The sequence below is a fragment of the Cydia pomonella genome, chromosome 21 (genome assembly GCF_033807575.1).
Source record: "Cydia pomonella isolate Wapato2018A chromosome 21, ilCydPomo1, whole genome shotgun sequence".
NCBI lineage: Eukaryota > Metazoa > Arthropoda > Insecta > Lepidoptera > Tortricidae > Cydia > Cydia pomonella.
In genome coordinates, this window is record NC_084723.1 from 12,427,486 (window position 1) to 12,549,381 (window position 121,896).

At 38.5% G+C, this 121,896-nt stretch overlaps 3 protein-coding genes across 7 annotated transcripts; 2 read left to right on the forward strand and 1 right to left on the reverse strand.

The window, feature by feature from the left end:
* Window positions 1-34,868: 34,868 nt before the first annotated feature.
* On the reverse strand, window positions 34,869-44,270 carry LOC133529774 (zinc finger protein on ecdysone puffs-like). Of its 2 annotated transcripts, none has more exons than XM_061867584.1 (10): window positions 44,175-44,270; window positions 43,408-43,717; window positions 43,047-43,210; window positions 41,861-42,089; window positions 41,409-41,537; window positions 39,706-39,844; window positions 38,522-38,631; window positions 37,275-37,423; window positions 35,912-36,080; window positions 34,869-35,559 (listed from the first exon to the last, which is right to left on the reverse strand). In XM_061867584.1, the coding sequence occupies exons 2-10, from the start codon at window positions 43,708-43,710 to the stop codon at window positions 35,395-35,397; spliced, it is 1,557 nt and encodes a 518-aa protein (XP_061723568.1). In that variant the 5' UTR covers window positions 43,711-43,717; window positions 44,175-44,270; the 3' UTR covers window positions 34,869-35,394. The 2 variants fall into 2 exon arrangements, with proteins under 2 accessions (XP_061723568.1, XP_061723567.1); XM_061867583.1 differs by having other exon boundaries at window positions 44,128-44,264.
* A 1,721-nt stretch (window positions 44,271-45,991) lies between these two features.
* Window positions 45,992-60,283, forward strand: LOC133529776 (nucleolar protein 56). Of its 2 annotated transcripts, XR_009801212.1 has the most exons (9): window positions 45,992-46,162; window positions 46,233-46,437; window positions 47,423-47,590; window positions 49,490-49,688; window positions 50,713-50,976; window positions 51,784-51,938; window positions 53,217-53,387; window positions 55,200-55,988; window positions 56,306-60,283. XR_009801212.1 is itself a non-coding variant. In XM_061867585.1 (8 exons), exons 1-8 carry the CDS (start codon window positions 46,160-46,162, stop codon window positions 55,409-55,411), a joined length of 1,377 nt encoding a protein of 458 aa, XP_061723569.1. In that variant the 5' UTR covers window positions 45,992-46,159; the 3' UTR covers window positions 55,412-60,283. The 2 variants fall into 2 exon arrangements, 1 of the variants encoding a protein (XP_061723569.1); XM_061867585.1 differs by having other exon boundaries at window positions 55,200-60,283.
* A 1,964-nt stretch (window positions 60,284-62,247) lies between these two features.
* Window positions 62,248-116,794, forward strand: LOC133529606 (facilitated trehalose transporter Tret1-like). 3 transcript variants are annotated; one of them, XM_061867355.1, is made up of 7 exons: window positions 62,248-62,366; window positions 97,655-97,762; window positions 102,483-102,722; window positions 106,087-106,284; window positions 111,692-111,887; window positions 112,749-112,875; window positions 113,712-116,794. In XM_061867355.1, exons 2-7 carry the CDS (start codon window positions 97,675-97,677, stop codon window positions 114,396-114,398), a joined length of 1,536 nt encoding a protein of 511 aa, XP_061723339.1. In that variant the 5' UTR covers window positions 62,248-62,366; window positions 97,655-97,674; the 3' UTR covers window positions 114,399-116,794. The 3 variants fall into 3 exon arrangements, with proteins under 3 accessions (XP_061723339.1, XP_061723337.1, XP_061723338.1); XM_061867353.1 differs by lacking the exon at window positions 62,248-62,366 and adding an exon at window positions 64,156-64,346; XM_061867354.1 differs by lacking the exon at window positions 62,248-62,366 and adding an exon at window positions 86,184-86,328.
* The last annotated feature ends 5,102 nt before the right edge of the window (window positions 116,795-121,896 follow it).

Here is a 121,896-nt window from a genome sequence, read left to right on the forward strand (position 1 = left end):
AAGTGTTTATGTGAGGGTATGTGTGTGTATGTGAGTATGTATGTATGAATATGTGCGTGTGAATAACTACGGAATGTGAGAGAAATCACAAGAGTTATTATTATTCTTTCTGTTATTGACTAACAAAATATGTGTCCCAGTTACAAGAAATAATAGGTATGTTTAAGCTAAGACTTCGCGCGACAGTACCCTATATTGTAACTTAGCTACACCTTTGAGATATTCTTCTAAAGAGCATGAATAAACTTTACACGCCGCCCGACTAGTCGAGATACTTGCTGATCTCAACTACAGATGTGACAGTTGCAGAAAGTTTCAAAGAAGTTGGAATATTTTACGGAAATTTCTGGAAAATATCATAGGAAATTAGGGAAACTGTCATATTGGAAACAGAAAATTACGATCCCCGTAAACAAAATATGAGAATTTTACGATTTTTTTTATGTGCAAATTTTTGCAACTTTCGGAACGAGCATATCAGTACTCACAACTATTTTAGGCTAAAACAAAGGTGAAATTAAATCAATAAAGAATTTGATTTTCCGTAATGTAATGTTGAAGACCCGTTTCTTAGATTTCGGGATTCCCACATAGTCATCATCCTGAGAATGACAGCGGACAAGCCTGATTGTCCGCTAATGCTACAGTGTGTGGAAGTACATTCCCCTATAGGCACCATATAGTGGTAACTTATAGTTTAAGTTTAGGTTATAGGTATCATTTTTAGGTTTAGTTACAAACCCTTCAAAAACTGTTATTCACTCACAAAATATGTGTCCCAGTTACAAAAAATAAATGATTTAATATTGTTAGTCCACACGTGCATAAAGAAAAAGTCTTCCAGGAAATCAATAAAAGTATTTTTGTGGTCACGACAAACATGAAAATAGAAAACATATAAGACCTTGCAAGTATTTTATAGAAGCCTTATTCAAAACTCACGAAAAGTAATTTAGCAATACAATCTCTACCGGTACGTCAAAAATACCAGCTGATCCACAGAAATATGTGTTTCTTACTCTGTACATTTAGTGTAAACACTTGTACATAAGAATATACAAAAATTTGTAAATGTTTTTTTTTTTACATACAACTGTCACGAACAGCATAACAATCAAATTATTCAATTCAACCTCTTTGTATTTGCTGGCTGGAAACGTTATAAAAATAGATTAACAATGACTAATGTCATAAGTCATAACATTACGCTATGAATTGTAATCAAGTCATGTGACTAGTCGGGTGACTAATATACGGATAATTAATCAAGGATATAGTACTCCGCATTAGTTAAAAGAAGCAGATCAGAGCCCCTAGTGTAAATTTATTCGATTTCTAAACGTGACGTACGCGTTTGCGTTAAGTCTCATTTAGTATGGGATTTAGACACAGCGCGCCAAGCGGAACATTTCGGAAACTCATAATCACATACAAAATGAGACAACGCAAACGCGTACATCACGTTACGCCATCGAATAAATATACACTAGCGGTACAGGAGACGTGGTTACTGTTCACGATTTAAAAATCACCTCTAGAATAAAATAAAAAGTATCAAGATTTTTGTAGCGCGCGACAGACGAGATATCTTAAAGGCGACTATACATAAATAAAGTTGAGTAAGAGAGAGACTGACTAATTACAACTTATACATTTAACGTTATACACCGACTTGTACTTGTGTTTATGAGGTTCCTTATACAAATATACACCCATCCTTATATGTATATGTTAACTTAAGTACCTTCACATTAATCCCCACTATTAATAATAGTATAAAACAGAGTCGCTTTCCGCTGTCTGTCTGTCCCTATGTATACTTAGATCTTTAAACTACGCAACGGATTTTGATACGTTTTTTTTTTATTGTTTCAAGAGGAAGGTTTATATGTTAATACATGCCCGTGCGAAGGGGGGGAGGGGTCGCTAGTTAATAATAAATCTGCAAAAGTAACTCTGTCTGTCTGTTACCTCATCACGCTTAAGAGGAAAGGAGATGGCCGTTTTCAATACAAACGTAGTCCCCATTTTCCTCTCTGAATATTGATATTATGGAAAATATTTACATAATTTGATGTATATTAAACATAGCTCAGCCCTACGTTTTTTTAGATATAGTAATTTAAGTAAGTAAGTAAAGTAAATATTCTTTATTGCACCAACAATTATACATTTTACATACATGTAAAACTACAAATGAATTTTAAAGGAAAATAGAACCAGGTAACAACAGGCGGTCTTATCGCTAAAAAGCGATCTCTTCCAGACAACCTTTAGGTAGCAGGAAATTTCGAACTCATACAAAAGTCAACAGGTAGTGCAAGGAGCTAAATATGGAGACTATTAAATACAAACACATACTACTTATATAAGTATTAAAACAATACCTAATATACTAATAAATATACAATATAATATAATATAATATAATACAATATATATATATATATATATATATATATATATTTATACTTACACATATACAATATATAAATGGCAACTTAAGGTAGAGATAGAAAGTATAGTTTCAGCTGATTTTTAGGGTTCCGTAGCCAAATGGCAAAAAACGGAACCCTTATAGATTCGTCATGTCCGTCTGTCTGTCCGATTCTGTCACAGCCACTTTTTTCCGAAACTATAAAAGCTATACTGTTCAAACTTGGTAAGTAGATGTATTCTATGAACCGCATTATGATGTTCACACAAAAATAGAAAAAAAACAATAAATTTTGGGGGTTCCCCATACTTAGAACTGAAACTCAAAAAATCTTTTTTCATCAAACTCATACGTGTGGGGTATCTATGGATAGGTCTTTAAAAATGATATTGAGGTTTCTAATATCATTTTTTTCTAAACTGAAAAGTTTGCGCGAGAGACACTTCCAAAGTGGTAAAAAGTGTGTCCCCCCCCCCGTAACTTCTAAAATAACAGAATGAAAAATCTAAAAAAAATATATGATATACATTGCCATGCAAACTTCCACCGAAAATTGGTTCGAACGAGATCTAGTAAGTAGTTTTTTTTTTAATACGTCATAAAAATTTAAAAAAAAATTTTTTTTCATCAAACCCATACGTGTGGGGTATCTATGGATAGGTCTTCAAAAATGATATTTAGGTTTCTAATATCATTTTTTTCTAAACTGAATAGTTTGCGCGAGAGACACTTCCAAAGTGAAAAAATGTGTGTCCCCCCCCCTGTAACTTCTAAAATAACAGAACGAAAAATCTAAAAAAAATATATGATATACATTGCCATGCAAACTTCCACCGAAAATTGGTTCGAACGAGATCTAGTAAGTAGTTTTTTTTTAATACGTCATAAAAATTAAAAAAAAAAAAATTTTTTCATCAAACCCATACGTGTGGGGTATCTATGGATAGGTCTTCAAAAATGATATTTAGGTTTCTAATATCATTTTTTTCTAAACTGAATAGTTTGCGCGAGAGACACTTCCAAAGTGAAAAAATGTGTGTCCCCCCCCCTGTAACTTCTAAAATAACAGAATGAAAAATCTAAAAAAAATATATGATATACATTACCATGCAATCTTCCACCGAAAATTGGTTTCAACGAGATCTAGTGAATAGTTTTTTTTTAATACGTCAATAAATTAAAAAAAATTTTTTTTCATCAAACCCATACGTGTGGGGTATCTATGGATAGGTCTTCAAAAATGATATTTAGGTTTCTAACATCATTTTTTTCTAAACTGAATAGTTTGCGCGAGAGACAGTCCCAAAGTGGTAAAATGTGTGTCCAAAGTGGTAAAATGTTGAACAAGATCTAGCAAGTAGATTTTTTTTTAATACGTCTTAAATGGTACGGAACCCTTCATGCGCGAGTCCGACTCGCACTTGGCCGCTTTTAATTGAAAATGGGGAGAGATATATTGATTATTGTAAAAATTAGGAGCGAAAAACAGATTTCATAGTTGTAATAATTTAAAATTCGAAAAACATACGTAGGAGTATAGCTGTGATATACAACAAATTGCGTCAAAATATTTTCAATAATATATTTTTTTATACCTACCACGACGGTGGCAAACAAGTATACGGCCCGCCTGATGGTAAGCAGTCACCGTAGCCTATGGACGCCTGCAACACCAGAGGCATTACATGCGCGTTGCCGACCCTTTAAAAACCTGTACACTCCTTTTTTGAAGAACCCCATACTGTAGCCCCTCGGGAAAATCTCGGCAGGAAGCTCATTCCACAGCCGAAGCGTTTGCGGGAGGAAATTCCTCTTAAACCGCTGAACCGACTGAGATATTTTGTATGAAGTGTGAGCTAGGCTCGGAATAGTTATTATCAAAATTTCACCCGACAACATGCATCCGATTATTCAACATAAGCTTGTATCTCTCTTTCTTCTTTTTTTCTGTTTTTTTTTTTCTTTTTGTAGCGGTAAGAGCGTGCGACTTGCAATGCGGAGGTCGGGGGTTCACCCCGGCTCGTACCAATGAGTTTTTCGGAACTTATGTACGAAATATCATTTGATATTTACCAGTCGCTTTTCGGTGAAGGAACACATCGCGAGGAAACCGGACTAATCCCAACAAGGCATAGTTTACCCTCTGGGTTGGAAGGTCAGATGGCAGCAGGGATCGGAACCGGTTTTTTGCAAAAACATCGAAATAACCAAATATTTCGGTTTATTTTATACTCTAAATGTAGGACTCAGTTGTGTTTTCAGATAACGACTTCGTATTATTAGATTGCCTAATTAGAAATGAAGTAATTAACAAAGAACGAAAAAATACCGTTTTCGTTCCCATACAAAAAATACCGGTTTCCGATCCCTGGATGGCAGTCGCTTTTATACACTTTTAACAATATTAATGAGCATAAAGAAGACCGAAGAGCTGGCGGCTTCCTCGCACAACGTATCAGTATTGCGATACAACGAGGAAATGCCGCCAGCATCCTTGGTACAATGCCTCAAGGGCCTATTTTAGATATAAGCTAGTTATAGTATTCATCTGTATATATCCATTATGTATATTGTTATTGTCAATAAATAGATTTATTTTCAAGGTCATGAGCATAAAACAATAGAATGAATTACGAGACAATCAAGATGGCGCTCGAACCGGAAGATACGAAAATAAATGTTAGACGGAAAAGTGACGTTTTGGGTTGAAGAAATGTCACTTTTGAACCAGAGATCAGATCAATATCTACACACTACTAGGTCTAAGATGGTCGGCTCTTTATCATTTGTCACTAAACCCGTCACGTTCTAACAAATATGTAAGCGCGAAAGTGAAGGGCATAGTGACAAGTGATAAAAATGGAACCATCATACCGCCGCAGCAGTGGCAGCATGGTTCCATTTTTATCGTTTGTCACTATGCCCTTCACTTTCGCACTTACATACTTGTTAGAACGTGACAGCCATGGTGACAAATGACAAAGAGCCGACTATCTTAGCCCTACAGATGTAACTTATATCCTGTTATTAAAATTAGAATACGCCTGGAGGCCTATAAAGAGAGAGCAACTGTACAATTTCAACATGATCTGGTGTTTTGTGAGTGGCCTTTCTTTATTTTATGGGAGTTTCAGAAAAATGGGTATCCAATCAGCATGAGTAATTGGGAAGAAAAATTGGGTACCCAATTATTATATTCTATTTTCTGAAAATTTCCTTTTTTAACTTTTTAAACTATTAACGACCTATTTTTCGTCAAGCATGAAACGAGAAGCTATTTCAATCCCTAAAAAAATAATCTCTCTATTAATTGAACATATCGTCTCCTTGTGACATTATGTTTCTGATGCCTATCCAAGAAAATGTATTTGTTAAATGCACAATACGAGCTTATTAAAGATACACCGTATAAAATGCACGCGTACTCTTTCGAATTTTCTTTTTAATATATTTTTAGGTATCATTACAGTTATCGAATTTTGACACAGTTAGAAAGTTGCGATCGGCTTCAATCGGTAGACTTCTTTTCAAATAAAAAAGAAAACTCGTTCTAAATTTGAAAAGGCGTCAATGCCGTGTGATTCCTGTGCTAACAGAGCGCAAGTGAGTCCAACGTTTGGCGATTTGATCAGATTTATTTTTCGACTGGACGCGCATTGGAATATTACAACTCGATCTCTGAGACTCTGATTGATTCTCATTATGACATATCTCTTGCACTTATAGTAATATAGTCTGGCAAACCCAACTTATCAGTCGGTAGGAACCAGGAAAATTATACACATTCCTTTCTTTTGGTTGCTAGTACTAGCGTAAGACAAAGACAGTATGATAATGTTTGAAATAAGACAGTACTGGGACAAACTATAAATACAAGTATGTGATCAAATTTAAAAATATATATCATATGAACCAATCACGCTGGATTAATTAGTAACTACCTACGATTTACCAAAAAATAGTCGTCCTTTAGGCCCCGTAGGTTCGTGTTCTTCTCTCACTCTCACGGATCGTAAGCGTGAGCGAGACGGATGTACGTGCTCGGGACCGCGGATCACGTTTGTGAATATATTTTTTTGATTAATTAATAGGGAAAATCCTCAAGATTGATAATTAAATGTTTAGCAACCGTATTGTAATCTAAAGAGCGCTACAACTTTTAAACAACTCCATTTTCTGAATCGACTGCACCTTAAACATTTAGATGAATTGCAGAGTTTAGCAACCTATTAAAAATCAAAGTTGGCAGCCATGTTGGTGGAAACGCCTACACAGGTTTCCAGGTTCACGTTTATGTAACTTTTTAATGCTAATTTAGCTAATCGTTCGACTTGCCTACTGTACGTTGTTTGACAAGCAATAGGAATATTAGCTAAGTTACAATCACGGGAAACGGAAAAAGGGCGGGAAATAATTAGCCGCGTCAGCCGCGGGCGAGGAGCTGCAAACTGCCCATAGACAAAATGGCGTAACTTTTTAAATAACCGCGGCGCTTAGGTTTGGCGCAGTAGAGCGACGTACGATTTAAATTTACAGTTTTTAACGTTGGTTTTCTACAATTTAAGTTTTGTAATGTTGGCCGCTACTGCAACCACTTTTTGAAATAGCAAGTCCTTTTTCAGTGGCTTTTTGTAAAAAAAATTGTCCCCGAATATTTATTTATTTATTTATAGGTAGTTTGGCAAGAGTCGCTTCTGAGTGGAGCATAGTCAGAGATAATCATACTGTCCTTTTCTTATGCTAGTATTATAACCCCGAAAGAAAAGGATAAGCATCGTTTTTTTTTTATTCCCCTGTTACTCACATAATTGGTTTCCAGATTGGTTTGGTTAGGAATTAGAAATAAGTTTAAGCGTGTGTAAAAGAGGTAAAACTAAATTATTCTTAATAAATATTTACGTCGTAAAATGTACTTCTGGACAACCTATCAACCTATACTGGTCAGTAGATATTCAAAATTGTTTTAAAATTTGACTTTCGTTTGTCCAATGTGATACCAGCCGTGTGAGACCCTATTTTGGCGCAATAAAATCTAAGTCAAAACTGATTTTCCGATACCTCCTGCCGCCATCTAGTTGGGGATAGATGGTTCTTTATTCCTAATAATTAATTTTGTTGATATTATCTACCTCTATTATAACTGACGAAGGCGAAGACCTTAGAGACTGCCATTTCTCTAATGTAATATTTTTCGTAGCACGTCAATATATCCCATCACTAAAAATCCCATTGAAAAAATCCCACGCACATATTATGTCCTATGACAAAAAAGACGGTCTTAAAAGTCACTTTGAAAATTCCAAAATATTCATTTTCGAATCTTCGTGTCAGCTGTTTCGAAGGTAATTGTCTTCTTTCAGGTAAACGTAACCTACGGACTTGGCACCCGGCAACTGGGAAAAAAACCCGTTCTAGTAATTCAGGAAAAATATATTAATTTTAATTAAACCACATCCATGTAAAACGATTACAGGAAAGCGACACTATTAACTCTATAACCATATACGTCGATATCAAACGTGCCACAAAATACCATATACGGCAAATAATATTATAAGCATGATGTAATTGGAAAAGTTTAGTATTATTTATTTTTAGATTTAGGTTTTAAGTTTTATAGTTTAATTATGTTTTATACGATTCCAATATATGATTATTATTATATACTCTTGATAAGCGTTCCACGTCATCATAATGAGTTTAAAGATATTATTTTTCGAAATAAAAGCATGTAAATAATCAAAATTTCTCGCCTAATTTGGGCTTCTAATGAACCAGGCTACATCACGTGCATCAGGCACGTGGACATATCAATTTTCATTATCGTATCACATTAAGGGGGTCAAAACGTTCATGTTCCATATGTTCCAAGGTGTTCCGGGGTTTGGAGACCCAAAGCCCGTAGCCAGGTGAACACTATACTACTACTCTCTAAATATATATATATATTATATAAGAGAGATAAACAGTGGTACACTGAATATCACGTACAGATCACAGTAGAGAATTCTGAGGTCCCAAAAGCCTGGAATACCCCGGAACGTATGGAACATGGCCCTATTTCACCAATTTATGGTGGTCCAAAGGTAAATTAATAATTTTTACACAAGCTGTTCATTGCCAAGTCAGATACGTAATTATTTTTACCAAAATCAATACTTTTATCTAAAGAAAAAAAGTCTTTGCAACAACAATATGGAACATTGTGTCGAACCCAGCTGGAACAGCAAGTGAGCTTGGGAGCAGACATCAGAATACTTACTCAAGTCACCTTCTGCTATTTCCCCGATGATTAGGATTAAGTAGTTATTAAATATTTCTGACTTGTCCATGTTGGATCATTGTCAACATACATTACTGGTCAGATTACGAGTTTACACTACACGTAAACTCTTTCATTAGGCAAGAATTAAAAATATATACCTACATCATCTTCCAAGTCTCAGCGAGTTCTGAATGATTGTATTTTTCGAATTTCACATTGTCTACAGAAGGTATAAGAAAACAAATGAACAGTAACTTTTACGACCCGCCTTTTACTGTAGAATACACGAACGGCACTCAAACACAAAAATAGTTCATTATTAGAGTCTAATTTCTCTTCCTCTTCAGTCCTCGACAGCAGACCCGTCTTCCTGCTGCGAAGACTGCTGTTCTTCGGGGCTACTAGCATAGCGAGCAAAGACTTCTCTGCATTTCTGTAGTTCAGCCTCGGCTCGCTGCACCAGCTCCTCAGATTTCGCCGCTATGACCGACAGCTCCTTCGACGCTTCCGTTTCCAATGTCGAACGATGCACAAATTCAAAACGAAACGTCGACCAGAGCGGAGGTCGACCAAAGCGCGAATGTATCAGTTAAGTTATAACTGGTAAATTTTTACATTCGTTTCCTCATTATCGAGATTATAACCAATTATAACATCGAAGTAAATAGGTAACGATGCTATCACTCGGGGTAAACCGCAAGCGATAAGGTCATCGACTTACAGGACTCAAACTCTTTATTGCATAATGTTATTTAAATATGTACGCAATAAGATTTATTTCTTGCGTGGATATTTGTGTCGTGGTATATTTTGGCGCGGACTCATATTTTAAATTAAAAATCGCACCTTTTTCTACTGACAAACTTGTTTGACCGACTATAATAAGTGTTCACTCCACACATTTATACAAACTAATTTATAATATAAGTTTGTTTAGATCTACACACTTAGATGGATCTTATTTATGATAAGATTCAAGGTTAATAACTCGGTATTGAGTTTAAAAAAGTTTAAAACTTATTAATCATATAGGTACATATTTTTTTTTTTTATGACCGGTTTGGCCTAGTGGGTAGTGACCCTGCCTACGAAGCTGATGGTTCCGGGTTCAAATCCTGGTAAGGGCATATATTCGTGTGATGAGCATGGATATTTGTTCAGTAGTCATGGGTGTTTTCTATATATTTAAGTATTTATTTATTATATATATCGTTGTCTAAGTACCCTCAACACACAAGCCTTATTGAGCTTACTGTGGGACTTGTCAATTTGTGTAATAATGTCCTATAATATTTATTTATTATTATTATTTATTTATTAATATCCTGTGGTGAGAAGAATACCACAGGCTATATTTGGCTAAACGACCTATTCGCATTAGATTAGAATCCATTGACATATATCTAAGGACGGGCCTTACGGGCACTAAGAATGGTGCTAGTTCAGTTAGTGTACTCACGAATTCAAGCCAATCGTGCAGTCTAACGCAACTAGTTGCGACCAATCGCGCGCGTGATACGAACTCATCAACTAATCGTGTTGTGGCGTCAGACTGCACGATTGGCTCGACTTTGTGTGCGTAACACCGCTGTCCTGGCCCCATTCTTATTGCCCGGAAGGCCCGTCCTTAGATATATGTCAATGTAATCGTATTGGGTGGTGTGGGTCTTTTCCTTTTACATTCCTGTGTTAAAAATAAAACAAATTTATATCAGATAAGGATTTTTTTTAAATAATATTTAAAATTGGATGCAAATATTCATTCTCATTTATCCCAGCTACGGCATTAGGTATCAAATTATAATTCTAGAAACAATAAGCTTCCTTGATGTTATTAAAAATATCGCATAGGATTCACGGTAAAAATATACCCAATAACGTCTCCAAGGAACCCTGCTAGATTACACAACAAAACCCCCAATTTCGCCATAACAAAATAACACAAACGTATCAACTGAGAAAATCGAAAAGAAAATCCCTAAAATCGCTCACGTATCAGCCTAATACCCCATTTACGTCGCCTCCCATCTGGCAACATCGAGCGTAAAAACCGAAAAGGGAACCTGTCACAAAATGGCGTTATTATCTGGGCTAATAAAAATTCAGCGCGCGAAAATCCCCACGCCCCCATTGGTCGGCCGCGGGTAGACGCCTCACACCCATTGGCTGGAGCGTGTTTATTCCATTTTCAAATTAACTTTCACTGTCGCGACGAGGTTGCCGCGGAATTTATTTCTGTCCTTTATTACGGCGGGAAAGTGTGGATTATTAAAAATTGAAATTGGAATGGAGGTTTTTTCATATTTGATTTCTGTGGTGTAGTATTTTGTTGTATTTCATTTGTGTATGTATAGTCAGCCAATCAATTTAGACTTTTGATTTAAATTGAAAGCTTACTCATACCGTTACATATTATATGTATAGTTTTCAATCATTTGTACAACTGTGCCTATAAAGTTCGTATAAATATCGTTTGTCACGTTTAAATAAAAAAGTAAATTAACTACTGACAGTTTTGTTCCTTAAGAGACTATACACTATGGGATTTTTATAAAATTAATACAAGTTTATACAATGGTATATATACGAGTATACAAGTGTTCCAAGACAAATAAGCAATAAAGTACCGACGTTGGTGTGTGTACATATAAAGACTATCTTAAACATACCGTCATACCACTCATTCTCTCATTCTTCATTATTTTGTACCTTCATATAAAAAATAAAATAGTAAAAGTACAGAATACTTGAGAGGAAAGTGGATGACCGCGAGCAACTTCTTCTCCATATAAACGTAATGCCCATTTTCCTCTCTGTTATAGTAACACAATATGATACATTTACAACGTTTTTTTTTACTGATTAAAGTTAAGAGGTTTGAAAAATTTATTTGGAAATATTTTTATACCCAGGAAAAATGTAGTCCCCACGTTTGTATGGACAAATTGGAGAAGCGATCATCCACTTGACTATCTATTATCTGTATTAAATTTAGGGTAACTTTTACATTTTACCTACGGCAAGCAAATAAATTAATAGTCATTAAGTATTCAATATTGTATTACATTCATTATTAACTTTAAAAAATCTAAAAGTGATAAATACTTCAATTATCTCAATTAAAAGGCGCAAAATACGCAATAGGTTTAACTCATTCAATGCTAATCACGGCACGTTGTCGTTTTGCCTCCACGAAGCATTTCCGCTACATAACGGGAAACCCGTGAGATCGGCTACGACGTAGCGTTACAACCGTAGCTCAGCGTTGAAGCGAATGTGTTAATTGTTCTCCAACATTTATGGCGCGTAGCTCGTAGCATCTCGTAGCATCTTGACTCCGCGACGTCTTTTCAACATGTCGACCCGATTCGAACTTTCAGATACGTCAAATATTAGGTCTAGATACGATATGAATCGGATATGTCAGTGTCAAAAGTAATGTTTCTTCAAACACAAACGTCTCTTTTGACACATATAAAAGGAAGGAAAGGAAATTATATTCAATCATTTTTTTTCGTACAAAACATAAAGATGAAAATTCTAAGGCCTATTTTACTTTCTCGTATAGCATCTCTCTCTACTACTAATAATAATAATAATTCAGCCTATATACGTCCCACTGCTGGGCACAGGCCTCCTCTCATGTGCAAGAGGGCTCGGGCTATAGTCCCCACGCTAGCCCAATGCGGATTGGGGACTTCACATACACCTTTGTTGAATTTCTTCGCAGATGAGTGCAGGTTTCCTCACGATGTTTTCCTTCACCGAAAAGCTAGTGGTAAATATCAAATGACATTTCGTACATAAGTTCCGAAAAACTCATTGGTACGAGCCAGGATTTGAACCCACGACCTCCACCACTACTACTCTAAAACTATTTCGCCTAAGCCGAGTTTCGTGAAAATAATCACAATCAATGTATCTAAGTATGTACTGACACCCAATCACGTGTTTGCGTTAAAGCCCTTAAGGTTGCCAGTTAGGGGGGTAATCGAGGTAATTCGGGATAAGATCGTAATTTACAGGGGTAATCGCGGACGGCGATTCACAAAAATGAGACGGTGTAGAGCCGGCTTTATGGCTTGTTTGGTTATTTAGTGAACGAGTTTAGAGATTGGGTGGGAGATGGTTAGGTGTAAGGGTTTGGGTTATACACATTTTATAGTATCCTTAACTCGTTTGTATCTTTCCTGCAGAGATCGCAAAGTAAAGATAATTTAAAGCTAATTCATGAACTGACCACTTACAGACCCGTGTTATTAACATTTGATGTTTTGTTCACGGAAGTGAACTTTTTCTGAAATGCATTTATGCGTTTGTAAAGAAACGTTTGAAATGGTAATATTTTCACCTGTATAAATACGTACGTTTAGTTTATTTTTAGGGTTCCGTATCCAAGGGTAAAACGGGACCCTATGACTAACACTCCGCTGTCCGTCCGTCCGTCTGTCCGTCTGTCACCAGGCTGTCTCATGAACCGTGATAGCTAGACAGTTAATTTTTCACAGATGATATATTTCTGTTGCCGCTATAACAACAAATACTAAAAAGTACGGAACCCTCGGTGGGTGAGTCCGACTCGCACTTGTCCGGTTTTTAATGAACAGAAAGATAAAGAACAGATACATTTTAGCTAAAATAGTTTTGAAAAGCATTAACAAGTTATTTCTTATTAAGAACATTAATTTAATGATAATTAATTGCATAAAAACATAGTATATGATTATGTGCAAGTCTTTTGTTATTTTATTATAAGAAAAGTAATTTTTGAATTACGCGTTCAATTTTATTGGATTATATCATAGCAATATTATTGTGTGTTTTTATTCCTGTTTTTAACCATTTTGAAGTTTCAATCCTCAATGAATATAATTATGTTTATCTATTCTGAAGCTTTAGTTATGAATATAAAATAAATTTAAATTTATAGAACAATATGAAGTACGTTCTAATTTACGACAAAAGAAACAAAACCACCCTTCCAAATTTGAAAAATTCCCACAAAACGTTACCTTTGACAGGCAAAAAACAAATAATTGATCAAAACGGGCTCAAGCACACTAGTGCGCTTGTTAAGTAGTTAAGTACTCGCGCGAGTACTCGAGTGGAGGGTCACTGGCACGTGTCGGCCATTACGGTGGCTAAACGAATATGCTGTGGAGCCTGATTTGTGTAGACTTAAGTATGTTTAGAGGGAGTTTATTATATGTTATATTTAAATTGTTAAAAAAGTAATGAAAGTGAAAATGTAATGGTTGTAATATGGTCCTTAATTTTATTTTATTTTTTTGTACTAGGGCTGAAATAGTTGTTTTCTGTTTAGTTACCAAAATACAATACTTTTTCGTAACTAAGAGGAATTCTTTTTAGGACACATGATAAAATTGGTGGGGAAAATATGAAACTCTTATCTATCAACCAATTTTTATCGGATTCTAACAAAAACAATCGACAAAAAAAAACAGTCCACGAACAAAGTAAATCTAAAATAAATGAACACAATAAATTTATTAGCATACAGACTACTTAATATCTTATCTTTAATATCCTTAACCCATTATACCCTACCACTTCCATTTTTAGGGTTCCATAGTCAACTAGGAACCCTTATAGTTTCGCCATGTCCGCCTGTCTGTCCGTCAAACTTTTGAACCATGGGTCCAAAAAAATCCTAAAATAAAAGTTAATAGATAGGTACTTTCAATGAAAACTATAGCGAATATGATCAGTCGAACCGTTTTATGGCTCCTCTACACGATGGCCCAGCGTAGGCCAGTCCAAGGGACGCCTTTATGCGTTAGAGGGTGCAAGTGATATTGCTATCTCATTCCACCGCATAACTGCGTCCCATAGACTGGCCTACGATGGGCCATCGTGTAGAGGAGCCCTTAGAGTTATTGCAAAAAGTTTTCTCTTCGTAGTATAAAGACGTACAAAAGCGCTGCGTAGGTACACCCTGTAATGTACATGATACTTACTAATAGTCCCCGTTTAGCTCTGACAGAATGGTAACTACGGAACCCTACACTGGCCGATTTTTCCTCTAGCAACACATTTATGAAATACAATAAGGTATCAATTCCCACAGCCTCTCATCTCCAAGGGCTATACATACTCGTACGAACCATGCACCCTCTCAATTAGGAGGCCCATTAATTTACCCATTACTGGGGTAACATGATTTGGACATTAAAAATATTCATTATGGCAACATATTGGCGGTGGAAGAGGTGAGGGTTGCCATGGGGAGAATTATCCTTTAATTGGTGATAAAAAGTCGGGATCAAGTGTCAAATTTAAATAAAATCTTGTTAGTGAAATCACGAATATATGTTTTAGCAACTTATATTCGAGATTTCGTTATTACATCGCGAATTTATAATATACCTCTTTACTTAAAATATAAATTGCTGATAATAACCTGAACCTGAGTATAGTTATTATGAACATTTGAACAGTTTGTTACGCTTTTAAGTTAATTCATTTTTGTATAAAATCTACTACGGAATGGAGTACCGATACAAACCTTACAGGTTTAACGATACTTAGTACATAAGCTTAGTTTTTTTTGTAATTACCTGTACCCCTAGTGTAAATAAATTCGATTTTGAAACGTGACGTACGCGTTTGCGTTTAGTCTCATTTTGTATTGGATTTAGAAAGAGCGCGTCAAGCGGGACGTTTTGGAAACTCAAAATCCTATACAAAATGAGACTTAACGCAAACGCGTTCGTCACGTTATGATGTCGATAAAATGTACACTAGGTGTACTGAACCTGAATATGATATGATTATTTTAATAAACTTAATAATTGATTATATCAAACAACTTTGGCAGTAGAAAAAGGCGCGAAATTCAAATTTTCTGTGGAATGGTTATCCTTTGTGCGTAAGAGTACTTTTTTTTAATTTGCCGCTTTTATCTACTGACAGAAATAGCTTGACAGACAGCAGAGGGGCTACCGCGAACCACGTTCGACGTGTTGCCTCTCTGTCGCACTCGTAAATTCGTACGTAAGTGTGACAGGGAGGCAACACGTCGAACGTGGTTCGCGGTAGCCCCTCAGATTACAATTTTTAATTACGTTTACCTCGGTATCGGGGCCGTAATGTGTTTTTATTTTAAGATATAAGTATTTATGGTAGTTTAAAGGTTAAACATAACGCAATTTCCAATAACGAATGTCGGACCCGTGGAAAAACAACAGCCGCTAGAGAGTGCTCTATGACTGAAACTTTCTTTTTGTGTTAACGCTAAATCATCAATTGAACAATAATTATTAATTGAGTGGATAAATAAATATAAAAAGGCAAATAGATATCATACACGAAAGAAGTCCACCGGTGGCCAAAGCGGGAATTGAACCTGCGTGTTCAACTTACGCGGCTAACGTAGCACGTTATAGCAGTGTGAATACTTAAAAAAAACAAATTAAAAGACATGTCATAAAATAATTTAATTTGTTCCCTAGTTTTAATAAAAAGGCACCTTTAAATTTTACTTCTATGTGTTCCAACATCGGATATCGGATCGGGCAAAGTGAAAATGCTCTAAGTTTCTTTTTTTTTTAATACTACGTCGTTGGCAAACAAGCATACGGCCCGCCTGATGGTACGCAGTCTCCGTAGCCTATGTACGCCTGCAACTCCAGAGGAGTTACATGCGCGTTGCCGACCCTAACCCCCTCCCACCCCTTGTTGAACTCTGGCAACCTTACTCACCGGCAGGAACACAACACTATGAGTAGGGTCTAGTGTTATTTGGCTGCTGTTTTCTGTAAGGTGGAGGTACTTCCCCAGTTGGGCTCTGCTCTAGATCTGGAATGACATCCGCTGTGCTGTGCCCTACCACACAAAGCGAGATGACATTCACAATGCCCATACCTCTCTTTTGGACGTAGTTTAAGGACGTACCCGGGTCCACAAGAACGTACCCTGGTCCAAGTATACAAACCTCAGTTGTCTGAGGCCCTAAATAGTATTCGTTTTTGCAGTAGGCTCTCTCATAATCCTCCCTGACTGGGTGTCTTTACATGTGCAGTCTAATTTTCTACTATCACACCTAATATAACACCAACATAACATGGATGTATTTATGTCCGAAATAAATGCTTTCATTCATTCATAATATTTAATGTACCTACATATAGAGTAACTTACATGCCAACATTCAGTTATTATGTGTAAAATATTACATCTCAATTGAATCTAAACATCTTTAAAAATGCGTACTACAATCAGTACTTAAAATCACAATCGTATCTCGAAAAGCATCGAAGAAAAAAACCTTCAATGACGAGAATTCGGCTAATTCGAAATATAAACATTCGGCAAACATGGTGTCGCATTACAATAATAATGGCACCGAAAGTGTTCCTGGCGACACCGATGGGCCGATAACGAGGACCATAGACAAGAGATTTAAAAGTAAAAGTGCGGTTAAGGCGAGCGGGTTTTAGATGTAGATGTTCCGTATATTTTTAAAATTACTTTATATATTTTGGCCCAGGACTGTCTCATTTCAAACGTAGAAAATCATACTGTCTTTATCTTACGCAAGTATTAGCACCCATAAGAAAGGGATGTGTTGTTTAATTTTTCTGGTTCTTACTGAATACGAGGACCATAGACAAGAGATTTAAAAGTAGACGTGTGATGAGGGCAGCTCGGTTATGGAGTGTGGTGTTCCGTGTACTTTTAAAATTAGTAATGTGTATTCCTTAATTACGCAGTGGCGTATGCCTTTTAGAGTATAGAGTAAAAATTATAGGTTAGTTTGTAGATTGCTTATTTTACTAGTCATTTTATACGCATTATGAATAATGCAATAAAATACTGTGAATTAGGATAGGAAACTCAGTATATTACTAAAAAACTGTAATAAACAAATTAAGTTGATCATAATACATTACAATAAAAAAATACCATTACATAAACCAATTTTTCTCATAGCTCGTATAAAGGAATACTTCTAGACTACCTAAAGTAGTGAGGCAGAAGGTAGAAGTCACTTACAAACATAAAAATAAAGTTATACCGTAAAAACATAGAGGTGATATATTATTGGCCGGGACCGTATAAATAAATTAGAATTGTGTTATATGTATTTCGTTGATAAAATATCTACTGAAAACGTTTGTATTTATAACTAACAAAGTGTAAACAATTGTTGGTGAACCAATAAAAAAAACTACTATATGGTGCATGGCACACTGCCTGCGATTCGCACGTCGCTCCGAAGTTTGAGCGAGACACGCTCGCACGTCGGAGCGACGTGGGAATTGGATGCAATGTGCCATGCGCCTATAACATTTTTTCATAAATAAATCACTATCACATTGAACATGAACAATAGGTATTAAGTAGCATTCCTACTTTAAACCACACGGAACCCTAAAAAAATCGATTTGCAGCACCGAAGTGATCCTATAAGTGCTCTGTGAAAAAGTTTCGTACGGAGCACTAATAAATATAAAGTTATCACTGGAACTCCGCATTCTACGCATGCGTTAGACCGTCACCAATGTTTTGAATATCTTCAACTTCAAACTCCACAATCAATTATCGACTTTATCCCATATGCTTAAAGCTGAAAACCAAATGACAACTTTTGGTCGTTATGACGTTTTAAAAGTAGGTTTTAGGTATTATGCCTTTGCGCAACATTCTGGGAATGATTTTGTCCTTAATCTCATGATCGGAGACATTGTGTGAGGATTACTATGCATCGATGATTTTGACGACATTTAAAGTAAACTTGTACAACTTTTGTACATAACACGCCGAGACGAGAATGTTACTTGAAATGTTTTTTTGTTAAATTGGATAAGCTCACCGAGGCGTGATAAGTACTGTGTTAGTTTTGTCGAGTTCTTGAAAGTTTGAGATCAATATGGTTTTAGTTTAGCTTCGTAAAGGCTACTCAAGTTACAAGTAAGAAGTTTAAAAACTCTAAAAAGTCTATGATTTCTTTTATCCGTTTATCCCATCTACACTAATGATTGTAATGACAGGTTATGAATTTGATTGTTATGGACATGATCTGTCAGCCAGGAACGTCACTTTTGACACTAACAAATTATATTTATAACAAATCCAGATCATATTCATAACCTGTTATTTCAATCAGAAATACGCCTCAACTGAACCTACGTACCATCGCCCACGATGTTAACTGTCCTTCAGAGGACCTTATTACAATAGGCATAAGGTCCACCGATGGACAGTTGTATTGCTGTATATACTGCGTAGGTCCTCTCGACAAATTAATTAAGCGTAACCTATACACTGAGCGGATGCTGTCAGAGGGTATTTATTAGGCCTTTGCTAAAGCTTCGCTCGCGCTTTCCGCTCGCTCGATCAATTGTTATCTTTTTTTTTACTAGCCTGTCACGATGTCCCACTGCTGGGCAAAGACCTTTCCCTTAGTCTTCCGCAGCCCCCGATTTAGTGCCTCTTCCGGCCAGTCGTTGAGAAAAATATCTAAGTCATCCCGCCATCTCAGCCTGTTTCTGCCGCGTCCGCGCCCTTCTTCTGGCGTTCACTTGGTAGCTACACTAGCCCACCTGTCTGGATGCATGCGGCAGACGTGACCGGCCCAGACCCATTTAAGCAATTGTTATGTATTATATTATAAATCTATCTTGGCCACTATAGGTACTTAACCCCTATATTAGAAGCCGTGAAGCCCAGTCGAACCCAAACATTAGCTGTTAATCTTTATCGCGTTAAACCAGTCGAGCGGACCAGCAGACAATGCCTTTTAAAACTTCTATACGTAGCTTTGAATTTCTCTAGAGAAGGAAAACACTAGCATTTTTATCTGGGGACACGGTAGTGCCCCCGCCAAGACGAGCAAAGCGAAACGCAAGGGCGCTACCTCTACCTTTTCTCGAAGCGCTTCGTCGTTTTTTTTTTTATTATTTGCAACAGACAGCGCGACGCAAAGGGTAATATTTTTTAAATCTATGTAAGTATGTATGTTCGTTCCATTATGGCACTCTAGAGACCAAACCCGTGGGCACATAGTTAGAAAGTATGTATAGTATTAATTGCATTGCGCTCTTTAAATACATAATACATACAAAGTATGTAAAAATTAAACATAGTAGTAGCAGGACTTTTGCACCCGCATCAGCTGCTGCACGGCGCCCCGACACACCCGGCTAGCTTAACTGCCTATTATATATTCGGATTGTTTTAGTTTCGGCTGGAATAGAAGCTTTTCTTTTTATTAGAAATAGAAAATAAATAGGATAATTCTCTATTTGGAAAAAATATGGTACAATAAGGTGGTATTCGAAAGATATTTGTGTGCAATTACATATTTTTCAGGTTAAGACATTATTCTAGCGCAAGAATTTATATTTGTACATACCATCATATGATTATTAAACCGATTAAAGGTGGATTAGGTTCAAGCTAAAATATAATTAAAATAAGTACATACCTGCGTGCCTAGCCAAGATGACAATTGTATATCGTCATACATTGACAGATGCAAAGAAAAGTCAAGTGATCATTTCGATAGATTATTTCACTTTCGTTTGGCGTATTCCTCCAACGATTGTCACTTGTCTAGGCCCCCTCAACATCTATCAAATCGAAATTTTCAAATGGATCGAGATGACAATTTGTATTTTTTTATTAAGACTCATAATAATAAATAAATAAAAGAGGCCTTTTATTTCTTCAAAACTAAGACTATACATTTTCACATAACTAAAATACTAAATCTAAATTATGATTAATACTTAACTTTTAAGACTCATAAATTGCCATGAAACTATTTGAACACGTGTCCATTCATCCGACTCTCATCCGTTTTTTTATCACACCGGTCAATCTTCAACTAAAATACTGCAAAAAAAACTATAAGATTACCCCAACAGTAGGATTACGGTCGGACAGCCGACACTTATGCAGCTTACAGCCATAATGGTTTTATAGTGCTTTTATAATGGCGGCCGGGTCTTTAACTTGCATTATAAAAGGTAAGTGTGTGTTTTGTGTGGCGCGGATTCAAGCACTATTCATCTGTGAATTGAGAAGCCGGTATTTTTGACGTGCACCGTACTAATAGAAATAACATGGAAACCATTCTTTTACAAGTACTTCAGTTTACTTATGAAATGCTTTTGATATTGTACTACGTCACAGAAAATAATAATAGTATTACAGCCCTATGATACTTTGCAACCGTCCTTAAAATAAGTGTTAGTGGCTACAGAGAAATATTAAATTAAGGATATATAAGATAAAAACTTTGATAAAGAACGTCATAAGAAACGGTGCCGCCTTCACTAACAACGAAAGAGGAATGTCAGCTCTTGGTAGCGGAGAGAAAAAGCTTTCCATAAGGTCCGAAGACTTATGGAAAGACCGACTATTATTATACCTATAAGACTGAAATTCCGACAAACTTAGCTTGCGAGCAAAGAACAGGGTATTTATTAAGGTTTGAACAAACCGGCGAAGGGCAGCGCAGATCACTGAGGAGGACCACCAGCGCAGCGCCGGCGGCCGGTGCACCAGGGAGCACTACGGCGCATGCCGGGGGATGCCACGGCATGCCGGCGCCTACCACCGCGATATCCTCTAACGTGCTCCTCGATGCAGATGCGAGATGGAGTAACAATGCTCCGAGGTCTGTCTCAGAGAATTCAAATTTATACCTAAATGTAATTGAAATAAGGGAAGAATATACATTGATCAATTTAAAGTAATCTGCGCTGCACTCCGCCGGCTTTCAGGCCTTGTAAGTCCGTCTAAAATAAATTAGCATCGATTTGAATAGAATAAAGTATGGAGCTGTCGTTATAAATGTCATATTAAGGTATCCGTGCCTCCCGCTTGAACCACCTATGAGATAACACCCTTGTACACCCTCATCGAGTGAATTTCTCAACTAGCAGCGCCATCTATCGCGCCACTCAAGTACCAATGTCGCCCGGTGGTCAGCGCTCGGCTGATTTATCCTCAGTACACTTTTGTAACTCAGCCGAGCAACACGTCTACAAAACAAGTTTGAAAAGATTGAGAAATTACAAATCATGAGATTATTTTCGAAACATCAAACTTCGCAACATTCCACTCGGTGCCCATGGCCCAGCGACCAATACAATTGCGACGCAAAGTTATTTTGGTCCGACGCTATTAAAAGAGCGTACTAAGGAAGTTAGGACAAATGACTGGACGCTCGGCGGTCGGTGATTTAACCTAGATAATTACTGGGGAGAAAATGCAAATAGTCGTAGACCAACTTTAAACATTATTGTATATATATATATATATATATATAGGTATATAATTATGTAAGTAGTATGTATATGTATTGTCTTACTGTTGTAGACTTACATTTGAAGGGTATTTTAGTTTTAATTTAGTTTGCTATTTAGTTTTTTTGCACCTCCTAATTAGTTAATTTAAGTTTCATTTCTCCACTACCTAAAGGTTGTCTAGAAGAGATCGCTCTGTGACGATAAGGCCGCCTGTTGTTTACCTCTATCTTCATGTATTATATACACATATAATACCATGTACATGTTTTGTGTTTCCATGTACATTTTTTCAGAAGTTGTGCGATAAAGAGGATTTGTATTGTATTGTATTGTTGGTGTTGTAATCAGTATGAATTTTTGTATACATTTTTCAAAGCCGCAGCCAAGTAGTCACTGTTAATTAGCCTCAAAGATAACCCCCAATACAAAACATTCAAAAGCATGCCACTTTTATAACCCCACTAATGAAATGCCACGGTAGTCACGTAAAAATCTCTACCTACTCGTAACACTACTCGTTCGGGCAAGTAATTGTTTCGTGTGTAGACCAATCAACGGGGTCGTACAAAATAATAATTTTCACCACACTAACTGGTAAAGGCCCTCTTGACTGTTCGGTCAAGAAGTGCGGGTCAACCGCATTCGAGGGAAGCCAGTGCTGTTAAACTGGTCTAACTTTACAGACATTCAGACGTACTCTCAGAGTAAACAACTGTGTTGAAGCGTTATACAATTGATGTCAGATTTGATGGACTGTTCAAAAACGAATAAGAAAGTTGTGTTTTATTTTATCCATATTTGGGGCAAAGTAATCAGATGCAAATTTTGAGTTATTTCCTTATGTTGGCTGGTAGAATTGACTTTTAAATGATGACTTTGAATGATACATTTTTTATTACTTTCATTCCGATTTAATTTGGTTTGATGTTTTTGGTATTTCATAGTATTTTCCTCGCGTTGGTGTGGTGAAAAATTATGTTTCACTCGGAGGCAGAATTTGTTTAACCCTCGTGCCTTGAAACCCTCGCAACGCCAAATTTCCACGACTCGAACCACTCGCTACGCTCGTGATTCAATTTTGGGATATTTCACTTGGCCAGGTATCAATATTGGCACAAGCGGTTAAACAACAACTTTGCACCCCGTGTAAAACAAATAACTATTTCCATTTTGAAAGAAGTGTATATTGTAGTGGTCGATTTGCTTATCGGTATCTAAATAAATAAGTACATATATTATATAATATAATAATTCAGCCTATTACGTCCCATTGCTGGGCACAAGCCTTGTATATAAATAAAACCATTTGCAATCATCTCCTCGCGTTGTCCCGGCATTTTTACCACGGCACATGCACGGCGCCTGGGGTCCGCTTGGCAACTAATCTTGAGAATTGGCGAAGGCGGTTTACAAAAACGACTTTCCAGAGGGTAACTAATAGGCCTTATTGGGATTAGTCCATGTTTTTCTTCACCGTCAAGCGACTAGTAAATATCAAATGATATCTCGTACATAAGTTCCGAAAAACTCATTGGTACGAGCCGGGGTTTGAACCCGCGACCTCCGGATTGCAAGTCGGACGCTCTTACCGCTAGGCCACCAGCGCTTCCTCTTGCCGCTAGCCGCTAGGCGACCAGCGCTTCCCCTTGCCGCTAGCCGCTAGGCGACCAGCGCTTCTTAAAAAAACCCATTTGCTAATCTCGAAAATATGAAGGGTACTTTTTTTAAATATCTAAGTTTCGCAAGGACGTAGGTATGAGTCGATAACATAACTAACGGCCCGATTCGAAGAATGAGATACGATAACGATAAGTTCTGGTTTAGATAAGTTCTCATTTAGATGTCGTTTGTATGTCGTATAATTGACAGAAGCAGCTCGATTCGGGCAACCAATGTCACTTTGACGTTAGAAATATCGTAGATAGATCTTATTGGGATCACAGCGGAATCGAAATAAACGTCAATTTTGACATGTCGTTTAGTTATCGATCTAGTGTCATAATCATTCTTCGAATCGGGCCGTGACTCAACAGTAGATCCCAATATTATCAGAATGATGTGGTTCTATTCTGAAGAAATCGATGTAACTATGTTTTCCTCTATAAACGGCGACTTTTATTGAAGTGGAACTGGAAGACCAAAAATGGCATACTGTTTTGTTAAATCAATTCTTATTTTTCAGCAACTACCTAATCCGCAAAATTTCCTGTGTTGCTCTACCTGCGTTCTTGTCCTCGGTGCATGGTGCTCAGAGCCTCATAGGGAAAATATTAGATTCTTCCGCGGGGAAATACGGCCAGCCTTCTAGGCACCTTGCCCATTGACGGCGATTTGGGCCAAATTTTTTATCTTTAGTTTAAGTTGTTCGTAAGTTTTACTACCTAATTATGTTTTTATAATAAATTTTAAAGTAGAATAAATCCAGAGGCCCTGAGTTTCAGTCCCACCTAAGGCAGTAATTTTCCACATTTAAAATTTTAAGCATAATAACATCGTTCGCAGACGTTTCTGGTTGTTAATAGTACATTACGATACAAGTGCGAAAAATAGGAAATTCGAAACGAGTGGCGATAAATTAAAACACGACCGAAGGGAGTGTTTTAAATCGACACGAGTTGCGAATTACCTATTCGCACATGTATCGTACAACGTTTTACAGTACATATGGCCCTTTAAATGTTCGACACAGTAACGTAATATGCTACTTCTCGCACTAGTGCTATAAAGTAGCCCCATATGTACTGTAAAAATTATTTAACTACTTATGTAACAATAACATATTTTCCGTCTACGATAAAATCTCTCTCCTTATATAAATACTCCCCATTTCTTAGGGTAAAAGTGGTAAAAAGCTTATATGGGTAATTATGATGAGCCCAAGGCGACGATACTAATTTGCGAGGGCAGTCCCGGCCCTAGGGAAGGAAGTGGAGTGCCGTTTGTTGGTGCCTTTGTTTGTTTCGGTTGGAAAAGTTTACTTTATTTAGACGGTAGAATTGTGAGCTCATAGTTTACTCGACAGGGGTTGCAGTAATGTGCGTTTTGTTGTACGTTTATATTAGTTAGTACTTACCTAAGTACCAAGTACAAAAAAACAAAAACCATTGACATTTTGATATATGTATTTAATTATTCATAAAATACTTATCATTTTGAAATACCTACTTATTAATGCTTAAGTACATGAATGATTTATTGTAAGGTTAGGTAATGCTAGGTAATAAAGGTAAGGTTAGGTAATAAAGGTAGTCAGATCTAGCTAGAACTTGCATAGTCTGTGCTATCAAAATCACTGCAGTGGGCTGGTCCGACTCTAGGTACCTGTAAAAGTTAAATTTTTTAAATAATTAATTGAATCAGGCATTACTTTGCGGAAATCCATGCTAATTAAAACAAGAAATATTACTTTGCTAATCCTTGAAACTGAATTCAGTTGTCGGGTGTCAGACCATCAACTTCTCCAGCATCTCCTGAGGATGCCTCGTAGAGAGGCGAAACACGTGTCGAGTTTTGTACTTTTGGTGGTGGGTATTTATTTGCGTATTGATTTTCACGGTGGGAGGGTGGGAACATTAATTGCATGTAAAAATACGCAAGTGTATAACGGGTTAGCACTGATTGACTAAGTAGCACGTTATTTTCTCGCGGATTAGTAAAGTAATATTACTTGTTTTAATTTAAAAAATTAATAGCATAAAAATGGCTGACGGAGTCGTGGATACACACAGCTCTATAAATAAGCAGTTAATATTTTTAATATTGTTAACCTATCGAAATAACAAAATAAGGTAGGTTGTTACTTACAGTATCGATCGTTCCACCCCTACACTTATTTTCCTCTTAAGTTCTCTTTAAAACACTTCTACACAGGCCCCTGTCAACAGAGATTGACAAGAGAGATTGGTCCCCACTAGTGGTTATATTCTTAGTACCCACACCCGTGGTCGAGAGGGACTTTGGGCTTTAGTGTTTGCCGCGCAGGCCATGCGGATTAAGCTCTGGACCGCGAAAATCGAAGTTCGTCAATTGCGGGTTTTTTCTCTGTTACTCGAAAATACTTTGCGGTAACTCTGATTGTCAAAAGTTGACGTTACAATTCAGTGACTTAATTCAGCGCCATGTGTTGTAGATGTCAAACTAAGGGGCACATTTTTTTCTTAGAATGTACCTCTCTTTTACAATCAATTCTCTTTGGTAATAGACATTTTATTTCACCGATTTCTAGAAGAAATTGGAGGTCCTTATTTCAACTGCGTTTTTTTATTGTTTATAGCTTTCTATTTTAAAATCTTATCGGTTTTATTTTATGATTTGAAGATTGGTCCACACATTGATCTCTCTCTTCTATTGTCGTTTGAATAAAAATAAAATTGTAAAATAATGTAACAAAAGTGTATCATAGTGCTATCTAGCGACGAGTAGCCAAAGTATTGACTACAACGCCATCTCGGTACACCCGATAGTAACAATTTAAACCCCTCAACTCTGTTGAAAAGCGCACTTTGCGAATCGTCGACGCAATAGGGAGCGTGCATGAACTGTAGGAGGCAGCCACAGGAGCCGATTTTTGGCGCGAAGCGTAAATTTGATGTTTATTGTTCCGATGTAGCCCACAAGATGGCAGAACCTACTATGCACAAGAAAACACGTGACGTGTAAATGTGCATGTTTATGGTTCCGATTCAGGCCACAAGATGGCAGACCCTCCAACGCGCACGGTCCCTATGAGACAATGAGATGAGAGCTAACGCTTTTAATTTCGCCGCTAGGGGCCGCTCGCGTCTTCCAAAATGTCAAATGCAAGTGATTTTGGGGGTTACAAGCTTTTTTATCGCGAATTTTCACTCCTTATTCATAATTATGGCAAATCTTTTTCTTTTTTTATTATTCATGGTAAACATTAGACATAGTTCAATAAATGTCACTGGTTTAAAAAAAGTGCCATATAAAATATATGCAAAATTAAACAGGTTTAAAAAACGGCAAATTTAAACGTTTAAATACTTTTGTGTAGGTATATTAGAACGTATTATTTTCTAATAAGCATAGCACGGGAATACATCGATATCTGCAATTTTCCAAATTATCCTGCTTTTGAAGTTACCCCAATCGTAGAGAAATAAGAATTACTTCTTATTTCTCTATGCCCCAATGCACCATAAGCGTGACATGGCATCAGGGGTTGGATACCGGCATTTCTTTCATAATCATTTAGTATCATCGGTTAATGAATTCGGATAATGGTAAACCGTGTCGTTTTTGGTTCTTTAATCATTATTAATAGATTGAAGCTAATAAACACCCATTTTAAAATAAAACAGAAAAATGTAAAGTATATAAAAAAGACATTTAATTCCAAATTTGTAAACACCAGTTACGACCCCTGCATTGCATATAATGAAAGGGTAAGTATAATAAAACAACTATTTAATTGACAAATTGTTATGTATTATATTATATTAAACAATGTCCACAATGAGATAAGTCCCCTTAACACTAAGCACTACAATAAGTACTAAATAAAAGCAATAAAAGCGAAAGAAATTTTATTTATCCATATCGTCAGTATTCAACCAAAACAACTATATGTATACAAATTCGATAGGTATAGTCGTGTCATCTGTACTCCGTAGTCTGTTCGGAAAGAGAAGAGTCGTGGAATGTATTGGGTCCCATACATTCCACGACTCTTTCCGCACAGACTATCTTTAGGTATTTAAATAAAAGTAAACAAGCAATTTGTACATTTCCGGGTAGTTATAACATTTATTGGTTAACCAACCAAACACAAAACCGCCTGCATCTGTCAATGAGCGACCTGACTTTAACCTACATTATTTGATCATGTAATGTTTTCATCTACCCTCAACTGGCTTAAGGAGCCATTTGAGGGTAGATTTTGTTTACTTTTATTTAAATACCTAGAGATACAGAGTTTAGTTATACTTATTATAAGTATAATATTGGCATTATTTTCTAATGACATCATTGCTCCCTTCAAAACGAGAAGCGATCGTTAGTTTAACATTTTCACCGCCACATCAAAAAAGTAATGAAGTGTCATCTTATCAACGCCACGTGAAAATTTACACAACAAATCTGACCACGACTTAATATGAAGTCGTGGCGTGTGGGGCAAGAAAAGTACTGACTTTATATCAAGTCAATGGCGGCGAAATTTAAATTCTCTTTCGGTCACACTTTTGTCGCAGTACTCAGTTCTGAGTCCGGACGGGTGAGTTAACCCATCATAAGGTATAAAGGTGTCAGAAATTATGCAAAATTGAACCCTATCACTTTGAAAAAGAGTTCAAAATCATTTAGGAAGTATATTACCGCTGCCTTATAAACGGCGTAATTACATTTCTCAAGTTATTTTGCTTAGGTGGAATACCCTGTCCAATTTCTTGGTCCAATGTGCATTGCGTCTCACTCTTTCATTAACCAAAATGGGAGACAAATACACATTGGACCAAGAAAGTGGACCACCCTTATACACATTTTCAGTAGGGATTTGTTAGGTGTTGATTGGCTACTAACGATGCAGAATTATTCAATTATCAACTCTTAAAATATCTGACATTATACAAACACACAAATAGTTATTTTTTACCTGAGAGGTGAATATGTAGTTCACACAAAGGGCTTCGAAAATAAATGTACCGTGTTGATATTGGTGTACTATCTGTCTATGGATCAGGCAATTTTCATGCGGTTTAAGCACACGTATGGCGGGAACGCGGATCGGCGTACAAGGAAAATATTTGAAAAAAAAAAAAAATCGCGGCACACAAGCCAGTGCCACTCCACACTATCGTTTTGAACGTCGGCTTCTAGTCAGCGCTATGGAAAATGGCGTCGCTGCGCAGTTGCGCCAACGTTGCGTCGAGCTGCAGCCATAGAGTTGAGTAGCTGACCCAGTGTGGGGTGGCAGGGTTGACCACATAGTAAAAGTTACTTAGGACCACAAAATCACCTCTCAAAGTATGTCTAATCATTAAAAATACAATCTGTATAGTAAACAAAACTATAACTGAACAACTTGATACGGATACTGTACCCATAATGTAATTGTATATTTCAATAATGTAGGTAGTCAGACCAAGATAAGTGGGCAGCGATTTTGACAGCCCAGACTGTGCAAGTGTTATTTTAAACGTCAAACTTCTATGAAATTATAACGTTTACTTAACACTCGCACAGGCTGGGCTGTCAAAATCGTTGCCAACTTAACTTGGTCTGACTCTACTCACTCATTTCGCTAAATATAAAAGCTATGAAATATGGAAGATACATTATTCTTTAAGACATTCAAGTGCCGGGAACCCGCTAGACGGGTTCTCTGGTCGTAGTCGCTTTCCTCTACAAAGCGGGAAAGCACTGGAATCAGCTACGAGCGTAGTGCTACGAAAACGTTGACAGTGAATGCGTTATTAATTATTATTGTATCAAATCAAATTATACAAATTAAATCTCTTAAAAATCAGATTACTGATACATATACAAAACTATATTTATAGTTTTCGGACTATTTCAAAATAACGGACAAGTATGCTTTGAATTATCAAAGCATTTATTTTATAAATAATATATCGTGAAGTGACAAGCAAAACTCACAAGTTACCACAAGTTCATACCCATAATGAACTATATTACTACTAGAATAAGGTTGATTTTTTTAAATTCCTTTATTTTCTTGTCACCTGACGATATAAAACACGATTTCTCCAAAAAACATGAGATATTCAACAACATTCTTAGTTCTGTAGGGCTAAGATGGTTCCATTTTTATAGCTTGTCACTATGCCCGTCACTTTCGCACTTACATACTTGTTAGAACGTGACAGGCATGGTGACAAATGATAAAGAGCCGACCATCTTAGCCCTACTGATTATTTTGCCTAATAGCAAGGTTTATTTAGTCTCGTTTGTATGTTTCAATCGCTCACTTTTATCAAATTTATATTATTTTATCCTACTATATAAAAGCATACATTGGCCAAAAAAATATTCATGCAGATTTTTGGCTATAATTTTTTAGCAAAGGCAATACGTATAAGTAATGACATTTCGCTTTTTTATTTTTGTTATTCTAAAATGGGTTGTTGTTTTTAACGTTTTCAACGCCAAAGACCACTAAAACGGTCATCGTCTGTCGTGCCGGCGACGCCAATGACCATTAAAAAGGCTATGGCGGACGTTGTCAAAGCGACTTTCCTACTGTCAGTTAAGCTTCATATTCGCTCTTCACCAGTTAACTTTTTGGCGTCCATGGCATTTCTTGACACGTGTGGAAAAGCGTTGAAAAGGTTAAATAAGATGAATGTCTATGCGACTTATATTTAAATGAGGATGGACTTATTGGGAAATATACCTAAGGTCAATCATCGTGTCACTAGAAAAAGGCGTTGAATAATTTGAAGCTAACGTTGTTTTTCAGTCACGGCCACTACTGTACCACTACGGTTGTAGTATATTCTAGAAAGTGTAGTTTAATGTTGCGGATTGCACACTTGGGAGTGTTGTGGAAAAGAGGATTACGTTCGTATGGAGAAGTGGTCATCTATTGTCCTCTTAACCTATTGTCTACCCAGAACGGATTTTATTGGCCAAGAAAAACCCAACTATATTTGACAACATTTTGAGGAAAAACGTATTTGTTATATACGGAGATTATGGCCATTTCAACCAGCCGAGAAGTAATTTTATTAAAATCAAAATAAAGCTGCTTTTCGATTGTGAATTTGCTCGCCGTAACAATTCTGGGGTGGCCCGTGCGGGTGGAGATAAGTGTAACAAACAATTGGCCGGTAATCTCTGGTTTGGGGTCTATTTCTTAAATGGTATTAGACAAATATCATTAGTGCATAAACTGTCAAGTCGTATGGGTTACCATGACAACACTGTATATAATATTAGATATCCAAAAGCGGATTCTTATGTTTGACATAATTATTAAAAGTCATAATGTAATGATCTCATAACTGTGAAACTGTTAACTTTTCAGGAAATTCTTTAGGTTATCCTATATAGTATATAGCAGGGGTTCCCAATCTTTTTCAACATGCGGCGCAGTTACATGTTTAGTATTTTGCAACGGCGCCCTTGTAAATTTAAAATCAGGGTCGAAAAAGAGTGACACGACGCTATATTATTTACCGATGCGAGCGCTCAAATAGGTACCCGCGAATATTTGTGGTTTCGGATAATGATAGAACTCACGGCGCCCCTCTTTACTTTCTACGGCGCACCAGGGCGCCGCGGCGCACACTTTGGGAACCCCTGGTATATAGTTTAACTTCTGGGTTGGGAGGTTAGATGGCAGTCGCTTTCGTAAAAACTAGTCAAGCGGATGGTTACCATGAGTCGTGGCAAAAATGCCAGGATAACGCGAGGAAGAAGATCCTATAGATAGGTTAGTTATGTTTTATGGCAATCCTGAAAAGTTTTGTGTTTCTGAGAAAAATTAAATGATGACTAACAAAAATGCGTATAAACAATACATTATGACTTAAAACTTTAACCTTTGGAGTGGTAGGCTGTTAACTCTTGACCAATTATGTCAGTAAAATTTGATTAATTGAAATAAAATCCCTACTCATAGTGTTGTGTTCCCGCCGGTGAGTAAGGTTGCCAGAGCTCAACGGGGTGGGTATTAGGGTCGGCAACGCGCATGTAACTCAGGCACTCTTGCAAGCGTACATAGGCTATGCCATCGATGTAGTATAAAAAAAAAATTCCAACTCTGAAATGGCATATGCCACCTGAAGAGTTATGCGAAACATTAGAGACCCCTTCGAGAGATGGTTTCCTGGGTAGGTAGAGGGGTGGTGGTTGTTGGCAGCTTGGTAGAGGACAGGTTACAACATGTGCCCTCCCTCCCGCTAGTGTCGGCCGCGGCGGGCGCGCGCGGCGCGGGGCGCGGGGGCCGCGCGGGGTGAGGGGGCCGCGGGGGCCGCGGGGGCGGGGGGCGCGGGGGCCGGGGCGGGGGGCGCCGGGGGCTCCTCGGCCGGAGCGGCTGTCGGCTCTTCTTTTATTTTTATGATAGGCTTGTCGTCTTCCTCCTCCTCCTTTTCCTCTTCATTTTGTTCTGCCAAATAATTAAACATTACTTCCTCTTTTCAAATTTAACCTTTTGAACACCACGCCTGTCGCCCGCGACGCGTAACCATGAACCTTGTCGGTACGCATGAAGGTTGATATTGAGCTGAAGCCGCGCGCGTCATGTGACGTCTTTGGCGATCAAAAGGTTAATGATGACTCTGACGGACGCTATTAAAATAAACAAGATCGAGTGCAGAGCGGTTCGACCTCGCTCGACTAAAAGATATAGATATCAACATTAACCCGTCTTCTCCGAGACGACACAGACGATACCGTCCTCGAAACGTTCCTAATATTATATTTTCTATGTATTTGGGTGAATCAACTTTTTGTGTTTTGTTATCCTGTCCCGTTGTCCAAGGGACAACAGTGGCACAGTTCGTTTGAAGAGACGGTGTATGCCGTTCTATTAACAACCTTAGTAGGGGGCCCAATATGGACATTGGTTATAACGACCACAAAAACGCAAGTTTGATACATTTAAGTACCATAAAAACAGTATTTCAATGAACTTTTGTCCCCTGGACAACTAATCGTAACCATGGCAACGAGTGACGCTAAAAACTTGATTCTCCCATTTAACCATCAATGAAAATGTATATATTATGCAATGTGTTCGTGCACGTATACGTGGAGCCGTTAACCACGTATCACCCCCGATACCGGTGTTTTTTGTCAACCATTTTAAAAATACACCCTTTCAAAGTTTTATGAAACTACTGCACTTGGTTAATGTACCATTATCTGTCCATTTATGTGTCACACATTTAAAAAATTATAATCATTCGATAGCTTATGAATTAGGACATAAAATGTTACAGAGAATTTTCCACAAATACACGAGAATTAATAACGAAGATAAAAATTATCTTCAAAAATTTACTTTTTTCCCCACATATTTTTTTTTCGAAAAGGAGGAGGAGGAGGTCGTTGACCTGTACTTTTTTTATTCCTAAAAGATAGTACAGAATATCAACTAAAAAATGACATCAAAATGATAACCCTAGTCAAAACATTTCACAAGTTACACTAGTGCAAATAAGACCTGTAATGTACGACGAACTAAGTTCCTTTAGTTCCAAATGATAATTCGGGCGGTGGGCAATCATTCTTTAAAACTAAGCTAATCCTCATCGTACTATACGTGGTTAACAGCTCCACTATACGTGCACAAACATAAGTATATCCTACACACTTAGTCCATTTATCTAGTAGAATCATTGTACTTTTTACGCAGGTCTTTGAAAAATAATATTACATTTATATTTTGTAAATTATGCAATTTTTTAAATAGTATATCAACATAAAGCACATTTATTGCTACACCTTTTTTATATATTTTTTTAAACAACATAGTTGCTACTGGCACAATAACATATATTTGCATGCTCCAGACTATAAACTCTAAAAAAACCGAATATTGATGGCCATTCTGTCCTTATATTTTTTTTTTAGCTAGTTTAACATAAAATGCATTACGAATATTAAAATTTCAAGACTGTTTCAAACTGTAAAAACCAGCAGTAAAAACTAAAATACTTCAATAATGTCCTTTAATATTTACTATTTATTTTTTAATATCTTTTACACAATGAAGTCCTATTTTCATTTTCTACAGACCCTCGTCGTCCTGCAGGCCCTCGCCCTCGCCCGGCGCCCAGTCCTCCAGCGCGTCGTCCGGCGGCAGCTCCGCGCCGCCCTCCTCCTCCTCCTCTGCGAACAGATTATAATTATAACCAATATTATTTCAATCAGACCCGACAATCCTGTACAAGCTAAACACCATCAACAATAAAATCTCAAATTAATCAACATTAATTACAACACTGACAGCAGTCATGGCCGCCCAGAAATCAAAATTTAACAAAAAAAACGCAATTTTGATAAAGACATCCACACGTACAAAAGTATTAAATTGAGGGAAGAGCCTGAATCCTCTTCTCTCAATTTAATACTTTAGTAAGTTTCAATCATATAACAATCTATGAATTGGATCAAAAATAATATTACGCATTTAGCTTTTGTGCATAAGCTATTACAAGCTAGTCGCTTCCAGCTGCCGTTCTCTTCGGCCTCGGCGTTGCTTGTTGACCCTAGTTCGACTGCTTAGACTCACCCTTCATACAGACGTCGTCGTCTCCGACTCCGTTGGCCTCGTGCCCGTTCTCGGAGGTGCGTCGTCGCTTCCAGTTGCCGTTCTCTTCGGCCTCGGCGTTGCTTGTTGACCCTAGTTTGACTACTTAGACTCACCCTTCATACAGACGTCGTCGTCTCCGACTCCGTTGGCCTCGTGCCCGTTCTCGGAGGTGCGTCGTCGCTTCCAGTTGCCGTTCTCTTCGGCCTCGGCGTTGCTTGTTGACCCTAGTTCGACTGCTTAGAGTCACCCTTCATACAGACGTCGTCGTCTCCGACTCCGTTGGCCTCGTGCCCGTTCTCGGAGGTGCGTCGTCGCTTCCAGTTGCCGTTCTCTTCGGCCTCGGCGTTGCTTGTTGACCCTAGTTTGACTACTTAGACTCACCCTTCATACAGACGTCGTCGTCTCCGACTCCGTTGGCCTCGTGCCCGTTCTCGGAGGTGCGTCGTCGCTTCCAGTTGCCGTTCTCTTCGGCCTCGGCGTTGCTTGTTGACCCTAGTTTGACTACTTAGACTCACCCTTCATACAGACGTCGTCGTCTCCGACTCCGTTGGCCTCGTGCCCGTTCTCGGAGGTGCGTCGTCGCTTCCAGTTGCCGTTCTCTTCGGCCTCGGCGTTGCTTGTTGACCCTAGTTCGACTGCTTAGAGTCACCCTTCATACAGACGTCGTCGTCTCCGACTCCGTTGGCCTCGTGCCCGTTCTCGGAGGTGCGTCGTCGCTTCCAGTTGCCGTTCTCTTCGGCCTCGGCGTTGCTTGTTGACCCTAGTTTGACTACTTAGACTCACCCTTCATACAGACGTCGTCGTCTCCGACTCCGTTGGCCTCGTGCCCGTTCTCGGAGGTGCGTCGTCGCTTCCAGTTGCCGTTCTCTTCGGCCTCGGCGTTGCTTGTTGACCCTAGTTTGACTACTTAGACTCACCCTTCATACAGACGTCGTCGTCTCCGACTCCGTTGGCCTCGTGCCCGTTCTCGGAGGTGCGTCGTCGCTTCCAGTTGCCGTTCTCTTCGGCCTCGGCGTTGCTTGTTGACCCTAGTTTGACTACTTAGACTCACCCTTCATACAGACGTCGTCGTCTCCGACTCCGTTGGCCTCGTGCCCGTTCTCGGAGGTGCGTCGTCGCTTCCAGTTGCCGTTCTCTTCGGCCTCGGCGTTGCTTGTTGACCCTAGTTTGACTACTTAGACTCACCCTTCATACAGACGTCGTCGTCTCCGACTCCGTTGGCCTCGTGCCCGTTCTCGGAGGTGCGTCGTCGCTTCCAGTTGCCGTTCTCTTCGGCGTTGGCAACGCGCTTGTTGGACTCTTGTTCGGCCTTCTCGGCTTCGACTTCGGCTGCTTGCTGTGAAAAAAAGGAGTTACCGAGTTTAAATATATATCAAAGATATGTTGCGGTTGAAGATGCGGAAAGTGCAGCCATGGTCCAAAGTTAAACAACGTGCGCTTGAAAACTCGATTACCATATAATGTACAAACAGCAACACTCTGAACTGTCCATCGGTGAACCTTATGCCTCTTGTAATATGGTCCACCGATTGACAGTTAAGTGTGGGCGATGGTTTAGGTCTTACAGCGACATCTACTTTGCTTTACGTATTTAAAATGAAGGTATGCTTGAATAGGAGCATGATGCAATTCCATATCTGTGTCCCACTAAATCCCTACTGCCAAGCAGCAGAGAACCCAACTCCTACCTGTTTAGCCTCCTGCTGCTGGGTCAGCAGACGCGTGAAGAGCTGATGATGACGCCAGGTCCTAAGATGAACTTCAGCGGTCTCATCGCCGTCCAACAGCTTGCGGCACAGCTTGCACTGCACGCAGTGGAAGGGTTGCAGGAAAGAGGCACCCACGCCGCGCTCGGTGCTAAAACAGATACATAAATTAAATAGCCTTTTATTTCTTGCGAATTTTAACATTGTTTGGTGTTTAGAATTAGTCTTAAGTTCACTTATAGTTTTTTAATGTTAGTTCTAAAATAATTTTTAAATGGATTTTAATATTTAGCATGAACCCCGTCTTCGCAGGTGAAAGCCTCCTCCAGAGTTTTCCACTCATCTATCTTGAGCTATTTGCATCCAGTTTTGACCAGCGATATTTTTTATTTCGTCTTCCCATCTAGTAACAGGGTCTTCCTATACCGTTTTCCTAGTGGCCCTTTCCATGACGTAACATTTTTACAGAAATTTGTCTCCGATAGAAAAACCTCTGTCAGAGGTTAGATTGGAGAGACTTCCTGACTACCGAAGATGAACTCCAGTTTATTGGTATAATGTACTCATAAGATGATATTCTTAAAAGCATACAACTAGTTGTGAAAATTGAAATTCAAGTGTGGCATTGTGAGAAACGGCAGGTAAAGATTGTCAAATTGTGTTGTACAAAAAGTTACGAAGTACATTGCAATAAAAATGAGAAAACTGAAACAATCTGATATTTCTCAATAAGATTTTATTGTTATTATATAGTATTTTATCTACAGATTACTGAAAAAAATTAACTGCTTCATAATTAGTAAATAATAAAAAAATATACTAGATAATTCACTGCCACTTTATTACTGAACCGCTCTTTATGTGTAATTTTTCTATTCCTCTAATTATTTCGTGCACTACACGTTATAAAAACTTACCATTCTTTATATCCTGCTACCCTAAGGTTGTCTGGAAGAGATCGCTTACAGCGATAAGATCGCTTTCTTTACATTGTAAATCCGTTTTTAAATTTGTTTTCTTTGTAGTGTCTGTCTCTATCTCTCTCTAGCCCGTCTCTAGGCCCGTTGGGTGTAGGCCTCCTTCATTTTATGCCACTCGCCACGGTTCTGTGCGACCTGGAGCCTCTTCTTCCCTGAAGTCCTTTTGGTGTCGTCGTCCCGACGCATCTGGGGTCTACTTTGAGGACGTTCCTCCGCCCATGGTCGCCACTCGAGTAGTCGTTTACTCCACGAATCGGTCTTTCGTGGTATATGACCAGCACTTTGTGGTGTAATAAAGAATATTTACTTTACTTACTCATGTCCCAAATGAGGGATAACAGTATTAAATCATCATCAGCATTTACCTGTAGGCGGGCAGCATATCGGGCGTGATGCTGGACAGGTCGTCCCCCTCCTTGTAGTCCAGGATGGTGTTGTCGTTGTCCAGACTCTCCTTCTCCGGCTTCGCCTCCTCGCCTTCCACCGGCTCTGTCGTCACCTCGGCCTCGCCGTCCTATGGAATTAATAATAGGCTAAAGAAAAGTGTTTTTGGTATCTGCCGATCTGGTTTTAGAACGCGAGCCAGGAACAATTTCCGTGACCAATCGCGCAAATGTAGTAGTTAATATAATATGATGAAACCTCGTGGACGTCAACTGCCGCTCCGTTGGTGGGTTGAGGAACGACAGCCACCGAAATACGTAAAACAAATAAAATTGACATCGCCTCCCGTTTGATACTTTGTCAAATGATAGTTCAGATGCTGTTTTTAATTTTAAAAATCGTCAGCTGGTTATATCGCGGTGGCAAGAACATCAGCTGGTCGCATGAACATGTAAAAAAATAAGCGGTATATCTTTTATGATAGCAATAACAAAATAAAACTTTGCATGTAGCATTTCATCAGGCGTAAACGGCTGAAAAGCCATCAACGGATTACGCAATTTACACATTACACATACTCTGCCGCACATAGTGGTGAGGCCCATATTTTTTACATGTTCATTTTACAGCTGACGGTTATTCCACCGCGATAGAACCGGCTGACGGTTATTTAAGTTTAAAACAGCATCTAAACTATCATCTGACAAAGTATCAGCCGGGAGGCGATGACTGACGAAATATGCTCCTGGCCCGCGGTCTATTTGCTTAGTGTTGGTTATGTGAGTTTAAATTGGAAGACTTCAGCCTTAAGAGAAAAGCGGACAGCCGTTTCTCCATACAAACGTGGTCCCCATTTTCCTCTCTGGATATTCACATTATGGAAAATATTCTTACATAATTTGATGTATATTAACCATAGCTATGCCCTTCGACTTTTTCGATTTTAAGATTTTTGTAAAAATTAAGAGCCATAAACAGATTTCATACAAATTTTTAAATGCTCCCAACTCATATAATTATTAAAAAATCGAAAAAAATCAAACGTAGGGGCATAGCTGTGGTTGATATACAACAAGTTGTGTCAAATTATTTTCAATAATGTTTATATCCAGTGAGGAAAATGAGGACTACGTTTGTATGGAAAGGTGATTTCGCGCAGTAGTCTAGTAATTCTAGTATGTTATTTTCTTAAATCGTAAAATAAGGGACAGCCTTATACTGCGTATACCTCGTTGCCTTCCTTTTCGGCGGTCTTGTCCTTGTCGTCCTGCGGCTTGCGGCGCTCCCGGTCCTCCCTCAGGTACGACTGCTCCATGGTCAGCGTCGAGATCACCATCACTGTTCAAATTCATCTTGTTAAATCGAGCGGGTAACTTATTCGATTTTTAAATGGGGGAGGGGTCAGATGTCCGAACGAGATACACTTATGAAACTTTCAGTAGGAGTAGCAGAGAAAGCGCTATTATTGTTTGTCCTTGTCAGTCTCATTTTTTTCACGGTATATGTTAGTATGGTTTATGGTGGGTAACCCGACCAAATTACGTAGGTGGTTTTGGTATGTTGTCAGGAATGTTAAAACGTGTTTTTAATTTTGGCGTATTGCGTATTTATGTTCTGTCCCTCACGGGCGCACGCGTATAGCATATCTATACGATCCTACTATCTATGAGAAAAGGCAATTGGCAACCAGTCTGGCCTAGTGGGTAATGACGCTGCCTATGAATCAGAATCAGAAATATTTATTGTGTAAACTGTGTAGGTACAAGAATATGACTATTAGGTCATAAAAAGTATAAGTTGCAGGCGTACATGGGCTACGGAGACTGCTTACCATCAGGCGGGCCGTATGCTTGTTTGCCACCGACGTAGTATAAAAAAAAATATTAGGTACATTTTTTGATAAGTATCAACAGTTTTACCCTTTTCCGGCATACAATTATTTTTATCTTAAACTAGGTTTTAATATTTTATCTTAAACTATATTTTAATATACATTTAGGTTTACATAGTTAAAAAATTCTTTTAAGTTATAGAAGACTTTGTCCATTAAAATGAAGCCGATAGTCTTGGGTTCGAATCCCGGTAAGGGCATTTATATGTGTGATTAACACAGATATTTGTTCCTGGGTCATAGGGTGCTTTCTACGTATATAAGTATGTATTTATCTATATACGTATGTATATCGTCGCATAGTACCCATAGTACAAGCTTTGCTTAGTTTGGGTTTGTACTGTAGGTACTAGGTTATGATATACATACATATAGATTAATACATAGAAAGCATCCATGACTCAGGAACAAATATCATTGTTCATCACACAAATAAATGCCCTTACTGGGATTCAAACCCGTACCATCAGCTTTATAGGCAGGGTCAGTACCCACTAGGCCAGACCGGTCGTCAATATTACCTTCCGGCTTGGGCTTGGTGACCAGCTCGTTCTTGTCATGGATGTTCCGGAGGTGCTCCGCGCTGAGTCGGTGCTCGTCCAGCTCGATGCGGGTCGGCATCTCCTTGTGGCAGCATGTGCATGTCGGGTGCAGGTATTTCTGAAAAGAGGGCTTAGTCAAGTAACCTTCATACACATACAGAGAAGTTGTTTCTTGTTTCCAATGATTAAACTGGAGCCCGATTGATTTCTGATTGCGAATTATAGCAGCCAAAACTGGGGCAGTTTTGGACTGTTTTCAATGAACTAGGATAACTATTAGAAGTCAAACTATAGCTCTTAAATTACCGTGGGGTAATTTAAGAGCTATAGTCAGTGTATTGTGCCGTGAGCGACTTAATTGTACTGGGCGCATGACAGTGTGAAATATTGTAATGCGGAACAAAAAGAATTTTATTTAAGCCAATCTAAACTTGTTGAAAAGACGCTCTTCAACAAGCTCTTCATCGAAAATGGCAATGGGCAGGTCATGTAACCAGATATAAAAAAAAGAAGGACATTAGTAGCAACAAAATGGACCGGACCGGCAGGACGGAGGCTCCGAAGAAGGCCCAAAAAGAAGTGGATAGACGACATCTACTCCGTCGCAGGAAAAGACTGGCTCCAAAAAGCCCAAGACAGAGATGAGTGGAAAAAAAGTGAGGAGGTTTTCACCCAGCAGATGGGATCTGCAGTCAGCCCCAAAACAAAGTTGAAGAAATAAAAATAAATAACAATAATCTGACTGTAGAACAAATAAAGCTTTAATAATAATAAAAAAAAAAACTTGTTTTATAAAGGAAAATGGTGTATTGGGTTACATTCAAAGCTGTGGGCGGGGTATATTTCTGCAGAAGGGATAACTGCTAATGATATAGATTATCATATATGTACAGTCAAGTATTTAATTCAGTACAAGTACACAGAGGCGGCGTTAGGCGTGGGCGACGTGGGCCACCGCCTACGGCCTCGCGGCCCGAGGGGCCTCGCGCCTCAAATAAGTACCTATATCTCGGACACACCGTAAAAATTAAAAATGTTCGTTATTTCTTAGCGAGGCCCTCTGGTAGTACCTTGCCCACATACAATTTTGGTCTTGCCCCGCCAGTGCAATTACATACCTTGTTACAGTGACAATAAAATCCTGGTACGAAATGATACAGAGATTAAATTCCTTGACCATACGAATAAGTATCAGTCATGTGGACTGTTACCTGGCTGGAGCACAAATTACCTTACAGGAACACAAGTTATCTGACTGGAGCACAAGTTACCTGAATGAAACGCATGTTACCTGACTGCAATTAGAGTTACCTGGCAGTACCTGAGTTATCGGTCCCGGGTACGTCCTTAAACTACGTCCAAAAGAGAGGTATGGGCATGGTGAATGTCATTTTGCTTTGTGTGGTAGGGCACAGCACAGCAGATGTCATTCCAGATCTAGCGCAGAGCCCAACTGGGGAAGTACCTCCACCTTACAGAAAACCGCAGCCAAATAATACTAGACCCTACTCATAGTGTTGTGTCAGCCAGAAGCCAAAAAAGAAGAAGGTTGCCAGAGCTCAACGACGGTGCGGAGTCCTCTGGAGTTGCTGGTGTACACAGGGTACGGAGACTGCTTACCATCAGGCGGGCCGTATGCTTGTTTGCCACTGACGTAGTATTCAAAAAAAAGTACAAGTTACCTTGAGCTTGCGGTGGCCGACCGTGGTGCGGTGCACGGCGCCGTCGGCGGCGTACATGTCGCACATGGCGCAATAAAAGTCGCGCGGTGGTTGCTGGCCCGATTTGCGCGTACGTTTCATCTCCCGGATCTGTGATATGAGAACAAAATTAATAGTACGATATAAACATAAAGGGAATTAAAATGTTATACTAGTATTACTTTTTATGTATTTTCAAAGCAATCTAGCTAGAGTCAGACCAAGATAAGTTGATAGCCCAGAGGGTGCAAGTGTGAAGTAAACGTCATAAGTTTGAAGTTTAAAATAACCCGTGCACTGTCTGCAATATCAAAATCGCTGCCAACTTATCTTTATGTCAAATAAAGTAATTTAGTAATTTTTATACAAGAGCATAACTATGTTGGCATAAGCTTGCGGCGGACTCTTAAGTTTGAACGTGACAGAATACCAACCTTATATTCCTGCCTCATAGTATCAGCAGTGAGCGCATAGCTCTCTGCAGTCTTCTGCATCATTATAGCATGGGCTCGGCCGCTCAGGTGGTTCTCGAAGCTCCTGCCATCCCACATGCTCTTATGGCAGATGTGGCACCGCAGCAGCTGGGCGTCGATGTCATCGTAGCGGGTCTTGGGAGTGTCCTTCTTGGAGTCTTCATCTTTGGAGTCCTTGTCCTTGTCTTCGCTGTTGTAAACTTATTTTTGAAAAATGTGTATAACAGATTATGTTGTTTAGAAATCAAGTTTGTAACCAATACATTTTGTGAGTAAAATGACAATTTTAGACAAAAAATGTAATAGCTTTATGATCAAAATTGATTTCTAAACGATGGGAAACAATAGGAGCTAATGCTACATTTTGCTCCTGTATTAGGAGTGAAGATACGGCATGAATACTTCTAAATCAGAGCCCGAGTATGGTTTAGATAAGGAAAACTAAGAAGTGTTTTACATTGATTTATCAAAGGTAAGAAAATTGCATTATAACTTTTACTTTGCTTTAAATAAATCATTGTAATTTAAGATACTTACTCTTTAGATGGTCCATGTTTGGATAACTTTTGATTATCAAATCCTTTGGGAATTGGATTGGAAATGAGTATTAGAAGTTGTGCAAGTAAAGAATTAATCGATGCTTCAAGCATCAAAAAAGATTGTAAGTTGCACAAGTAAATAATAAATGTGTTGTGTTCAAAACAAAAGGGTACTTATTGTTGGTTGTCAATAAGACGTTATTTCCATAAAGATTCAATTTGAAATAAACCTTGTTGACAACCGTTGAAAACATCACAAATGATGTACCCTAAACAAAACAAACACGTAAGGAAGAGGTGAATTATCCGCAGTCCGTCAGGTCACTGAGAAATCGTAACACTTTTTCTGGTGTCTTCCTTTAAGAAAATGTGAAGACGCAAGAAAAATGTGGCTCAGAGGTGAACCTCACGGACAGGCCATGTCCGTGGTGAAGACAATGTGCTATTTGTGTCCGATCTCCGTTGAGGATATGTCTAGAAATTTGTGTCCTCCGGAAAAGGTTTCAGAGTATCTTAACGCCAATCAGGCTAATCGTAGGTGAACGTATTTTATACGCCAAGGAGTAACGTTAGAAGTGCGGCGTCTGAACGCCGGAAGGAAGGCTTACCTCTCCTTGACAGGTTTAGCCTTGGAATCGGCTTCCTTTTTCGGGGAGTTCTTGTGGTGGTGGCGCCCATCATTGGGCCTGAACGGCTTACGATTCATGTTGATACGCTCACCCGTGCGACTGTTGTAATTCCCCGTACGCCGGAAATTACCCTGATTGCCCATCTAGGGGAGTACAAAAATGTTAGTGCATGGCACATAGGCCTAGAGACACGCTGAAAATTAAACTGTCTCATAAGTTTTGTTTTCAGAAATGACATGAATGCCACAAGAATATTCAAAGAGCTCATGCATTGGAATTTTATCATTAACAAGTAGAAAACCAATTTGAGGAAAACCATGTAATTAATGTTTACACTTACCCGATTAGGTCCACCATAACCTCTGTCATAACGGCCCATGTCCGGTCCGAAGTCCCGTCTGATTGGCATGTCCAACAGAGACGGGACAGGGTTCTGCCGCGGCTGCAGCAAGTTGATGATATTGCTGGCCAACGCCAGCGTAGCTTCGGTAGGGACACCGGAAAGCGGTAAAAGGTTAGGTAGGGATCCGCTCGGCCCACCACCCTGCCATGGCGACACTCCGGAACGCCCAAAGTTCTTCCCGCGATCATTGTGACCGAAGTCCATACGACGACCGCCCCCCTGAGGTCTTCGGTTGGCCATCTTCTACCTAAATGATTATTTGCCGGTCAATGATCTGAATGTAAGATGGATGACAATGATATTGTAATGCGCAGTAGAATCGATCAATACGTATTTTCAAATATACATGTTTGCATTTCAGCACATAAATCGCAAGGTGACATTTCTGTACCGTTAATATTGATCGATATGATACGATGACTTCGTTAATTAATAAGGCTTTAAAGTTTTAATTTAGATTATGAATACTGTGGACACTGTGGTTCGTCTCTTTGTTGCGACTTAAATTATTTATAAACAAGTAACTATAAATAAAACATTGCACCAAATGTTTTTAACGACTTAATTTAGTTTCCTTTTCAGCATGTTTTCAGCACTTGACGTAGGTATTATTTTTCTTATGTAAGTTAGAGGCCTAATAACAAAAAAAGTACTCACTTAATTAACTGCAACAACCACAAACAGCAATAAAATCAGAAACTCACGATAATGACGAAAACACAGCAGGATACCACGACCGCAAAATGTTAAACCAAAAACAAAATGGCAGAGATGAGGAAGAAGCTGACAAATGGCGGGCCCAAAGAGCATATAATCACTCGGGCCGACCCGGCGCGGCGCTGCTACCGGCGTTGGCGGCGTTTTTTTTTTTTTTTTTAATATGGCTTACTGTTGATTGCCAGTGTCATGTCGAGCATATAATCACTAGCGTTTACAAGCCAGTGTGTGTGTGTGTGTAGCCAAACCAAAAAAAAAAAACGTTCAGAAATTATTAATGCAAGACAAATTGCAATCTTTCAAAACAGTTAGAACGTAGTGATTATATGCTCTTTTGATTTGAAAACAGTGACTTTCAAGTTTCGCAACCGGGCTCTTACTCAAGGAGTATTGTAATATTACTCGTGCTTACTTTTAATTTATTTGTACAATAAAGGACAAAGTAAAACAATGAATTCCCTAGTAATACCGTGTTTAGCACAGAAAACTTCAACAATAGTTGCCTGCAAATTTGAAGATGGAGTGATCATTGGAGCCGACTCTCAAAGGACTTCAGGGGAATACATCAGCAACAGAACAGCCAACAAGTTGATTAAGATTGATGACCGCATTTACTGCAGTGGTTCTGGATCAGAGGCCAATATTCAATCTATAATTGATAAAGCAAGCTATCAACTGCAAGCACTTAAGTTAAACATACAGGAAGTATCAGTAGTGGCAGCAGCTTCTATTTTTCGTGAACTATGCTATCAGGACCGTAACACTGTTCACGTCGACTTTCTTATCGTTGGTTGGGATAAAATTAACGATGGCCAAGTGTACTCAATATCATGTGGAGGCATGATGAAAAGGGAACCTGTGTGTGCTATTGGATCTGGTTCTGTGTATACTCATGGCTACCTAGACGCATGTTATATGGCAAATATGAATAAGGAAGAAGCCAAAAGCCTTGTGGTGAAGACGATTAAGTTAGCCATTTTACGAGATAACATGTCAGGTGGATACATAAATGTTATTGTAATTACAAATAGTGGAATAGAAATAGGATGCTGTGCTTAACTGAACTATTCTGAATGTTACTTTGTACTGTTAGTTTTTTAATGGTGTATTTTAGCATTAAATGTAGTAATATGTGTTCTAATTTTTTTCATTATAGACATAGACAAATGATTGAATACCTACACTTTTAAAGCCAAGACCAAGTTTAGTGTACTTTGTAAAGAAATTAATTTATCGTAGTTTTAGACAATAAGTAAAACGTCTGTCGTTTAAATTATTGCCTAAAACAACTGGCTACAGTTTTCCGCTAGTTCAAAATTGATTATATTCATCTGTCACGGAAAATACATAATTACTTTTAATCATGTTCTTTATAATAATTATAATATAAATCCCTAGGTCACTAGTTTTTGCTAGTATACTGTGAACAAGTGTGGATGTTATTAAATGCTTTTATAATGGAAATAGATGATTTTATTTGAGTTATAAACGTCCAAACATTTATAATTTTAACAATAATCCGTTTAAATAATTATTTGATTGGTTAAGTAAAGTTTTTAGATATAAATATTTTTTGTCATGTTTTAATGTTACCATATGCAAGCAATAATGAGTTTCTAAACGAAACGATGAGTAATCCTTTGCACGCTAACATTTTTAAAACCACTCTATTATATTGCGAATATTGCGATTTCATCAAATAGTTTCGTTAATTTTAAATATATCAATCATTGTCTAAGATTAATACGAAATGATCTATTAAAAAGAAATAATCTTTTATTTATGAAATTAATTTGACTCACATAATGAAATACTGGATGTCACACGTGCCTCAAATTACGTAAACCGGAGCGACATAACCTCACTTCATTTCAACGCGTTATCGCGCAACACGACGGTGATTTAACGCGTGTTTTTATTTTATTAGAAAATATGCGGTGAATTATTAAACAGAAACACAAAATAAACAAAAATGGTGTGTGCTATCTTCCTTTATTGTATAGGTGTTGTCTATGACATGCTCAATAATATGTAACTTGTTGCAGAGTAAGTTATATGTTCTTTACGAACATAGTGCGGGCTTCGCCCTCTTCCAAGTGGCGGAGTTCGAGGAACTGGCAGCATTCCTGCCGCAAGTCGAGGAGTCTGTGACTGATCTGCAGCGGTTCAACTCAGTGGTCACCCTCATTGCGTTTCAACCCTTCAAGTCTGCTATCACTGCCTTGGAAAATATCAACGCGGTGTCTGAAGGTTAGCCGACATTTTGTAACTTTAGAGATATTTTGATAATGCATGTGGTTATTTGATATTGGTCCATGTTGGTAACTACGTATGAACTTTTTATTTATTATTTTCTGTGAAAGTCCTTAATGTTTATTTATTAAACACCACACGTGTTTTAAGTTTATAGGATTATTACAATAACTTCATAGTTGCCTCCCAAGGATATTATTTCAGAGTTACTTTACCAATTTTTATTTTGAAATTGAATGTTAAATAAATATAATATTACTTTATGGAGTCCCACTACCCAACGCAGTGGTTTTAAATCTAATAATGATTCTAGTCACATATATTCAAAGTGGGCACATTATTGCTTTACTAAAACACACGCAGGTTTCCTCAGTAAGTCTGTGTGCACCTAAGTATTGCTACAAGTTTACATATCATTTTGTCAGTGAAGCAAAATTTTACTAAAATCATTTAAAAAAATACTTTATCTAAAAAAATATTATATAGCTTAGGTCTTAGAAGTAAATTCTTAACCTATAATTTTATTTTAGGTATTAGTATCTTAATTCATATTTCCAGGTTTATTAATGAAACAGGTTACCATTTCATATATAACAGGTTTTATTATCATATTTAGCAGTGGTGGCCAAGTGGATATTATGTCCAACTTTCAATCTGGAGGGAGCGGGTTGAAATCCTGGCTCGTACCAATGAGTTTTCGGTTTTCTTATCTTATCTTATGTATGAAATATCATTTAATATTTACCACTAGCTTTTCGGTGCATATATCTGCAAAGAAATTCAAAGGTGTATGTGAAGTCGCCAATCCGCATTGGGCTAGCATGGGGACTGTAGCTCAAGTCCTCTCACGCATGAAAGGAGGCCTGTGCCCAGCAGTGGAACTCATTTTATAAATATCACAACATACTTGCATACAGTTTTCAAATACACACCCAAAGTACAAGTTTTTAAGTTGTATTATTAATCAAAATCTCATTACCAGGTATCATACCTGAGGACCTAAACCTGTTCCTGGAGGGAGCTTTACCGAAGCGCAAAAAGCGCGGAAAATGCACTCTCGGTGTGGCCGATCCCAAGCTTGGTGCTGCCATCAGCGAGGCTCTGGAGATTCAGTGCTCCCATGTTGGGGCTGTTCCGGAGATCCTAAGAGGTAAGGAAACAAATGCTGTTTGTTGAATTACAATTATAGTTGGATTATTGATAGGTAGGTCATAACAATTGTCCTGACATAATAAAAAATTCTTTGCTTGATGTTAAATCTATGACTAAAAAAGTAATGTAATTTTTTTTTCCGAATTTTTTAATAAATTTTAGGGGTCACTACCGCACTTTGCATGCTTAGTTAAGCAGAATGTATTGGACATTTTTATTTTGTAAGAACTTGTTTTGTGTCTTGCAAATGAATAAATGATTTGAAAATTTGGACTGTCCATACAAAATGTTTTTTTTTTCGCGTTTTCGTTGTGGGGCGATGAGTTAGGGTGTATTAATGTCTAATTTAAATTATAATAAATAAATAAATATTATAGGACATTATTACACAAATTAACTAAGTCCCACAGTAAGCTCAATAAGGCTTGTGTTGAGGGTACTTAGACAATGATATATATAATATATAAATATTTATAAATACTTAAATACATAATAACATTGCTATTTTTTGCAGTAGTATCAACCAATCATAAAATAATGTAAACAAAAAATCCCATGAGTGTTATTCCGCCAATGACATAATTTCATATATACAGCCACCATCAGATATATTGCATTTGCAGAGGTGCTCAAAAATATCTGAACACGAACTCTAACGCCTTGACAATAGAGGCGTGTTCAGATATTTGTGACCACCTTGGCCGCTCTGATATATCTGATGGCAACTGTACAAAATGTTACACCTCATTAGCTGTATGACTGAGTCACACGTATTTAAGTTTAAATTATTTTAGATCCAAATGAAATATATAGATAGACCAAAATAATTTGGTCCCACTACCCAACGCAGTGGCTTTAAATCTACATGTATGTGCTAACATCAAAATTCACAATCAACTGATCATCTTAAGACCTGATGTTGTTGCAATTTGGTTTACAACTTGTAAGTTATCTGTGTAGAGTAGTGTAGACTGATGCCATAAACTCAACTCAACAGGGAACAACAGTCGTTCGTTTTTTTTAGCATTAGAAAGGTAAGCGATTTTGACGTGTTCTTAATTGAAAAACACTTTTGAAAAGTAAATCACAGCAAATATGTAACAATTATAATTCATATACAATAATTTACATTATTTTGCTTTCCCACTCAGATGTTTCATATTTTTCAGTGGCCTCTATTATTATAATAAAATAAAGGTGACAGCCGGTAACTACAGTTACCAAAAGCAAGTGAGTGGATAAGTAATAGTTACAGATTTTTTTAAAGCGTTTTTAGAAAGAGACATGTCAAGATTGTTTACCTTTTTTCTAATGCTAAAAAAAACGAACTCGAGATTTGGTAGTCCATATTAGGTTATGGTTTTTCCTTAATAGGATAGGAGGGTCCACAGAGAACGAGCCGCCTCGCGAGGAAATTGCCGCGCGAATCAGCTCGGTCGGAGGAGACGTGACTCGCCCGAGGCAATGCGGCCGAACTGGCAATTTCCTCTCGAGGCGGCTCTTTCTGCGTGGACGCGCCTTTTGACCTACATATTTATTCAATTCAGGACCTACCTATTATCTATTCTTAGATTCTGAATAAATTCAAGAGTATAGTCTCCCATTGAATTTGACTCCTAGTTTCGAGATCTGTGTTTTCTTTTACAGTCAGTTTTATACAATTTATTTATATATAGTTTTTAAGCATTAGAAAGAGGTCTGCAGATGTAATTCTGTAGAAATAGATATTTCTGTAAATTTGTCTAATTCTAAAAACGTACATATTACCTTTCCTGTCCCCGTAGATCGAAGGTTAATGGGTACAGAAAGCCTCATAGCATTAAGTTTGAATTTTCAACATAAAGTTTTTTTGTGCAATAAACTTTAAATAAATATAAATAAAACCTGATTTCCACAGGTATTCGTCACCACTTCCATGCTCTCATCAAGGGACTGACTCTCAAGGCATGCAGTGTAGCACAGCTTGGTCTTGGGCACTCATACTCCAGAGCCCGTGTCAAGTTCAACGTTCACAGAGTGGATAACATGATCATACAGTCTATTGCACTGCTAGATCAGTTGGACAAGGATGTCAATACATTTTCCATGAGGATCAGGTAAATATTTTCAAGAGTCCTTTCTAGGCAAACCCATGCAAAATACAGATTGTGTGAAATCATAGGAAAATTCTAGTCAATCGCACTACCAAAATACCAAAAGTAGTAGAGTTATGAAATCTGGTAAATACGAAGCAAACACATACAGTTTGTGCACGAAATCTGAGGAATCATAGAGAGCACCGCTTGGTCCCTCCTGGGGCTCATGTATTATAGCTAAAATTCTTCTAATAGAGCAAGATCCCAGAGCCGCTAGACCTTACTTATTTTCTCATGAATAATCATGCCTATTTCCCGGAGAGGTAGGCAGAGACCACGGATTTCCACTTGCTACGATCCTGACATACCTCTTTCGCTTCCTTCACTTTCATGACATTCCTCATACACGCTCGTCGGTTTAGGGTGCTCTTGACCTGGCCTTTCTTCTAAAATGTATGGGCAAATATAGTGTTGGTATGTACTTTTAATGTCTGCATACTTGCTATATTGGCCCGACGGCCGTAAAAGGCGCTAAAGTTAGGTAAAAATGTTCCCTGAGTATCATATATAAAAATCAAGAGTGAGAATATAAGTAAAGTTACAATATTTTTTTGACAGTTTTAAAGCGTCTAGTAATAGTTATCGCCGGCGGAATTGTTCTGGCAATGTTGACTATTAATTTTTAACAATGTTTTCTAAAACATACATAAAAAGCAGCCATAAGAATATTGAGAAAAGTTAGTAATATTTTTACCAACCTTTTGCACCTTGTACCGGACAAATGGACGTCGGGCCAATGTAGCAAGTATGCAGACATTAAAAGTACATATGAACAGTATATTATCCCATACATTTTATTCATGAGAAAATAAGTAAGGTCTGGCGGTTCTGGGATCTTGGATAACTTCGTGTGCGAACCTTAATTATAATGCTTTATTTGTAAAACATAGGTACACATAGGTCTTAGGTATATATATTTGAATCGCTATGTTTTGCCGATTGCATAGATTGTTCCATCCATCTAAAACACCACTTTCTTCCTCAGAGAGTGGTACTCCTACCACTTCCCAGAGCTTGTCAGCATCGTCCCCGAGAACTACCTTTACACCAAGTGCGCTGAATACATCAAGGATCGCAAATCTCTCTCCGAAGAGTCCCTGGAGCCCCTCACCGAGATCCTGGGCGACTCAGAGAAGGCCCAAGCCATACTGGACGCTTCGAAGATGTCCATGGGCATGGATATATCTCCGGTGGACCTGATTAATATACAGATGTTCGCTGAGAGGGTTGTTAAGCTTAGTGATTACAGGTTTGTTTTTATTTTTAAGTTATTATTACTATCTTATTTTTATTTATCCTCCTAAGACTGTGTACAAATTTTTGTACAGTCACCATCAGATATATCGGAGCGGCCAAGATGCTCACAAATATCTAAACACGCCTCTATTGCCAAGGCGCTAAAGTGCGTGTTAAGATATTTTTGAGCACCTCGGCCGCTCCGATATTCTACAATCTTTTTTCAACTTTTATTATGTAACCTAGGGTTCCCAATTCAAAAACAAAACAACTACTCCGTCTCAGTAGGTTATGTTATGATAAGTATTTAGTTGCTTTTTAACATTTCATTGGTTAGATTGAAATACGACTAATATGATTATTATTATGTACTCAATTTAGCGAGGTATTAGGCGATACAAAAAAAGAGGGCCTACTGCGAACATAAAATCGAAATTTCATTTTGTGCATCTCTATTGCTCGTATGTCGTATATGCAAGAGTGAAAGAGGCAGATAACAATATATCAATTTTCAATTCTCGCAGGTCGTATACTCGAGTATACGAAAATCTTAAGTAAAATCTCTATCAGGGAACCCTAAAATTTGTCCCACTACCCAACGCAGTGGCTTTAAATCTAACAATGATTCTAGTCACATATATTCAAAGTGGGCACATTATTGCTTTACTAAAACACACGCAGGTTTCCTCAGTAAGTCTGTGTGCACCTAAGTATCGCTACAAGAATAATTTGGATCCAGGGAAAATGTTTTGACGCATTTGTTTTTTAGCTTTATACAAGTCAATCAAGATTTTACCCAAATATTAATTTATTACCACAGGAAACAAATAGCAGAATATCTCCACACGAAGATGAACTCTGTGGCGCCGAACCTGACTACTCTAATTGGCGACCAAGTCGGCGCTCGCCTCATCTCCAAGGCTGGTTCGCTGACCAGTCTCGCCAAGTACCCAGCTTCCACACTGCAAATCCTTGGTAAGTTATAAAGCCCAATTGGCGGGTCCTCACAGCGAGCAGCCTCGCGAGGAAATTTCCTCGCGAGGCAAACGCCCCGCCGCGTGCTTGTGTAACTTTTGCCTTAACACGTTGAGGCATCACCCAAGCCAATTTGCTCGGCAACATGGCGTCTTTCAGTCAGCTGTTCAAAGTGGCCCCGCACGTAATGAATGCAGTAGCTTGTGTTTCTTTTATTTTGCTATTTAAAGCACTTCAAATGAGGAAGAAAAGAGGTACACGACAATTTGCAACATTCGTTATTATTATTATTTTCTAACGTCATGTTTTGTCAACTTTTAACGTAAGTACGAACAAAATAATCACGCGCATCATAAACAAACACGTCTAAGCACGGAAAAACGTCTGAAGCGCCTTTGATCATGCTGAAAAGTCGACACCGAGCGGCTCAGCCAAGGCCGCGCTCGGGCGAGGCACGTCTACACTGGCCGTGCACGAGGAAATTGCCTCGTGCGTATGCTCGCTCTCTGTGGACTCGCCTATTGAAATGCTACAATTCACATGGCATTAAACAAAAGTCTGTGAAGCTGCGTTTCCACCAGAGATGCGAGGATACGTTGCGAGGCATGTGTTTGTTAAAAACCAGTAGAAAATTGCTGACTGGTTTTTAACAAACAGCCCTCTACGCATCCTCTCACATCTCTGGTTGGAAACGCATCCTTATATTTAAAAATATAACCCCGCCCCACTACCCAACGCAGTGGCTTTAAATCTGACCATGGTTCTAGTCACATATATCCAAAGTGGGCACATTATTGCTGTACTAAAACACACGCAGGTTTTTTCAGTAAGTCTGTGTGCACCTAAGTATTGCTACAAAATCATAATTAAATATATGTGATGAATTGTTAATTAACTTCAAGGCTTTTGACACAAATCGTGCATTACCTCTCGGAAACAGAGATTTGCAGAAGTGGAACTGCTGATAGGTCCACACAGAGCGAGCATACGCGCGAGACAATTTCCTCACACACAAACCGGCCAGTATGTAGATGTGCCTCGACCGAGGCACCGCGTGCGTTTTTGCCTCGTGCGTATGCTCGCTCTGTGTGGACCCGCCTGATGAAGAACATAAAATAATGACATTTCAAATGGTTTTATAAAGTCCATATTTCTGTATATTTTCCTCGCAATCGAAGTGAAAAGCCGAGTATATAACTCGGAGAGCTAAAGGGGTTATAATCTACTATTAAAATTACTTGCAATAGAAAAATTAAGCGTATGATTTTTTGTCCTCAGGTGCTGAAAAGGCGCTATTCAGAGCTCTAAAGACCCGCTCAAACACGCCCAAATATGGCCTCCTGTACCATTCGACCTTCATCGGACGCGCGGGACTGAAGAATAAGGGCCGCATCAGTCGTTATTTGGCCAATAAGTGCTCCATCGCGTCGAGAATCGATTGCTTCTCTGGTAAGATCTTAAGATTATGACTTTTGTTCAAAGCTCTAAAGACCCGCTCAAACATGCCCAAATACGGTCTCCTGTACCACTCGACCTTCATCGGATGCGCGGGACTGAAGAATAAGGGCCGCATCAGTCGTTATTTGGCTTATAAGTGCTCCATCGCGTCGAGAATCGATTGCTTCTCTAGTAAGGGGCTTCCTAGCGCCAATGATCTTCGATCTGAATTCCTTAGTTTTTTGTAGCTTATCACATTAACAGCAACGGCTGTAAGCAATATAGTATCCCATATTTACAATTTTAGGCCAAAAAACTGGTTTTCTGACCATAACTTTTGTTTTAATTACTTTAAAATTAAAATCTCTGACCAGTTTTAAGAGACGTCAAAGACGAATCCAAATTTGTAGATTTCGTACATGTAAAATCCTTCACAGCCTTCGAGCTACGAAAAAAGTGTTTTTTTAGACAATGTTTAAAAAACGTATAAAAAAATAAGTGTTCATTTCGTTCAAAATCCGGCAGACAAGAATGGAGATAAAAGATTGAAGAACCGATAGCCGTTTGTCTTATAATTCTATCTATAGTGCAAATGTAGGAGTAACGTTTCAAAACTTGTCAAACATCGATGAAAACCGCACGGAGCCCCGTAAGTTCTGCTAATGCAGTAAACAAATAAATAACTAGTGTTTCTGTGAGCTGTAGACCTCGCGATAAGATGGATAAGCTTAAAACATGTAAAAACAAAAAAAAAACTTCGTTGAGACATTTTCCCAGCGTACTCACAATGGTCTTAAGTGCCATAGACTATAATGGCACTTAAGGGCCGCCATACACGGACTGCTTTGAGCAGTCAGTGCCAACAGCTTCATGCGGTCGCCGTTGGGTGATATGCAGTTTCAATACAAAATCGTCATTTGCAATACATGAACCGCTCAAGCAGTTGCAACTGCTTCGGGCGGTTGGCTGCGCGGTGAAATATCATCACGCGGTCAAGCTGCAAAAGCAGTCCGTGTATGTTGATCACTGGGTTACTGCTCGAGCAGTCCGTGTATGGCGGCTCTTAGTCCTTCGCTTCAGTTAATTAGAGGTCAATCTGCACAGATTGACCAAAACTAAGCATGGTGATTATAATCATAAATATATGAATAACGCTTATTTATTGATAAATACATGAAATCACTTGCACACTTTGATCTATCGCTACGCAGCTGTATCTGTTTGCGGTAATAACAGATGTGCTACAACATATGCATTATAATTAATTCGCAGTTGTGTTTGGACTGTGGATAAATAATATATTGCTACAACTTTTAATGCGCACACATGGGTAGTTAAGGATGACTGGAAGAAAATGCCTTTTGATATTAAGTCCGCCTTTTGTACAATAAGTTTCTTATGTGCAATAATTATTAAATAAATAAAAGGGTCACTCCATATAAGTGATTTATCTTACGAATACTTGCGAAAATGCTTGGTTGGTTTGGTTTGACTGAAAGATTTTTTTTTTTAACAAATATTAAACAACGTTGTGTTTTGACAAAGTATTTAAATGGCGACAGTTTTATTTAAAACTTAGCAGAAACCTTCGAAAATTGGTATCTATACTTTCGACCTCTTAGCCTCGCCAGAGCTTGCTGTGATAGACTGGGTTGAAATCTTATTCATATTCAGCCATATTTAGTGATATAAACGGTATTATATCACAATTTTTTTTTTAAACGTTACTGCTTACAGATGGCGGACTTCATTCCTAAAGGCATTTATGTAGTCTGAATGTTACTAAGTTTTTACGATTATTTTAACTACCATTTCTTTTCACAGAATCCCAAACAACAGTCTTCGGCGAAAAGCTACGGCAGCAAGTCGAAGACCGGCTCAAGTTCTACGAGACCGGCGACATTCCCAAGAAGAACATCGAAGTCATGAAGGAGGCTATGGAGGAAGCCCTGAACGCGACGCAGGAGCTGGAAGCCAGCGCCAAGAAGAAGAAAAAGAAGAAGAAGAAGAAGGAAGAGCCTATGGATGAGGATTAGTGCCTAGGATATATGGATTACTTACAGCAGGCAAAATTACTATGTAGTCAACTTTTATTAATATGTAGGAGGGAATACTGCGTACTGTGTATTTTTTTTAAATACTACGTTGGTGGCAAACAAGCATACGGCCCGCCTGATGGTAAGCGGTTACATGCGCGTTGCCAACCCTGACACCCCGCACTCTCGTTGAGCTCTGGCAACCTTACTCGCCGGCGGGAACACAACACTATGAGTAGGGTCTAGTGTTATTTGGCTGCGGTTTTCTGTAAGGTGGAGGTACTTCCCCAGTTGGGCTCTACGTCATTTTTGCGTCAACGGCATGAAAAGTACGGGCCCTGAATATAACTAACTTAATTGGACTCATTAACAAATTAAACCTCTCATAGTTAAACGCGCAAAATTATATATTAAATTCTAAAATTAATAAGAGATTCAAATATTCTTCTTCTCGTGTCGATGGTTAAGTATTTATCGTCATATATATACGGTTTTATATTAAGCGGGACCAGAAGGTAGCGACGCTTAACGCCCTGTCTGTTGCGTCCCGTAGATCTTGTTCGGAACATGTGTGCGGGTTTGAAAATCAGAAATCATAGCATTTATTCGTGATAAACTATGACATACAAAAGTATAACAACATAACAAAAGAAAGAAACATAGAATAAATAAATAGTTTACCACGAAATGGTCCCGCCTCAGCATTAATGCTAACCCAAAAGTCAGCGCTGATCTACCGGCGAGACCATTTGTGGGTCACGAACGCAGCTGTACGACACGGCATAAACATAAAACTGAACGCGGCTTTGCGGCGGCGAAAGGGCGGCGATCAACGCCATCTAGTCTGCCGGCGAGACGTCATGATGAGAAAAGAGGCCATTGTTTGAGAGAGAGGTTTGCTGGGCAGGACAGCATGTATATCATCGTTTGGGGAGCCGTGCCACATGTGCATTGAGTATCTGAGCCGCGTAGGCCACCCCACCTTACTAAATTGTCTTTGCTGCGGCCAACTTGGGAACGCAGTCTATTTAAAGCTTTCCAGATCGGCCATGGTTGTTTATGCCCAGCCGGGAGCGTTTCGGCGGGACGAACGTAGTCATCAGGAGGGGCGCGAGTACTTTGCCATTGTGCCAGCCGGTTCTCGGGTGGTGAGACACTGATAGCGGTAGTGCACCGCATAAAGCTCTTTCGGCTCTTTAGACGCGGCGGTGGTAGCTTGTGGCCGTGGAGAGGGTGTCTTGGATCTTGCTCTTGCTTGAGTTTTTCGACAGCGCAGGCCACCTCCCTTCGGGTCTCCGGGGGCGCTATACCCGCCAAAGGGTAGATCTTACTGAGTGGAGTGGGTTTCAGACAGCCGGTGATAATGCGGCAGGTGTCGTTGAGTGCTGAAGAAACTTGTCCTGCGTGGGGTGAGCGGTGCCTCACCGGGCATGCGTATTCACCCGCCGAATAGCAGAGTGCCAGGCCGGTTGTGCGGAGTGTGTGTGCGGAAGCGCCCCAGTGCGTTGAGGTAAGTTTCCTCAGCAGGTTATTTCGGGTTGTGACCTTTTGATTGTGAGTGATTCCAATATTTACATCAAACAGTAGACAGAAGGTAAGAGTAAAAAAATATCAGCAGTTTACAATATTTTATAATCTATTGCAATAATAATGACGTGCAGACGCCATTCCCATAGTTAACTTCAGTGCATAATTTCATATGTAGACATGTACCATCTTATTCGATAGATATACAACTGTGTATCTATTGAATAAGATGGTACATGTCTACATATGAAATTTTGTACGTGACTTTGTATGTGTTCTGTCTTTAGGATGTATATTAGGTACAGTAGTATTTAAATAAAAGGCTAGTCAGTTTTCACTAGACCTGTCTCTGCGTGTTGGGTCGTGACATACTACGGGGTGTTCTTGCGAGCCAGGTTGTGTTGGTGGAGTGATCTGGTAAGTCTGGTGGGAGTGTATATGTATAAGATTAGTCTTAGGTGTTGGTACAGCGTGTTGTTTATTTTCCTTTCCACTTTTTGGGGTCATGGGCGCCGATTTAGTTGGACTGTTTTCTTCGGTCTCCTCGAAGGTGTCGCACACAATCAAGGTGATAACGCTGTTTGGGGGCTTCTGTAATATAGAGCTGTGGCCTATGTTCTTCTCATCTGTTGGCGCAGGTTCTTGCGAAATAATATAATAATAAATAATAATAAAAACATTTATTTCAGAAAGAGCCCATACAATCTTGTTAGTTAATCTTAAAAACTAATTATTAATCGATGTTCTTAATTAGCATTACAATTTACGACTAAAAAGTAAAATAAAATAAATAAATAAACAGAATAAGCACAATATAGGGTCTGCAGTGTTTGACAACATGCATGGACGTCCACCGGGCTAACATAGGGTTGTCCCAGCGGTTAGCAAACACGCTCAAGATGCGATTGAGACTGCCGCGCAGACGGGACATGAGCGAGGCACACCTTTTCCTCATGACGGCCGCAAAGCCGTCTACCCTGGTTTCGGCAAACATGCCAGACGCGCTACAGTGTCGCGGCAGCCCCATCAGCACCCGGAACGCGTTATTGTATTGGACGCGAAGATCGCTGTTCGCTCTTTGCGTATAATTGACCCACAGGCTACATGAGTAGAAAAATACACAGAAGGCTTTAAAAAGAGTAATCTTTACTTGTTCTGTGCATCGCGCAAACCTGCGGGCCAACATATTGCATCGCACGGCCAGCGACCTTCGCTCCCGTGCAACGTCCAAGTTGTCTTTTAAGTCTTCGGTGACCCAGTGACCCAAATATTTAAATTGGCTAACTTGCTTTAAAGGCACACCTGTTAAAGAAATTGCTGGTAGCGTGTAGGTTTTGGTACCTGCCTTAAAAACCATTAGTTTACTTTTGTTAGCATTATATTTGAGTCCATGGGCCACCGCATACCTTTCACAGATCGCCAGAAGGCGCTTGAGGGCCCCAATTGAAGGACTCTGCAGTACCATGTCATCAGCATAGCTAATGTTATTGACACAAATACCGTCAATATGACATCCGACTTTGGTACTGCTGAGCTCCTCGATTAACCCGTTCATATACAGGTTAAAGAGCCGAGGTGAGGTTCCGAAATGATGTAGTCGACACGATTTGGATTTTTAACAATATTCTAATGATCGAAGCGATTAAATACAAGAATTTCGAATGAGAATAATGTATGGACGCGCGACCCAGTGATGCGTGGTGTCGGCGTCGTAGCGGATCGGAGAATGATGAGAAGAATGAGCTGTGTGGTGTCCGTGAGCGGGTTCTTGTTCGCCGGGTCCGACACGCCGCGCCGCGGCCGGCCGGGAGCGGCGCCGCTGCCGACGGACTGGCGTGAGGCAAACTTCATCGGATCACAACCCACACTGCCCACAACCCGCCACTCGAACGACTAACGAACATTCACGAGATGCGACGACATGCGAGAGACTTCAGACCGTGCCAAATCCTGGTTAAAGCGGTCAAAGGGGGGATAAGGGCTAAAGTCGGGGTCAAAGAAAACACAAGAAAGCTTAAAGTTTTTTTCTTACACATTTTACCACTTTGGAAGTGTCTCTCGCGCTAACTATTCAGTTTAGAAAAAAAATATATTAGAAACCTCAATATCATTTTTAAAGACCTATCCCAGATACCCCACACGTATGGGTTTGATGAAAAAAGATTTTTTGAGTTTCAGTTCTAAGTATAGGGAACCTCCAAAATTTATTGTTTTTTTTTTTTTCTATTTTTGTGTAAAAATCTTAATGCGGTTCGTAGAATACATCTACTTACCAAGTTTGAACAGTATATCTCTTATGGTTTCGGAAAAAAGTGGCTGTGACATAATCGGACAGACAGACGGACACAATCTATAAGGGTTCCGTTTTTTGCCATTTGGCTACGGAACCCTAAAAAGTAAAGAAACCAGTATCAATGTTAGTAGTGAATATAAACAAATGCTAAACCAGCACCACCATCAAAATACAAACTGCAGAATTATTTAACACAATATTTTGCAAAATGTAACGTTTTCAGACCACATTCACAGGGCCCGTACCTTTCATGCCGTTGTAATAAATAATATGTTGCCTTGTAATAAATACTATGTTGTAACATGAGTTGACATCACTATTTTTGTTCGGTTTTCCCGAGGGTCTACAGTATGAAGTTCTACAAAAAAGGAGTGTACAGATTTTTAAAAGGGTCGGCAACGCGCATGTAACACCTCTGGAGTTGCAGGCGTCCATAGGCTACGGTGACTGCTTACCATCAGGCGGGCCGTATGCTTGCTTGCCACCGTCGTGGTATAAAATAAAAAAAAACAGACAATTTACGCACACACTTGCATTTCATTTTTGGTCACACTTTCGAAGTTTGACAGTCGTTCTATACTATCCTATTTCTATGGCTGTGCCCTACCACACAAAGCGAGATGACATTCACAGATGTAAGGCAGTGGCGAGGAATGAAATGTCCAACCAATAAAACGGGAAGACATGAATATATTTTCTTGTCAGTGGATACATGACGCAAAAAATGTTAGGAATCTAGCAAAAAAAAAAACTTTTCTTTATGTATTATACTTAAATATCGGACGAAATAAACTTCGTCCGTGTACGTCGTACTTTTAATAAAGATAAGGATATTTTTTAGCTACTAAGAGAATTAGTAGGAATATGTGATGATTTTGTTGAAAATATAATCACTGAATATGTGATATTTTTGCCAAGTACGTATTCGTATACAAACGTGTACGAACTTTTTGTTGAAATACATATGACAGGTAATTTTGCCTGCTGAAAGAGTTGAGACTTATAATTATAAATTTTATGTTTTTTTCTTTAATAAAGGTATAGTGTACCTACTTGCGTGTTTTGTATTTTGGGAGGGGGATTTCCTTGGTATTGATATAATCTTGGCCAAATAAATGAGTAAGGCTTAGAACGCACTGCGATTAATTTTTTGCGCTTTCAGAACCGCAAGAAGTGTGTCGTAAAGCTTGCTTCATAGGGACCGTGCGTGTTAGAGGGTCTGCCATCTTGTGGCCTGAATCGGAACAATAAACGTACATTTACACGTCACGTGTTTTCTTGTGCATAGTAGGTTCTGCCATCTTGTGGGCTACCTCGGAACAATAAACATCACATTTACGACTTGCGCCAAAAATCTTACGGCTCCTGTGCTGCCTCCTACAGTTCATGCACGCTCCCTATAAGGGCACGCACTTGCAAGACTGAAACAGCAAATAATTAATCGCAGTGCGTTTTAAGCCTAACATGGCCGTCATATTGACATATGATCATAATTACTTTCTAGCAAAGAGAATTTGAAATAGAGGTGTATTGTCAAAGAAAACTTTGTAGCGACAAATTTATTGCCATCTTTCGACACATTAAAACTTAGAACGCCATTTGATTCTGATCCTTATTCTTTCACTGATGTATTGCATTTGTTCAATATCAAAAAGTGGCGCCATCTAATAGATCAAAGGCCAAAGGTATAGCAGCATCGTTTCGAGCGATGGCGCCACTTTTTGATATTTAACAAATTGAACACATATCAGTGAAAGAATAAGGATCAAAGTCAAAAGGCCTAGAAGTTTTAATTATGTGTCGAAAGATGGCAGTAAATTTACGTCGCTACAAAGTTTTCTGTAACAAGAAACCTCTATAGGAACCGTGCGCGTTGGAGGGTCTGCCATCTTGTGGCCTGAATCGGAACCATAAACATGTACATTTACACGTCACGTGTTTTCTTGTGCATAGTAGGTTCTGCCATCTTGTGGGCTACATCGGGACAATAAACGTCACATTTACGCCTCGCGCCAAAAAACTGACGGCTCATGTGCTGCCTCCTACAGTTCATGCACGCTCCCTATTTCAAATTCCCTTTGGACAAGAAGAAGGCTGTTTTGGTTCTCCACGTTAATTTCCCCGTCAAGTGTATTATTAGCTATTTGGTAGACGTACTGTTTTCTAAACCGGTAATATTGAGCAACTTTACTTACCTACTAACAGTTACTAGGTATTTAGGTAATATAAATCACAATCAGGAAGGGCTTACCACATTACCGTAATCTCGATAGCGATAACGCCTGATTTTCGATAAACGATAAAACTCGTCGAGATAAATATCTTTAGACAATACGCAGGCGCAGAGTGAGATTTTATCTTAAGAGGAAAAGGGACGAAGTCACGTGACCGCTTATCCATACAATCCTAGTCCTCATTTCGCTCTCTGAATATTAACATCGAAAGTATTTACGTAAAATGATGTTTAGGTATAGTAACATAGAGATAAAAAAAGAGTGGTAACTCCATACATCAGTTTTCTTACCAACACGCGAGTTATTTCGTACGTAGTCGACATCTAGCGTCAAGTAGCGGAATTTATCAGTACCTACTGCTAGTTGTCAATAAATGTTTAAAGCAGGAGGCGTTAAAAATAGAGTTCCAGTTATACACCGTGTTTTTATTGTATTCCGTTAACTTCGGGTCATGAGTAAAGATATTTACGATTTAATACTTTAGGTATTTACTTAAATCCTTTTATTATTATTCTTTGGAAATTTAGACAATACTTTTTATTTATTGATACTTTATCATACTGTACAGTTTTTTTTCTTGTAGAGGAATTACTGCGGGGTACACTACCTTTATTTCCTACATCTTATTAAGGAAACTAAATGGCATGTGTCGCGAATCGAGTTCCAATCTAGTTTGACAGTGTAAGGTAGATTTCGATATCGCGATGACAAGTCGGCAACATTAATAATATTTGTATAAGTGGGTAAGACGAGACTCTTGAATTTCCGACGCAACCGGCCGCTCATCCATTTTGCCCGCGGCAGCAATAGTGATCGGTTGGTAGACTTGGTAGTGTTATTAAGTATAGTCATTTGAGTGCACGTCGGATTGTGGAGACGACGGCAGCTTATCCCTTAATAAGTTAAGTACGCTCAATCCTGATATTTATTACTTTTGATCTTAATTATCTGAATAGTATTTGTACGAGTCTATAAATAGAATTCGCATAATATCGCTTTTATATGCCCTGTTTGATATTTATCTGTTACGACTCATGATACTAAAGACCCTCCAAGAGAACTATAGAATGTTTGTCCCCGTAACTTAGTAGTTGACGTGTCCACTACTTAGGTAGGGTTACGAGGAAGAGTGCACTATACGTGAAGTACGGTGATGTATGTGGAGTTGGTGTCCCCAACCCAAGGAGGCGTGCGCCGGAGTTGGTGTCCCCAACCTTGTGAGGCGTACGCAGGAAGGGGTGTCCTCAACCGGTTGAAATGGACTGTATGTGGAGTTGGTGTCCCCAACCCAATTAGGCGTGCGCCGGAGTTGGCTTCCCCAACCTTGTGAGGCGTACGCAGGTGTCGGTTCCCCTCGACCCAAGGTGGACTTGATGTCCCCAACCCAATTAGGCGTGCGCCGGAGTTGGCGTCCCCAACCTTGTGAGGCGTACGCAGGTGTCGGTCCCCCTCGACCCAAGGTGGAGTTGGTGTCCCCAACCCAATTAGGCGTGCGCCGGAGTTGGCGTCCCCAACCTTGTGAGGCGTACGCAGGTGTCGGTCCCCCCGACCCAAGTAAGGCAATTGTTTTAAGGTGCTGCGGCACCGCCATGCCTGTGGAAAGTGTATGATCTCATTGATCTGCTGCACATTACTGACTTACTGACCATGTGACAACGCAGAGTCTCCATGACGTTACTGTCCCCCCCCCCCCCCGTAACTTCTAAAATAACATAATGAAAAATCAAAAAAAATATATATACCTTACCGACTGGAAGTTTGCATACTTCCACCGAAAATTAGTTTGAACGAGATCTAGTAAGTAGTTTTTTTAATACGTCATAAAATATTTTTTTTTTTTTTTTTTTACATCAAACCGTATGGGTTTGATGTGTGGGGTATCTACGGATAGGTCTTCAAAAATGATATTTAGGTTTCTAATATCATTTTTTTCTAAACTGAATAGTTTGCGCGAGAGACACTTACAAAGTGAAAAAAGTGTGTCTCCCCCCCCCTGTAACTTCTAAAAAAACAGAATGAAAAATCTAAAAAAAATATATGATATACATTACCATGCAAACTTCCACCGAAAATTGGTTTGAACCAGATCTAGTAAGTAGTTTTTTTTAATACGTCATAAATGGTACGGAACCCTTTCTGGGCGAGTCCGACTCGCACTTGGCCGCTTTTTTTTATTTAAATATTTTTCTTATTCCCTTGCCCAGGCCCAGTAACATGCGACAGTGCTATCTCATTTACTCCGATACAAATAGACAGTGTGCGCGCTTTAGGTATTGACAGCCTCTTAAAATAAAAAAAGATCCCACTCACGTTGACTCACTTTGGGTTCAAAACCCTCTTAATCAGAAGTAAATAGGGTCTGATAACTCAAATATTGATAACGGCAGAATTATATATGGCGCCTAACACCACGCGCTTTATAGTAAATGTTATCAGTTAATGTGTAAAAATGTTTTCATTAGCTAAACGAGGTCCGATGTTCCGGAGATTACCTGAAAGGCTAGAGCAAACAGTTTTACACGTACGAGTATTGGAAGTAAACACCGCTGTCCAAACAAGAGTTAACCTAAAAATACATACAATAATGCACGCGATTATAATGTCTATTCTTATTAGCATTAGTGACCAAAATAGTTTGGTGGTTAGAGGTGAAATATATAACAATTGGCGTAGTACAGACCGTACGCAATTTGAATTTATTTAGTCAGTGTTCCAAAATCAAGCGTGGATGCTGCGCGCGTCGGTCGCTCAGAACGCGCCAATGGGAGCTCGTTACATAATTTAAAAATCGAACACTTATCATTACGTTCGATTATTTAGTTCTGCTCCGTTCGTTCTGTGATTAGTGTCGTGTTATTTTTAATTTTATCTTGTATTTTTGGTAAGTATTTTTTTAAGTTACATAATATATTTATATTTTAAATATTAATATTTACTTAATAAAAGTCCAACTGGTTCAGTTTAAAAATTAATGAATTAGAAGAATCTTGTTTTTATTATAGCTAGTAAATATTTATGACATAACGTAGAGGTCAAGTTCAATTTAAAAATAAACATTGACGTTGACACTCTATTTCTGCCTATTACCCCATTATGTTTGAAAGAAAAAATCAATTGACAAACTTTTTGCATTTTTTAAAATCATTGCTCTATTGCCTATTGTGGAACATCGTGTTTATTTTCGATATATTCGCAAACTTTTAGCTACGTGGGTCCACCCACACATACCGTCAAATATATTCGAAATTGTTGCCAAATCGTAAATATACGAACACTTCCGCGTGTTTTTCTCAATATTTTTCTTTGTTTTAATTTGCCTATTCATATTTTATGAGCCTAATAAACTTTGAATTATTATTTAAATTCTAATACATGTTAATATTTGTTTTGTTTTAACATGTGTTTTAGTCATAAGTCGTGTATCTGACGCAACTGAACCAAACATTGTCTTCGGTTACCGTAATTAGTAGGTAATTCTTGAAATAAAACAATTTAAACGGATAAATGACAATAACAATTCTAATCTCCGTAAAAAATACATTCATGCAAAACTACCCACATAAAAATACTCATCAAAACGAATAATACGAGCCTAATTTCAAGAGGTAAAAAGTCGACCAATTTCAAAAATTTTGGCGCGAAGTATCGATCTTATTGAACTAAATTTGAATTTCGCGGTTTTTCTACGGACAAGGTTGGCTTGCTTGAATACCACCTACTTAAGATCTTTTTCTAGATTTATCTTGTGGTTCTATCAACAGGAGCCCTACCGCGAAAACCGAAATTCGCAAATTGCGGGGATCTTACTCATTTACTCTCACTAAGACGTAATTAGAGTGACAGAGAAAAATGCCCGCAATTGACGAACTTCGATTTTCGTGGTTATAGTTATAGCCTAGATCAGTTCGTTGGTACAGCCACGGACTTTATTTGTTGAGTTTTACTTTACATTGGACATTTGATATTGGTAGTATTGATAACCAAATAAGATTGAACCATAAATGGATCAGAGGGCCTACCGTGAACCACGTTCGACGTGTTGCCTCCCTGTCACACTTATGTATACGAATTTACAAGTGCGACAGAGAGGCAACACGACGAACGTAAGACGTAATCAGAGTGACAGAGAAAAATGCCCGCAATTGACGAATTTCGATTTTCCCGGTAGCCGCCCAGATCTGTGGCTGTATCCAATTAATTTGTAGGTATAATGTCATTTTATTTTACTTACTTTTTTTAATATTCTGGTTTTTACTCCCTGCCAATTTGCACAAGGTGAATACGCCAATGTCAGTGTTGACTTTCACACGTGAGAAGAATTCGTGTTTCAGTTAAGTACTTGCAATATTTCAAGTCGATATTTGAAGTAGATATACTTAGATTAAGAGGAAAGAGTACGGCCGATTGTACAATAGGGTTGTTTCCTTCTACAAATCTTAGGGCAGAATTGTATCCCAATAAATTCTTTTGGATTATAAGGACATGTTAAACTACTTTTAGGGGACCTGTAATGACCATATTTTTGTAACTATTGAATTTTAAATATCTTTTGGCACACGTCACGTGACCAAACTCGAAACGTCTTTGAAGATTCTGATGACGTCACAACTCTCGGATTGACACTGTTGACAGTTAGGCGATAAACAACAAATGACAAATGTCAGTTGACAGTTCGTATCTACTACGTGTGTATGTAGTTATGTGTCAAACCGTAAACTGTGACGTCACACAATTTTCAAAGAGCGTTTTGGGCGCGAAAGCATCGGTCAAAATATATTTTGTTAATTTAACATATTTAAAGCCGTTTTTAGTATAAAAGTTGAATTTTAGGGCAAGTTTTAGTTAATATAGAATGTAATACAAGCATTTCAAAAAATTGGAAACAACCCTATTCCTCTCTGGATATTGACATTTTGGAAAATATTTTTAGATAATTTGATGTATATTAACCAGAGCCCTTAAGTGTCACTTTTCGATTTTAGTATTATTATAAAAATTAGGACCGAAAATCAAATTTCATACAAATTTTTAAATGGTTCTAACTCACTCGAATAAAAACAAACGTAGGAGCATAGCTATTGTTGATATACAATAAATTGTGTCAAAATATTTTCAATAATGTTAATATCCAAAGAGGAAAATGAGGACTACGTACGTTTGTATAAAACAGTGATTTCACGCGGATCCTTCACTTTCGTTTTAAAATCGACTTCAAGACAGAGTTTAAGATGGAGCTCACTGGTTCAGTAAAATCGTATTCACTTTTAAAGACCGAGACTTTAGAGACCGAGGTCATATGTGTTAGAGAATACCGGGGGCCTACCGCGAAAATCGAAGTTCGTCAATTGCGGGCATTTTTCTCTTTCACTCTAATTACGTCTTAGTGAGAGTAAAAGAGAAAGATCCCCGAAATTTGCGAATTTCGGTTTTCGCGGTAGGCCCCCTGATGGCGGGAGCACATTCCATTCCTTAACTCTGCAGTCCCAAAAAAGACGAAGCAAATCTTTTCGTCTAGACATAATGGAATGTTTACAACGAACGGGTGCATTCACTACCCGCGCCAGAGGGCCTACCGCGAAAACCGAAATTCTCAAATTGCGGCGATCTTTTCTCTTTTACTCCAATGAAGGCGTAATTAAAGTGATAGAGAAAGATGCTCGCAATTTGCGAACTTCTGTGTTCGCGGTAGGCCCTCTGGGCTATAACCGCGAAAACAGAAATTCGCAAATTGCGGGGATCTTTTCTCTTTTACTCCAATGAAGGCGTACTTAGAGTGACAGAAAAAAATCTCGCAATTTGCGAACTTTGATTTTCGCGGTTGCCGCGAGTGCCGCCCCACTGGTATAACGACGGTTATGGACACAAAACATCTATCTCTTTCTAACATGCGAGCGAATAGAAGGGCATAGCCAGGTGTTCAATATACAACGCGATCCCTTCAACTTGGTCCTTTTGTTGAAAACACTACGAGGGAATGTAATACGAACCATTGATCGTCAACATGTTGACTAATAGGGTTGTTTCCAATTTTTTGAAACGCTTGTACTACGTTCTATATTAACTAAAAGTTGCCCTAAAATTCAACTTTTATACTAAAAACGGCTTTAAATATGTTAAATTAACAAAATATATTTTGACAGATGCTTTCGCGCCCAGACGCTCTTTGAAAATTGTGTGACACAGTTTACGGTTTGACACATAACTACATACACACGTAGAAGATACGAACTGTCAACTGACATTAAATTTGTCATTTGTTGTTTATCGCCTAACTGTCAACAGTGTCAATCCGAGAGTTGTGACGTCATCAGAATCTTCAATGACGTTTCGAGTTTGGTCAAGTGACGTGTGCCAAAAGATATTTTAAATTCAATATTTACAAAAATATGGTGATTACAGGTCCCCTAAAAGTAGTTTAACATGTTCTTATAATCCAAAAGAATTTATTGGGATACAATTCTGCCCAGATTTGTAGATGGAAACAACCCTATTGTGACGTTCCACCGCTAAACGTCTAATACCGTTCGAGAAATTGGCCCCTGGGCCGCGAAAACCGAAATTCGTAAATTGCGGGGATCTTTCTCTTTTACTCTCACTAAGACGTAATTAGAGTGACAGAGAAAAACAATTGACGGACTTCGATTTTCGCGGTTATAGCCCTGTTAGTGGACTAATAATATTTTCATCACACTTGCTCAAAAAAGATCTTATTACATACAGGTGTACTGAAGGACAAAGGCCTATTTTGTTCCCGCGGGAGTGATGGATTGAGAAAATAAAAGCTACAACTCCCTAGAATAAATGAGTTTTACTCTTAAAATACTGATGTTTATAATTTAATATTTTTGTTTATGTTTAAAATTATTTAATTTGGTTAATTTAACAGCCGTTTAATTTACATAAATTTCAATCGTGGCTGAATGCCGAATAGGTCTGTGCCTAAGATGTCTAACCTGTCAAGAAATTACAAAATGGCGGACGAATGTTTGATATGCCACCGTATTTAAGAATTAATTCGCTTAAAATTTAGTTTTTTCTTCGCAAGTGAAAATGAAAACATTAAAAATGAAAAATCGTTTATTGGTCACAATCATTGTGTTACAAATTGAGAAAGGGTTGGGACCTCCTAGTAAGTATATCAATACTTGTGACAGGAGACCCCGCTCTTCCAGCAGCAAGTTAAGGTTATATTAAACCAATACAATGCACGTTAATTATGTAGGTACAGAAAGTAATGAATTAAATTATAATTAAAAGCTATAACTCCCGAGGGAGTTATAGCTTTTTTCTCAATCCATAACTCCCACGGGAACAACGGGGCCTTTGTCCTTCAGTATAGCTGCATGAAATAAGATCTTTTTCGAGCATGTGTGATGAATAAACGATAGCGTCAACGCAGACGCAGTGCATCTCGCTTGCAAAAATGACAGAGGGAGATGCATTGTGAATTATATAGTCTAGCCAGTCGCTAGTGAATGTCAGTCTCAAACTAGTTGCTAAGCTGTGGTTTCCATCCTTTTCAGGATACTGTTGTTTCTATCTTTTCAATATTGTTACCCCTGTGACCTGCTAGGAAGATATTTTAGAAAAAAAAAGTAATTAATGCGAGCAAATTGAAATACACCTTAGATACCATCTCTTAATTACCTCCATAAAATAACTGCTACTTTTACCATCAGTGATTTTTCATCTGTAATTATAATTATTCACTTTTTGTCATCACGTTCGTATTGAAGTGTCCTCTTCAACATTTCCAACAACTCATTATCTACTTCAAGATAATATATCAACACTGAAACTTAGATTATGTTTTAATGAAGTGCTTAATACCTATACTATAATTCAGTGGGATATAAAAAAAAACCTACATGTATTCTAAAATTTAAAATATACTTAAAACCGCAGCCAAATAACATTAGACCCTACTCATAGTGCTGTGTTCCTGCCGGTGAGTAAAGTTGCCAGAGCTCAACGATGGGGGCCATGCTAGGGTCGGCAACGCGCATGTAACTCCTCTGGAGTCGCAGGCGCACATAGGCTACGGAGACTGCTTACCATCAGGCGGGCCGTATGCTTGTTTGCCACCGACGTAGTATAAAAAAATTATGTATAAATATAAAATGTTCCCCAGGTCGCTATCATGTGTCATGGTGCCCAGAAGACTGGCAGCGTTACCTCTTTGGATGGCCAGACTTAAGTCTCTGGCCGAAGTAGGTGCCATGCCAGCCCTCTGGTCACCAGAGGCATCTACAAGGCGCTGGGTAATGTCTTTGAATAGGGATTTCGAACTGGGCCCCCACGGTCCCAGAGTTTCGACTCCAAACGGCGCAAATATGTAGCCCTCGCTGAGGACAGCATATTTGCGAAATAAGTGCTTAATATTACCAGAAATACTTGATTCTAATGAAGGAATACTTACTGGCCGAAGTAGGTGCCATGCCAGCCCTCTGGTCATCAGAGGCATCTACAAGGCGCTGGGTAATGTCTTTGAATAGGGATTTCGAACTGGGCCCCCACGGTCCCAGAGTTTCGACTCCAAACGGCGCAAATATGTAGCCCTCGCTGAGGACAGCATATTTGCGAAATAAGTGCTTAATAATATTTGCTAGAAATACTTGATTCTAATGAAGGAATACTTACTTAATGTATTATTATAACTCCCGACGGAGCTATAGTTTTTTTTAATTGTGTCACTAATTCATACGAAACAGATAGGTATAAATGAGTTTTACTTTTAAAATACTGACGTTTATAATAATTTTTTATTGTTAATGTTAAAAAATATTTAATTTGATTAATTTAATAACCGTGTGACAATGTGCAGTTTCCACCTACCCTTCCCTTCCCCAAATCATGACTCGCGGTGATCGTTGCGGAACGCCGGGTAGAATGCGATCTGCCTCCGAGCTTGACACACATCGCGCGTGTGCTCTCCGACTCCTAAAAACGGAACTCTAATGGCTCCTCTACATGATGGCCCAGCGTAGGCCAGTCCTAGGGACGCATTTATGCGTTAGAGGGAGCAAGTGATATTGCTATCTCATTTCACCGCGTAGCTGCGTCCCTTGGACTGGCCTACGCTGGGCCATCGTGTAGAGGAGCCCTAAAAGGGTGAAATTGTACAGTCAGCATCAAAAGTAGCGGATCAAATAAGGTTTCATAAGTATCTACCATTCTGTAACAGCTTAACAAAAAGTGATGTATTTAATATAGAGCAACAAAGACTGTAAAAGATATACTTTCGAGCGTGAATTTTAGAAATTTATATATATTTGGAAAAGTTATCCGGAATATCAGATACTTTTGGCGCGTTGTTTCATCCGTTACTTTTGATGCTGACTGTACACCCTCCGTATCGCGTGTGCCTTCAGAAACTGAAACCCCCTGAAACGCGAGTGACCAGTACCCCTAGTGTAAATTTTATCGACATCATAACGTGACGAACGCGTTTGCGTTAAGTCTCATTTTGTATAGGATTTTGAGTTTCCAACACTGAAAGAAATGTTTGCATAACTGTAACAAAATTTTGGTTACTGTTTACACAAAAATTGGGACTTGCGAACTATGTGTTATATGTTACAAAACCGTGTTTGGCTATCAGTGTTCAGGTACTGGGTATACACTACAAAATAAGTTTGTAAATTTATGCAAAGTTTATTTTCTTATAACCGTAGTTTAGTTATTTAGTAAAGTTACAAAACCAGTTCGGCTTTCTATTTTTTCAGTGAAAACGTCCCACATGGCGCGCTCTTTCTAAATCCAATACAAAATGAGACTAAACGCAAACGCGTACGTCACGTTTCAAAATCGAATTTATTTACACTAGGGGTACAGTGCACTGTAACTTGGACAACGACGTGAACTTGGAGGACGAGAAGTGAGTCCTATCCCATACCTTTCTCTCACCCCCCTACACATTGTCACAATTGGTGGAGGTGCGAAACCCCCAAATTAGGTTCAATATTTTCTTGTTTCTCATTAATTAATAGTACAAAATGTACACAGAAGAAAAAGTTGAAAAACCCGTTACCCGTGCGTCGGACATGTTTAAATGTTTTAAATCGCTAAATTTAAAAAATTTGAATCCGGCTATTAGACAGTTACAGGAAAAGATCGAGTCACAAAATTATCAAATATCTGAGTTGAACAAGCGAATTAATACGATTGAAACAGAGAAAAGGTCGCATACTCCTTCGACGAGCCTAAACGGTCAGAAGTTCGAGTCACCCGCGAGTGCGATAGGTGAACAAAATCGAGTAGAAAAAATAAGTTGAAAGTTTTGCAAAATATGCTCGCGGAGCTAACAATTTGTGATGGCAAGGTGGCCAAACAGCTTATTAAATTTATTATCAGCGTCGATAAGATTACTCAACTCGAACTAGTTCCCCAGTCAGTGTATGTGACCTGGATAATGACCAGGACAACTGGGTTTCTAGCGGATTGGTGGTTTCGTCGGGCAGCCGCGTTACATACTTGGCAAGATATTAAAACACTGATTTTAAACGAGGTTTTATCTCCGATACATATTGAAACATTAAAAAATGAAATGTGCTTGCGTTATCAATATGAGTCCGAAACGTTATTAGAGTTTGCGCACTCAGTAGTTGCTGTAGCGAAGGCGCTCAATCTGTGCTGGTCAGAGGAAATGTTAATGCAAACCATATTAAGTAGAATTTCTCCAAGAATATATTATTACATTAAATGCAATCCTATGGATATAAAGAACATGTCGCAATTAGCGCAAATAAGTAGCGAAGTCGAGTGCCTACGCCAAATCTTGGGATTAGTTGTCAAGCGGACCCCAGGCTCCCATGAGCCGTGGCAAAATGCCGGGACAACGCGAGGAAGAAGAAGAAGTAGCGAAGTCGAGGGCGCTCTCTTACGGGATAAATTACATTCACAAAACTCGCATACCTTTTATCAAAGAAATCAGTTAAACATTGGTAGTAATACGTATCGGCAATATAGTCAACATTAAAATATTTTACAGAATAATCAACCGTGGCTGAATGCCGGATAGGTCTATGCTTTCGATGCCTAACCTGTCAAAGAATGACAATATGGCGGACGAATGTTTGAAATGTCACCGTATTTAAGAATTATTTCACTTAAAATTTCGTTTTTTCTTCGCAATTGTGATGAGAAACATAGCGTGTAACTCCGGGGGTAAGAATATTGTTACTTGTATAAAGTTTTTTGATAACGTTAATATTTTCGGAAATAATTGCACTAAAAAAAAATGTACCCCCCTCTAACTTTTGAACCATCCATGCGTCTAAAAATTATGGAAAATATCGTTACAAAATTACTTAATAAATATTTTCAATGAAAACTACTTATAGTAACATGATCGCTCCAGCCGTTTTTGAGTTATTTCAAAAAATATTCTCTTCTTAGTAGAAAAGCGCTACGAAGTTACTCCTTTAGTTCCTTATACTTGTAAATAATAAATATTATAGGACATTATTACACAAATTGACTAAGTCCCACAGTAAGCTCAATAAGGCTTGTGTTGAGGGTACTTAGACAACGATATATATAATATATAAATAAATACTTAAATACATAGAAAACACCCATGACTCAGGAACAAATATCCATGCTCATCACACGAATAAATGCCCTTATCAGGATTTGAACCCGGGACCATCAGCTTCGTAGGCAGGGTCACTACCCACTAAGCCAAACCGGTCGTCACTTGTAATGTACATGATACTTAATAATAGCCCTTGTTTGACCTGTTCGGACAGAATGGTAACTACGGAACCCTACACTTATGGAGTGTGGAATTAAGAGGAGTGACATCTCTTATGGTAGAATAGAACTGTTGCAAAAGTGTCCAGCTGTTAGCTATAAATAATAGTTCCAAATCTCTCCAGAGTAGCGCTAGAGTAGCTAAGAACCTAGGCGCTATTGACGGAGTGAAGTGCACTGTCTATGATTTGATTTTTTCGTTCAAGTATTCTAAGTATTGTAGCGCCACCTATTTAAGGTTTTTTGATGACACTTTTTGGTACATGGAGATTTATTTCCTTACCTACACTGATTTATTATGAAGTTGATGTCGATCTCACTGGCAGTCATTTAATTGACAAATTAGAGTGCTGGTGTAGAAAAACGATGATTATGACATTCATGACTGTCGAATTTATGATTAAAATTGAAATTGACAGCTGCAAGTTTATTGAAACGCGACAGTAAATTAAACTGTCACAAGACCTTGCCGTATTTATGTGTTCCGACAATTTCTTTGTGGCATTATGGCATTGACACATTCTGGTCGTCGATTACAAGTCGATCAAAGTTAATTCGCCCTAGTGTAAATTTATTCGATAGCGTGACGTGAAGTACGCGTTTGCGTTAAGTCTCATTTTGTAGGGGATTTAGAAACAGCGCGCCAAGCGGGACGTCTTGGAAAATGAGACTTAACGCAAACGCGTACGTCACGTCTCGCTATTGAATAAATGTACACTAGGGGGTACTGGAGGTCGAAACTGGGAGAAGGGATCGGATCCGGTGTTCTGTAAAAACTTCGAAATAACTATGTACACTTATTACTACTCGTACCTATATCTAAGGACGGGCCTTACGGTCACTAAGAATGGTACTAGTTCAATGGTGTCACTGACGAATTCGAGCCAATCGTGCAGTTAACGCAACTTAGCTGCGACTTGCGACCAATTGCGTACGTGATACGAACTCATCAACCAATCGCGTTGTGGCGTTAGACTGCACGATTGGCTCGAATTCGTGTGCTTGACACCGCTGTATTTGCCTCATTCTTATTGCCCGTAAGGCCCGTCCTTAATATATGTCAATACAAAAATAAAATAAAATAAAATGAAGACACCCCAGAGGGCCTACCACGAACCACGTTTGACGTGTAGCCTCCCTGTCACACTTACGTACGAATTTACAAATGCGACAGAGAGGCAACACGTCAAACGTACTTCGCGGTAGGCCCTCAGACTATATATACGTTAGATACTTTTACCCACGTCATAGGTACTATAGGTAGGTTTACCGTTACAATGTGTAAAATGAGGTGTATTGTTAAACACTGGCTGCACGCGGAGCAATTATAAAAGAGACAGAACGCCGCCCGCCGCAGGTAGGAGTGACAGAGACCACACTACATATTCGCATGCAGCGAGTGTTTGACACGGCTATAGTAGGTACTTTGTCAACATAATTTTTGTGAGATAGCCTTTGATTTCATTTTTTTTTTCATATTTTTTATTATGTGCATACCTATCAACCCATATGAAAAAATATTGTCTGAATCGTAAGTATCATAATATACTTCACAACTAGTTATTTGAAGACGTGGTCAAAATTTGGAGTAGATATAATTTCTTTAAGCCTCATAAGGCCTATCATAGCAAATGTTCTAATTTTTAATTTAAACCTTGTTGTATAGTATATTACGATTAGAGTGACCAGATCTGATTTCCGGTTTTACGGGACAACTGCATTGAAAATACGGGATTCGTGGTTAAAATACGGGACAGGCCGGGAAATCAACATTCATTTTTGATTAATGAGCTTTGGCATAATCAATTAATAACCTACATATACAATCGCTAAATTTCTTAATGAAAGACTTTAATATTATCAATCAATCAATCAATTTATATATTTATATTTATATTTATTTATATTTATTTATTAAATACAATGTAAGTTTACAGTGTCAGACCAATTCACTTACATGCTAGGAAAACATAAATTATCAAGAATAATAAATTAATAAAGCTGAATCAAAGACATACAAAAATATAAAAATCATGCGCATAAAAATGTCAAAACTAATTAAAATTGTCATTTTACTTACACTCTAAGAAAACAAGAAAATAAATAAAAATCAAAATCAGGAATATGGTAAAACAATATAAATAAAATAAATTAAATTAAATGTCAAAACAGATTACATAATTACCTTATACAATGTCAGTCAATCAAATTTATGAAAATTTAAAAATATTCTACCAATTTTGCACAAGTGTGCTAATCGATCGGCGAACATGTCAGCGTCATCGTGCCGAGTGAGCATCAAACGAAGCAATGATAAAGCACGCGTGGTAGGTGCGTGCCTCGCGAAACACGTTCGAGCGGACGGCCGCAGCAACACACACGGCCGGCGGCGCGGAGCAACCGCCCCGTCCACATCCCGCGGTACCCTCCTAGGAACCAACAACCCTATCTTCTCTAACACCTCTGGGCTATCAACTTGGTGGTGAATGATTGAGAGATAGTGCACCAGGAGCAACAACTTCCGCCTCAATGCGAGCGTGTCAAGCCCAACCATCCCCGAGACAAAAATGGAAGGGTAGAGGTACGGGTAATATCCATAGGCTTTTTTATACAACCAGCGTGAAAATTTCCGTTGTATTTTTTCAAGCATTAGGGAATACTTGGCCTCATATGGATCCCAGACAACCGCACCATACTCCAACTTACTGCGCACGTATGAGTTATAGAGCACCTTAGCCACTCCAATGTGAAATTGCTTGGATATTCTCATCACAAATCCTAAGGTTTTACTGGCTTGCTTGCTAATACTAACAATATGCGAATGAAAGTCAAATTTACTGTCTAATATTAAACCCAGATCTCGAATTTCATTAACTTTCTCCAAGGAGGAACCCGCTAAGCTGTACTCAGTTTGGAGAGCAGAACGTTTACGCGAGAAAGTTATCGCCTTACACTTTTTAACATTAAAGGGAAGTCGGTTTCTTTCATTCCACCTGGCAGCAGTATCAATATCAGCTTGCAACGCTGCACTGTCGCTAATACTACGAATGCCTTGGAACAGCTTCAGGTCATCAGCGAAAAGGAGACAATTAGCAGTACTGATTGTGTCAGGCAAGTCGTTAATCATAAGAAGAAAAAGAGTGGGCCCCAGGGTACTGCCCTGACTCACACCAGATAGCGTACAGTAGTCACTAGACTCGAAGCCACCCACCCTGACGTACTGCTGCCTGCCACACATGTAACTAGCAAAGAAATCTAATAGCTTTGGTGTGAAGCCCGCCAGCGCCAGTTTGCTCAGCATGATGTCGTTGTCGAGCAGGTCGAATGCCTTACTGAAGTCGAAATACGCAGCATCGACCTGGTGCCCCTCATCCATCTCCTTGCAGACATAGTCAGCAAGGGCAACGAGATTCGTGACTGTAGATCGCGACTTACGGAAGCCGTGCTGACTGGGATGCAAGCGATCAGCCACCTGCAGACTTATATGGCAGTTAAGCATGATTTCGAATATTTTACCAAACACCGGAAGAACAGCTATAGGCCTAAAAGAAGTAATATCTGTATTGTTACCATCCTTAGGAACCGGTGTCACCCTAGAAGTTTTCCAGCGTTTTGGATAGGCGGAGTAATTGAGTGAGAGGTTATATATGTGCAACAAAGGTGCAATTAAGGTATCAGCACAATCTTTGGCCAGAAACACTGGGATGCCATCTGGCCCGCCAGATGAGCGAGGTTTAAGGTTGCGAATGGCCGCCCTAAAATCAGACTCGGAGACAAAGGGAATAGAAACTGACCTCGAGTCACCAGAAATGTATGCAACTCGCGCCGCGGTCGCCGCATCCAGGCTTGGTCTATCCTGCTGAAACACTGAGCTGAAATAATTAGCGAAGGCATCCGCAGCGCCCTGACCACTTACTACATTTCCATCGATATAGAATGACTCATTGCTGTGCTGGCGTTCCCTTTTTTTGTCTTTGACATAATCCCAGAATTTTGCCGGACAGTTAACAATACCACATTGTACATTTTGAATGTAAAATTTATATGTTTCATCTATTAAATATTTCACTTGTGATCTATAGTATTTGAACATATGCCTGTTAAAGTCTTTGCCCTCCCGCCTGAAGCGTTTCAAGTGAAAGTATTTTAATTTAATATTACGTATGATCTCCCCTGTGAACCATTTTGGGTATACGTATTTAGAATGGTTGTTACAACGGTTTTTTAGAGGAACAAATTGATTAATGCACGAGTAAAGTTTAGCATACAGGATTTCAGTAGCACAGTCGACATCAGTAGCGGCCAGGAGATCGGCCCAATCAATAGCGGCTAGGGCCGAATAAAGCATTTCGTAGTCGGCCTTTCGCCAGTTCCAGTCAGGGCAGGAAGCGGCGCGCGGGCGCGGCGGCACGGACGGCGGAGGCATGCGGCATGGAAATGTCACCAAAATCGCAAGGGGAGGGTGGTACGCGTCCATCGGGACTAGCATTTCATCAGAACCGGCATATACCGACAGCCGTTTCCCATCTAAATCACTCAGCACGAGATCTAACATGCCCCCGTGGTCGTTAAAAACATTATTATACTGAGTCAATTTACAGAAGTCACAAAAAATATCAAAGTCATTTTTTACATTAGACGAACATGAATTAAGATTAAAATCGCCAAACAAGAGGAAACATAAGTCAGGATAAGTACATACAGCATTTTCAACACATGTCAAGACCTTCGTATACTGCTCAGCATTATAGCTTGGAGGTAGGTAAACGACACAACACAAAAATTTCAAATCCTTATAAGTAATTATTGCAAATAATAACTCCATATTTGCGGTAAGCCCATCGATGTCATGAAGGACACGCATTGAGTAGCGTTCGCGTGTGGCGAGCAGCACCCCGCCCCAGCCGGCATCGCCCGCGCGGTCTCGTCGCGCCACACGCCACCCACTGGGGAAAAGTTCACCATCGCGTACGGAGCTTGTCAGGAAGGTTTCAGTAAGGCCAATGATGTCAAACTTACAAATGGTAACATTTTTAATGAACACGTCAGTCTTAGATCGCAATCCCCGAACATTTTGGTAATAAAACAGAACTTTTTTATGCCGGGGGCGGGCCACTGACGTGGCTTTTCCCCCGGCCCGAACGAAAGTTCTGCCGCCAACATTTAACACATATTCCTTCGGCCCAGTTATTAGCTGACAGCACTAGCTCAGAGAACTTTGTGGGCACTCCAAGTTTGAATGACGAATAGTTCCCACGGGGCTTAAGGGATTCAACCGTACACACATCACTTTCGCAGATAGTGTTTAGATTCGCAGATAGTGTTTAGATATATATTATAGACAACATAATGGTCCACATAATTGTAAGTTTTGAACTTAATCTAGGTACTTACATGTTAGTTTACTGACACTAATAATAAATGAATAAAAGTGATTTGGTCCTCTGGCTCATTTTGCACATAAGAGGACAATCAAACTTATTGCCTATCATGCTTAAAATGCACAATGTACTGTTCCGAATTGGTTTCGCCAAATTACGGGATAATGAAAATTTTGTGCCTTAAACACGGGACAACCCGTAAAATACGGGACATCTGGTCACCCTAATTGCGATACATTTTGTTTGATGGAGGAAGCAATCAAACAAAAGAAATGTTACTTTATTTAGTTTTTGAAAGGTTTTAAGTAGATTGAAATGGAGTGTACATTTTAATGCACATTGGGCATTCGCTGCACGGCTCCAGGAATTCGAAGCGTAGACATAACACGCCGATTGTAAAATGCAGAGGGCTTACTGCAAGACACAAAAATCGAAATTTCACTACCTGCTTCTCTATCACTCTTACAAGAGCGATAGAGAGGCAGATAAAAAAAATTAGATATTCGTGTTTCGCGATAGGCTCTCAGGGCTGAAATGCATGCGCATCTGGGGGCCTACCCATGACAATCGTACATCGACCAAGGTACACGGAAAGTAAAAATGTGAAAAAAAAAATTTTTTTTGAAAGCGTAAAGGAGCCCACTGATTAACAGTACCCCTAGTGTAAATATTTTCGACAGCGAAACGTGACGTACGCGTTTGCGTTAAGTGTCATTTTGTATGAGATTTTTGACTTTCCAAAACGTCCCGCTTGGCGCGCTGTTCAAAAACCCATACAAAATGAGACTTAACGCAAACGCGTACGTCACGTTTCGCTATCGACTAAATTTACACTAGGGGTACTGTTTCCCGGACGGTATCGGCCTGTCAGTTGTTCGGAACTGTCAATTTTTTGTTCTAACTGACAGTCAGATATCGTCCGACAGACTGTTAATCAGTGGGCCCCGTAATAACGTCGATGAATGCAAAGTACCTACTGTCTTGCATGACATCTATGAGCCGTCATAGTTATTAGTGTATACTTTATTGGAAATCTGGGAGTTTTCTTGACGCTTCTTTTTCTTATCTGGCCGTACCAAAAAAAGCATTTATTTCGGACAAGATCCATATACCTATACAAAACAACAAACAATCAAAATATTTCCATATAAATTACATAAAATAAAATTAAAATATTAATTAAATTAAATTAAAAATACGGATAAACTTAAATTAACTTTATTCATTACATTAAATCAAACCAAAGCACTGATAAATTCATTTTAATTTAATTTAGTCCATTTGCCTCTCCAAAGGCCTCTCTAGCAACCGCAGTTTCCCCACACAAATACGCCGTGCCATATAAGTGAATAACAGTGACCTTAGTAATAAGTTACTTAAATAAGAGATCAAAAGACTCACTCATATCTACAACTCAATTTGATGAAATTTCTGCATGAAATGTACTTCAAATTAAGTTCCTCTAAAATAATACTTCCTATAATGAACATAAAGTCTCAGAATTTTACATTTGTTTGATGTTTTTTAGTAAAAAAATTAATAAATAAGTTTTTGTAAGTACAAGCTTTTATCGCTGACTGTACTTTTCTTTCCACAAGCAACTAATACTCATCGAGACAATTCTAAAAACCCCAAACATAATTAGGTTACGTTGTTTTATCACAGAGTTCCTATGGCCACCTCCTGTCTCCATCATTAGATCATCTCGATGGTACCATAATATTGCATTATCACCCGACTTACATATGTAAGTATGCAAATTTTCAGCTTTATGGGCTCCTCTACGCGATGGCCCAGCGTAGGCCAGTCCAAGGGACGCAGCTATGCGGTGAAATGAGATAGCAATATCACTTGCTCCCTCTAACGCATAAATGCGTCCCTAGGACTGGCCTACGCTGGGCCATCATGTAGAGGAGCCATATCGGAAACCGGGAAGTGGGTCAAATTTAATTTGCAAGATTTGATTACAGACCGACACACAGACAACGGGACAGGTGAAACTAAATAAAAGCTTGTATAATAGAATGGACCCTAATTCCGAAACCAGGGCTCCTACCGGGAAAATCGAAGTTCGTCAATTGCGGGCATTTTTCTCTGTCAGTCTAATTACGTCTTTGTAAGAGTAAAAGAGAAATCCCCGCAATTTGCGAATTTCGGTTTTCGCGGTAAGCCCCCAGAGGGCCTACCGTGAACCACTTTCGACGTGTTGCCACGTGTTGCCTCCCTGTCACACTTACGTACGTATTTCGAAGTGCTATAACCGCGAAAATCGAAGTTCGCCAATTGCGGGCATTTTTCTCTGTCACTCTAATTACGTCTTAGTGAGCAATTTGAGAATTTCGGTTTTCACGGTAGGTCCCGAGTTCAGGAATTCCGAAATTAGAACCCAATACCGAAAGCCAATTCCGGAATTGGAAACCATCCGATATTGCATGCCCTACTTACGTCAAATTTTTTGCGGGTACGGTTTTTTGCAGGATCCAGTTTTCTGGTAGTGCTTATGCTTGCAGTATCCTGTAAACAGAATGCTCGTGTGTTACAATGTACGAAAACGGGAACCTGCAAAAAACCGTGTCCCGTAAAAAACTGGACGTAACTGGGAAATAGCTCCTAATTTGTCCCGTGGATAGCTAATTAGCTATAGGAATGCTGGTGTTGAAATGTATACCCATACGCTTTTTTTTATACTACGTCGGTGGCAAACAAGCATACGGCCCGCCTGATGGTAAGCAGTCTCCGTGGCCTATGTCCGCCTGCAACTCCAGAGGAGTTACATGCACGTTGCCGACCCTAAACCCGCCCCTCCCTCGTTGAGCTCTGGCAACCTTACTCACCGGCAGGAACACAACATTTTGAGTAGGGTCTAGTGTTATTTGGCTGCTGTTTTCTGTAAGGTGGAGGTACTTCCCCAGTTGGGCTCTGCTCTAGAACTGGAATAAGATCCACTGGCTGTGCCCTACCACACAAAGCGAGATGACATTCACAATGCCCATACCTCTCTTTTGGACGTAGTTTAAGGACGTACCCGGGTCCGTGTATGTGTGTGTGAAGGCTGCTTCAGAAATTGTTAAAATGTGCGTAATGTTATGTAATGTTGGCAACGTCGCCATTTATCCCGTTTGTGTTGCAGTTTCCTTTCTTCCGCAATTATCATGATAAAGTAGTCCGCTAAGTATCTAAGGTTGCAATAATGTTTCCACTTTGCTTTTTCCTCTAAAGGTGGAAACACACCAAGGAGCCGTTTTTTGTGAGTGACCCGTTGAAACATATTTATTTCATTTCATTTCATTTCATTTCATTTATTCAACATTAAAAGTCATGCATCAAGTCATTTAATATGCGAACTGTAGAGATAGACAGAAAAGTATGCCGGGGTAGCAGACACTTTTTGGTGCGTTTGTTTAATCTGCTACTATTAATGCCTACTTTGTTTTGATATATGTTGAAGAGAAGAGAGTGCCTAAGAGGATAAGTCCCTTGATATTGCATTATGTACATTTAAACCAGTTTTGAAGGCTGTATGCATTTCAACACCATTTACAAAGGTCGCGGGAAGGAAACACTTGCAGTGTGGAAAAGTTATTAATGCTGCAGGAAAACAACGGAAAGAATTTAAATATTGTTTATTAATTGATGTGACACTGAATTTATCTATAAGGTGACTAACACTGACACGAATTTTCATTAGTAGGTATATTAGGTATTGTGAAGGTTAGAAACCTTTCAGTCTTTTTTTGGCCAGCTGCCAGATGAATAAAGATCTGCAGACGAGCATTCCGAAGGTGGTAGTCATTAGTCGTAGGCAATATTTGTGATCTTACTGATTGAAGAAAAAATATATTAAATCAGAAACGCGGCATTCCGCGCGGGAACCCGCTAGGCGGGTTGTATGTTTCTTTATTTATTTAAACTTTATTTCACAAACAAAGAAAAATGTACAAATGGCGGACTTAATGCCAAAAGGCATTCTCTACCAGTCAACCATTGATATATATATATGTCTGTTCGTAGTCGCTTTCCTCTACAAAGCAGGAAAACGGTCAGATAGGCTACGAGCGTAGCGCTACGTTGGCAGTGAATGCGTTAACTTGTAAAAGAGCCCTTGAGACCTACTTGCAGAATACATTTTTGTCTATTGTCAGGTTCACAATTTGGTCCATCTATACATATAATAAAGCTGAAGGGGGTCGAAAGTCTGTACATGGAAGATATTCGAAAAAAAGTAGGCTGGGGATACTAAGAATCGTTAACAGAACACGTTCCAACAGTTTTTAGAATTTTTGTCTGTTTGTCTGTTTTTCTGTTTGTCTGTTTATTTGACCTCGCATCACGAGAAAACGGCTGAACGGATTTTGATGCAAACTTTACTAATCTGTCGAGAAAATGCCCGGCCAAGTTATAGGCTATAAAAATTCAACCCCTAGAATAGGGGGTAGCCACTACACTCGATTGAGTTAAGTTTGCACCTGAATCTTATGGCGCTACTTAGGAAGGAGGTGCAAACTTTTGTGCTACGAGTATCGAGTACCCTGCTAAACTAACAGATATGGTGCTGAAATTAAGCGACCGAGGAAGGATTTTGCCAAAATAACTCTAAAGTTAGAAGAGGGGGGGTACGGATATCAATTCAATTTCAATTGTGTTGATGTAATAATACAACGAAATTAAACGACAGTAAATTAATTGCCATACATTGCAGAGTGCCATCTTTTGGGAAACTGAGTAAAAATTTAGTAATCAAGTAAACTAATAATTTTTAAGAAAAAAAAAACCGACTTCAATGAGGTAGACCGGTGAAAGAACGATTATTGTTGATTTTTGATTTCATACAATTAAATTAAAAAAACAGCGTCCTACGCCTAATTATGTAGAAAAGGAGGTAACATGTATTTTTTTGTCACTGCACCCACCTAGACACATTTCAGATTTGCCCTATGGTTGACTGGTAAGATACCCGCAATAGGGTATTTGACTGTAGTCGATGTCGAGTTTAAGATAAATTATTTCACACCATGCATGAAATAAAGCACCAGATAATTATTAAAAAAACTAAATAGGATAGAAATATAAAAATGTGTCTTGAAAACCTAACTACTTGACAAACATGCACAGAGAACAAATTGCCAAACGTGAACTATGCATCGTTGAAGAATTCCATTCTGTTCATCATGAACAGTTCCACTTCATCAAATGTCACTTCTACAAATGTAAATACTTGATTTGTTGATAAAAATACAAAAATCACTATATGTATGCCTTTCACATTTGAAGAGTTCCCTCGATTCCTCATGGACCCCATCGTCAGAACTCGAACCTGACAAAAATTTGTCTTGAAAATCCAATTTACTTAACAAACACAGCGAAGAGGACAAATCGCCAAACGTGTACTGTGTATCGTTGAAGAGTTCCATTCTGATCATCATCAGCAGTTCCACTTCATCAAATGTCACTTTTTTAAATGTAAATGCTAGATTTGTTAAAGAAAATACAAAAATCATTATATGTATGACTTTCATATTTGAAGAGTTCCCTCGATTCTCCTCCTTTTGAAATCTTGAAGTCGGTTAAAAATGAGTTTACTTACATAGTTAAGTAGTGGCAAAATCAACACACATATCAATGCACGCGTATAACTGCATAATTATTTAAAAAAATATTTTCTCCGTCATGAATTATACCTAATCGTCATTTTATCGTATCCATATTCATACGTATCGCCTCTTTTAGCACTTAATAATGGCTGCGAAGGTGGGTACTATGAAAAAAAAATCTCTGTTTGCGGTGTAAATGTCAAACGATTTGGGACTCGCATCTGATACGCGTTAAAATGCCATAAGAACTAAAAACTGAAAATGCCTTCCCGAAAAAAAGCGAACCTTTCACGAAAGTCTCACAACGCTAACGCTAACGCTAACGTTACGAAACTATAGCGACGATCGTGATCTTAGGCGTAGCGCCAACTACCAGAGACGTTATGCAGGATCGTTCCATCCATTGAAAACTTCATTCGTAGCGTGTACGGAGACCTGAGCCATTCTTGGGTTTGTGAGAGATCCATCCTCACGCCCATAGAGGAACGGTCCATGCTCACGCAGAAAAATGAGCAGGCGGAAATCGAAGGTGAACATGCAGTATATAATTCCATTAACACTGTCTTGGATGAAGGCAATGTCACAACATAACTAAGGAACTCTACCGGGTGGTAGAGTTTCTTAGTTCCTTAGCTCATTGAGTGCTTCAGGACTCCCAGCACACACATTAACCCTGAAAGTTGGAGTTCCAATCATGCTTCTTCGGAATTTGTCGCCACCGAAGTTATGCAACGGAACCTACTATTACATACCTATTATTAGTATTACCTAATTATTAGTATGTAACTGTAGATATAATTATATGTATACATTTAGTTGTGCATACATAAACATAACTGTAAACAAAATGTAAATACTCGGCCTCAAGTTTTTGATATCTACGAGTATTCTCCTTTCCTCTAATCCTACTTCTAACTTATACGTATTACACCTAAATTCGATAGTGTTCGGAAGTATGGATTTCTATGGGTATATTTCTTACCTTTTCATGCTTAGACTGATTGGTCTGGAGCACCATTTGGATGATATTTTCCATGGACATGATTTGGATAGGTACAGTCAAGGACGTAAAAAAAATACAAAAGTGGAACTGTATTGTCCGATATACATCTACTACTCTATGTCGTTTAAATCACGTCAAAAATTTGAATAAGGACGAATTTGAAAAAAATAACAATTGATTTTGGAGTGTAGTTTTATTAAGTGGTACCTAATTGTAAAATATTTTATCTAGACTACAGTCCTCTAGCGTATCCATCTGTCAACTTTACTTCAAGTTCCACCTCCAGGGGAGAGGCAGAGAAATTAGCGGTGAATGAGCCGGTTACTGACACAGACCGAATACCACGCGGGCGGAGCCGCGGGCACAGCTAGTAGAGAAATAAGTAAGGATAGAGTGCTAACTCTATACATCAGTTTTCATACCAAAATGCGTGTTATTTTCGTAGTCGACAACGTAGTGAATCTATCAGTACTGCTACTTGACAATAGATGTCGCGACGAACAAAAAGTCTAACAAACAATTTTCAGCTAAACCGTAACTCTATTTTCAACTCATTTTGCTTGTAATATTATACTATCCGCAAAACTATCTGGCCGGTCAGGTCATAATGCCATCTCTTTCACTCTTGGTTGGTCTTAACAAGGGTAAAGGAGATAGCATTATGATCTCAGTGGCCAGTTAGTTTTGCGGCACGTATAGTTGTAAATTGTTTTAGTAAAACTTCGTCAGTCGCGATACACGTGCCATCTGGTGTCCAGTAGCGGTACTGATAAATTCACTACTTGACGCTAGATGTTGACTACGAAATAACCCGCGTTTTGGCAAGAAAACTGATGTATGCAGTTAGCACTATCCTTATTTCTGTTTGGTCATATGTGTGTAGTCATGTATTGATGTACAATGTACTACACACAATGTACATTGTACATGTATCGATGAGTAAGATCTCCGTATGAGACGGCCTTAAGATCAATTATCGGCATTTAGTTCTCATTAGTGGCTGTGCTGTGTTGGTTCCTCAGCATCTGATAATCTGTGAAGATAAAGTGGGAGATTTTACGATATAAAGTGCTACTAGGAAGACACAGAGTTTACAAGTTCTATAACGGTAGTGCTACAAAAAAGGACAATGGTGTAAGTGTTACCGAAGTGGTTTAAATGGGTGTGTAATGTTTAATATAATTATATAAAACTATCAGACACTTGCCATAATGTCATTTCATATATTATTACTTGTTATAATGTAATTATTATTATACGTTGATTTTGTTATCTTATGATTTAATATAAATCGTAATTGATATAATACCTATTTTTGTATAGATTTTTAACGGGTATAAAGACATATTGTATAAGTATTATATTTTATTATAACGTGATAGTTTATAAAATCAAAAACATTATTTTTTATAGGATATCGCAATTCTAACCTGACTAACCCACTTTTTCTAAATTCTTATTCGTTTGTGTGGGATCACAGTTTTAACCTAACCTAACCCACTTTTCTGGGAGCCTTTTATTTCTATTGAGACCTACATATCTATACATATAATAAAGCTGAAGGGGGTCGAAAGTCTGTACATGGAAGATATTCGAAAAAAAGTAGGCTGGGGATACTAAGAATCGTTAACAGAACACGTTCCAACAGTTTTTAGAATTTTTGTCTGTTTGTCTGTTTCTCTGTTTGTCTGTTTATTTGACCTCGCATCACGTGAAAACGGCTGAACGGATTTTGATACAAACTTTACTAATCTGTCGAGAAAATGCCCGGCCAAGTTATAGGCTATAAAAATTCAACCGCTAGAAGGGGGGGTAGCCACTACACTCGATTGAGTTAAGTTTGCACCTGAATCTTATGGCGCTACTTAGGAAAGAAGTGCAAACTTTTACAACAAATATGTGCTACGAATATCGAGTACCCTGCTAAACTAACAGATATGGTGCTGAAATTAAGCCACCGAGGAAGGATTTTACCAAATTAACTCTAAAGTTAGAAGAAAAGAAAAAAACCGACTTCAATGAGGTAGATCGGTGAAAGAACGATTATTGTTGATTTTTGATTTCATACAATTAAATTAAAAAGACAGCGTCCTACGCCTAATAATGTAGAAAAGGAAGGTAACATGTTTTTTTTTGTCACTGCACCCACCTTGACACATTTCAGATTTGCCCTATGGTTGACTGGTAAGATACCCGCAATAGGGTATTCGACTGTATTTAAGATAAATTATTTCACACCATGCATGAAATAAAGCACCAGATAATTATAAAAAAACTAAATAGGATAGAAATATAAAAATGTATCTTGAAAACCTATGTGCTTGATAAACATGCACAGAGAACAAATTGCCAAACGTGAACTATGCATCGTTGAAGAGTTCCATTCTGTTCATCATGAACAGTTCCACTTCATCAAATGTCACTTCTAGAAATGTAAATCCTTGATTTGTTGATGAAAATCTAAAAATCACTATATATATATGCCTTTCACATTTGAAGAGTTCCCTCGATTGCTCATGGACCCCATCGTCAGAACTCGAACTTGACAAAAATTTGTCTTGAAAATCTAATTTACTTAACAAACACAGCGAAGAGGACAAATCGCCAAACGTGTACTGTGTATCATTGAAGAGTTCCATTCTGATCATCATCAGCAGTTCCACTTCATCAAATGTCACTTTTTTAACTGTAAATGCTAGATTTGTTAAAGAAAATACAAAAATCATTATATGTATGACTTTCATATTTGAAGAGCTCCCTCGATTCTCCTCCTTTTGAAATCTTGAAGTCGGTTAAAAATGAGTTTACTTACATAATTAAGTAGTGGCAAAATCAACACACATATCAACACGCGTATAACTGCATAATTATTTTAAAAAATATTTTCTCCGTCATGCATTATACCTAATCGTAATTTTATCGTATCCATATTCATACGTATAGCCTCTTTTAAGCACTTAAGAATGGCTACGAAGGTACCCACCTTCGTAGCAGTACCCACTAAGAAAAAAAAATTCTCTGATGTTTGCGGTGTAAATGTCAAACGATTTGGGACTCGCATTTTATACGCGTTAAAATGCCATAAGAACTAAAAACTGAAAATACCTTCCCGAAAAAAAGCGAACCTTTCACGAAAGTCTCGCAAGGCATTGAGGTTACGAAACTATAGCGAATAGCCATAACTACCAGAGACGTTATGCAGCATCGTTCCATCCATTGAAAACCCCATTCGTAGCGTGTACGGAGACCTGAGCCATTCTTGGGTGTGTGAGAGATCCATACTCACGCCCATAGAGGAACGGTCCATGCTCACGCAGAAAAATGAGCAGGCGGAAATCGAAGGTATATGCAGTATATAATTCCATTAACACTGTCTTGGATGAAGGCAATGTCACAACATACCCGGTAGAGTTACTTAGCTCATCGAGTGCTTCAGGACTCCCAGCACACACATTAACCCTGAAAGTTGGAGTTCCAATCATGCTTCTTCGGAATTTGTTGCCTCCGAAGTTATGCAACGGAACCCAGCTAAAAGTAGTGCAGCTGCAGCGAAACCTCATTGAGGTGCAGATCCTGACGGGGTGCGGCGCCGCAGAAGTCGTGTTCATCCCGCGCATCCCCCTCATCCTGAGCAATTTCCCGTTCTACTTCGAGCGCCTACAGTTCTCCGTGAGCGTCTAGGTATTACACCTAAATTCGATAGTGTTCGGAAGTATGGATTTCTATGGGTATATTTCTTACCTTTTCATGCTTAGACTGATTGGTCTGGAGCACCGATTTGGATGATATTTTCCATGGACATGATTTGGATAGGTACAGTCAAGGACGTAAAAAAAAGTACAAAAGTGGAACTGTATTGTCCGATATACATCTACTACTCTATGTCGTTTAAATCACGTCAAAAATTTGAATAAGGACGAATTTGAAAAAAATAACAAATGATTTTGGAGTGTAGTTTTATTAAGTGGTACCTAATCGTAAAATATTTTATCTACACTACAGTCCTCTAGCGTATCCATCTATCAACTTTACTTCAAGTTCCACCTCCAGGGGAGAGGCAGAGAAATTAGCGGTGAATGAGCCGGTTACTGACACAGACCAAATACCACGCGGGCGGAGCCGCGGGCACAGCTAGTAATTATATAATGTCACTAGTTATAACAAATATGTTTTAGAGTATGTAATAATTATGGCAGTGTGCATACTACTTTTGCTAAAGAAAAGCAAATATTCAAGTCTGGTATACACCGTGAGCCAATTAAACCTGACAGATTTAATTGGCCCACGGTGCATTATCCACGCATCCTGAGGTCATAAGAAGCAAAAAATGTTATATGAATTTTGGCCCAATTCGCAAAATTATTATAATTTTTTTGCCGAAAAAAAGTTTTACGTTTTCTGCACACGACAAGTTATTTATTTTTACACCTTTGTGAAAAAGAAATTACAACGAATAAGTAAAATGTTTTTTTATTAACAGATACAAATTGCGAGTTTCCTTTAAAACTTTAATGTCTGTCTGTAGGTATGTCTAAACCAATTCACATATCGGCTGCGTCACAGCTAAAAAGGCGCTTTTCACTAAGTTATTACAGAAACAAATTTTCACAAAAACTGTCATTATCTCCAAAACAAGATCGCTTTCAGGAAACTTTGTATGACATTTTACTCTCTAAATGCGGTCAAGAATACACCTTTAAAATCTGACGGATTTAATTGGCCCACGTATATTGATGACGGTCATACGGTTAATAAATCTTCCTAAATCTTTATTATACTCTAAAATATTCGAGTACCTACCTAGTCAGACAAAGCTAAGTTGCCAGCAATTTTGATAGCCCAGACTGTGACAGTGTTATTTTAAATGTCAAACTTCTATGAAATTATGACGTTTACTTAACACTTGCACAGTCTGGGATATCAAAGTCACTGCCAAGTTAGCTATTCAAAATTGTAAAAATATTAATCAAAATATAATAAAGAAACTTCAGTTAATCCTAAGTATTCAGATACGACTTTAAAAAACTTAAACAAATACTCTAAAAGCTAGTATTTGTTCGTTTTATTGCGCATATCATAAAACTCTTATATCTCAACAACGTATTTAATACCATAAACTTGGATTTCACGCAGTCATAGATAATATTCAGTAGCAGTGAATTTGTTATCTAAATCCTTACTTATTTAGCGATGACAGGTTGATCTCTTGATTGCAAAGTTTTTAGGAAAGTTTGTATTTAGGCTTAAGGGGCCACTGATTACCAGATCGCCGGACGATATCGGCCTGTCACTTATTCGAAAAATCTGACAATCGCGAATAAGGGCTTGTGCACAAATCATGCGAGGTTTTTTCGGCTACTTTTTTGATCCCCCTCCCCCTTGGTGATATTTGGTGAGGGTCTTGGCGAACCCCCCCTCCCCCACATAACCTCACGTGTATTTTTAATTTATTATTTCATTCGACATAATTGGAAGATAAATAGCATTGTATAGAGTAAATCTTGTTTAAACTCGCTAATTTGAAGTGCCAAGTGAAGATTTATTAACGAAACCGAGAAAAAGTATGTGGTAGATATTTTTCTCAGTTTCGTTCACTATAGAAAAATACACGTGAGGTCTCCTTATACCCCCCAACGTGATCTATCGTGATTTTTTCGTTCGTTCCCCCTATCGAACCTCGCGTGATTTGTGCACAAGCCCTAACTGACAGGCCGATATCGTCCGGCGAACTGGTAATCAGAGGGCCCCCTTAGAATGGCATACGTCTTGATAAGGAGTTGACAAATTCTGTTTATCTTCGAATGGTTCTTAGAGTTCCATTAGTGTCCGACCGAAGTTTTGGTTCTGTAGGTTTCGGTATAAAAATCATGTTTCGGCCGAAGGTTCGGTTTCGGCTAACAGCCGAAAATTTTGGCCACGCCGAAACGTGTGCAGGGAGAAATTATTATGTTTGACCATACGCTGAGGGATGGATATGTAGGTTTTACTGAACAACTTTTACTATGGGGCCAACTCCGTAATCGCGAAAAAATAATCTGGAGTAATGAATACAGTCAGGCATTAATTGCATGTAAAAATAGTAAAAATACGCAAGTACGTTAGGTTAGTTAGATAGTAAAAGGTTAGCACTGATTGACTAGCACGTTATCTTTTCGTGGATAAGCAAAGTAAAATTTTTTTTAATAATCTGTAGTTCCATTCATATATTTTGGTGAAGGAACTGATTTTTTTCGCGATTTCGGGGTTAGTCCCATAGTAAAAGGTGTTCAGTATGGCCTGTCAGTTGTTCGGAACTGTCATCTTTTTGTTCTGACAGGCCGATACCGTCCGGCAGACTGTTAATCAGTGGGCGCCTTTAGCGTACAATTTCAACCTGTATTTCGGTGTCTGACCGAAATTTTGGGTTAGATTCCAGCATAAGAATCATGTTTCGGTTCGTTTTTCGGCGGGAAGGTTCGGTTTTTCGGCCTCGGCGGCATGCAGCCAAGCCTACGATTTAGTCTCTTCTGCCCTTATTGGTTCGGTGTTTCGTATTTTGATTAGTGATGAGAAGAGTTTATCTTTTACCCGTTTTAGGGCTCTGTATGTCGCTGTGCTTATAATGTCGCCAAACTTTGTTTGAATCTCGTAAGTACCTACTCCGAAAATAGACGATTTTACAGAACATAAATTGAAAAAACAACGGGTTGCATTCCGGGAGTGCCGGCAGAAGTGAAAACTTGAATATTAACATTGTTCATTTTTGATATTTTGGAATGGTTAGGGAAAATTTTTGCACGAATTGCTTTAATTATCAGTATAAAAGTACTATCATTTATGTGTAAAATACAATATTCATTTATTGCACTATCGTACACAAACATGACAATTTATATTACATTCAAAATTTAACACTTCAGACCTATTACAATTATTTAACATCGGTCTACTGGCTTCAATGACATTGTAACAGTTTTTCGATCAGGTCACGTGTCCGTCTTACGAATTTTCAGTCTGACGAATCTGTCACGTGACCTTTCGCGAGCTTAACATTTTTTCCCCATCACAAAAAAAGCACAGCGCCGCTAAAGAAGTTTTTACTTCAAAAATCTTCAATCTAGGTATATAATATTACAATCCACTTTTGAATGTCAAAACGGTTCTAACTCTATAGTTAGTGACATCCACGATGATGCGTCGATTTGTGAGATGGAATTACGAGTCCAAGGTACGCGTCTTCGTGAATGACACGATCTATACACAAGGGCCCCGTGAACAGTGTTGACCGAACGTTATTTGCGTTTAACCATTACAAATTGAACCGTAAACAGTAACGGACGGGTACAGTTTACGGTTCAATCTGTAATGGTTAATGGTCTATTGCATTAACGTTTCGGTCAACACTACCCGTGAAGATACCGGCAAGAAACTTGCCCTGACTTATTTTGTCAAAACAGTAACCAATCTAAACCCCAATATCGAAGGCCATTTTAGTTTCCTGATAATAAACACTTGTCAGTTATCAGTATCAGCTATCACTGGCTCCAAGCATTAGATTAATACGTGATTGTATTTAGTAGATACGTTAACAAAAAATGGATCGCAAGGAAACTGCATTATCTGAATTTTATATACAGTTTCCTTGTTTTACAAAATAATATAGTACTTTTATTTTTCCTTATTAAATAATTTAGCGTACAGTACTTGTACCTATATTACTGATCTTCCTTTTATTCTATTAGAAGTTGCATTTACTGACGCGATGTTGATTGGTCACAAGTGATGACTGTTCTACGCAATAGGTGACGCTCGAAAAATTGACAAAAATTTATTGAACTCAATTAAGGCTAAATTTAAAAAATATTTTGTATTGTTTGTATTTTGTGTTTGTTTTGTCGATGTTAGTGCTAACACTAAAACCTATGCCTCGTTTTAATTTACGTTTGTATTAAAAATACACGTTTTATAATGTCACAGTGAAAAGATCAAAACAGGGATTTGAACAAATCTCTAAGAGACATGATCAAGTCACGCGGGATGTTAAAAAAGCTACTCCATTCATTTGCCTAGAAAAGTTCGGTCATTTGCAAGGCTCGGAAAAACGCTCGTCATTTTGAAAATATAACTATGACTTAGGACCCATTTATGAGTCGAAAACTTTCGTTCACCGTCTGCGGACGTCATTAGGGCATATTTAATCAAAATCATTGACATTGGTATAAGGAAATCTTTCAACGGAACAGAATTTTATATTTTCAAAATGACAGGAATTTCTCTGAACTTCGGTACTTTGATCAAATCCCTGAGTCGGTTCAGTGAGATGCCGGAATCGTCCAAAAAATGTCAACTCCCTATGACATTTCACCAGACTAATAAATTGATAGAATCCCTGAACCACGTCAGTGACTTGACGAAACGAGCTCGAAGAGTCAACTAGTTTTATGAACTTTTATGACTTTTATCATTTCACTAGACACGTTTAGTGATATGTATTATAAAGTCTCTACTGTCACATGGTCACATTTGATTATGATATTCGAAATCAACTAGTCACAATAACATCTCCAGACAAGCTCATTTAGCTCATCCTGATTGCAATGCACCACTTATTGGGACTTATCAATTGTTGTTACCGAAGCGCGACCTATGGCACTGTTTTTAAGATGGAGCGTAACAATATTGATTTAGATACTTTGATTTATCACCCACACTATTAACCGACATTTCGTATACCGGTAACAGGAGCCATAAATTAAACTGTAACTGTGTCGCTTTTTAGCGATAGCGATATAAGATAAGATAAGATAAGTTTATTAAGCGCTAATTAAAAACAGTGGTTTAGTTTATTAAAAAAGCGCTGGTGGCCTAGCGGTAAGAGCGTGCGACTTGCAATCCGGAGGTCGCGGGTTCAAACCCCGGCTCGTACCAATGAGTTTTTCGGAACTTATGTACGAAATATCATTTGATATTTACCAGTCGCTTTTCGGTGAAGGAAAACATCGTGAGGAAACCGGACTAATCCCAACAAGGCCTAGTTTACCCTTCTGGGTTGGAAGGTCAGATGGCAGTCGCTTTCGTAAAAACTAGTGCCTACGCCAAATCTTGGGATTAGTTGTCAAGCGGACCCCAGGCTCCCATGAGCCGTGGCAAATGCCGGGACAACGTGAGGAAGAAGAAGAAGATAAGTTTATTAAGCTCAAAAGTTTACATCTTATACATAATTTCTTATAAAATATTACATAGTCCAAGAGTTTTTCGCTGATACTTAAAATAGGTATAAACCTATACTATAAGTACCAGTTTCCTTCCATTTCTCTCTATATACTTTATACATGTATTATATACGGGTATTATTTATAATCATACTGTAAAGAAAGATATGAGCGCCTAACTAGTTACATTAACATAAAATTTATTTCTAGTTTTACACGTAAAATGTATTAGTACTGCGGTGGCATCATGGCTCCATTTTTATCACTTGTCACTATGCCCGTCACTTTCGCGCTTACATAAGAACGTGACAGGCATGGTGACAAATAATAAAGAGCCCATCTTAGCCCTACTGGTTCAATATACATACTATTTACTTACTGTAAGCTACTATTCACAAACCGACTAACATTAATAAACTGAAATAGATGTCATATATTAATAGGGTTACCTTACGTCCCATATATACGGGACTGTCCGACTGCCACGCTATTTAAATATCGCGTCCCGTATTTTTACCCGTCCCGTTTTACCATCATCATCTCTGTTTAACCACATTGTTTCATACCTATGTGAGTTAAAGCTACGGGAATATGTATTTGCACACCCCTTCCCCCCGCAACGCTATTACTACCCCATTGTCCCGTATCCCTTCCGAATAATTATGGCAACCCTATTAAACAGTACAGTAGTGACAGTGGCGGAGCCCGGATCCCACCACTATCGCCACGCCACTGGAGGGCTTCGTCACTTTTTCTTTGAAACATGACATCTATTTCAGTTTATAATTTATAATATCAAAATATTTGATTAGGTCCCAAAGTTTTAACTTACTTTTAAAAATAACTTTGGTTTTGATTTTTAGTGTTTAGTGTTGCGGACATTTGAAGCCACCGCTCTGCCAACGGGTTAGGTAATAAAAATTGTTGCTGTTAGTATTTTTTCCAGAAAAAATAAAAATAGTACATTAACATTATTTTACATACATTTTTACTTTGGCGTTTGTTCGATAAACGGTTGTCATTTTATCTACGCCACAACATCGTGTTTAAAGTTAGTCGGATTATCTGTCCCATCATGTATATGGCCTACCCAGTACATGTATTTGTACCCAGTAAAGGTCTGTAATAGTCCATTGTGGACCGTCATGCAATTTATCGCATCCTGGCAAACTACGACTCAGGCGCGTCCTGATCAGTGCCGTTGACAATTAGAAATGTTAAATATACAAGTATCATCCTATTTAATATTGATAGCGATGCAGAGCGTCGCATACTCATGATTGTAACTAAGGGATGACACGAATTCGCATAATTTTATACATTCGCATTCGCATCAAATGAAGCGAATGTTTTGCGAATGCGAATGTGCGCAGGTCGTGTCGTGTCCTGTCTCGTCAACAACTCGCGTACCGACAGTGCGCGCAAACTGCTTTCAAGTATGTAATGCATTTTGACACTTTATAACATCCCGTTCTAAGGTAACTATGTTTTATGTATACATATTCCCTAACATTCGAATTGCATTCGGACATTCGCATCCTGGCCATTCGGATATTTCGGATTCGCATTCGTGAATGTGAAGAATGCGACATTTGTGACATTCCTGATTTGTAACATTGAGGGCCTACCGGAAAAACGAAGTTCCGATTTTCGTTTTTCGCAGCATGCCCCCTCGAATTATGTTGGCGTTAGCTAGTACTAAAGGCAACGTACCTACGAATGTATAATGTAGGTGTTTCACGCTCATGGTACTTAATAATGGATGATTGCTGAACGGATTGAAAACAATTCTGCTTTGTAGCATATATTATTTGCATACTGGTTGCGTTGTTTTGTATATTATGTATCTACTCGGGTGACTTGTGTGCACTGACACCGTGCACCGTTGGAAGGTCAGTGCTCGGTGACACGGTGACATAATGTGTATTAGTAAACATAGATGATATAGATATTAGAATTTAGTGCATTCAACGCGCCCAGCGTTAGTATAGTCAAATAATTTATTTTCAGTACCATTTCGTACCTTGTCACAGTGACAATCAACATGAAATAGGGACTGTCGCTAGGGACTTTATACCTTTAGTGGTCATTTGTATTTATTTGCAGATTGATCGGATACTCCACCGAACACTGTCTATGATCGCAATATGATAAGATTCATATACTAGCCGTGTCTGATCCAACCTCGACATTGGCAGAATCATCACCTTGATGGAGCCATAAATAAATAAATAAATATTATAGGACAATATTACAAAAATTGAGAAGTCCCACGGTAAGCTCAATAAGGCTTGTGTTGTGGGTACTTATACAACGATATATATAAATATTTACAAATACCTAAATACATAGAAAACGCCCATGGGTCAGGAACTAATATTCGTGCTCATCACACAAATAAATGCCCTTACCAGGATTTGAACCCGGGACCATCGGCTTCATAGGCAGGGTCACTAGGTCACTACCCACTAGGCCAGATAGGTCGTCAAAACACGAAAAATTGATTGAATGACTTTATACCTACTATTGGTACGAAATAGTACTGAAATTAAATTCATTGACTGTACAGTGTTTTTTCATTCAAATTATTTTTATCAAATATTTTGATTTGCGGTTTTTAAAGTGGTCTACGATACAAAGTAAATTATAAACTGAAATAGATGTCATATATTAAAGAAAAAGTAACGAAGCTCTTCAGTGGTAAAGGCCTGGCTTTGTGGCGAGGTGGCCTAGGGGATCTAGGGGTCCCGGATCTCTTTGTATGACATAATTATTGAAAGTCATAATGTAATGATAGTCAGATTATCATTAGTCATAACTCTGAAACCGTTAACTTGTCAGGAATTTCCTTGAATAATCCTATAGATAGGTTAGGTTAGGTTTGGCAATTCTGAAAAGTTACGCGTTTTTGAGAAAAAGAAAAATTTGACTAACGAAAATGCGGACAATCTACATTATGACTTATACGATAAGATATGATAAGAAGGATTTATTAGTACAAAAAGAACATAAATTATCATACACAAATATAATATACAAACGAACAGAACATTGTGCTAAAAGGTCTTCACTCAGCAGCTTGATGCCACGAAGTGAGGCTGAGGTCTAGCTAGGACACACTACGTGACGCTGACTTTCGGTGAAGCCTTATAACTTTATGGGAAACAATAGGGACCCTAGGGGCCCTAGTTAAAGACGCCGGTTCCAGCCTTCACTACTGTAGGCCTTCGTCATTTCAGTTACATTAACCTTGTCTCCATTTGTTCCAGAATGCCATCCTGAGTGTGCCATGGACAAGCCGACATTGCACATGCTGTCCGTCCAGGAGAAGGGCGGACAGACGAAGAAAGCTCCGCAGTACATTGCCGCTGTTGCAGGTAAAATATTATAGCTACAGCCCCTTTTGTATACACCGTGGGCCCATACAACGTGTATCTACTCTCTGGACATTGACCGAGATCCCGAGTAGAGTTCCTTCTCAGAAATGTTGTATATGGTAAATTATTTGATTATATGAATGTAAATAATATTTTTAACGTTAAATTAATACAAATAAACCATCAATAAATAGGAGGATACTGTATTAACCGTTCGCAATGACAATAAGATTGAAGTAACATTTGTGAAATGACATACTCTTTAATTACCATGTATACAGACTGTTCCGAAGTATTAAATCGTAAATAATTAATTTCTCTGTTAATACTGTGGCGTTTGGAATGAGATTTTGTACACAGGTTAGAAATACCCTTTATCGACTCGTCCTCATCTATGTTCAGAGGGTAGAGACACGATGTATAACTCGACAGATTTTAAAGGTGTATTATTGACCGTATTTAGAGACTATATGTCATACTTACAAAGTTTTCTGAAATCGTTCTTGCTTTAGAGATGAAAATTCTTTGGCTTCGGCGCTGCCACTATGTGTTTTGGTTTAGACATACTAACCTACTGACAGACATTTTTAAAGACAAGGTTTGAAGGAAATTCGCAAAAATTATCGGTAAATAAATAAAAAAAACTTTAGGTAGTAGGTACAGTCAGCGTCAAATACATTATAGCAACCAAAGTGGCCAAATAGTTCGGTACACCATATATTTAGTATGGTGTACTGAACTATTTGGCCACTTTGACTGCTACAAAGTATTTGACGCTGACTGTACTTACTTATTATTGGCAACTTTTTTTTTGCCAAGATGTAATTACAAATAACGTGTCGTGTGCAGTAAACACACCAACCACACACACACACACACACACACACACACACACACACACACACACACACACACACACAAAATAAATGTTTTCCTACAGACGTAGTCCCTATTTTCCCCTCTGGATATTAATGTTATTGGTTAATGTGGGGTGGGGCATTATAAGAGTTTGGAGCATTTAAAAAATTGTATGAAAACTGTTTTTTTGCTTCTAATTTTTATAAAAATCAAAAGATTCAAAAAGTCAAACGTGGGGGTATAGCCATTGTTAATATTCATTAAATTATGTAAAAATATTTCCCATAATGTACCTTTGTTTTTTTCGAATTGTTCATTATTATAAGAGTTTGGAGCATTTAAAAAATTGTATGAAAACTGTTTTTCGCTTCTAATTTGTATAATAATCAACAGATCTAAAAAAGTCAAACGTAGGGGTATAGCAATTGTTAATATACATTAAATTAAGTAAAAATATTTCCCATAATCTACCTTTGTGTTTTTAGAATTTTTAATTATTATAAGAGTTTGGAGCATTTAAAAAATTGTATGAAAACTGTTTTTCGCTTCTAATTTGTATAATAATCAACAGATCTAAAAAAGTCAAACGTAGGGGTATAGCTATTGTTAATATACATTAAATTAAGTAAAAATATTTCCCATAATCTACCTTTGTGTTTTTAGAATTTTTAATTATTATAAGAGTTTGGAGCATTTAAAAAATGTTATGAAAACTGTTTTTCGCTTCTAATTTGTATAATAATCAAAAGATCCAAAAAAGTCAAACGTAGGGGTATAGCTATTGTTAATATACGTTAAATTATGTAAAAATATTTTCCATAATGTCAATATCCAGACAAAAAAACGGGGATTACGTTTGTATGGAGAAGCGGCCGTCCCCTTTCCTCTTAACGATATATTATAATGCGTTTTTGTAAACTGCACACAAATACATGCAAAATGATCTCTACAGTAGCTAAGTTTTATACCTATGTGCTAGTTGGATAATATACGAACGTAACCGTAAGACACGTTAATATCCAGTGATCGGAACTATGGGAGTAAAACTTTAACAAAACTTATCAAGCGGACGTAAAAAGAGTGCTTATAGTCTTAAAAATATTCGAATATCTATGAATGTAAATATTTTTATGGCTGTAAATACTATACTATTCCTATCCCTATGGACATGAATATTTTTAGGGCTGTATGCACTATTTTATGTCCGCTTAACAAGTTATTGTTAAAGTTTTACTCCCATAGTTCCGATCACGGTTAATATCAAATGTAAACAAGTTTCGATACCCACGTTTAATCTCCGATCGGTTTACGAATTCCGCGCTAATATTAGACGAGTTAATGTCACATGCGCAATGCGCAAGAGTTGTGGATTTAAAGTGTTAGCGTACAGTCGTCATCAGATAGTAGCCGAAGTCCTCATAAATATCTAAACACGCATTTTAACGCCTTGGCAATAAATAAGTAAATATTTGGGGATAATCTTACACAAATCGGCAGCAAACCAAACTAAGCAAAGCTATGAGATAGGCGACGATATACTATACATACCTATACAGATAAATACAGACATAGACAATACCCATGGCTCAGGAACAAATATCTGGGCAAATCGAAGTTCGTCAATTGCACGCATTTTTCTCTGTCACTCTAATTACGTCTAAAAAGAGTGTGAAAGGGAAAGATCCCCGCAATTTGCGAATTTCGATTTTCGCGGTAGACCCCCTGTTTCATCACATGTGTCCTTATCGGGATTCGAATTTCGAACCCATCATAGGACCATCGGCCAATTCCAGCTGAAATTATTATTTATTTGTTGTGTAGAAATGGGTTTTTATTTTTTAAGTAAATGTTACTGTTTTACGTCATAAAGCGATTGTAAAATCCTGTTATGTGATTTGTAAAATTTTGTTATCGTGCATTTCGCTCGTACTTGTCCGTACGTGTATTGATGCGAGCGAGACGCACAATAACAAAATGACATTTTTCCATTGACATATATGGGCCTTACGGGCAATAAAGAATGGGGCCAGTACAGCGGTGTCACGCACAAGAATTCGAGCCAATCGTTCAGTCTAACGTCGCAATGCGATTGGTTGATGAGTTCGTATCACACGCGTGATTTGTCGCAACTAGTTGCGTTAGACTGCACGATTGGTTCGAATTTGTGAATGACACCGTTGAACTAACACCATTCTTAGTGCCCATAAGGCCCGTCCTTAGATATATGTCAATGAATCATCATTCGGATTTACTATATGTGATTATTATCCACGTACCTAGTCTAAATAGGCAATGTAAACAAGCCAATATGAATCTGATCGCGTAACTACTGTGGGTGAACATATTCCGATATATTTATAGATTGCCGAACGTCACTGGCGATGTTCGGTCGATAATGTAAACAAATAAATTTACCTTCATTTCTTCGTAATCTTGCACTTTTTGTGGACAACCATGATTTTATCCACAGTTTATTCACATAAACCTTTTATTTATATCAATTATTAATAAAAAAAAAAAAAATAGGTATTAGTTTAAATATGTTTTGGCCCTATTCGAAGAATGATTAAGACACGTTTAAGATCTTGGAAAGAACTTTAAAAGATCGATAACTAAACGACATGTCATAAATTGACGTTTATTTCGATTCCGCTGTGATCCCAATAAGATCGATCTTCGATAATTCTAACGTCAAAGTGACATTGGTTGCCCGAATCGAGCTGCTTCTATCAATTATACGACATGCAAACGATATCTAAATAAGAGCTTATCTAAACCAGAACTTATCGTTATCGTATTTCATTCTCCGAATCGGGCCGTTACTTATTAATACATATTTAAATGAAACTTTTGCGAAACGTCTCTTCTCTAAAATGATTTAAAATTTAGCCCGATTAGCAAAATTTCCCTTCCGCGATAGACGCTTTCACAAATAGTCATATTGGCGAATCCCTTTCTCTTTTCATGGTTATAATATTTTTAACACATTCACTGCCAGCGCGAGCTACGCGCTATGAGCGTAGCGGATAACACGATTTTTCCCGTTTGTAGCGAAAAACGCCTACGAACAGAAAGTGTTAAAAGTAGTCGTTATATTTAGATCTTACATTAATCTGGGCACATCATGAAAATCTTTAAAAAGACTAGTTGCATCTACTCCACATATAAAATAAATAAATAAATACTTGGGGACAATCTTACACAGATCCCACCTAGACCCAAACTAAGCAAAGTTTGCCCTATGACGATGACGCGACGTTATACATACGTATAAGATAAATACATAGTTATATACATAGAAAACACCCAATGACTCAGGAAGAAAGAACAAACGTCCGTGTTCTTCACACAAATAAATGCCCTTACTGGGATTCGTACCCGAGACCATCGGCTTCATAGGCAAGGATAAGACCGGTCATCGTTAACAGGATCATTTTGTTTGTTTGTTTGTTTAAACTTTATTGCACAAATTTACAAAAAGAGTACAAATGGCGGACTTAACGCCTTGAGGCATTCTCTACCAGTCAACCATTGGGCTAAACAGAAATAGTTAGTTTGGTGCAGGATTGTAAAGAGTTGATATGGAAATAGACAAGTCGAGACTACTATGATAGTATACTTACACAAATATATATTTTAAATATACCTACATATATACATATTCAATATATATAAATAAACATACATATATATATAATAATAATGGCAATAATTTTGGCAGACGGAACATTTAAAAAAAAGGATGTGTTGCGAATGGGACTAAAAGTGATGCGGACGATTTACTGATCGGCGCTTGGTTTTATAAAGGGACCGTCTGTGACCTTTTCTATGGAAACCCTTTAACGACAAATTTCTGTTACAGCGGCCATCGGCGCGGTGATCGCCGGCACCATCCTCGCCTGGACCTCCCCAGCGCTGCCACAGCTTCAACCCCCCAACCCCAACAGCACCAAGTTACCGAACACCACCATCATCAATGGCGTCGTTTACCCCGTGGTTGTATCAGAACTGCCGCTCATCTACATCAATAGAACCACTAATCAGACTGTGATGGTGAACTCCTTATTCCAGCCTGCGGATTTGCTATTGGAAACGGCTCAAAGTAAGTTTAGATTTTAGTCCATTAGCTTTGTAGTTCATTTTAGCACGTAGAAACCATTTTCGACTGAAACCCAACGGAACCAAGTCTTTATTAAACAGTCAACCATCATCAATCATCATTTTCCTAGCGTTATGTTGTATGGGAATTTTGTTGTTGGAAATGGTTCAAAGTAATGTAAAATTCTAGAACATATTTAATTTTCGGTTGATGTCGCCTTATTGGCACCATCTTCTCTTGAAATTTCTACTTCTACCACATCTTTTACCCACCAACCGCAATAGCACCAAGCTTCAAAGTAAGTTTAGATTTTAGATCATCTTTGAGTTTGACTGTTGTTTGATACTGTCGTCTTATTGGCTCCATCATTGCCTGGACGTTTTTAGAGCTACAAATTCAACCCTAAAAGCACCAAGTCTAGCTAACACCACTAATGAGTCTGTGATGGTTAACTTCTTATTCCAGCCTGCAGATTTTCTATAGGAACGGCTCAGAGTAAATTTAAATCCTAGCTAGACCATACTAGCCGCTGGTTGTAAGTTTAAGTTGCGCCAAACTATATTACCGCACTTCATCGTACAGCTCATGAAGGTCTTCAGAATTTAACGTTAATAACTACTCGATTTGTCGATTTAGTACCAAGGCACCGCAACTTACCCTAAGGATTCAATTCGAAAGAATAGGAGAAACGCTCGGGAATTATGAAAAATGCCCCATTTATTACTTGGTCCATAACATATACATACAATGTTACTTATTCTTTGTCTCCTATCACCATCCCAACCAGAATAGAACTAACTACACCAAGTCACGCTTCATCTAGTTTCATCCACGCGCCATTCACTACGTCAACTACGCTTATATTTGTTTATCCCAACTCTATCAGCCGAACGTAACAAGTCCCTATGCAGCCCATAGCCACTTAAGTCTTTATTCTTCTAAGTTTATTTTTATCCATCACGAGAAGAATGTAGTAAGTCCGCAAGAAGCTCATACTGATTTGAGTCATTTTAGTTCTAAGGATGTTTTGATGTCATTTGGCGAGCCTCCAGCTGGGTGGGTGTGTCACACCACTCAGTTTGTTCCTGCTTTTCGAACTCAATGGAATAACGACGTAAGTGTGCGATGTTTTATGTGAACATGTGCTGTTGTGTCATTATAGATTCGGTGATAATGATGCGTTTTACGTCGACTTGTTTTTCTAATGAATTATTTTGTTTTTCTGGCCGACGGAACAAGTTTTGGCAAGACCTTGAATATAGGATTATGTAAAAAATGTTGATGTAACGTCCACTCATCCTTTCTTGAAATTAAAATTAGATGAACAGATAGGAAGGTGAAATGATCTGCGGCCCATAGTCCATTAGAATATTTTCTCTCTCTCTTGCTTTATACCTACATCGAAACAAATGTTGCTGTGTTGCATTGCAACGCAAAGAGAGATCGTAGACATAAACATATGAAGGTGGTCCCAGAAGTAGCCGGCCTAACAAAGATACGTACTGATACCATACGTTCTGTATAAAACAATGATTGAAGACGTAATTTAAAACTTAGAATCCATACAAATTTATCCGTTGGTTGTGAATCCATGAATTCGACATTCGTTCCATTCGTCTCTTCTTAAAATCAGACCCCTAGTCGTAGGAAGTACTCGTATTAACTTATACAACATTTCCATCTCTACCAAGAGGAGGATATGGTTGGCAGTCCTCAACTGTGCGCTTCTCCAAAAACTTCCTGCCTCGCACAGCTAAACCGTGGAATAAACTGTCGCCTGCGGTATTTCCAACCCGATACAACCTTCAAATCTTTAATAAAAGAGCGTACTACCATGACTCCCGTCTGAAAGGCCGGCAACGCACTAACAAGCCCTCTGGTGTAGCGAGTGTCTCGTGCTCGTTTTCCTCCTATATCACACAAAAACTGTGTTTAAATAGTAGCCAGCAATGCGACGGTACAAATACTTAGCATAGCTATTAGAAATGTCATTTGGGAACTTGCATTGTTGCTCTAATTATAGCAATGAGTGGGTCTGTTTTGAGCGGTGGCGCTTGGCATGTCACGAGGAAGTGGACACGTGCTTTTGCTAATAATCAGCTGATGATTATATTTGATAATGTGGTCATTCTCTTATATCCCATGCACTTGAGGTGGGCGTAGCATATGATTATAATCATACCTTTCTGATGCTGCTTTTTAAAGGGAGTTTCTTGATTTGTGTTCCGATCCATATCAATATTTTTGAACTTTATAAGTTCTTAAGAAATTTGAGTGACTTTGTGAACACATATCTTTGCCACTTCAATTGTGTAATCCTACGAGCTATGTCGACTCTAACCCACATAAATGGGATTGAATCAGAAGTAAACGTATTTGCACAAGAACTAACGCAAACGACGTAGCTCTTAGGATAACACATTGCAGCGTCAAAGAAATGAAATCGCCATTAGTTACTCAAGTTTCTTAAGAACTTATCAAGTTCAAAAATATTGATATAAAGGAACTCCAAGCTCTCCACATTGCTCATTCAGTGACAGCTACCATTTCCATTTTAAACGACTACGTTTTAGAACCAGGTTGTAGTCAACACGTACTTTTTCAAAACTTTGGCCTTCAGTCGCTTAGAAAAGCTCCAATCAATCAATATCATTTATTTGCAAGAATACTTAATTTTAGTTACAGGATGTTCTTGTAGAATATTGTACAGTATTCTATCGTAATTAAACGATGCGCAAATTTTATAGTACAATAATTTTCAGTCTAACACAATGTTTTAGACTTCTCCATTAGGTTAAGTGGAATGTTGAGTGCTCAGCTGATGGGGAATTCCAGAAAAGCGATTTTTGTTAAAGTGATTCGATGTTTACACAATATCATTCTGTTGTGACCGCGACCCTGGCAGTTCCTGTTATGTTATCTAATCAGGACAATGAGAGAGCGCGCGTCTGCCCGCATGTGGGTCGTGTCAGTCGTGTGTCAATTACCTGGCTACTAATGTTTAGACCACTGAACTTGTTCTACTGTCTGAATATAATTGTACCTTATTCTATAGGTATAAATATAGCATCAAGATTATAGTATTTTAAAGTTGATACATAATATATGTAGGAGCATTTAAAAATTTTACCATTACCAGCAGTGGCAGCATGGTTCCATTTTTATCACCTGTCACTGTGCCCGTCACTTTCGCGCTTACATATTTGTTAGAGCGTGACAGGCATGGTGGCAAATGATAAAGAGCCAACCAGCCTAACTGATAACTTTTAGACCGAAACTTATAACATTCCCACATTCTTCATTCTTATGCACATAATGGGATTAAATACTTATTAATTTATTCACTAATCAACATTTCTCATTCCAGGTTCCCTTGTATCTTCCATCCTGGCCATCGGCGCCGCCATTTCCGCGCTACCAGTAGGCGTGTTAGCTGAGAAGGTCGGACGTCGGCCCACCATCCTAATACTATCTGTGCCGTTCCTGCTCAACTGGCTGCTGACTATCTTCGCTAATGGTGCTGGAATGCTGATCGCTGCTAGGTTCTTCGCTGGTTTGGCCACTGGTAAGAGCTTGTGTCTTTTAGGTCTCCCTGCCATCCTCATCCTCTCTGTTCCTAGTATCGCCAATCGTCACGCTACAGTAGGCGTGATAGCTGAGAAGGTCGGATGTCGGCCAACTATCCTCATTCTATCTGTGCCATTCTTACTGAACTGATTGCTGGAATACTGACCGCTGCCAGATTCTCCGCTGGTTAGGCCACTGGTAAGAGCTTGTATCTTTCAAGACGGATCCCTACTATCCTCTTTGTCCCTAGTAGCTCCCATCACTGCGCTAATAGTTGGTGTGTTATCTGGGAAGGTCGGATGGCAGCCCATCACCCTCATACTTCAGTTCGTTATCAGTTAAATCGAGTTTAAGATATAAATTAATATAGGTAACTGCGGATTTGCGCTAGGTTGTTATAAACGTTGCTTTGAACACGCTTTGAAGTATTGCAAGTATTCATAGGTAGTAAAATAATAGTAGACCATGCTGCTCTACGCGTTGGCCTCCATTCGTTGGATAAATTTTCATAAATTACAAACACATTCAAACGCAAATGTTAACCCTTTTTCCAGGCATAGTACGATTTATCGACCATATACGCGCCAATAGAATTCCAACCTTAGCAATCCGATTTAAGGTTCAAATTAGTTTTGGTTTTCGGGAAATGTGACTTGTTATCAAATGTAATTTTGAATCTATTGTTTTATGTATTTCTTTTTAATTTTCTTGTTTTTGACATAGCGTTTAATTTGATTGTAATTTATTTTTTCTTTATTTTTATTTTTAGTAGTTGACATGAGTTTTTATTTTACTTTAATTTGTTATTATTTTTTGTATCATATATATGCGCATGTAGTCTGAAAAAAAATTTGAATTGAAATGAATCATCAAAGCCGGATTAATTGTAATATATTTGGATTTTTTGGGAAAACCTTGTAGATTGGTGCGGCCTGGTAAAGGATTAATGGTGCATTTATGCTACCTATGTATAGTTGCATAGTTAGTTATTTAAATAATATAAATAAATAAATATTATAAGACAATATAACATAAACACAGAGCGACCAAGTCTCAAAGTAAGCTCAATAAGGCCTGTGTACTAGACCCATAACTCAGGATCAGGAATAAATATTTGTGATAAACACACAAAGAAATTTCCTTCACTAGGATTTGCACCCGGGACCTCCTGCTTCGTAGGCAGGGCCATTGTCACTACCACCTACGCTAGGAGGCCGTTATTTGCCACAATTTTCTTTTGTTTTTACGTAGCGATTTTTCTGATCGATCAAAACCCAACCCAAAAATTGGCGCACGCAAGTGTGAAAATATGGGTGTACACCACTTACTCAAAAATATGTCCCATAGCTCGTAATTCGTCGACTTAAGAGCTATTATTATTATTAAGACTTTATTTCGGACATCAAAGATCCATATGTTAGGTACACTATTACTTATCACTATGTTAGTATTGACAAAACAATGTATATTTAAGTACATACATTATTTACAATTAGATTAAATTAATTCATAAAAAATATTATACCTCATTTATCCATTCGGTAGATTGGGACATGCATTGAGGCCCAACACTTACAAAAGGGATTATCAAGCCTCTCGCTAATTTCGGTTAGAAAACTGTTGGAGCTGTTCCTCAATCGGTGCATCTGAGATGCTGTGCGTTTTCTCATAATGGCGTAGAAATCATCCATTCGTGCCTCCGCAAACATCCCAGAAGCACTGCAAAACACTCATTATTGAATTGGACACGTAGGGCGCCGTAAGTCCGCTTCGTGTATTTGATCCACAGGCTGCACGCGTAGAACGTTTGGCAGTATGACTTAAATAGCGTTCGCTTCACCTGAGCGTTACTACGCGCAAACCTGCGGATCAACATATTCGTCCTTACTGCCAGCGCCCTACGCTCCCGCTCAATATCATCATCATCTGTGAGGTCTTCTGTTACAATATGGCCGAGATACTTAAATTGAGTAACCCTACTTAAAACGGTTCCACAAAGAGTCACTGGTGGCACCTCCGATGGACTCCTACGGCTCGCCCGGAATATAAGTAGTTCACTCTTTTTGGCGTTATAGCAGAGCCCATGGGAATTTGCATACGCCTCACATACACTGAGCAGTTTATTAATAGCCCCGACCGTTGGGCCCAGTAGCACCATGTCATCAGCGTAACTGATGTTGTTTACCATTTTACCACCCATAGAACAGCTATAGGGCATATTTTTGAGCAACTTGTGTGCACTCATAATTTTACACTTAACTGTATCTAGTTTTTTTCTAAAGTAAAGTGACAGTCACCTAGCATTCCAATCTAGACGAGAAAGTAGAATTAAGCCCCATTTACACGGCACTGGAACCAGTGCCGGATTAAGACATTTTGGTGCCCTAAGCATTTCTAGACCATGGTGCCCCCTCATCAAGATTACATTGAATTTTATTGGTAAATTGAGTGACGTTGATTGCCGCATTACTGCTGAGAATACAATTTTCAATCCGTCACATCATTTTATCACGGAAATTGACAGTACTGCAGCAGTAATGTTCCAAGAGTAGGTAAGGTCAAGTGTAAGCAAATTCGAAGACCGTGCTTCGCATAAGTCCGGAGGCCAAGCCAACCATTGTCCAAGTGTAAGCGAAGACATAAGACATAGGCCGTACTCCGCACAGGGTTTTGCAACCTCTAGAGCTTTCCTGCGAAGCCCATTCATGTGAGGGCAAAGGCCGAGCTTCAGTAGGGGCTTAGCCATTGGCCATTGGTTCTTGTCAGAACCAGTACCAATGGCCACAAATATCTTAAATAGCAAATTATTGTTTATGAATACGGGACTTAATAGGGTAAGTTTCAAAATGACGTCTGACCAGAAGACGTTTCAAGGACGGCGTTGTCCCCATGGTCTCGGAGAAAACTGTGTAAAGTCGACATCATTATTTTGACGTTGGTCGTAATTTTAGAACTTAATCAAACGGGATTAAGTCTCGTTTTCTTAAATAATAATGTGTCACAATTAGGCCAAAACAATTAGATTTTTTCGACCTAAAAATATGTGTAATCCGAGTTTACTCCATTCCAGGAGGTGTGCATAAATGTTTCCTCTTTTTCAGTTTTTTTTGCTTGTAAATCGAAAACGGTACGGCCGACGGAAAATTTGCTCAAATTACGAGTATTATTAAAATTGATATCTGAGGATCCGAAATGTAATTTAACTATATTCTTGCAATAAAATATATTGATTGATTTAAGGTACCTTAATATGTATTCGTAGTAAATTGTAAAAAAAGGTAGTCATTTTTTATTAGGGTTCCGTAGCCAAATGGCATAAAACGGAACCCTTATAGTTTCGCCATGTCCGTCTGTCTGTCTGTCTGTCTGTCCGAGGCTTTGCTCCGTGGTCGTTAGTGCTAGAAAGCTGAAATTTGGCATGGATATATAAATCAATAAAGCTGACAAAGTCGTATAATAAAATCTAAAAATTTAATTTTTTTTAGGGTACCTCCCCTACACGTAAAGTGGGGGTGAATTTTTTTTTTCACTTCAACCCTAGAGTGTGGGGTATCGTTGGAAAGGTCTTTCAAAACTAATAGGGGTTTTCAAGAAACATTTTTTGATAAAGTGAATATATTCGGAGATAATCGCTCCGAAAGAAAAAAAAATGTGTCCCCCCCCCTCTAACTTTTGAACTATAGGTCCAAAAAATATGAAAAAAATCGTGGAAGTAGAGCTTAAGAAAGACATTAAATGAAAACTATAGCGGACATGATCAGTTTAGCTGTTTTTGAGCTATAGCAAAAAGTTTTCCCTTCATAGTAAAAATACTTACTTTAATTAGGTACTGATTATGCAAATTTGCCTATTTGTTTAACTCGGGTGAAAGGTACCGTGTCATCCCTTGGTTAACAATTTACTATACTTTAAGCTCCTGTTTAGCTTATTGTGACGGAAGAGTAACTACGGAACCCTACACTGAGCGTGGCCCGACATGCTCTTGGCCGGTTATTTTTGGTAAAATTATGTTAATTATTCTAAAACGCATTCTTAGCTACCAGTGTCTGATCCACCAAGTCCTATTGTAATTGATAGTGGGTTCCTTCTAAATCGAGTGGTTTGGCAATCCAAAGGAAAAAAATATCTCCTAAGGATCCCAAAATGTATGTATGCACACCTCCTGGGATAGAGAAAACTCGGATTACACGCATTTAGGACCAAATAAATGTATTAAAACAATTTCCAGCTTACTGGGAATTAATTCCTCAAAACGCTATTTTTGGATCTAATTTGATTGGCCTAAATAGTGAAGGTTTAAATCGGTGTTTTTAAAGGCAAAGTCTAAGGCTGAATGCGCGGAGCGTTCAATCAGCGCTTACAGATGGGGCCAAAGGTCGAGCTGGAAGAAAACAAGGCTTGAATTTGACCAATGGCGAGGTATGAATAGCTGGACGTCCGGAGCATCTGATCGCGGCGCGTTATCATATTACAACCAATGGCGAGGTGTGAGCAAGGCAGCCCAGCTGCGAAAGAGGACAGCATAGATTTGGATCCATGGCCAAGCGAAAGTGAGCCAGTTTGCATAAAGTAGAAGGCCTGGCGTCGCATAAGACCTAACGCCGAACTGCAAAAGAGTGGCTTGAAATCGAACCTATGTAATCACGGTCCTCCTACTGCTCGGCCTTTGGCTTAACTCGAAAGCGCAACTTGATAAGATGCTTTTGTTTTTCGGCCTTCGCAGGGCCCTTTATTACACTTTGACAATTAGGTCGCAGGATCGCGGCTCTGCAGCAACTCGGCCTGGCCGATACATCAGGTGTACAAGAGAGCAAAATACGCTACAAAATCGGTATTCTACGTCGCGAAAATCGGTTAGCCACAAGCCCGATGGCAAGATTTTTTGGCCATGAGCTTTGATGGCCTCCGCGTAAGGTTGGAGATGTACTTACGTGTCCTCACTCTCTTACGATCCTTCGTTATTAGATGGATACTTCCACACGTATCAAAAAGTTTCGTGTACATAAGTACTACACTACGACTGCGATGCTGATGCAGCCTGCGCGTTTTTTTTTCCTACGATTTTGGTGCCCCCCTACACGTGGTGCCCTAAGCAAGTGCTTATTTTGCTTAATGGTTAATCCGGCACTGACTGGAACTTGCATGCAGTATTCGATACATTGTTTATTACAGACTACAATGAATCGCATACAAGTTCTTAAACTGTCTAAATGCCGCTTGGTCTGATTTACTCACGATGTTTTACTTCATCAAAAATACATACCTACAGTTTCGAAGATGACTGCATGGTCAGATCCAATTATTCTATGTCGAAAGTGATGTGTCATTGTTACGTACGTTCATTTCATATTCTATCTTGGAATTATAATACTTTGAACTAATGATTTTCTTATTTTCCTCTTCAGGTGGCATTTGCGTGGCCGCGCCCATGTACATCGGCGAGATTGCCGAGACATCCATCCGAGGAGCTCTGGGGGCTTTCTTCCAACTTTTCCTAACTGTTGGCATCCTGTTCACCTTCATCGTCGGCGGCTGGACGCATTGGAGAACTCTGTCCATCATCTCTGCTGTGCTGCCTCCTCTACTAGTAGCTGTGTTTTGGTAAGTACCGGAAACCATCACGACCCTCCACGAGACCTTCCAGATCTTCTTTGGATTCTTTTTTGATGGCTTAACACATTAGAAAGCGCTATCCATCATTTCTGCTGTGCTGTTTTCTCAACTTGTTGCTGTATTTGGTAAGATTCTAAAGTTACCATAATTATCTACTACCATCGGTGGTTGTGCTGAGGTATCTAAGATGTTCTAAAGTCATACTTCCAATTATTCAAGACCGTTGGCATTCTGTTCACTTTCATTATTGTTAGCTGGACGCATTGGAGGGCCGCTACCTTGTCTATTTATTTAGTTGCTGTGTATTGGTAAAATTCTAAATCTACTTGACACCTACCATTGGTAGTTAAGCTCAGACCTTAATCTGAGGTGCTTTTGGGGCCTTCTTCCAATTCTCCCTGGCTGTTGGCATCCCGTTCACCTTCGTCGTCGGCGGCTGGACGCATTAGGAAACTCATCATCTCTGCTGTGCGGCATCCTTTACTATGGGCTGTGTTTTGGGAAGATTTACCTACTACCACCGACCGTAGGTCGGTGAGCTTAGACCTCCTTCCGAAGACCTGCCTCCTTAAATTGAATAGTGGTTGTGTTTTGGTAAAATTTGTTCTAAGAGTACCTTAAGATGGCTGAAGGGCTTCTTCCAGTTTTTTTCTGACTGATCCTTAGCTGTGTTTTTTCCTGAAGTCAGCATTATCATTAGTTTCTGATTAGGTACTTTCTTTCAAGTCAAACTGAGCCAGCACATATCCTTCCGTATATGAAACTCTTTAATGGATAAGGATGATACTCATATTCTGATTTGATCTTTGATGAAGATACCAAAATCATGAAATCTTTCTGGGTTTCCAGGTGGATGCCAGAAACTCCTCAATACCTGTTGAAGAAGAACCGACGACGCGATGCGGAGCGCGCGTTGCAGTGGCTGCGAGGACCCAACGCCGATCTGACTGCCGAGCTTGAGGATATGCAGAAAGATGTAAGTTCCATAAGTTGACTGATCCGTGAACTCTACGAAAAAATCTATAGTCAAAGAGAACATTGTGGAACCGAGTTTGAAAGCTAAAGAAGATGGCGCGCTGTACTGGTTCTTATGTTTTGTGGTAACTGATTTGTCAAACGTCAATTATCAGCCTGATAGTGTCAGGCTTATTATAGAGTCAGACCAAGATAAGTTGGCAGCGATTTTGATAGCCCAGACGGTGCAAGTGTCAAGTAAACGTCATAATTTCGAAGTTTGGCATTTCAAAAAACCCGTTAAAAAAATCTTGGTTTGATTCTACGAGGCTATGACAAACAATATCTACTTCAGCTGTCAAATTTGAGGATCACCTCATCTAACTCTTTGATAGAAGGGAGAATCAACTTTTTAGCGTCACTCGTTGCCATGGTTACGATTAGTTGTCCAGGGGACAAAAGTTCATTGAAATACTGATTTTATGGTACTTAAATGTATTAAACTTGCGTTTTTGTGGTCGTTATAACCAATGTCCATAATGGGCCCCCTACTAAGCATGTTAATAGAACGGCATACAACGTCTCTTCAAACAAACTGTGCCACTGTTGTCCCTTGGACAACGGGACAGGATAACAAAACAAAAAAAGTTGATTCACCCAGAAATTACATCAAAGCTGCTGATAGCTTAAAAAACTTACCTAATCAGCGCCATCTTATACTTCGTAGTTTTGATACTTCACAAAATTCCTGATCAATTTCTCATTAAAATAGCACAACTCTCACTCATCATTATAACTCCAGTTAGCTTTGCTTTTGCTGTGTTTTCAGAAACTGACCTTAACATTGTTTTCTTCCAGGTAGACCAAGCCTCCCGTCAACGCGCCGGCATGCTCACCATGGTGACCAACCGCACCTCTCGCATGGCCCTCATCTGTTCGCTCGGCCTCATGTTCTTCCAGCAGTTCAGCGGCATCAACGCCGTTATCTTCTACACCAACCAAATCTTCACCGCCGCCGGCTCCAATATTGACCCTGTCATCGCAACAATCATCGTTGGCGTCGTCCAAACCTTGGCCACTTACGTCAGCTCTTTGCTTATCGAGAAGGCTGGTAGAAGGATTTTACTCCTCCAAAGCTGCGTTATCATGGGTCTTTGCTTGATTATTTTAGGTATCTTCTTCAAGTTACAACAGGAAAAATATGATGTTACTGCTTTTGGATGGGTCCCGTTGCTCTGTCTCGTTCTTTTCATTGTTTCTTTCTCGTTAGGCTTCGGTCCAATTCCTTGGATGATGATGGCGGAATTGTTTGCTGTTGAATTCCGGGGTACCGCTTCTGGTATTGCCGTTATTTTCAACTGGTGTTTGGTGTTTATTGTAACTCTTTGCTTCCCGATTATGATGGAGATCATTGGTATCTACAGTTGCTTCTGGTTCTTTGCAGCTTTCATGGTGATTTGTGTGTTCTTCGTTTTCTTCTTAATTCCGGAGACTAAAGGAAAGACTGTGTCGCAGATTCAAGCTATTTTGGGCGGTAGAAAATAATTTTTAAATATTGCTGGCAGTATTTATACAGATTTCGCGGTGTAAGAATAAAAGGTCGCAAAATGCGTGGAAGGATTTGGAATTACTTATTAAATTCAAATCAGTCATTCAACATTTTATTCTTAAATCTCGCAGTTTATTTATAATAATAAAAATGTGTTCTTTACAAAACATTTCGAGTAGGTAGCGGTCCTACTGATGAGAATTATAGTTTGAATTAATTTATTTTTATTAGATTTTAGATACCAGACTGTTTGTAAATTGAATCGAATCTGTGTACATTATACATTGTTGATGATTATTTAAAAATCACATTTTCAAGTATTAGGTAACGTAAGCACTATTATGACCAGGGCCCGTACCTTTCATGCCGTTGACAGAAAAATGACGTCACGCTACATAGAGTATGATTCCAATTACTATTTTCGTAATAATTAATCATTTATCAACCTCTTTAGGTAAGTTATACATATACTTGACAATCAGTACAGAAACTTCTAACTCACATTCATATTATTGTCACTCAAATAAATAATACAGATTTTTTATTTTTAACAGCGTAACAAGCTTTTATTCTCGTAACAAGTATTTATTTTGATACCTGTCAATAAGTAACTTATCTTTTGTAGTATTGTAAAACAACTCCCTGTATGTTAAATTACGTCACTTTTGCGTCAACGGCATGAAAAGTACGGGCCTTGATTATGACAGTCAAACTTTCTTATTAGTTAAAAATTAAACATTTCGTAATGTGCACTTATTGTTCGATGATTTGCTGTTTGAAATGTTAGTTAGGGCATACGATCAAATGAAGATTATTTATAGTATTACCAGGTAGTATATGCATTTTCATCTATCTCTTCACTAATCGTTTTACCACCAACCATTTTTGGTTAAGCGGGCTGCTGTAATTATAGAAAAATGCACTGCTTTGATCGAGATTCTACGTCCCGACTTTAAGAACACCGGTTCTAAATCCTCGTCCGCTGCGGATCTATTAAAAAAAGTAAGTAAAAGAATGAGTGCAGATCTTTTCTTTTTGTTTGTATTCATTTTCTTGTAACGCCAACAGCATTTCTACCTTCCCTGTTTCTCAGTCAAGTTTATCATCTGACACTGGCAATTCAGCATTAATTTCTATATCAACAAGCAACTCTAGTCCAGTCTGAATCAACATTAACACTGAGTCGAAAACAGCAACGAGCGACGGCCATAGGTTTGAGCGAGACACAGCGATCTGACCTTTTCCCTCCCACCTATGGCCGCCGCTCGCCGCCGCCGCCCTGCAGTCATGGCCGGGCCGTCTCCTTGAGCCGCGTATCGACTGCGCGCGGCAAACCATCGAACATTGGCTCGCGCGGCGGCCGCGCAATATGGGGACGGCTCCGCCGCGCGCGGCAGCTCGAACATTGGCGCGCTCGAACGTGCCGCGCGGCGAACCAGTTGGTGTCGGTTTTTGGTGGCGCGAGTGTGTTGTGCGCGCGCAATTGGGACAGAGACGCGCGGCAAGATGGATAACGAGAAGTGTCGGCATTCACGGATCGCCTGCCGCGCGCGGCCGCCGCGCTATATGAAAATGTGCGCTTAAAATTGGCTCGCGCACCAAAATGCAGGTTTGCCGCGGTCGAAGATGGCTCGCGCGGCAGCCGCGCGCAGTCGATACGCGGCTTTGAACATGAGCTGCTGCTCCGTTGGGCGTTTGAAAAACAGTACCCACTGAAATACGTATTTATATTTGGACACTTTATTAGTTATCGGTTTATATTTGAAGCTGACAGGGTAGCGACTCTCCTTATATATAGCTATGTGCTAACAGGAAAAAATCTGCAATTTTCGGTGACAAATGATACTTACCTAGGTGAAATACGGGCCCACCTTTAGCATAATTATATACGAGTATTTTTACGTGTTGTGTTGTGGTTACGGATGAATGAGGGTAGTTTAGAAGACTGGGAGATTTTATATTGTTGAGCAATTGCTTATTATAGGCTTAGACATTAGGTTACAGCACGATGAACACAGCCTAAAGGTTATATTCGGATTCAGAATGCACCAGCATTATTGCTCTAGTGTTGCTGTGCAGCTTTGCTGCAAGAAATGACAAAAACAATGTGATGCTTGGATTGCTATTTCATGTAGAAATGCTGCACACCAAAACTGTGCAATGTAGGTCCGGTACAATTTGAATCGAACCTTTAGATTTTACGTATAAAAGATCAATTTTATTCAATGACCCAATGTACTTATTTTATTCTGTAGTTATTTATGATGTGCCAAATGTGTTGAGCTTTAGGTAGTTTTATATAAGTTTGTGTATAATATGTAAAATAATAATGTAATTAACTTGATGTTAATTTTGTTAATAATACGTAATAAATTGCAATTTTATATTAGAACATGTTTTATTGAAACACACATGAACAAAAACACAAAAAATTGTGAATAAAAAAGTTGATACTAATCTTTAAAAACAGATTTTTGATCCAATAAAATAAATACTATCCAGTACCCCTAGTGTAAATAAATTCGATTTCCAAACGTGACGTACGCGTTTGCGTTTAGTCTCATTTTGTATTGGATTTCGAAAGAGCGCGCCAAGCGGGACGTTTTGGAAACTCAAAATCCTATACAAAATGAGACTTAACGCAAACGCGTTCGTCACGTTATGATGTCGATCAAAGTTACACTAGGGGTACTGATCTAATCCAACAGTAAATAGTTTAAATTCTTACAATTTAAATTCTTCATTAAAATGTTCATCTGAAATTTCATCAACGCATAACAAAATAAATCACACTGATGCTGACTTACTGCATAAAAGACGACACTGGACTTTCCCTATGGCTGGCTCTCATCTCAATATCATCTACCCTCGTCGACAGTTCAGAGATCTGCCTTTCAATCGTCTTGACGTCAGCTCTAAAACCTGTGACAGTTGCATCCAGATCTGTCAAAAATGAAATCTTATTACACAGTTCTTCGTATTTCTGCGATATGTAGTTCCTCGCGTTCTGTGAATCAGTGAGTTCCTTTTGTATCTTCTGTAGCATCTCTGATTTTAACTCGTCTAGTTTAGTTTCGATGTTGGATCCTAGATTTTGAGAGCCTTTGAAAGTTAGGTCGTCTTCTTTTAGTTTCGTTGAGTAGATTTTCACATTGGATGACATGGTTAGTTTTTATTATGGCACACACGGAATAATTTTAGGCTTTCGAAACTTATGTGCATTGTTTCTTTATTGTGGTTGCCAATAAAATAAACAATATTTAATAATTTGTCAAAGTAAAATGAAGGGAATGTGACGTTTGGAATAGTTTTTTGAACTGCACCAAGAAGTTTGTGGGACATGAAAGAGTAGAAATTATATGTGGGTGCCACTTTCTTCGTAAATAACTGTCATATTTTTGACGCAAAATACTTAACAACAACAACACAACAACAAAACATGAACATTAACAATACAACACATATAAACATGGCAACAATTTTAATGGATTTTTTTTTAGTTGCTTGCTATACATATATATATAGTCCTCCTCATCGATTTTTATGACGGCGACCTCAGCAATTACGGATTACGCCAATTACGGATTACGCCGATTAACTCCAGGGTAGTTACATGCGCGTTGCCGACCCTAAACCCGCCCCCGCCCTCGTTGAGCTCTGGCAACCAACTCTATTTCATTTCTACTCTTTCATTTCGCACTGTGTAAGTGTAAAGGATGTATACCGACAGCATGTTAACGCCCATAGAGTTTAGCTGAGTTGAGACCACGTTAAGACTTATTGAAAATTGCATAGTATAGTAGCTTATAATAAAGTCTATCACTATAGATCGCTTTTTAGCGATATGACCGCCTGTTGTTACCGAGTTGTAATTGTGTTTTTTTTTGTGTTTTCTAATGATGAATAGCATCAGGCATTACTTTGCGTAAATCCATACTATTCTGTATAATCTCTTCACACTGCCATGACTCTTGCCCTGTCTACACCCACTGCATTCTCCACTAAGCTCAAGTCCCGCGCGCGCCTCCAAAAGTATAATATTATTTTATATCACTAAAGACCCAGCCCTCTCGCGAATGAGAGGAGGGATAGGAGGGTTAGGTGTAGCAAAGGGTAGTGACTTTTTCGATGGTGGGATTTCATTATGACACATATTTTTATTATTTTATCATACAGAACATGCTAAAATAACATGTTTTATTTGAAAAACCTGATATTTAAAAACCGAAAATTCCCAAGATATTAAAAATATTATAGATTTAAAAATTAATAGGAAGTTAGATCAGAAAATTGTCGATGGTACGATATGCAATAATCATAGTCGTTGTAATGCAAATCGGAGTACCCCACTATCCACGTGGTCTTGTCTGTCCTACCTAGGGTTGCCAACTATTTTTTGGTGGAATATAGTATTTTTCAGAATAAGGCATTAAAAATATAGTACATTTCAAAAAAATATAGTACTTTTAGATAAAATGCTTAACATAAGTGTAATATATGTTTAATCATACTTACTAGCACTCTGTTAAGATTAGTTATGGTAACGATTTTAGAGCAAAAATGTAAAATTGATAGATTTAGTCATTGAAATTGTACTCCTTTTGTTACGCAATATCTAAATAACAAGTATTGGTTTCTATTAGCACGTCTTCTCATCTTGCCTTTTAATAATGAGGTCGCAAGCGTGCGTCCCCGGTAATATGTGACGAGAAGGGACAGTTTTTAAAAATTCGTCAAAAAACTATGGTAGTAAATTATACAAAGTTATGTATAAGAACAGTTTTAGCAAATGTTGTAGATTGTTTAAGTATCAAAATTACGTTGAAATTAAGTCGATTTTCAGAGAAATTGTCACTTGTTTTGAAGTTAGTTCTGGAGAAAATTGATTACGTCTAACTTTCATTCAAATAACTAAATTCAAATTTATAATATCAAAAATGTAGTTTATTAAAGTTGAAGTACAGGATATGTGTAATACAAAATTACCATTTTTAGCAGTCCAAACTTTACGAAATTTACAAATAAGATCAACAAAATCAGTGCTTTACGCGCGTTTACCTAAACGTCCATCAGAAAAACAATAATTACTAATTAAATGAGACTATTTAAAAAAAAATTAAGGATAACAAGACGCGCTAATAGAAACCAGTACTTGTTATTTCTAATAGTTAACAGAAGTTGTACAATTTCATCGACTAAATCTATGAATTTGACATTGTTGCGACTAAAATCGATAACGGCCTCTTAACTAATCCTTTTGTGTAGACCACTCTCTGTTATCAAAATCATCCCATTCCTAGACTCCAGCTAACATGCCATCAGTTAGTCATATATGTAAAACTGCTCTCTCGTCATCTCATACGCCCAGTAATAATAAAGAGTAAAAAAAAAATCTTTTTAATAACAATATTTATTAAAAGTTTAAATTTATATTTTTTATTGAGCTTTGTGCACTTTTTAGTAATGTCTAATTTTTAATAAAATGAGACAACGATTCAGTAAATTCATACTGAATATTTGTGACAATTAATAACTCACTTTTTATTAAATTTATGTCAGCCCTGTTGCATTCCTCACGCCATTTTGTCTTCATACTTGAAATAATTTAATTTGATTAGAATTAAATTGATAATCGATCTTGAACAAATTAGAAGGATGTCGGAAATATGGTATTTTAGCGTACTATATATTTTTCAACAGTATATAGTACAGAGAGCCAAAATATAGTGCAATACTATATAATATAGTACGGTTGGGAACCCTAGTCCTACCCCTAGAGGCATCCCGAGGCGCGGAGGAAGAGCTCAGAGTAGCCCTCGTGCGGGAGGCGTTTATAGCAAAGCGGCTGATGCTGGTCGCCGAAATTAAGCCTGGCCAAAAGAGACTTAAAGGATATATTTTAAAGCACCTCAACTTCTTTTAAAATCTCGGCTGGTTCACTACATATGCCATTACGCTTTTATTTTATATGACTGTACGTGACGTGCCCTTATGGATTAGCAATATTTACTATTTCTTAGTCTTATTTATGTATGAAGGGTTTTCCTAGATTTGGCTATAAGTAACACATGTCATCCCACATTAAAATTCGCGCGAGATGATCTTATCTCGGAACAATAAATAGAAATACCGAAAACATTGTATTAGAATGGTTGAAGAGCTATAATCGAATGATAAACAATTTTTTAAGACAATGTTGGCACCGTGCAGTGTCTTTGCTATTAATAAAATACGCGTCAACGAAAACAGTAAATAATGCTCTTTATAGTGCTTATTTGCAGAAAGTTGGTGTATTACTTTAGCAGAAAGTTTACAGGTAAGATTTAAATAATAAGTTTCGTAAAAGGGTCATTCTCAAACTATATGACTGCGGTCAGACTAAACTGCGTCAAACACTTCATACATTTAGTATGGTTTGACGGAGTTTAGACGCAGGCACAAATCTGGAGAATGGCCCAAAACCACCAAGCTATAGTTCCAAGCTCTATCTCGAGGAAATACCGGCTGAGCCCCTTCTGAGATTTGAGAATTTTAGGTAAATATCTCCGTCGCGCCTGACGGGGCGGCTCATAACATTAGTGCGATAAGGACAATTGCAGCTTAGGTGAAAAACCCTGCGTAATAAAATTCTCAGAAATCGAGTTTTCGTTCCCGACATTTTCCTCCTCCAAAACTTAACCAATCGTAATGAAATTTTGGGAACGGAATGAGAAAAAAATATCTGTCTGACCGTTTTGATTGTTGCGTTTATTGTTGCTGATTTTTTATGGTAGGCATCTGTTTACGGCCTTCATGTTTGGCCGTTTTTCTCTATCTAGTTCTTATAAAAACCAGAATATAAAATAAAAAAATGACTTTGCACACTGATGATAATCTGTGCGGAGAGAGAACAGTCGTGGAATGGATGGGGCCCAATACACTCTACGAATAGAAAAATCCCGTAGATTCGGTGAACTTCGCTTCGACGAACACAGGGCCCGACCTGACCCGGCCGACATAAACCTCAACATTTGTTAAGTTTTATGAATAATGAGGTAAATATTCACGAATGAGCAACTGGCACCTCCTATTATTAGGTGGAGTAGGTCTAGGCTAGATTATGATCCCAGTAGTGTAAGTCAAGTTACTTTATCTGCCCTATTCGTAAATGATTCTCAAGTGTTCTCCAAACGAAGTAGTGTGTTTACTGTTATAAGGAAATTGGCAGATAGGTAAATGATTATTCATTATGAATACCTATTATTTAGGGTGGGGCTTTTCAGTGGTACATTAAATGCGTTATGATCTAGATTTGGATTTATTTATCTCATAATATTAAATTATTTTAAGCTAATCTATACTAGTAGCTCTGTGAGCTGTAGACCTCGCGAGCATAGCTTATGGCTCCTCTACACGATGGCCCAGCGTAGGCAAGTCCTAGGGGCGCATTTATGCGTTAGAGCAGCGGTTCCTAACTTGGGGGTAATTACCCCCGTAGTGGTAAATCTGGTATTT

Excerpts from the sequence above, each read along its gene's own strand:
- LOC133529776 (XM_061867585.1), top strand. Across the intron at positions 50,977-51,783 it reads GTTAAGCTTAGTGATTACAG|GAAACAAATAGCAGAATATC; the intron begins GTTTGTTTTTAT and ends TTATTACCACAG. Across the intron at positions 53,388-55,199 it reads GAGAATCGATTGCTTCTCTG|AATCCCAAACAACAGTCTTC; the intron begins GTAAGATCTTAA and ends TTCTTTTCACAG.
- LOC133529774 (XM_061867584.1), bottom strand. The coding sequence starts at position 43,710 with ATGGCCAACCGAAGACCTCAGGGGGGCGGTCGTCGTATGGACTTCGGT. Across the intron at positions 43,211-43,407 it reads GTTATGGTGGACCTAATCGG|ATGGGCAATCAGGGTAATTT; the intron begins GTAAGTGTAAAC and ends GTACTCCCCTAG. Across the intron at positions 36,081-37,274 it reads GATATGCTGCCCGCCTACAG|CACCGAGCGCGGCGTGGGTG; the intron begins GTAAATGCTGAT and ends TATCTGTTTTAG.
- LOC133529606 (XM_061867355.1), top strand. The coding sequence starts at position 97,675 with ATGGACAAGCCGACATTGCACATGCTGTCCGTCCAGGAGAAGGGCGGA. Across the intron at positions 97,763-102,482 it reads GTACATTGCCGCTGTTGCAG|CGGCCATCGGCGCGGTGATC; the intron begins GTAAAATATTAT and ends TTTCTGTTACAG. Across the intron at positions 106,285-111,691 it reads CTTCGCTGGTTTGGCCACTG|GTGGCATTTGCGTGGCCGCG; the intron begins GTAAGAGCTTGT and ends TTTCCTCTTCAG.